Source organism: Ptychodera flava, chromosome 15 (assembly GCF_041260155.1).
Source record: "Ptychodera flava strain L36383 chromosome 15, AS_Pfla_20210202, whole genome shotgun sequence".
Taxonomy (NCBI): Eukaryota; Metazoa; Hemichordata; class Enteropneusta; family Ptychoderidae; genus Ptychodera; species Ptychodera flava.
In genome coordinates, this window is record NC_091942.1 from 33691825 (window position 1) to 33800187 (window position 108363).

A 108363-nucleotide genomic window follows, 5' to 3' on the forward strand; every position below is an offset into this window, starting at 1 on the left:
GTAGCCTATTTGGCAAACTATTAACATTTTCCCATAGAAAACAAGCTATAACTGTACATTAAAATATGTTTGATTATTCATGTAAATGTACTTTGCTTTAAGTGGCAGGTAAAAAGTGCATGAGTAGACAAAAAAAAATTGATGTGTGGATTTCATTGGAAATGTTAATTCACTATACTCGGTAGTCTATGAAAAAACCATGAATAATATTTTCGATATAAAACTAACAGTATCTGTGCATTTATAGAATGTTGTTAACGTTCAATGACATAAGTGTACTTGATTGGAATAGGGTGGTTACAACTCGTATGTGTACAGGAAATTTGTTTTGGAATTTCACAGAAAATATATTCATCCATATTCACTGAAGTCTATGACAAACTGTGAATAACTTTTTTTCCAAAGCAAAACTTGTTTTACTTGTGCTGTATACGTTTGATAACTGAAATAATTGTATTTGATTAGAAAAGGGTGGTTACAAGTGCATATGTGTACAAGAAATTGATTTTATAATTTCACCGAAAATTTTCATCCACCATACATTGGAGTCTATGTAAAAACTATGAATGATTTTTTCGCAATACTGAACTAAATTTGTGCTTTTATAAGTGTTTAGCAATGGATACAATATACTTGATTCAAGTAGCGTGTTTGAAAGTTCAGATGTGGGCAAAATTATGATATTGGAATTTCACCTTTAAGTAATATTTCACTTCTCATGGTAGTCTACAGGTAAACTATTAAACATTTTCCCAGACAAAACTTGATATATCTCTGATATGTAAATAACAGGAGTTGTTCATTGCCCTGAGCTAGCTCGATTACAAAAAGACAAGACTTATAGAGTTGCTAAAGCAAGATGTTCATGTGGCAAGTAATGATACTTTTATTCAGGTTTACAGTTATAAATGATTCCAGAGAAATATAACTCCCTTGCAGTTTTCAAATGTAAGGTGATCCCCCTGGATTTTGCCGACCCACCCCGCCCGTAATGACTGAACACTCCCTAAAGTCGTTCACATAACAAGCTCCTTTGACTTACTATCTCTGACTTACTCTCCCGTCTTCGCTAGTGAGCGGTTCACAAAGGTTCGAGTCATGGGATGAGACTATCGCTAACCGGACATTTTCAAAAAACCAGCAGTATGATATAGTCAACTTCGAATACATTATAGGATTCACTCTTGTCCTTTTCATCCACTTATCTTACCCTTCCACTGTATTGAATTTAGGGTGCACAACATCATATTGGCATTTTATGAAATAAAGACAGAGGAAAATACAGTTAGTTATTGATCTATACCAAGCGATATTCATAATATCTAGTAGAGCTTTTAAAAACAAAGTAACTTATACCTGACATCACACGCTTTGCATAATTATAAAACGTGAAGGACATTTACATGTAATAGCTTTGTGAGAAAGGTGATCTGGAAATTAAATGATGCTGCGTTCGCTAAACCAGAAAAGTATGATCCATTATTCAATCATTATAATCTCTTGCTTTGTGTACAGATAGTAGAGTAGTGCGAAGCTGGCTGAATGAGTTCAAACCTTGTCTCATAATTGTGTATACAGACTGAGGAGTCATTTTGAAACAAATGAATCATTTTTTGATTGGTTCTCGGTCAGGTTTTGGGAAACTCTATTCATGAAATTATCATTGTCACATACATGAAATTGTAAGAAATTGTCAGCTTTGATTAAGTTTACGGATCAACTTTTACAAAACGTTGATCAAGGTCTTTACAGTGATTTGATGTTTTTAGATTTGTGTATAGCTTTTGATCTTGTTGATCACGATATTCCTATTAGAAAGCTGCCTAATTTGGTGGACATGGCTAATCACTGACCTGGTTCTGTTCTTATCTGACACACAGATGTCAATTTACAGATTTTACCAATGGTATGTGGTGTTCCACAAGGGTCGATTTTAGGCCCTCTATTATATATTGTTTTCATCAATGACCTTCCCTTATGTCTCATATGAGTAACTTAGATATGTTTGCTAATGATCAAACATTATGGGTTTCTGAGGTTAATATGGATGATGTTGATAAGAAAATTCAAAATGAGGTCATGCCCATTTCTTCCTGGGTCATAAATAAGGCAATGTCTATCAAACAACTAAAACTAAATGTATGGTTGTCGCTTCACGTCCGAAGATTTATTGTTTGAAGAATTTCAACGTCATGTTAAATGTGCGCATTAATGATTCTGACATTTTGTATTGTTTTCTCGCATACTCTTCTTGGTGTTGTGATTGACAGTACACCAAGTTTGAACACTCATATTGACACTTTATGTAAGAAATTGTCAGCTATAGAATTGGCGTCTAGCGAAAGCTGCATACTTTGACTCCACTTCAAATTCTTCTTATAGTTTATAACACCACTTTTCTGTCTGTATTTGATTATTGTTGTACTTTATGAGGCAACACCACAAAGACCAATCTTCTAAGAATTTACAAGCTTAAAACAGAGCCGCTATGGTCATTCTTCCCTAGTTCTCTTTTTGCGTCTAAATTGGCTACCCATTGACTTTCGTATAGATTATTTTGTCGCTGTAATGACATTTAAAATCCTCAGTGGTCTTGCACCTGTTTAAGTAGACCAGTTTCGCTATGTCGCAGACATGAGCAATTTCAACACACGTAGCTCAAGTAACAATAATTTATATACACCTTCTTTTAAGACATCTGCTGGACAAAGAACTTTCCCTTATCGTGCTACCTTACTTTGGAACGATATTCCCCCTAATAGAAATGTTGAAACTTTGTTTTTTGTACTAAATTTAAATATGAAGGTTCTACCTTAGATTCTTTTTTTGATCTGTTCCCATTTGTGTCATATGTATTTTGCTAAGGGCAGATAATTTTCTGCTGATGATGTATATTTCGAGGATTCTGATGTGAATTACAACCAGTTTGTAAATCAGACTATCCTCTTTAAATAAAGTGCCATTATTTGTAACTGTTGACCATTTTTTACCTCGGAAAATTCCATGTTGGAGGCTCATATTTGTTGCAAAATGTTGTTTTACGAAGAACAAACATGATTAGTGATGTTATAGCCACATAAAACTGCTAATTTTTGTTCAAACGTGTTTCCCTTCCGAGCTCATTGTTGACGTCCGTCATGCTCGGCGTGCTTGGGAGAACGCAGATATGGTGACGCCGCGATCACGCCAGATGTACAAGTTCACGTTTATTGCGGGATCAAAACAACATTGCGTCGAGGATTGCCAGACATCTGGCTACGCAACGTGCTCGGACAATGGACTACGACGTAAGTGCTGGGCATAAGTAATGAATATTTATTTTGAAATTGCTGTAAATGGCTCGCGCAGGTGCAGAAGAATGCCTACGTTGCAATCCGCGTGTCAACAGAGTTTGTATTTCTGTCCGGACAAAAATTGAAATTTTCTTTGTAAAATCACATGTTATTTAGTTGTAGGGCACGTAATGTTACCGAATAATATGCGATTCTCTGTTATTTGACACGCTATTCAACATGAGCCAGTGATCATTTCAATCAAAACTAACGGAAAATCGCAAAAAGATACAGCTAATGGAACTTTAATAAAGTGCAAATAAACAATGAGCGCGTCGTTCATCCATTTGATGTGTACGATTACTGCAATGTATTGAATACTGCTCTCAAGCTGGTCAGCGAGAAGAAAAATCGCAATGCTTTCTCAAACCGCCAGAGGGTGGGATGGAAGCAGGTGTTAAAGAGAGCAGGCCCTAAGGTAAAATACATTTGCCGTCACAATGAAAAGCAAGTAGGTTAACTATAAAGTGTAACAATACATGTAGTTAATGTGCAGTTACGATTGCTTTCATCTGTTTAATATATTGACCACAAATTGCCGTCGTTTGTGTGCCACAGGGGTCAGTAAAGATAAAGCCCTCTTTATTCGTTCAAGATATCACCAAATTTTACTCTTACTGCCTCTAATTGACATATTTTAGTAACATCAGCTGCGAGCATAGAACATTAAACGCATTTCAACTGTGCTTTATTGCTCAAATATTTGCTTCGTTGCAATGCAATGTTGGTCAATGAATGCAAAAGGTAGATTGATCACATACCTGTGGTGTTATTGAGTAGCCACGCAGTGCCAGGATTTTGTATGATGCTTTGTATTAGCGGCCATAAATTTGCGTACAGCCTGGGGCATAATTTTTACATTCAAATTTAGCGATACATTACTATAACAAGTGTAATACTATGCAGACACACATCTCTTAATAATCTCTTAATAAGCAGAAAGCATGACATATCATTAGTTAATCATCTCTTAATAAGCAGAAAGCATGACATATCATTAGTTAATCATGAATTAATAACATGAGTATAAATCATGAACAAGTGAGAAGTCGCAGATATTCGGCTTTTCCTTAGATATGGAGATGTTTTTCTTTGCTGTGAATACGGGAGCGTTACTTGACTGGTAAAGGTTCAGGAAAGCGATCAGCCATGCATTTGGATTGAGGAGCAATTCTTAATCTCCAGGTACACTATCCCGTGGGAAACGCCAGAGTTCTTCTAAGCATATTCAATGTGACACAATGGTTTTGTTTGTCACCCTTGAGCAATGTTTTAAAAAACATACAAGGTCTGTAAATCTCTGTTATTGTTGAGAGTACAGTGTGGTCTGGTAAATGTAAAATATCGTATCTCGGCAATTCTGTTTCTGTTTTTGTCGATCGCACTGTGTTTGAAATGCAGTCAAAACTAAGTCGCAAAGTTACTTTAAATAAGTCGCAGTGTGTCTATAATTTGAGTAGTCAAAAATATGATCTCTTGTTATTCAATCGTAAGATATATAGAACGTGATTTTTGTTTCTGTGACAAAGCACGTCAGTAAACAATTTCTGGTTTATTCTGTCTCAGTCTCTGTTAGCAAATGCGTAGCGAAAGATTAAGCCACATTTTTCCTTCATGGACTTATTGTGCATGTCCGATTGTTAAAAGGGAAATCCCCTCTTTTTACTACAATAATACCAGCATTTTTTATACAGTTCATGTTATAATTGTAGTCTAGTTCATCTCCTTTCTTTAGCTTTACATTATAACAAAAAACCGATCGGTACTTCTGTGTTAAATGGAGTAGACAAATTGAGGGGTTGGCGAACTGGCCTTGTTTGTCGATTTCTTTCAATCCACAAGAGCAGAGAACGTTTCTCGCAAAGTTGTCCACGCTATTATTAGGTGATGACCACAAGGACGTTGTTGATAATGATAATGATAATGATGATGATGATGATGATAATGATGATGATGATGATGATCATCATCATCATTATAATTATGATATAACGATAACGACGGCGATGATGGTGAAAACTTTACGGAGACTTTTATGAAGAAGACGATTTGTTTTTTCAAACGAATGATGAATACTAAGATCAAACTCCTGTACAGAAAAGTACATGTCATATCAATTCAAATTTTAAAACTAAAAGTAAAATTGAAAATAGACAAAAAGAAGGCTGATGGTCAATCACTGAAGAAATGGAACAAAATTGGAAACTGCAGAAAATAAACAGCAATAACTGAAAAACTGCATTTTTTGCAATGACACTAAAGCAGAGATGGGACAAGGTAGATAACTGATTAATGAAGCAGACAGCAAGCTAAAGTATAAATACCAGTGATATCTGAAAGAATGAAGATGATCATAATCATGATAATCATGACAACTGCGACGAGGACAAGGACGATAATGATGATGTGTATGAGTTTAGGTGAGATATTATAGACAAGTTCCCGGAGTTTCACTTCCATGTACCTCCAAAACCGTAATAAATTTTTCAAAATCCATGTTTAGAAATAATGATGCTAAATTCAACAATTATCAGAAGCCAAATTAAAAAGATATGTATCTTTGCCCAAATCTCTGAACGAGTCAATTTTGACTTGAGATGATCACTTCATGCTTGACCATGACAATTGTCAAAAGCCACAATAAGCAAACCATAGAGTATTTCCTGAGATCTACTATCGGTCTTTTGTTTCACCTATAAATATGACTTTACTAAAATAATCGTTTACTATTCAATTTGTTTCGAATTAGATGCCACAGTCAAGATTTAAGGTCGATTGTGACTACGCAATTTAATACGAGAGAGAATATGTAAGAGAATATAGTTCATTATATTTTTGACCAATGGTCGATATCAAGTATATACTAATATGATTCCAAGTCACATCTATCATACAGAAAATGTACAACGAACTCCAGGGTAGATAAAGAATTTATAATGGCAGAATGCATCAATGGTCATGTGAAACGAAAAATTCTAGTATATCTGTGCTGTTGCGAATTCTCAGAAGTAAATTATAATATGGTTTATTGCTCTAGAAGGCCACCGGCCCAAATCGCATACATCACAAAATATACAGAAAATAAGTTACAGTAAACAGACACAGAGATAAATAAATCATTGATAAACAAAAGAAGAAAAGGAAATGCAATACTTCAAAATACTCTTTTCTCAAATTAAAAGCTTTGTACACAATATAGCAAGGTTTGAAATTATAACTTTGTTATCAGATGACATAAGAGAATAAAATTATTCAATTGAAGGTTGTCTATATGACCAGACTGGTAAATAGGATTCTCTTAAATTCTGATAAAGGGGACAGACAGATATAAAGTGAAATTATTTTCAATTCTGTCGAATCGCAAATCTTACAGGTGCGTTCCTCAGGAGAATACCACGAACTCTACCCTCTTCAATTTCTAAACCAAGATCCGCAAACAAGCAATTGATCTTCTAAATTTCATATGCATATCAATAAATAAGTAATCTTCTGGTAGAAAGTTTAACTTAAAATTTCTATAAAGACGAATTTTATCTTTGGTACAGACTTCTGACCACCAGTTTGCTTGAAAATATCACTTGCTCTGATTACGAAAAGTTTTAGGAAGTTATTGAAGTCCCCCGGCCCCTGAAATAACCAAACTTCCCCAAACCCATGGTTAAACAAAATATTTTTGACATGCGTTGCCCAGGATTCTTTCCCATTGTCATCTAGCCGCACCGCAAGGTTATAACTGTGCTTTGCTATTTTGTTTTGTGGCATTTCTAAAAGTTTTAACCAGTATGAGATCACTTTTTTCTGAGTGACTAAGAAAATAGGACACCTGCCACAATCACCTAGCACACAGGCGTCCGGGGTTGATGATTTAACTCCAAGAAATCTCTTACAATACTTCAATTGAACACATTCGAGAACATGGTATTGTGTGTAACCCCAAATTTCTGACCCATATGTGATAATGGGCAGAACCATAGCGTCGAAAAGTTTAAAGTACTCTTTAAATGGCAAGCTGCCAGTGTGCTTGATCATTCTAAAAATGTTGCCCATCGCCTTCCTAGCTTGATCTGCTAATATGATGTAGCTTTACTCCAGGTATTCCTACTGAAAAGCATTAAACCGAGATATTTGTAATAACTGACCGTTTTCATACATTCCCCAAAAAACCACCTTTCAGATTTTTTCAAAACCCCGCCACGTCTAAATACAATAATCTGTGATTTGCTCATATTTACTGACAGTTTCCATTTGCTAGTAAAAGACTCCAGTACTGTAAGTAGTCTTTGTAAACCAACTGGAGTATCACTGAAAATAGATACATCATCTGCATACAAAAGGGAAAACAAATCGTGCAATTCTTGAGTAATCTGTATACCACAATGTCCCGAATTTTCCAACATATTTTCAGTTCGTTTATAAAAAGAGAAAAAAGGAAAGGGCTTAGCATACAACCCTGCCGGACTCCGACAGAGCACTGAAAATAATCAGTGATGCCTTGTCCAGCCCTTACACATGATTCAGCTCACTATACATTGAATTTAAAATACATAGCATCTTACCCTTACTCCCTCAAAGCAAAGTCTGTACAGTAATAAATTGTGGTCTACGGAATCAAAAGCTTTGCTAAAATCTATGAAAGCGCAGTAAAAACGACCTTTTGAATTACAGAGGTACTTTTGAATCATAATATGCAGACTGAAAATATTATCAACTGTACTGAAACCACTTCTGAATCCCGCCTGACAATCGGAAATCCAACCAATTGTGTCTTCCCATTTTACCAAGCGTTTATTTAAAATAGAAGTGAAGATCTTTCCAAGAGAATTTAGCAGAGTTATACCTCTATAATTGTTAGGGTCTATCTGACTGCCTTTCTTATGCAGCGGAACAATGATCCCTTTACACCAATCGTTGGGATAAACCCCTGAATCAAAAATAACATTGAAAATGAAATGCAAAAGAGGTATCAGAGTGTCCTTAGCTGAACTATAAAACTCATTAGGGATGCCATCTGGCCCTGGTGATTTACCTGATTTGAGTTTGTACAGTGCTTCTTGGATCTCAGTGACGGTAATGTCACCGTTAAGAATTATATCTAGATCAGTATTTAGTACACTGTCACCAAAGTCAAAACTGTCTAGAAAATGTTCTACCGTAGCGTCAAAATTACTTTCTGTCTTACAGGATTGTGAACAGAATTAAAATGCTGAAGCCATTCAGTTGGCGGTATCTCACAAGTACGTGACCTAACACCTGAAAAGCGCTTTACTTGCTGCCAGATACTACTGGTGCTGCTTTCAGCACTAAGAGTGTCACGCACCATGTTTATTAAAATTTGCTTTGCTGACCCGACATACCGACCTGAAAATTCTCTTTAGATCTTTGTATACATTCAAACTCTCTATTGTGTTTAAGTTTCTAAACTGGCGAAGTGCTTTGTACATGTTATATTTTGCAGTTTGACATTCTTTATTGAACCATGCTTCTTGTCGCGATTTCCTATTTATGTTGTTCCCAATTAACCGTTTGCTTTCTTGTTTGTAATCTTCAGCAGTCCAAAACAATAAATCATAAAGTCTACTCATACATTCCTCTACATCTCGTCTGTTAGATTCTAAAACTTGTCTAGTCCTGTTTTGTCCCTCTTGAGAATGAATATTTGTTTCGAAAGAGCCTACCTTGTCTTTGTCCCATTTAAAACGTGTATAATTACTGCATGAAGCCAAATCTCAGAAGTAAATTATGCATATTGCGATGATGTCGTTACTCAGATATTTCAGATCGTCAATTGTTAATGTATTGGCGTTAGCGTTATGGATACACAATTATTTGTCTGAGTCGCAGTAAAATTGCAATAGTAATCGATACAGCAAAAGCTGAATCTTAACAGCATGTCCAACTTTTCTAAGAGATATATTTTATGAACACGGTGAAGCTTAATACATGTAGTACTTAATTCGTATTTTTGTCGGCAATATTGTCTCGGTACGGTACAGACAACTGATAGTTTTTTAACTTTAGATTATGATGTAATTGTGAGTAAAAGGAGAGATTCTTGGACAAACTATGTACAAGTACTGTAAAGTGTGAACCTCACAACCTACATTTTCTACACAAAGGCTGTAAAATAATGTGTTTTAGCATTTTTGTCCTTTGTAGAGTTTCGCGTCCTAATTGGCCGAAATCTACCTCTTCGACTGCATTTACCAACACCTTGGGGGCGAGAGAATCCAAAAAACAGTTCTCTGATATTTCCAAATGCCCCCTAACAAACTTAAAAGGCATTCAAGTACCCCCTTTTGACTTATAATTTTGAAATCCCCTCCAAAATAAAATTGGCCTGATCTTGAAATTGACAGAATTGTTCGGTATTTGCAGGTGTGTTTTTCGTCCAGGGAAGGAGGGCGCTGTTTTGACATATAACAGGAAAACTTCACCGTGTAAAACAGAAACAGCGATCACATTAATAAAGGGGTTTGGAAACAGGGTGATTTCTTTCACCTGTCAGAAAAACTTGACATAATTAACAAAATTGTATAAAAGGGAGTCGACATTGGCCCCACCTTTTGGCCAATTTTTCAGTACGCTTTCTTCTGTGTATAAGGCCGCGTTCAAAAAAGTGGTGGGGGGGGGCTGGAGGAATTCAGGGGGATTCGAAAATTTTTGGGGTAGTCGAGGGGGGGGAACTTGAAAGTTTTGCTCTGCCTATAGGGGGGGACCTGAAAATATTTTGACTCCCAACATTTTGATGTCGTCCAATGGTTCTAATGTTAGTAATAATTAAACAAAATCTAGAACCGTTTGTCATATTTTATGTCTTTAATCTCGAAAAAATCTGAAATGTATAATGCTGTTAAATTTTCGTAGAACAAGTTGGCCTTGTAATGGGACAGGAGCTACAACAGTTACTGTTGATAATTTTTCAATATTTCTATGCAATGTATCAAACACAGTTTCTTGGTATCTCTCTACAGCATGCTGCTGAAAAACATAATATTCAGTTTGTCAACAAAGCCCGTTTGTCTAAATATTGGTGATAATTGAATGATGCAAATGCACGGTACACGTAGGCTGTGTTGGCAAGCTGAATACTGGATAGCTCAACATTCTGTAGGGAGTAGAACAAGAACACAATTGTATAAACTGAACAAAAATATTGTCAAAATAAAAAGTTAATACAACTACTGCCCTGCTACTACATACTGGCAGTGACAGTGATACATGTAGCTCTGACTCTGATGTAGTTTAAGAAGAGTTTTGGTCATAGGACACTCAATTGACAGTGAAACATACATCTACTTGTACACAAGATCCAGCCAGAGAGCAACACATAGAAGACTAGGGGACTAACAGTCACAATGGATTTTTGAATTCTGGCATATGAGAACAATCAAATATTAGAGAAAAAAGATGGGGTCATCATACTTGATCTTATACAAATGTACGATGAAAGTTAGTTTTTCTAAAATCACTTAAAATCAATATATAAAACCATTCATTTCAAGTTCATGCAGTGAATGAAATTTTCACATCTCATTGTACCAATAACACAAAAGTAAAACTTTGAACAGTAAAGACTCTAATTTAAATGGAAAAATGTGTGACTACATGGAATCTTTTATTTTTTATCAAATTTGCCATTATTACACCCAAAATTTCTGAGATTAAAACATTAATTTCATGGAATGTTTTAACCTTCCAGTATTGTCAATTTTGTAAAAACATTTTATAAGTGGCATCTAAGTTGTATATGTCTTGTACTTTTGAAAAAAAAAATTTCGGTAGGTCACTGTGCTCATTTTTTCACAATTTGGTTAAACGTAGCTAGGAATACACAATTTTCATACTCTCTCATAATTGTCATTTTGTGTGCTTTTCAGCTGGTGCCATTGAACTGGCTAGAGTTGGATAAACTCAAGTCGGCTTACACTGAGAAATTCAAAAAGTTCACTGATGCATTTAAAAATGAATAAATTTAAGAATTTCCCTAGGTATATGGCTCTACAACCTGCTGATAAGAGGTAGTGTTGAATATTTGCGTGCAGAACGACACGTTACATGTTTTTTTACTCTGCGTGCATTCCTAATAAATATGCGGCTATATGGTAATTTAGGGGGGGACTTGAAAATTTTTGAGGGTATTGAGGGGGGGAACTTGAAAATTTTTGAGGGTATTAAGGGGGGGATCTGAAAAAAAATAAGATTTCAATCGCGATTCCTCCAGCCCCCCCCCCTCACCATTTTTTTTTGAACGCGGCCTAAATTGCATTTTTGATCTACTCACATACATGCTAGAATAGCTGACATTCTGTCTGGCAAAATCTTATGTACATGTGTAAAGACCGTAATCAGTGTTATAGATGACAAATCATGAATTCTAATCTGGACTTGAGTTCAATTTTAAACAATAACAATGCTGACTGTACACATATGGCTATGTTGATAAGTTAAAAATTGGACTTTTCATCACACTTCAGGAAGTAGAGCAAGAAACTGCAGTAGATACACAAAACATAGATCTGAGTTGTTTACTGAAAGGTCAGTCACAGTGTGTAACTGTTCCATTTGTATCCTATAGAAAGTGACGCTGTGTGATTTTCACTGTTCCGATGTCAAAGTGCTGAAAGGGTCCTAGCATACTGTTTTCAGTACGGTTACCTACAGATGACATTTAGTTTTACAACTACGCTCAAACGTTTGTTTTCAGTCTCTGCTAGAAAAATGCTGCAAAAGTTTTGGATGGGCTGTTTGGTAAATCCTAAACATTGTGCATTGGAACAAGCGGCTCACTGCAATCTTTGTACTGCTCATTAACAATCTGAATTAATGATTTATGTTGACACGCAGAACAAATAGGATGGAATAGTTCACCATATGATCTGGGTTGATGCCTATATTTGTGAGAAAGTAACTATATGTTAGTGTATGTGTTGTTAACAATAAATACACTCAATGTTTTTTCCACACAAGTTATTTTTTGCGACTTGTTATTTAAGAGACAACCCAACACATATTTCACATAAATCAGAGACAGTTTCTTTTCGAGTCTCTCCATACGTCCTCTAAACCTTTTCAAACCCCCCAACATACACTTGGTATTTTCAAATCCCCCTCCTCCGGAGGTGTTTGTGAAAGCAGCTTTATGTTGTATTTTATCAACGTATTGGCACTTCGTTCGAGTTGCAGCAACTTCAGCAGGTTTATATCGTTGTGACACTATACCAGAATTTATTTTTGGAAGATTCTTTGAGTTGCCCGTTACTTTATTTTCGCATAATGGTGTCATTCTCTGATGAGAATTTTCTAGCAAGTTCGAATATTTATATGCATAATACAGCTAAACATCTTCTTTTAGCAAATACTTCCTCTCTCTGTTTCTTATCAATATGTGGTATCACCTTACCCTGAAAAATTAATTTTACAGTTCGCTTCAGCTGTTCGTCAACGGGCACGCATTGGAAGGAATATTTGCGTCTTGCATATATGTTTACCAAACAAATAATAATATGCGGTAAAAACAGTCTTCGTCCGTGGCTCATTTTTGAAAAGTGACCCGCTCCTAGGGGAAACAAGGTTTTTAAAGTGATACTCCACTATTCTCTTGCCCTCCTTTCGTAATAGCTGAGGGCTTACCTGGGCCACAGTCCCTAAGCTTATGATCTCCCGATTAGAGATGATAACTGGAGCACGAAGCCCTCTCGACTAGTGACGTGGAATCACCAACTTTATCGTCTGCGGGCGCTGTGCTAGCTGCCTCCTGCAACGCGTCACGACCCGCAGTCCTTCCACCCACTGTGGGTCCTGATCCCGGCATATAGGTGGGCAGTCAGACACCATTATCACTGGTGTGCTAACTTAGAATCCGAATACATGGATATTTCCATAGTCTGGGTCACGGGGGCTATTCGCCGTGTATCTTACCGGAAGCGACTGTGGAAATTTCCACCGTGACGTTTATATCAGACAATTTTATGTTTGACAACTTAGGTCTACCACTTTTTCAACAAATCAAAGTATTAAAAAAAAAACATATTCTTTTTCCCATTTCGTCGATTTTCGGACGCAGTCACAATTTAATATTAGTGCGTTAAATTGTAGTATCATCCTCTTTCGGTCTTCCTTGTTCCAAAGAACTGAGGTAAATATTGGGTACTTTGGTGAGTTGTGACGGTGATGTGAACATTTCACTGTAGTGCGCCATCAATGTAATGCAGGATGAAACTGAACAAGGTCCAACTAGAACGCTGTCAACAACGACGGACGGCATTGCAATAGCAGTGTATGGAAACTTATTTAGCGTGTGACTTTAATACGTGTGGGCGTTCGAAAACTAGTAAGAAATTGTCTTACTTTACCCAAGACATAATAGCATACATAAGGCGTGTTTGTTTGTAGAACTTGCATGTGACTAATCTCTGTCCAATTAAACGCATTCCACACTATAAACACGATTTCTAAGATCAGAGAGAAATCTTTCGGAAAATCTATTTCGGAATGGCAAAGTGAGTCACCCAATGAACCACAAACTACCATATCTCACTGATTCAAGACCCCGTCACATACATGCTCTATCTAGTCTTTGGAGAAAGAAATACAAAAAATATTGTTTTATTCCTTTCGCAATTTTTGTCGGTAACACAATCTTGATAGAGTAGTAACTTTACATTTTCTTTAGTTGTTAAGAGAAGCTGTCATCGAAACTTCGCTCAAAGGTTGCCAGGGACCCCTACGACTGATGTAAACACCGTATGAGTACGTTGGCGATTGTTAACAATGAATATCGTAAAATTTAAATGTTGCAGCTATGTTGACGTGATGCATCCCCGGGGATGCGTCTAGATATCATGCAAGAAATACATTGTTTGTAGACAAGAAAGTCGCACACGCGCAGTTCCGTCGACACCCTCCCTCTAAGAGATGAAGTTGACGTCAATGGACTGTACTTTTACGATTTTTGAAAAAAAAAATGATAACTCGGTTATGCTGTTTGGCATTCTGAAATATACGTGGTTCACAGTCGCTTGTGAACCGATACACGACTCAATACATGACGGCCGCTGTGTGTTATGCATTAGAAAAGCCTACTTTTTAATGCATACCACACTGCAGCCGTCGCGTATCGATTCACAAGCGACTGTGAAGTTGTTAGATATCTTCAGCCCATTGTACGGGCAGAATATGGTGACAGAAAACGAAGACATCTGCGTCCATAGTCTGTAATATCTGCTGGGTTCCATGCTATTGAGCCAAAACAATTGCTTTCGAAAACAGTAGAACACGATGTTAAGTTTGGCTGGCTTCTGACACCTATCAAAAACATATTTACATAATTTTGCGGGAAAAGTATTTTATTTTCCCATTCCATGAAAATATCGCCAAACATAAACATCACGGAATCACCAAAATGTTTGTATAACATATAACAACCAATGGGGGAAATCTCTTACAGAATACGGTAATTGCTGGTTTACTGTTACTATGATTGCTCATCACTTTGATACCACAGTTTGTATAAGCTTATATGGCGACTCAGACTCTCTCACAGCCCCTCGTCCGCTACGCAGCTCCATCCTCAACCAAATGGTGATGCGCCATCAACGGTCTTTCGAGCAAGCGAGGCTCACCGAGCCAGCGGGGTTATAGCGTAGCGGAGCTTGTCACATGATGAAATATCCACCTAACTGAATGACTTTTAACAAATAAATTGATTTTACAAAAAAAAAAGATGTAAGAAGTAATTTTACAGCTCTCCTTACAGTAAGTTGACTTCAAACGATTCGCTTCTGAGTTTCAGTTTAAGGGGTTAAATCTCATTTCAACAGACAAACAATTGTTACGGAATATAACTTTGACTACTACAATGATATACCCGAACACCCGTTCAAAGTTTATCGCTTGTGAGCAGAGACAAAAAAGAGATCAAAGGCTACGTCAGAGATTGCCTTGCTTCTAATCCTTCGTATCCCAACTTGTCTATCTGTTCAGCCATTAACCCATCACCCATCCATCCACCCACCCACCCATCCATCCATCCATCCATCCATCCATCCGTCTATCTATCTATCTATCTATCTATCTATCTATCTATCTATCTATCTATCGACTTGACAAATTATTCAGCGCCTATTATCCAAAAGTTAAAAATGCTCAATTGCGCTTTGAGTTTTAAGGAGAATGAAAATGGAAACGCTTTCTGAAAGATGAAATTTGTAGGTGCCATTCGTAAGTGTTTATCAGGAGAGGTTTTTTATGCCCAAGGATAGAGAGCTCAAATCCACGGGAGCTGCTGAGGAGAAGGAGCGGCGGCCGTCAGAAGTAAAATTCCATCTTGGTGACGTGTGCAGAAAGCATTTATCTGATGGACGACGAGTATGTGAAAAAGAAAGCAGTGCAAATATCATACTGTGAAAGTAAATACATTTCTTCAATTTTATAATATGAAAAAGGTCTTTTTGGTCAAATTTCCCGTTACTGTATGGCAACGTTCATACAAGTATATTGTAAACCATCATTTTCGTCAGTTTCTCATCAATATTCACAGTATCTGAAGACAAAAAATGATTTTTTATTGCCCTTTCTAGGGTGTGGCCAGCAGACTAGTAGAAATAAGTTCTTAAGATAATGGTCTTGAAGCATAGGTTTGAAAACAACTTGAATACGACGAGGTACAGGAAGCCGGCTGGGTAGATGGGTAATAATACAAGCGTTATTCAAGAACAGATTATTGAGTTAGGCTGTTTCCTTTTCAATTTTGATCAATGCTTGACTTTTATCGATCAGCTCAGAATAGTAATTTTTTCCTTCAAACCCGCCTGGGTCTCCGCCCGACGGGCTTTACCAAATCAACCCATACCTAGGACCGTGGTTTATTAGCGCACGGCGCATAGCAACCGGGCACTGAGTGGATAGAACTGTGAACGATGTAATAATTGGCTATTGTTTTTAGGATTATTTGAAAAAGGGTGTGTACCATATGTCACTTTTAATACCTCTTTTCACCAAAGCCCATGACAATGGCAACTGTGACACTACGCTGTCTGAGGCGTGTAAGGGGTTGCGATCGATTTGTCATTGTAATGATACGGGGCTACATGCCATGCCGCAGACTTTATTCTCAGTGGCAGTGCATACGAATACGACAGTTCACTTTATACAGATTATGCAAATTTTTATGCGTGCGCAGCTTGGCCAAAACTTGGGGTAGCATTTCAAAGTTTGGCGAGTCAGAGGCGAGAGTCGCCGTAAAAACATTCCGATGCAGTCTGATGGTGTCTCCCCGTGAAAGGCACCGGCACGATGCGTGTACGGGCCAGACGAACTGTACAGGCTCTGGTTCTAACGGCTGTAATAAGTTTGGCCGTGATCAGCTGGAATTCGGAGAAGGGTAACACAAGAATCAGTGCGGAAGTCAGGGAAGATCTACATGACAGTGATCGGCCATTGATTAGCAACGTTGCCCAACGCAGTCGGCCAAATGTTCCGTTTCGTCACCACGATGGAAGGCATATTCAGGGTCTTTTGGACGGACAGTTCGATTCCCAAGCGAAAGTCATGGACATAAAGTTCCGTGAATTTAATCAAAGCAGTTTCCAAGACTCTGACATACAAGTCCCAGGACTCGTGGAAGTCAACGCAACCCAGAGGAGAGGTCGTCCGAACGTGAAACCTGGCATTCACCCTGCAATTCTCCACGCTTCACAGGACCGCCAACTTGTCGATCGGAAACATCAGTCACAAGATTTCAACGCAACAGGGTTCCCTATCGCTAACAACTTACGAAAGACTGAACTGTCAGATATTTTCATTGGTGTTAAAACTACTAAAAGGTACCACGCTGGAAGATTGGACTTACTGCTCGATACATGGGTTACTATGGCCCTAGACCAGGTAAATACTGACACATACTGCTTATCTTATAACGCACTATCCACCTTGTGACTCCGACAGATGAACAGTTTAATTTGAAGCATGCAGGGCGAACATCACTTTTCATTCGTTAATTCAGCGGCTCTGATCTATATATACCACAAACGTACAACTAGAATCACCTTGGATATCGCCTACAATGTACATCCAATGTTCCACGTTGACTGTAGAAAACCATTGCCTAAGATCTATATTTAGCCAGCTTCCCTAGTGTTCCCAGACAGGGGTCCAGACACTTCGCACCAAAACCAGTTCGCCCCACACAACTTCGTCCCAAAACCATTTCGTACCAAAACCACCTCGTCCCAAGTTACTACTTCGCCCAACCCCACTTCGCCCCAAGTACCACATCGTACTAAAACCACTTCGCCCAAAGTATAGTACCGTCAACTCGTCCTGAAACAACGATGTTACGACGTATCACAAGGTTGTTTTACCTGCAACTTAGAAGCATTAATGTGTTAGGACATTTTGGCTATCACGAACCATTTATTGTTGCATGAAACCATAAACGATAGAATAAGAAAATAGAAACACGCAAATGGTACAACTCAGGTGCCTTGCGCGGAATTGCACGATGTCAATTTCGCGAAATGCGTACACTTTCAAGATTTCAGTCCCAGGATGACAGAAAGGTGGTCATTTTCAGCTTTAGCAGTTAGCGATAAGTTTCGGGCAAAGTGGTTTGGGGACATGACTTTTGGGGCGAAGTGGTTTTGGTACGAGGTTGTTTTGGTGCGAAGTGGTTTTGGTGCGAAATGGTATGGGACGAGATGGTATGGTGCGAAGTGGTTTTGGTGCGAAGTGTCTGGGAACCCCAGACATAACTTACCGATCGCTTTACATTTATGGAATGATGACTGGAAAATTACAGGAATTCCACTCTGTTTCTTAAATTCTTCAGTGATTACCCCTTGCGATAGTTATTAGCCAGCTATTGAGACTTCTCGCAGCGCAGCGCAGCGAAAGGATACATGCACGTCGTTTAGTTGCTAAATTGGAATGCCACAAATCCCCATCTCGTAGAGATAAGCACAATTTAGCTAATCCGTTCGAAGTCTTTTTGTCAGTTTTGATCTTGTAACTTACGATAATTATTAGCCCGCGATTGACGGACTTCTCGCAGCGCATAAAAGGGATACATCAATACATTCACGTCATTAAGCTGCCAAATTGAAATGCCACAAATCTCCGTATCTCGTAGAATCACCAGCTCATCCGTTTACACAGTCTTTTGATCAGTTTTGATCTTATGACATGTATACAAGTTGATGGAGAGTCGCAGCACTAGTTGTCTTTCTGTCATCTAATCCATGACCCTACGGCTAATCTAACCGTCATGTGGTCGATTAGCATGTAACTGCTTGGTGATTATTCAGTAATACTGATAATGATTTTATTACTCTAAATATAGGCACCATTGCACGTACTCATGCATAAACAACTTTGATGAAATTTATACACTGGTTAATTTGGTTGGTACTTGTCATTGCTAGCAAATGTGTAATAAGGCCTAAACACTGTGCTAGGTGCATTAATAGTGTTTTAATAGCAAGATGAAATTGTAACTAATCAACACAACAGTAAATATGGAGTACGCATATTCACATATTTTCTGTCCGAAGTGACACAATCTCAAAGAAACTGAAGAATGCATGCCATGATGTCAGTCTCGCATACATACATGTGTACCTGCACAAAATTTGTGCAGGAAATATTCATTGGATTAGGCATAGTCATTTGTGAGAACTATGGCAATGAGTTCTGCTATTTTCTTTTATATGCATGTGGCTCGGCTACATGTAAGTTCCCAACCCAATAAAATTGTTTTACTGTTGTCTGTTTGTCTTTACTTTGAACTTTAATGTATTGGAATAGACTTTAACCCTTTTCCTGCCAGACAGTATCACTTCCCCATCAGCCAAGTTAGTAAAAAGCGGTATTGAGACAAAACATGACGTATTTTCACCCACTTGTCTTGGTATGTAAGCATCTTAAGTCCAAAAAAATCAAGTTTACAGTATTTATGTTTTCAACAGCCTTCAAATGTACAGTATTATATTAAAATACACCATATGGAATATGTTGTGTTTCATTAATTTTAACCATCTTGACCTGGTGGTGAAATATGGACTTGGCAGGAAAAGGGTTAAATATAGATATACAGAGCTTTTACAAATGTAGGAAGTCGTTCTTTACGATATTTAAATCCAAAATACTTGTTTTCTCGCAGAATAAAAAAGATTGATTCGCTAATTCCAAGAACCAGACCTCATTTTTACAGTACCTGGCCTCACCTTGTGATTAATATGAACATATCCATTGAATAAGTATACCTAAAAATCCTCTGTCTGCTATTTTGGGCTGTAACAGATTCACATTATATTTTGTGCACATCATGAATTGGTGAGATGCTACAGTTTGGTACCTTGACTGTGCTAGGCAGGCATCCAAAATGAGGTAACAGCAATTTGTTAGGTCGGTAAGTTGTAGGCAGGAAGTGAAAACTTCAAAAAATCTTATCAATGGCTAGAAAACTACAAAATCATGATTACTGATTGAATCATACCAGAAGCTAGTATTACAGTCCCTGTGCAAATATCTTAGGAAGTCTGTTGCAAAGCTACATTTAGGTTCCCATAAATGTAGACTATTAATTTTAACATCAGTGGATCAAATGAGAGATTCTGTATTCAAAGTTTGGAACCTGAAAGTAAAGCCTGCCGCCGCACATGAGAGAAATTTGCTGAGCAAAATTTCACCAGAGGCTGTGTGCCCAGCCATTTTACTCTCATATGCGGGTGATTTCTCGCGAGTAAAAAAAAAATGTGAGAAAAATGACTTTCTCCAGCGTACAGGGTGAGGAATTTTCCTCGCCAGGCAAAAAATATCAAATGTTAAATATTTTGCCCAACGGCACCAAAGGAAAAACTCACAAGAAATCTCCTGCATGGGAGAGTAAAATGGGTGAGCAAACAGCGGCAAATGAAATTTTGCTCTTAATTTCTCCTGTTTGCGTCAAGTTAAGTAAAAGCATAAGTATGACCTCATTCGTTTTACAAGCAATTTAAGGTCAGAATTTTAATATTTGTTAAGAATATGTCAAGGGTTATTTCATATCATTTGGCAATAGATGACATTTGCAAGACATCTTTCTGAAAGCCATGTAAGCCCTTTGACATGGAAGTTATTCAACAAAGCTTTTATCATAATAGTCTGTTACCATATATTGATTATGATACACAGTTATTAGAGAAATGCCTATCATTTGCATATGTCATAGACATTGACAATACAACAAAATGAGGACTGTGCAGTAATTAGATTGTAAAAATGTAACACATTGTACATCAGCTTGCCAACTCGATTAAATAATCCATATTTTGCTCACGCCATTTAGTAAATATTCACCCATCTGGTTCAACTACATCGAAGGTATTCACATGTATGTTGTCTGGTATTTCATTGGCTGAGAATTGCTTCTGATGAGGCGTCTTTCGTAATGCACAAAATAACAATCTTCGCACAGGGCGATGTGAATGTTTGGAAGTCAAAATGAAATATAAATTAATGCATGCTGTTTGGAGAGTAAGGAAGCCAGCATGAGTTTTCGTTAAGGTGTTTGGTTTTCCTGTGGTACTGATAGTCATTAAATTTTTAATGTTCTGAATGTACATGCACTAATGACCTGTATGCATTGCGGTATTGTTCATTTTTATGAGCCTTTCCTAGGGGTGTTTCTTTGTCACAGATCGCTGGTAACCATCAATTAGTTTATTACTCTGTAAGAGTGTTGATGTGCAAGTTGTAATTACACTCTGTGCATTTATTCATGGTAATCATCCGTTTGGGGACATTTGCAGGTAGACTGCTCAGCTTTGTTGGAAATGAATCAATGTTTTATATGTGACCAGGCCTGTAAACAGTAATCCCAAACCATCCTAATGAAATAATTCAACATATATTGTACAGGTGTGGTCAGCTTACAGATCTGATTCTAAAAACTGACTGCTAAAGCAATGGCCAGTACTTTCACTGAAGTGTGTCACAGCGGTTTAAACACACTTTACAAGTTACATGGAGCAATGACATCAAACTTGACATTAGTTTGCCATGATTGCTTGCTTTAACTTTTAAAAGTTATGGTCAGATTCAAAAAGGATTTTGTTCATGAACTACACGCAAAGTAACTGGTGGCGCAGGTAAAACATATACTGGTTTAGTACTTTCACTACTCGATAATGAGGAAAGCTGGCCTCGGCCTGTCAAAATGACTTTCTGCAAGAGACCAAATGCTGTGACGTTTGATCACCAGGTACAATGGACATGTGTGAGCTGTCTGAAATATATGCTGATGTAGCATTTTCTAGTAGCCTGTTTACAAAAGTGTGCATGAGAACTGTGGTATATTATCGGGTGAGCTAATAGGTTTTGCTGACTAATTTGGTGGTGTTTAGTAGTTTGATGGGTCTGCAGTATTGTCTCTATAGCACAGTTTGGCGGGTGCATTCATTGCCACATGAAAGGCCGACTGACAGTGGTAACAAACGCCAGTCTTGGGAAATAAGGAAGTAGAGAGAAGACACATTATTTGCAAGTCTGGTGAATGGCGCTGGATTACTTTTCAAGGAAGCGGTGCCTTTTCTTGTCTGTGGTAATGCCTTGCAAGCGTATTTGTGAAGGCCACTAAGCTGGTGAGAGTTGCCACTGTTCTCACATCAGTATTCATGTCAAAGGAGAGATAGCAATAGCCCCAAATCCGTCACCTTTGTGCATGAACCTTTGCAGGGAAAAACTCGGCTTCACAAGTGTATGGGAATTCAAAGAAGTAAATTGAATTTGTTATCTGTCGTTATCATTCTCAGATGCACGGACTAGTGACCACCGTGACAGTCCATGGTTTTGTTTAATCCTGATGTATAAAGCAACAAATACAGATTTTAAAGCAACTACATGTAGCTTAACTCTTAATCTAGTCCAGTGTACTGTCCTTGGTAGAAATGTAGATAACTCAAATTAGCTAATTAACCGATGGCTTTGAAAGCATTATAGGGTGAATAGTACTCGTGAATAGCAGCGTCACTGGGGGTATCACATCCGGAGTAGAAAAAGAACTTATCATGCTGTAGGCCAACCTATTATGGACAGCAGACATGAGCTTCAGTCTCATGTTTAAGGATTTAAAACAGTTGATTGTTAATGAATTTATCTCTTCAAGTGGAATAAAGCTCTGGATCAAAGGAGTAAACTCAATCGACGCCCAGGTCTTCTTTCATGCAGTTTGTTTATTGCCTGTCCGCAGTGTGGCATGTATACCATACATTAGGATCATTGTCTTCAGCATGTGCTGGTAGCCTATGTCGCGCAAATCAAACATACCATTTTTGTTCATATTGACATGCCTTTTATTGCAGAACTACAAATGTAAAGACACACAGTATTGTTGAACTGACACCTCTAACTGGTGTGTGTACCAGTTGATATCAACTTTTAATACTGCCTGTACTGCACAGTGGTATAGTTTTCTCACAGTCTGCCGACTGTCTAAGCTGTGGAGATAATCTGTCATAGCGTCACACTGTAGAAGTAACGGAGCATTTCAATGCTGGAAATATTTTTGTTGGTCCATGGACCAGTATCATTGCCAAGTCCAGTGGTCCTGCTATTTCAATTTCTAGCCTGCTTACATGCTTTATTACATAGTCCCTAAACCATCAGTCACTCTGAGGGACTGTGTTGATTACTGAAGTGTGTCAGTGTTTATTAGTCCCCACGGACACCGTCCGGGGGGACTTATGGTTTGGTCATGTCTGTGCGTGCGTGCGTCCGTCCATCCGTCCGTCCGTCCGTTCAAGCAGATATCTCTGAGATGCCTGGAGCGATTCTATTCAAACTTTGTTCAAGGATTACTTCATATGTCAGGGCTCGAAAATTTTTTTAAAAATTCACTTGCCATAGGGCAAGTGAATTTTAAATTTCACTTGTCCGGAAGAAAATTCACTTGCCCTGAATTTCAGATGATTTAAGGAGTAAATGTGTATGGTTTTATTCATGTCATTGTAAAGAAACCTTAGCTGTAACTTACTGATAAATTTGTGTCCTTATTCTGTGTATCAAAAATAATATCTTATGTAATGTAACGTGCACAGTGTTTTAGCCAGCTTTTGCTAGCATGGGGACACAGTGACCCAGTAGGTCTTACTGGGGACAAATTAAATTTTGGGGGACATGTATGTAGTGTATTTCAATAAAACAACACCGGTACATTGTCATTGTGTGTCATCATGACCTGGTACCTTGTGTTAAATAGGCAAGTCAGGTAGGTGCACTAAGGGTAAGTATATAATAGGCCACGGGTGTTGTGTCAAATTGTGCCCATGTGAAACTTTCAGTATCATTTAGTTTACTGCTACCTTGTGGTATGTGCATAAACTGTAGGGTTCCCCTAAGTCACCAAAATGATTAGCCAACACATTAGCCAAATCAAAAATCTTGTAGCCACTTTAAGCAACTTTTAAACAGTTTATGATCTCAAGTGTAGCAACAGCTTTCTCAGCATTAAGGAGTTCCTAATTTTACAAATCAAGATGTTTTGTATGTTGTTCATGATAGTTTTTACATTAAAGAAATATTTGTTTAGTTTTTATTACATTAATTATCTGTGTTTTTTATGACATTGAAGGGATTGAAATACTTTTTCATTTCTAGTGGTAAACTTTTGCCACAAGAAATAATTAGGTGGCAATTCTAAAAATCAGGTAGCAATGTGAAGTGTATATTACCACAGATACAGTATACTTCTGCAGCATTGAGTCAGTGTTCACAGTAACAACTTATCATACATATACACTACAAGCTCCTTATGTGGTTTGTTAGCCACACAAATACAAATTTTCCATGCAGAATAAAGCATTCGGTAGCATAGTGACAGTGTAGATACAAGTATTGTGGTGTTGTGTCATAGTTGTGATCGAGCAGGCTCAATAGCATATTCAGCATAAGTATTTTTCTTGAGACAAAAAGGGTCACGTCAAAATCCTTTAAAACAAGACACAATGATATTGTTCAATTCATTTCCCAATGTTTTAAGAGTAATAATAGTTTTAGTGATAATGATAACATTGTAGCCCAGGAACATTTTCATTTGATATTTTGATATCATCAAGAAACGTCTGGTGATTTTCACTATTTCATCATTAAACTGGAGGAATCTGCAGAAATATAAATGTGATGATTTGAAATGGATATGCTTACTGCAACTACTGTTGACAATTTCCCTTTGCCATAACTGTTAATAAAATTTAATTTAAAACTGACAGTCAAGCTAAATGCCATTACCGTTGTTATGTAGGTCATTTACCCACACTCATCATGACCTGAGTTCAATTAGTCTAGAACATTCTCAAGGTCACTGCCTTGATGACCTAACAACCTTGAATTCAATTAGTCATGTTTGGAATGTTCTGGAAAGTTGATTAGTTGTGTAAGGGAGATAATTTTAGAACAGTAATTAGCATGTCAATAAAAGTTCTAGATTGTTCTTATATGCCTTTATAAAAGGGACGTGCTCAGCTTCCAGTCAGACTTTTGGGATCGTGTCTCTTGTGTGTTACTAAACTCCAGCAGTAGTCATTCTCAAGACTTTTCAAGACCTTCTCTGCCAACGCTGGATTTATACTGTGGACTTTGTGCAACTTCAAGCCTGCAAGCCAAAGGACTGTTCATTCATCCAACTGACTGTTACAACTCTGAGACTGGAGCTTTGCCGTCCCAGCTGAGATAAGTAGTCTGTACACTTTTAAAGCTTGTACTCTATCCCTGACTTAGCAATTAGTTTTATTTTCGTAATAAATTTTGTTTAAACGTTAACTGCTGAGTTCACCCTTTTGTTCGTTTTCTCTGCACGTAACAAAATTGGGGGCTCGTCCGGGAGACGAATATTTTGAGCCGTTTGACAACATTTTGCCTACCTTTTCAAAACTACTTTACACTGTGAACTCAGCGAAATTCAATCATGGCGGAATTTAAACCAGACGAATTTATGGATGACCTTGATCAGGACGCATTTGATTCCCTCAAAAAAGACAACCTCATTGCACTGGCCAATTTCCTTAAAGTAGATGTCAAAAGATCTATGCGCAAGCGGGAAATACAGTACCACATTGCAAAACATTTAGTTAATTTAGGCCAATTTGAGGAATCCACCTTGAAAGATTATGAGCCCGAGTCTACCTTTGAACTAAGAAAATTAGAATTAGAAATGCAGACAAATTTGGAGATCAAGAAACTAGAATTACAAATGGAAAAAGAGAGACAGGCATTAGAAAAAGAAAAAATACAAATGCAATTACAAATGGAAGAAAGACAGAGAGAGAAAGATAGGCAGGAAAGATTAGAAATGGAAGAAAGACAGAAAGAGAGGGAATTGGAAATGAAAGAAAAAGAATTGCAAATGGAAGAAAGACAAAGGGAGAAAGAAAGAGAGGAAAAAGAAAAAGAAAGAGAATTAGCAGAACACCGACTGCAGTTAGAAATGAGACGTTTAGAGCTTAGAAAGTCAGGAAAATTCTTCCCTTCAGACAGTTTGACATCACTAAGCATTTCAGGTTAGTTCCCCCTTTCCAAGAAAAGGATGTTGATAAATATTTCCTTCATTTTGAGAAAATTGCTCAGAGTCTCCATTGGCCTAAAGAGTCCTGGTCTATGCTTTTGCAGAGTGCTTTGGTGGGTAAAGCCAGAGAAATTTACATTCAGTTGTCAGTAGAGCAGGCTTCAAATTATGATTCTTTGAAGGAATTAATTCTCAAGGGCTATGAGTTGGTGCCTGAAGCTTACCGTCAGAAATTTAGGGATTGTGAGAAGGTGAAGGATCAAACTTATGTTGAATTTGCTCGAACAAAAGAACAACTGTTTGACCGTTGGTGCTCTTCTGAAAAGGTCAGTCAGAATTATGACAAATTACGACAGCTTGTTTTGATTGAGGAATTTAAAAGGTGCATCCGGAGTGACATCAAAACGTTTATCAACGAACAAAAGGCAGATACATTAGAGGTTGCTGCACGTTTGGCCGATGATTATTCATTGACCCACAAATCTTCATTTCTCAGCAAACCATCCCAGTCCTTTTCATACAGAAACAATGCAGGTAAATTTAACTCCTCCTTTTCATCCAAGAATTTCTCAAAGGAGAGTAGGAAATCAAATGACAGCAGTTCACACAGTTCAAGTAACACTCCCACATCATCAGATCCCAAGTCTCAATCTCCTTCTGACAAACAGTTTGGTACACTTTCTTGTAATTATTGTAAGAAAGACGGCCATTTAATGTCAGATTGTTTCAAATTGAAAAGAAAACGTGAAGGTCAAAGTGGTCAAAGTGGATCTAAGCCAACCGGCTTTATTTCTTCATCAACTCAATTAGAGTCTAATAATGTGTGCAACACATTTTCTGAGGTTAAACCCCTCTTATCCCCAATTAATGAGGTCAAGGTCAATTCTTCTCAAGATAGCATTATGGGTATTTTCGAGCCATTTATTCATAATGGTTTTATATCACTTTCTAGTGATTTCTCTTCCGCTACCCCTGTCAAAATTTTAAGAGATACCGGGGCTTCCCAGTCTCTTTTGTTGGCAGATACCCTGCCGTTTTCTGAAAAGTCATTTCAGGTTCTAAAGTTCTTATTAAGGGGGTAGATTGTAATGACTACATTCCTGTTCCTCTCCATAATGTCTATTTGTCTTCGGACTTTGTTTCTGGACCTGTGGCTTTAGGTATTAGGCCTTTTTTGCCTTTTGAAGGGATTCACCTTCTTCTTGGAAACGACCTTGCTGGGGACAAGGTCATTACTAATCCACTGTGACTGATAATCCTAGTTTAGATCAGGATCCAGAGCCAATTGAACAAGAGATACCCGATTTATTTCCTTCATGTGCCATTACTCGAGCCATGTCAAAGAAAACTTCGAGAATCAAAATACTCTCAAAAATAATGTCACAGATGTTGACTTAAATGACACCTTTCTCAGTCAGGTGTTTGACACGGATCATTCCGTTATCCCTCGTGGATTTGAAACTTCCAGTAAAACTTCTGCTGACCAAAGTCAGACATTTTCTAGATCAAATCTCATTGCAGAACAACACAAAGACCCAGATATTTTGTGCTTGTTTGACAGGGTAGATGATGAAGATAAAACTTCAGATAGCTCTGTTTCCTATTATACAAAATCTGGTATTCTCATGCGTAAATGGAGACCTCCAGATGTCTTGGTTGATGACGATTGGGCTATAAAACATCAAATTGTGGTTCCAAAGCCCTACCGTGCTGAAATATTGCGCCTAGCCCATGAAACCCCTGGGCTGGTCACTTAGGAGTCAGGAAAACTTATCATAAAATTCTCAGTCACTTTTATTGGCCTAATCTCAGGCAGGATGTAGCACATTTCTGTAAAACTTGTCACACATGTCAAATGGTAGGAAAGCCAAATCAGACCATTCCAAAGGCCCCTTTACAACCAATTCCTGCATTTCAAGAACCATTTAGTAGGATACTAATAGACTGTGTTGGGCCCCTACCAAAAACAAGATCAGGAAATGAGTATATGTTGACAATTATGTGTACATCAACCGGTTCCAGAAGCCATACCACTGAGAAACATAAAGACAAAGACTATAGTGAGAGCTTTAGTCAAATTTTTCACTTTATTTGGCCTCCCTAAATGTGTCCAGTCCGATCAAGGCTCCAACTTTATGTCTGTGAATTTTTCAACAAGTAATGGATCAGCTAGGCATTAAACAGTATAGGTCATCCGCCTATCATCCAGAAAGTCAGGGTGCCCTTGAGCGATTTCATCAAACTTTGAAAAACATGATTAGGACCTACTGTTTTGACACAGAGAAGCAGTGGGATGAAGGAATTCATTTTCTGCTCTTTGCTGTTAGAGAGTCAATTCAAGAGTCTCTTGGTTTTAGCCCATTTGAGCTTGTATTTGGACATACAGTCCGTGGCCCACTTAAGCTCGTTAAAGAGAAATTCCTATCAGACGATGATGATTGTCTGAATATTTTGCAATATGTGTCAGATTTTCGTACAAACTCTCTAAAGCATGTGAATTAGCCAGAGAAAATCTTGAGTCATCTCAGCAGTCAATGAAAATCAAATATGATAAAAAAACCTCAAAACGGAAGTTTGAACCAGGTCAAAAAGTTCTTGTTCTACTTCCGGTTCCTGGCAAACCACTCCATGCTCGTTACTTTGGGCCATATCTAATTGATAAGAAATTGAGTGATTTAAATTACATCATAACAACACCTGACAGGCGAAAACAAAAACAGCTATGTCACATAAATATGCTTAAGCCATATTTGGATAGGGATAATCCTACTATAACTCAGCCTGTCAGTGCAGTCAGTTCAAACCATTATGAAGATAGTGATACTGAAACTGACTTGAGTGAAAATACTCTAAACTCAAAGCTGGGCTCGGTCAAGCTTCAGAACTCAGAAATCCTGGAGAAGCTGGAGTCTACAAAGTTGGCACACCTCCAGCCAGAACAACAACAACAGGTGAAAGAACTGCTCCACGAATATAAACACCTGTTTCAAGATGTTCCAACGAGGACAAACGTCATCTATCACGACGTTGATGTTGGGGACAGTAAGCCTGTAAAACAACATCCATACAGACTGAATCCAACAAAAGCGAAATATCTCCAGGAAGAAGTCAAATACCTGCTGGACAATGACTTTATTGAACCCAGTAAAAGTAACTGGAGTTCGCCGTGCATACTTGTTCCCAAATCAGACCACAGTTATCGTATGTGCACGGACTTTAGGAAGGTCAACACTTTAACAAAGACGGACACTTTCCCAATCCCGAGGATTGATGACTGCATCGACCGAGTGGGAAAAGCCAAGTATGTGACAAAATTTGACCTACTGAAGGGATTTTGGCAAGTCCCTCTGACGGATCGTGCTCGTGAAATATCCGCCTTTGTTACACCAGACGGATTGTTCCAGTACAAGGTGATGCCATTCGGAATGAAGAACTCTCCGGCAACGTTCCAACGGATGATCAACGACGTCATATCCGGGCTAGACGGGTGTGCAGCCTACGTTGACGACGTCGTCCTGTATACTGATACCTGGGAGGAACACATCAAGCTCATGCGGAAGTTCTTTGAGAGACTGAGCAAAGCAATGTTGACTGTCAACCTTGCCAAATCTGAGTTTGGTTGGGCTAGGGTAACTTACCTCGGACATACTGTAGGACAGGGTGAGGTAAAACCTGTTGATGCCAAAATCAGTGCCATTTCAAGTTTTCCCATACCAAACTGCAAACGACAACTGATGCGCTTTCTCGGTATGGCTGGTTACTACAGAAAATTCTGTCCAAATTCTCCACAATTACTGAGCCTTTGACTAACTTACTTAAAAAGAAAGTAAAGTTTGTTTGGTCAGAGCAATGCCAACAGGCATTTGATACACTTAAAGCCATACTGCAAAGTGCTCCCGTGTTTGTCTGCACCAGATTTCACTTTGCCATTCAAATTAGCTGTGGATGCTAGTGATACGGCTGCTGGTGCTGTTTTATTGCAAGAGGATAGTCATGGTGTAGATCATCCTGTTGCTATTTTTCACGCAAATTTAACAAATCTCAGAGAAACTACTCTACAATTGAAAAAGAGTGTTTATCTTTGATATTAGCTTTACAGCATTTTGAAGTTTATGTTACTTCTTCAAATCAGCCAATAGTGGTTTATATTGATCACAACCCTCTTGTTTTTCTGCAGAAATTTAAAGGCAAAAATCAGAGATTGCTAAGATGGAGTTTAATGTTACAGGAGTTTAATCTTGACATTAGACATATCAAAGGCAGAGACAATTTAATTGCAGACTGTCTCTCTCGTATTTAGAGTTTATTGTTGTTCACTTTCAAGAAATTTTACTTTAGAGTAAAAAAAAAATTTGAGTACTTAAATCTTTTTCAAGATTACATTTGCAAAAGAAAGATTTTTCTTTGAAAAATTTTCTTTTTTTGAAGAGGGGGTGTGTTATGTAGGTCATTTACCCCACACTCATCATGACCTGAGTTCAATTAGTCTAGAACATTCTCAAGGTCACTGCCCTTGATGACCTAACAACCTTGAATTCAATTAGTCATGTTTGGAATGTCTGGAAAGTTGATTAGTTGTGTAAGGGAGATAATTTTAGAACAGTAATTAGCATGTCAATAAAAGTTCTAGATTGTTCTTATATGCCTTTATAAAAGGGACGTGCTCAGCTTCCAGTCAGACTTTTGGGATCGTGTCTCTTGTGTGTTACTAAACTCCAGCAGTAGTCATTCTCAAGACTTTTCAAGACCTTCACTGCCAACGCTGGATTTATACTGTGGACTTTGTGCAACTTCAAGCCTGCAAGCCAAAGGACTGTTCATTCATCCGACTGACTGTTACAACTCTGAGACTGGAGCTTTGCCGTCCCAGCTGAGATAAGTAGTCTGTACACTTTTAAAGCTTGTACTCTATCCCTGACTTAGCAATTAGTTTTATTTTCGTAATAAATTTTGTTTAAACGTTAACTGCTGAGTTCACCCTTTTGTTCGTTTTCTCTGCACGTAACACCGTAAATTGGAAAGCACCAAGAAAATTACCTTTTATCATAAGATTGTACCTATTGACCTCCCTAGGTGGTTTCTTTTGAACCATAATTGTGTACTTAAAGGTCTTTATCATGACATCACATAAGATGACCCAGATTTGACCTTTCAAAAACCTCAAGTTTTTCTCCTTTTCCCTTGTATTCTGACTCTGTTTGTGAAAGTTTCCTTTGAAATAATGGTTTTTACTATCAACTGAGTAATTGCAGGCCAAATTTGATTCAAGCAAAGTAGGTAAAACTTGGACTAAAAAGGACGACCGGTACGCGGGACTCACAGAGACAAAGCCAAGCCTCTGTGTATTCATGGACGTCCGTGATGTAATGTAGCACCGGTCTGTCCATGAGGGACTGAAAGGGACCGTGATTGCAGTATCGAACAGCAACAATGTTTGCTTCACGTACCAGGGAATTTGTAACTTTTTAGAAAGGAGAGTAAAGTGTTTCAAGACGTTGTAACTTCGTAGGAAGGAGGGTAAATTGTTTCAACAACTTACAACATTTTTATTGTAAGCTGTAGTTTTCTGTTGAGGAGGCATCGTGACATGATTTCATGAGAAGAAAAAAACATAAGATCGTGCAAAGACGTCATATTTTGCCATTTTGTAACCAAGCAGAACAGAGCTATTCTATCGGCGGCCATCGAAAGCGGTACACTTGAAAGAACTAGAGAGTGGCAGCGCGTACGTACAGTGGCCTCATTGAAATTCGCTTGTCCGTCGGGCTGGGAGAATGTTGTTTTCACTTGCCCGGACTCAAAATTCACTTGTCACGGGCGTCGGGCGGCGAGAATTTTCGAGCCCTGTATGTCATACAGATGCACGTCAATTTGTTTTGATACTATCCAATATGGCCGCCAGGCGGCATTTTATTACGATTTTTTCATGTACACAGCCATAACTCAGGCATGTTCCAACAGATTTTATTCAAAGGTGGTACAAGGACATTGACCAATGTCATAGATATGCACGTCAATTTGTTTTGTGATACGATCCAATATGGCCGCCAGGCGGCCATTTTATTACGATTTTTTCATGTACAGAGCCATTACTCAGGCTCGTTTCAACCGATTTTATTCAAAGTTGGTACAAGCTTATTGACAAATGTCATAGCTGTGTACGGCAATCTGTTTTGTGATACAATCCAAAATGGCCGCTGTGCGGCCATTTTATTACGATTTTTTCATGTACAGAGCCATAACTCAGGCATATCTCAACGTTTTTATTCAAAGTTGGTACAAGGACATTGACCTATGTCATACATATGCACGTCAATCTGTTTTGTGATACGATCCAATATGGCCACCAGGCGGCCATTTTATTACAATGTTTTCATGTACAGAGCCATTTCTCAGGCATATCCGCATGTTTCGACCAATTTTATTCAAAGTTGGTACAAGGACATCGACCAATGTCATAGCTATGCACATCAATTTGTTTTGTGATGCGATCCAATATGGCCACTGTGCGACCATTTTGTTACGATTTTTTCATGTCCTGAACCATAACTCAGACATGTATCAAGGGAATTCATTCAAAAGTATTTTTATCACAGACCTAATGAAGAGGACTCTATCCTCTCTGAGGACCTGTAATCAAAATACCCATTAACAAGTGGGGACTGTGTCATCAACGATGACTTGTTTCTATTGATGAAATGACAAACCCGGGTTTACCAAGCAAAAATATGGTTGTCCTGGATACCGTACCACTAGATTTGCTTTCCTGTTTACAAGTGCATGTTGACACTGGTAAATAATGCTATACGCTGCCACATGACCCATAACAGTGAGTTGGGAAATTTGGTGTCAGTTAATAGTAATACTGTAGAAATATTGAGGAAGTGTCACGGAAGAAGGGTCTCTCATTTCAGATCCTGGGAAAGGAGTGTAACTATTTCCCAGAGAACAATTCCGTGTATTATGTATCAATGGCCTTGTCATAACAAAAAGCATTGATAGTGTGATGATATTTTTAGGAGTTACTGAATTACCGGTAAGTCATACATTCATTCAACAATGGCATTGTATCAAGCTATTGTTTCAGTGTAGCCAGAGCCTGTGTTGTAGGTACTACAGTATGAGTTAATTGTGAGAATTGTACATGTTTATTCACGCTAAAATGTGTAGTTGTGAAAACAAGGAAGTGTAATGTCGCAAGTTTTGACTTGTTAACCTGAAATATGATTCTCCAGACAGCATTGTCTCCGTTTCCGATCCATAAGTATTCATGTCACAGAATAAGAGCATTATGTATTGTTATTCACCTGTTACAAGAATGTCGATGATATTGTTCCGGGCTTGTTGAAAATTACCCCAAATATAAAGTTGTACAAATCGATTTTTGGGGTCTTTTTTCTATGCTAATCAATGGGAGGAGTCTTATCATGTGATGTCATTAATAACTGTTCAAAAAAGTATAAAAAAATCAATGGGTGTTAACCTTTGACCTTAGAGTTATTTCTTGTGAAAGTAGAAATTGTCCTCCCATAATACAGGGATAGTGAGATATAGGTATATATGAGTGACAATTTATTGAAATTAGGGTAGACCAAATTTGAATATTTCCAAAATACAAGATTACAATTCCCAGGGCATTATTAAAATGACAAGAAAACAAACCTGATTGCCTAGATCAGGTATACCGGTACACTGTATGTAGCTCAGTTGAAATGTTGGTATTTAGACAAATGTTAGCACATGGAAATTCAAGTGTTGTACATGTATCATGTGGGTTTTTATCATTGATACATTGACAAACTTTGCACAAAACTTGACGTCATATAAAGTGAAAAAAAGATATGTGTTTCACAAGAAATTGCCAACTTTGTTATTTATTTCTGTTGATTGCGGCACACAGTAAAGTATTACGTATTATTCTATGCAAATGCTGAAAAGCGACAAATGGCAGTTGAAATTTCTATAAACTGTACAGCCCTTGTACTGGTTTTGTGGACCAAGCTGGTATGGCAGAAGGGCCTGAGTGTGCAAGAGCTGGTATGCTGTACAACCAAGGTCTGCAATACCAGTATCAGGGCCGCAAAGGTTTTATCACATGTCTCATAGAATAATAAATATGTAGTTAAAAACATTGTGCAAACATTCAGAAATAAAAATATGTGTCATATCACACATGTATTGCCATTTTTGTAAATTTTTCAGAAGCTATGGCTGCATCACTGTCGCCCATACGAGGAGATGTTCGAATCTCATGCTGTATTTGTTTGTGAATGGAACGTTTACTGATAGCAACGCGCGTAGTAACCAGAATGAAGCTAGTTCTGAAATGCATATGATTGCCCATATTCGGACACAGTGTGCCTGTCACTACAACTGTTGAATCTCGCACTCTATTGTTTACAGTAAAACTTTCTAAATACAAAAGTAGGCCCAGAATTCGACGTGTTCATCAAAATATGGGCACTGAGCCAGGGCGTGATATGTAAAAAAAGTGCACGGATGTGAGGGCGCTTTTCCCCATAGCTTTAAACAGGCGTGTGAATCTACATATGTGATAACTCATATTGTCCTCATAACAATATTGCAAATTTTACCGGTTGAAAAAGATGAAAGGGAAATACTGGATGTGTCATGCTGACATCCTTAATATTTCAACAATGGTCTTGATGTCAGCTGAATTTTTCAAATTCATCACACCAGGTCCAGTTGGTGGTGTTGCCATCGACAAGCTTGTCATTGAAATTGGGAAATGAAGTCAGGGGTCTCAGCTGTGTTGGCTGTCAAAATTTTGTGAAATCTGATATCAAGGAATTTCTTGTCAGCTGTGGATATTAAAGTTTTATTAGTCGTGTGCCAGGAGGTTTGCCCCAATATGACCATGTTTGTCAGCAAAAGAGCTGATGGTTGGAAACTGAAATACAATATGGTTTGAAATTCAAGAATCTTAATGTGATTCTAGGGTTATCCTCAATGACTTCAATGTGTAGCCTTTGCAAGTAACGGTACCTCTGGTGATTTGACCCAGTGCTACTGTCATAGGACTAGCTACTTTGGAGTCCATACCGGTATGTCCGACAGTTTAGTCAGAGTGTTCTTAATTATGATGGAATAGCCAGAGATGACCAAGTATGCTTCATGAAGTTTCACTTTAGACATTAAGAGGTTTAAGTCATGCCATTGAGAATATATCCACCCACACAGACATACATTGTACATGTACCTCACTTTTATCAATTGCACATGTATGATGTATATCATGATGATCATTTTTGACAGGAATTCATACATGTACATGTAGGGAATTCACATCACTTTCCTGGCATCATACAGATAGCATTGCTTGCAAGAAAGGCGGTACAGAAAAAAAAACTTTCAAGCAAGCCATCAAGTTTTTACAAAGTCCCTTGATTTAACAATCTACCTGAGTACCGTAGACCTGCATTATCAAGAACCATTTCTAATGTGTATAGACTCTATATACCATCTTACTAGCAAGCTTTGCATGACATACTATTGTTACATATTTACTTTCATTTGTTAGATGAGAGCAGCTTTATGTGTCTCGTTGTTCAGATCTACTCATATAGTAGACATCACATCATACGTTACTAATAACCGTGTTACATTGCATTTGATATTAAAATTACTTCTTATGTTGTGCAGCTCCATTTTGCCTCCTTGCCTTTCATCTGCATTTTCGTCAATTTTAAATACTTTCACACAAATACTACTTGTATACATGTATATGTACATCACACATGATTGTGAATGTACATGCACATGTATATAGTACTTACAAAATGCAATATACATGTAACTGTGGTTATTTGACAAACTGTGAGATGGCTTGCATCAATAATGTCACTTTTGCTTTTCTAAATGTATTTACAGACCTGAAGATGTACAGTACATATAATTCAAATTCCTTCAAGAAATTTTCAAGGCCAAGGCAGTACAGTACAGAGTACACATTCAGATAAATGCTAACTATGGCCCATGATTCTTTAGCCGTAAAATATTTGCTGTTTGTTGCCCGATACATCATGTGTTCAAAAAACAACTTGCAAAAACAAACAAAGATCTCAAATACAAGATAAATTGTTTGTGCACGTAAGAATCACATTTTATGAATACATAGCTACATTTATTGACCAGTAAAATTTAGTATCCTCCCACTGATGCAGATACTAAACTTTAACACATGTATGGCACTAGAACGTCAAGGTAAAACACATCCATTTAATTTGTGTGCCATTCTGACATATGAAGTGAGAAAGGTGTGTCTGTCGACATTTTTAAGAACAATCCCCACATTGCAATGGCAGTGGATATGATGGGTTACAGGATCCGCGCTTAAAAACAGAAAAATGGGCTGTGCATAAGTTTACTACTGCAGCTGAGGTCGTTGTACTTAAAAACAAAGATCAACGAAAGATTGGATTCAATGCGCAAACCTTCCTCCACAAAACTGATGTGGAGTCAACAGTTTAGCCTATGGCGGTCAGCAGGCCTTTGGTGGGAGGAGTACCTTGTAACACACAGCCCTGCCATGCAGAGCTACAGTAGGTGTTTTTGTATGCAGCTTATCCTGATGATGATAACAGGGGGAAATGATAAATTTTTGATTATGAACATTATGTAAACTAGCTCTTTATATGTGATTTAATACCTTGATAATAAATTTTTGATTATGAACATTATGTAAACTAGCTCTTTATATGTGATTTAATACCTTGATAACATTTGCTCCCTTGAAAATAAGTTATTCTATTTATTCTACGCTTAACAATTTTCAGTTTTGATAAAAAATGCACATACAGTATGCACAGCACCAGCAAAGGATCTTTGCTGGAATGAATGGAAAAGCATTATATGTGTCAGCACTTCTACCCTTCATCCTGCAGAACATGGTACTGTTAAAGTTGAGACTGAGCTCATTTATTGATATCTAAAAAAATGCTACAATGGTCATAATTACCAGTATGACACTGAGGACCTGTTCTTGGAATTTACACTATGTGATGGATTTGTATGGATGCAATCCAAAAACACAGCCTGGAGATGAAAACTACATTTGATGGCAATCGATCACAATGAAAACAGTGATGACAGATCATCGGTTATCATTTGTATAAAGCGGCATGTTAACCCCAAATATTTGATCAAAATTGAAACATGGCGTCAAATCAATGGATAAATATTTTCTTAGGGTCTGTCCAGCTATATCTATAAATATTGAAAAACCGCTGATGTTTCAAAAAACTGTAGTACTGAAAAGATAGATTTTACATGTGCATTGCAGGCAATGAAAACTTGGAAGGGTTACTCCTTGGAGACTGACACAACAATTATTTTTGGTTAGCTTCCAAATTAGCTTTTGTATTTATCTATAGAGGTGTATAGATATTACTATGTACATTATCGTACATTGAATAGCAGTGCTGGTCAAATTAACTTCCTCATTCTAAGGCACCTTTTCATGTATGATTGCCAGTTAATTACATAGAATGGAAATTTTCACTTGAGCGGATTTTTCATCATCTATTAATAACATACATGTACTTATCATTGTTTAATCAACTAACAGCAATCCATCATACGCCAATGCAATGTGTACACAGTACATGTATAGCTTGTCAGCATGGCCTGCAGTGGTCGTCTGACATTCTGGCCTGCAGTGGTCGTCTGACATTCCAGCATCACTCAGATCAATTACAAATTGTCATAATAAAGTCACACCTGTGGTGCCTGCTTTTGTACATGTAGGTGTGAGAAAATATTGAAATTACCAGTGCAATGCATTGAAATTCACATGCATGGTCAACAGGTGTTGATTGGCAATGAGAATTTGACTTTGTCACTTTGAACACGACATCAATGTCTGTACAGGCTCGACAGTGTGTTATTTACTTTCCGTTGCATTTTCATTCCTGCTGGATGTTATAAGAGGAATTTTTTTCAAAAGACAGTGTGAAGCCCAGTCGATTAAAATCTTGAATGATACTTAACTCAATTTAGAATGCTCCTTGGGGACAGATACTTGGAATTTCAAACTTTTACAGTTCTTTTATGATCTACCACTTGTTGGGGTGCATTTTAAAGCTTTTGGAGTAAGAAAAAATTTCACCATGTCAGTTTTGCGAAAATCAAAATAATGTAATTTTTCCCCATAGTTGTGGAACTGCGACTGTGCGAGTTTCTTGTTCACAAAAAATGTATTTCGTGCGCGATATCTAGATCCAACTTATCATCATAGCTACAACATTTAGATTATTCGATGTATTTTATGACAGACATGTTTTAACTTTCATCAATCACCATCGTACCTTGGATACAGTGTTTACATAGGTCGTATGGGTCCCATACGACCTTTGAGCACAGTTCCGAAGACTGTATCCCTTTATCACAGGGCCAGGGAAGGCGGCTATTTCAAAGTTGAATTATCAGTAAATGTTTGGTAATTTGTCTCTCTAGGACCAAACTGCACAGTGACCCACAATTTTTTTTTCCTTGATTTGGTAAGAGAATGGTTGAAACTTTCATGTAGGAAAGTTAGAGGAAAACTTCATTCTCTTTTTAGGCAATTACTACCTTAATACTCAGATTGTTGTTTGTAAGGAAATGTACCGGTATAGGGCCTTCTTTCTTTTCACAATGCACGTACACTCAACAATGTGAACACCTGTCATAATATACCTGGTACAACATAGATACATGTAAATACATGTGATCTTAATTCTATATTCAACTCCTTGTTTATATTCTACCAGTCAATATATTCTTTGAAGCACAGTAAACATCTACTGGTATAAGGACATGTAGGATGCCCATGCCAATTCAGGATTTCTCACGTGCATACAACCTGTACATGTACAGCTGTGGTGTTCTCTGTGTGCCAGCGAGATGCGAAACCATAATTCATTTTTGCCTTTCAAATTTTCACTGGCACATATTTAAATGAAGCCAACTACATGTACCTGTATACGATATTGTATAAATACTGTACTGTACCCATGTGTCCGTAGTGATGTGTGGAATGAAATTGAATTCAAACAATACTTGATGTACCAGTGTTTTGACCATGCTAGCATTGACGCATCGGATTCAGACAATAGTTGAACTAAATTGCCTGCCCAAAGCTGCATGACAAAAATAACAACGTAGCTATGCTTGTCAGTTCATTGTGCAGTACATGGTGCCTCTAGGTTTATTTATCTGTCGCTGATGACTGCATTCATTGTTAATTTTTGTGGTTTCTGGGCAAAAGGTCAACTGTTTTACTAGCCACAGGGTATTGCATGTAAGAACAAATGTTCATGCGTGGATTTGGAGTTCAGATCAGCTTTGTCGCATGTTTGGGACAAAGATTGAAGTAGACTCTAATTGATGAAGCATGGCCGCTCATTGGAACAGCCAAGACTGATCGCTGTGCAGAATTTGTTGTTGTGCAGTACACATGTACACTACAGTAATGCCCGCGTCAATGCTATCTATGGTCTGTTCTATGTGTGTCTATACTGACATTACAATTTACTATGTATGTGGTGTTCTCACCAAGTCATGCATGATGAACCAGTGAAATGCCTCACACCGCAATATGGCAAATGTACATTTGGCAAGCTGATAAGAAAATATCAGTTTCTCTTCACTGTGTCTGATTCAGACCACACATGTTCTGTACATAGCCCCTTTACAAAACTAGCTTGTGGATGCCCATCTGCAAAGTCAGACACTTGAATTTTTGTAAGACTTCCGACGAGTAATCATATAAGTGATTGAAAAATCAGAGCAAAATTTATGCAAGGAGATCATCAGAATGATGAACTTGCATACCAGTAAAGATTCTAGCCATATGTGTGAAAGCTCTGAGAACCCACTCGGGGCAGAAAATACGTGCCCATGCAGTTTCCTATAGAACAGTACACAAAGTGTGCAAACTTGCAAAATAGAGCAGGTTCTAAGGTACTAGATTAAGACTCACAGCTTATCTTTCAAAATGTGTCTTCAGCATCATCAAGTTACTTCAACTGATTGAAAAGCAGGTATCGATAATCCAGTGTGAATACTTTGCATCAATTTATCCCTACACTTAGTTATCTTCAGACAGAATTCCCGGCCTTACTCCGTGCCATTAATGGAAATTCCATTCATCGTCTGGTAACACTTGCTCTATCCAGCTATCTCAAAACTGTGGGAAACTCTCGGTACTGCTCATAAATTAATGCTGTGTGTCTTTAGGGAGTCGGTGGTTTCTGCTAATGCAATGATAAGAACAAAGAACAGTCCCCAAGGATAAAAGGATTTATTCACAAAGTACCATTTAACAGTCTAGTTCTAGTAGAATGGCCATGCCAATGTAGTGTCTCATCAACATTGACCGATGTACCGTAGCTCAGTCAAATATTAAACTATTCACTTTTAGCTTCCTTTTCTTCTTCAGAACTTAACAGCTTGAGATGTTTTTCCCATATCCTGCAGTGTATCTGTGTACATGACTGATGCCTTTCCCAGGGGTTCTCCGAGGGATCTGCTTTGTGTCTGATACCTTCCCTCCGGACAGAAAGTAACAGCTAATGGTGCAGACCTTCCCATTAATTATTTGACATTCAAATACACAGCCTTGTCTTGGTGTTGATCCTTGTTCAGGTCCTTGCACAGTCATCAAACCAGAACACAACATTTTCCTATTGCCTTGGGTGTACTGGACATGTAAAGAGCATGATCGATAAATTCTTATACCTTACTTGTATATCTGAATCTCCCCAGCCAACAAGCTCCTAGATCCTCTGAGACCGAAGACATTATTCTGACTGATTTGATATACCGGTAGTTTGTTAAAACTGTGACCACAGGCCTGACTATTCAGATCTGTCACACACTTTTGTGCTTTCCCTCTCATCAACCTTGTAGCCTCTGAAGTACTTGATCCTTCACAAGTAAGAATAAGAATTTCTCACCTTGTGATCAATAGATATTACAAATTAAACTGGATGGTGTAAGCATAAGCACAGGGGGAAACTTTTCTTTATTTTACATGTTATTCTGATTTTAAATTTATGCAATGAGATACATGTACACATAGACTTCAAAGAGATGCAAGAAAGAGTTTTACTAAATCTTGTTTTAAGCCTCTTTCTACCAGGGTCCATAGACAAACCAAAGAAATAAATACCACTTGGGAGAAAGAGGTTAAGAAAGGAGGTACATGTAACTTTTGTTAGATTATGGAGTGGGGTTTCAAAATGAACTTTCACATGCTGAGCCTATGAGGTCAAAGGTCATTGCCTGGGGACAGTTCGGTCTTAATCACGCTGCTGATAACCTGCATACATGTAATTTAAAACAATTTCAAATTTCTCTTTGGTGGAATTTTTATTTGTCTGTTAATAAGTTCAACAAAACTTGTAGTGTGATCGCAACCTGGACATGCAATTTGGTAAAAAGATTATTGAAACTATCAAACATATACCAAGTATGTCAAAAGTGTGCAGGACGCATATGCACAAGTATATATTTCAGCATAATCAATGAAAATAGCAGTACTTGCTGCAGTAGTTTATCTTTGTAATCAAATAATCAAATCAAGTCAACCAATAATTATTTCCAACACTGCTGTGCGATAAAGTTTCCTTATATGGTTGACAATTTCATCAGTTACCATTTTCTGAATACTGCCCTGCAGATAAATTCCTGTTGGAATACTCCACTCACTTAATATTTACATTCCAGACCCTTTCCAACATGAAATTATTCCAGCCCATATTTAGATGTCGGCATACTGGTACAGACAGCATGTGGATCATACATATACTGTTCGCAATTGTGTAAGATGTAGAGTGCGTATGGATCTATTTACAAATGTGTGTCAATGTTTGCCCCAGAAAATGAGTGATCAGCAGAGAAATACTGCTTATTGGTTGAGTGGGAAAGGCTTTTGCATTTTGGAATATCATGTGAAACTGCTCGTTACAGTGCTGGATGCGCTAACAGGCAAAGTGTTCGTACACAAAGTGAAGTGAAATGAATTGTGCTTTTATGAAAGTATCAGTTTCTCTTTGTCAGTGACCCAAGTCTGAACAGCAAACCTTTTGATACAGTAAAACAACCATTTTGAGAGCTATCTTTTTCTGCTGTACATGATGACTTGCAAATGAGTGCAGTAAGATCGTAGACCCTAGAGAAACAGCTCTACAGTCAATGGTTACAGCCAGGTTACCGTGGTTACAGCATAGACCCTACAGTCTATAGTAATAAACGCATTAGCGTTTGGGTGATACACTCTGCTTGCTGATTATGTGAAAATCTCTTTCATTTCACTTTTGTTTTCTCACCCAGTCAAGATAATCTTTGGTATGTCAACTTTGTTCTTGGCCAATATGAGATGCACACCATGCATGGTCTAAATCACACAGTGGTCCTGAACTCATGCTACGGAAGCATCCACATGCCTGTGTACTTGCTCTTTAATTACGTCTCTCCTTCTCTTAAAACAAAATTTATTATTTCAAGTCTGACTTTCTGTTGACAAGCAAAGGGCATAGATCTGCCTACTCAGTGGGCTGGATCAGTAACAGAAAACAAATCTAATTGATAATTAGGATGGTTGTGCCAGCAAGCTGTCCCACACACAGCCGGGCCTGTTTTAATAACTCCAACGCGCTCACTGCATGTACTTTCCTTGTTGTACTCAAGTCCCTCTCTGTTGGATGGAAAGCACTGCAGCAGGCCGGTTTTGTGCCTTTTCAATTGGCTTTCCGGTTTACATGAACAAGGGTCAGTTGAATCCGAACAAGAGGTGACGGTACCTATTTAGTGATTTCATTGAAGCGAGTCAACCCTGTTATTCTACTGTGGTTGTCCTCTGTTCTAGCCGTGCATCTGACAGGGCATAGACACACTCCTGTGCATACATCTGCATCCCTAGACGTGTGTGTATCATTACACAATACCAGCGAGAGACGTCTGCTGGGCACAGCAGTCAGATTGTCAACCGTAGACCACCATTGTTGTGGGCAACTTGCCGTCTAAAGCATTCATCACCTTGATTACAGTCCCTCTGGCACACAGTGGGGGGACTGTACTTTAACAGCCAGCTATGGATTACGATTAAAAACATGTATGAATACCTTGTAAGTTGTAATACAAAAATAAAACCTGTAAAACACTGTTTTAAGTAAGCCATGTTACTTTTTACCTTGTCCAGTGACAACAGCAGTACCGGTAATATAGACCTCCTTTCAACACGAGTATGGAGTATTTTATCAAAAAGCACAATGTGAAAAAAAATGATTTCAAAAGCTTAGCATCAAACCTGCACTCCTATGCAACTACATGTACATTGTATAAACTGTAATGTGCTTATTAAATCAACTTTTCTTTGTCTTAAGTTTTTGAAAAATGAAATTTAGACCAGATATGAAACTTACAGACTCAATGTCCCACCTACACAATTCCCCAATTGACCTACATGTACGGTATAAACCTTAAAACTTTTACTTTTGATGAATTTACCAGTAGTTTTGCTTTTTTTTCTGTAAAATAATAATGAGTATTGTACAATGTACATCTTAATCAGGGGGTACCTGTACATTTTATGAGAGGCAGTTTTTTCTCAGTAAATACATGTATCATTTTGATTCCTATATTTAGCCGTGATTTATACGTACATACCCACATGTGGATAGAGACTTCAGTATATGCAGTACATTATGAATAGAAATGTCAACTCATTAACAAAACTATCGATTTAAATTGAGGTGATCAGCATTGTAATCACTTCAGTAATTGATGTCATTTGTCTTTCAACTGGTAAGAATTACAAGCAGACAATATTTATTTAGGCAAGTTTGATTTACACAGTTACACCGACATGTATTTGTATTTATGTACATGTAGGTATGGCCTAGGACGCCCTTGTTCCAGTGACTCCACACTGCCTCAGCTTTCACAACAGAGTTAGTTTACGACAGGTTCATGGCCAATTGTGTCCCCCCAGTCTGCATATTCCATATGTCAGTATCAAAGCGGTTTGTGTGCATCCTTCTAAAGTGTACAGGCCATTGTTTGTGGAAAATAAAACGTCTTGAAAAGAGCACCATTGGTACGTGGAGGGTGTCCAAGCGAAACATGCCAAAGTACATATGACAACATATGGCAAGTTAGAGATACAGCAAGGTCAGAGGTGAAAGCACAGCTTTACCAAATGGAGACTCGAAACACAACTGGAAGGACTTTTCCATGTGTTTCATTTCAGCGATAACATTTCAAAATTAAATACTTGACAAATGTCATTTATTTTGGTATGATAGAGTTGTTATTGCAATGACAATAAATAAAATTTTACTCTCAAAATATTTGAACGAGTTGCAGTGAAAATGTAAGTTCCAAGCAACAGAGAGATAAAGCAGACCCCACAGTCGGGCTTATCATTCTAAAGAATATGTTGTTTTTCATTGACAGGACTCAACAATGACCCAATGCCACTCCGTTTGACTTTTTGTACATATCTAGATTTGCTCTAGCAATCAAGCAGAATTACAATTTCTCATCAGAATTGTGCCAAGCTGGAACAGTTGTGTGTGGATGACAGGTACCATGCTAGTAGGTCAGTAGTTTTGTGACGTTTGGCATTGTCACTTTGGCTGAGCTAGGGGCATATCCTCTCACCAAACTCAACTTTAGTTGCACATCACTGTTTGGCAAGCGTACAGCCAATACAAAGCCTTTTGGCCATTCACTCAGCGACATGTTTGATGCCAGTCTCTTTGATAATGGCCATTTAGACTGGTTTGTGTTGGTCTTCCATTGAGTTTGACACAGAACATCAACACACATTCATGGAGTCCCATTTTATTCACTAAGTACTATGTATTACAGCTTAATGGCTGAAATCAAAATCAAATAGTATTCCCACCAGGACCAAAGAAAATAGGCTTTGTCTATGCTGGTAGTCATGGCAACAAAAAACTTTGAAGTTAAACTTTTTACCAAATTTAGCATACTTTTTTTGACAATAGTCGACCAACATTAATCATTACTTGATGAATAGAATTTGTCTATATGGATATTTAATACTTTAATATGTATTGATGTGATGTTTAAATCTCATCCTACTGTCACACCCTATCAAACTGCCAGTTTTCATCACCCTGTAGTACCTACCATAGCATTGTACACCGTAACCTAGATGCATGCAAATGTCCTTTGATCATGGACATCTTAAACTTTACAGCCACTTTACAAATGCTTTGAAGTGGTTTGTGGAAGGACCATTTCTCAAGGTAAATATTTTGTGTTTTCTGTCAATGGGGGGTCCCTGTTGAAAAAAGAAATGTCCTGTAATGTTGACATTGTGTTATTCCAAACAATCCAATGTGTAAGGTGTGGTGAGGTGACCTCTCCCTCACTTTGAAAAGCTGTTAATATTACAGTGAACATCCTTTGTTGATCTTCTCACGGGTACATGGCATACCTAATGCGGGTACTTGACAAAAGTTGACGGAAAATTTGGTTGAGGATCCGTGATGGCTATGAGCCTTTAATCCCTTCCATGTGTTGGAAAATATCACCGCCTTCACGCGGGCAAATACACAAATACATAAATGCCAGCCTCACGTGGGAAAATATGTGAATGCCAAAGATGAGTATGAGATGAACGTATGCCTGACAAGTGAGCTATGTACATGTGCTAAGCGATAACACCGCAGTGGGGAGGTATATTTACAGTGTATGCTTCAGGTTTATTGTAATCAGGTTCGGGAGTCCACAAAGAGAAATATTCGGTACAGGTACATGGTTGATAAACTTCATTGCACCAATACAGAACCCCTGTACACAGAACCAACAAGAAAACAAAGAGGTGACTGATAGACTCACTGACTCTTTTAGTTTTCATCGTCAGTATGTGAGCTGCATGGAAGTTGAAGGATAGGATTACATATTTCCAGGATATTTTGTCATTTCAAGGGGGAGTGGTTTTGGCCAATGGAGGAAACTCAGCGGAAACCAAGCCCTTTGTAGGAAGTTGTTACTGTTACAGTTATAAAAGGAACAATCATTCTTACATTTGTCAGTTAGGATGATTTGCATTTAATGTGATTTTAGTACTTTTACTGGTTAGATCAATAAAGTGCTTTAATAGTTTGTAACCTGTGCAATGTGGTAAGTTAAACAATGTCTGGTGGTGCTTTCTTTCAGTCACTCCACAGCCCAGTTGTCTAGACCTACCATAGACTGAAGTGTCTTTCATCAAGTGTGTCCTGAAACCACAGTGCAGCACCTGTTACTTGTTATGAACATGTAACTCCTTGTGCATTTGCCTTGTATCTATGTTTACAAGTAGGCTTTGTCTCTGTGTCATTACACCATTCTAAATGGCCTCATTCAAAAAATCTTCAGATCAACTGTCGAATGTTGGAGACATGCCAGCTTTCTTGAGTTTTCAGAACAGCCGTTTATGTCCTACAAATATTTGGTTTGCTCTGCTCAAACAGTGATATATACTTGTACAACGTATTGATGAGTACAATGCGTGGAGATGCTGGGAAGCCAATGTGATGGAAACCATGGTTTGAAATTCCACTGTTGTGCGACAGTTGCTGGAAAATACAGGCAGAAAAGTGTAAAACTTGAACAAGTTGAACAAGCCAAGAAAGATAGCCTGCTTTTTAGTGTTCCCAAAGTGACAAGCATTGAAGGGCAAGGAGGGGTGTTTTCACCTGTGACAAGAATTCTCATTCAGATGATATCAGTATCACTAAGCATTGTAAAATAGCAAGTGAATTTACCAAGCCTTTATTTTATATCATCGTTCATAATTTTACCTTGTGCAACTCTGTCCCAAAGTCAAACATCCAGCTCTGATTCACATGTACAAATGTAATTTAATTACTGGTGCATGAAGAGAGTTAATTCAACACTTTACAATGTAGGGGGAACCATTAGATACGGAAAGACAGTGCATGAGAACAATGGATAGGACAAAAAAAAATGCGGGCCACCTATAAGAAGGTAAAATTATTCATCTCCTGACAGTTAGGATAAACATTGATGACCTGACATGGCTTTTACACAAGAGGATAAAAAATTGTTGGAAGTACTGGAATGTTCCATGATGCTGTGAAGTTCCTGCAATACTTAAACTAAAGGATGCAAATTGCAGTGTTTTAGATGTCTTCATTGTCTGTCAAAGTGTGCGATAATTTGTTTCTAATTTCCGTACACTGCTGCTATTTTATCGACCAGTCTGTCTCTATGACCAACCAAGTCTGATCATTCCTAGTCTTTTTGAAATGATCAGTTGTGGTGTATTTTGACAGTACTTCAAACAAGCAAAATTAGTGCGTAGAATTAGATCACTGAGTTGATGTCTATATATACACTGTAGCTGTAATTGGACTTCACCTAGTACAATCATCTGATTTGAATATAACTGAATATAATTTGAAAACACTGTCCCTGGCACAGGGACAGTGTTTTCAAAAACTATAAAGCATGTCAATCATTGAATGTGTGACATTTAGAATAGTCAATTATCTTTTTATTTCCATGTCTGATTTTCATCATTATTCAAGTCATATTCTGGCTGTTGACATATTCAGTGACACCCTTGAAATTCATGATTGACAAGAGTAAGCCTTGCATTTTCTATGGCAGATACATGAATGGGGTGAAATGTTTAGAGGGATCACTGTTGTCACATGCAAGTCCATGTACCCACTACTTCCACACAACCCCCTCCCCTCCCCCAAATACTGGAAACAATTATGATAGCAATCCTGGTGGAAAAATTCCAACAAATGTTTCCTGTATACCGGTATTGTGTGTAAATAAGTACATGTACACACTGGTAACAAAGTTGTGTGTATGAGTTGGAAGTCTAGTCCTAACAAGAGCCATTGATATGATTATGGATTCACTCAAGACATGTACATTGAAATTCTAATATTGGAGTGAGCCTCTTTAAGGTAGCATGGGCCTTGAAAGTGAAAGACTTCAACTTTTTCTGATACTTTCCTCAATGAAATCTTCAACCATTCTCTTACCAAATCAAGAATAAAAATCGGGGGTCACCGTACAAAGTTTAGAATTAGAAAAACAAATAACTATACCTAACATTTTATACCGATATTTAAAATTCAAAATGGTGGCCATCCCTGTGTTAACTCCATGGGGAAAATTAAAAATTTCGGTTTTCAGAAAACTGGGACAATTGAAATTTTTCTTACTACAAGAGTTTAAAAAATGACCGCACTCAAGTGGTCGATCAGAATCGTAAAAGTTTCAGTCTTAATATACCGGTATGTCCCTGCGGTGCATTCTACATAAATACTTTTGCAATGAAATGTAGCAGTAAATCCCTTTAAAACCATTCATCTTTTAATGAGCGAATTCATAATCATTAAACATTGAGGTATTCACTAAAGAAAGGCATGGTATGTCCAGGTACTTATGGAACCCAATGGAAAAGATTTATTCTGTTAGGGACCCCCTGTCCCAGTACTAGTTGAACAATAAGCTGTTCATTCAATCTGTAAAGTAGATTCTACATTTTAAAAGTGACATCCACTGTCCTATGTGGTGCTTATTCACTGGTTTTAAAAACATGCATCCTGCTAAAATACTATGGCATAATACTTCTTTATACCCGTAGTATCACTGAGTTCAGCCAAGTGAATTATTTAATATGCTTGTCAATGTCAAGTTTTTAACTCCGGATTTCTTGATCTGCAAGTCTCTTTGAAAGTGTGATAATCCTGACATGGATGGCATTAGTGGGAATAATGTTCTTTTTAAAGTACAACATAATGTCTGCAAATGGTCTTGAGAAGATAAATCGTAAACACAGACTGCGATTCCATTCTCTTATCTGATAATGAATGTGTGTCTTATCCCTTCAGTGTTTTCTCACAAGTCTTTAATGGCTCTCGTATTTAGTTAAGGATGGGTTTACCTTTTGTGCTTTTGAGATTTGTTTCTCAACCGTAATCAGGAAAGTTTGGTAGGCCTGGGCATTGCATTGTAATCCACTCTTAGCCGTGTCATTTCACATGTATTAAACAAATACTATTCATGCATAGAGTGTATAATATCTGCTCATTTTACCTTTAAATCCTCTAAAGTTTGAAAACCCTGCCAGAACAAGACTTTCATGCAGTAAATTTCATAGTGCTACTTTTTGTTTTCCCTGCAGAGTTTTCACGTAAATATTTTGTCTAATAATCCCAAATTGAAAAAATTGAGTTAATCTTTCCAATTATATGTATGTATGTGCCCAATTGCAAATGTATAATTACAATTTCCGCCTGCCTGAGTTTCAAATGCAGAATTCTAATAGAAAATAATATAGTCTGTCAAAACTGCCTTATTGCACAATACATACAGATTCATCTACATGTAATTTTCACTCATGCATACATTTTTAGGATATATGGAATTGGACAATATTAATTTGCATGTATTTATCAGTAATTTTATAAAATTCAACACACATTTCCTTTGACAGTAGGCTGTAACAATACTAATGGAATATAATATGCATTGCTAGCCTGCCATTACTGTACAGTATGGTATACCACTTGTTTTCATGCAATAATTGCTGTATTTCCAATATATAAAGTGATATAGAGACTCTATTAATACATGAAACTTTGAAAGAATGTGTGGACATATTTCATATGTGTAATGTACACAGATGGAGTTTATTTTCCTGTTAAATGGATAAAATAATTTTTGAACAGATTAATTTTAGGAAACCACTCACTAAATATTTTAATAGGAGCACTTATATTAATAAGGGAAGCTATTAGAATAATTCTATTGATTGAAAGGTATTGGTTTTATTTATACCTGTATGTAGGGCTTTGAGCCCAAGGGACAATAGCTGACACTTTGATCAAATTTTCATTTATGTTCATCATCATCATGTTTGTAAAATCCTTTTGAAATTACATTTTAGAAACACTCACTCAAAATAGGATTGTCCCATACAGTGCGTATAATGTCATCAGCATAAGATGGGTGCTCTTAAAGTACAATTGATGTATACATTACCCACAGAGGAGCCATTTACTTGATGCTTTGCTATACTGAGATCTGGTATCGCTGATAACTTGGAAAACCAGCGTCATTGAAATCAAATATTATTCTTCTAAGTTCCAAGAGAAATGTTTTTGTTTGTTTGATGTACTGATGAAGGTATGACATTCAATCGCTGCAGTAAAACCATTCTGCCATTCTTTATTGGTTGTGCATGTGACATTTGTGACCTGCCATGATAAATGTGAACAGTTGGCAGACTTGATGACAAAAAAAAATTATTATTTATCATTGGAATTTCATGGCAAATCAAAATACCCCGACCCCCAGACAGCTGGCTGACCTTTCACATCCTCATGACCTCAGTCCTGCTCCCTGGGGAGTTCAGCTGACCTTAGGGAAGAGATGAAAATGAAAAAGAAGCAAACAGGATATCACATGGCTGATCTTTGGCTACCAATAAATCTAAAATGACAGGGAAAAAATATCCTACATAAGTACAGTGTATTCATCAACTGTCCACTGTGGTGAGGTTCTTATGAAGATCAGCTGAGATGGGAAATGGTAATTACTGCACAGTAGTGCCACTGTGATCAATGAGTGAATTAGTGTATACCATGTGATAATCTAGACAGAGCTAAGTATGGTGTAATTTCCAAGAATTTGTTACCACAGAGACCTGACACATGCGCTTAGTTTAAAGATAAATAAATTCTGGTGTTCAATTGTATTAACATGCAATGTGCAAACTGTACTGAGAAGTGGCATTTTTGTAAAATATTAACATTGGTACCTCAGAAAGAAATATACATGTGCCATCTACATCTCTACTTGTGGCTAAGGCCACTGTAAGTAAATTTTTTGTTTTGCGTGTACTCAAGTGGAAGTTTTTAGAGTTTGCCAGGAAAAAAAAAATACAAACTTTCTTGCAGAATATTTCACTGATGGCGATATTCTGTTGAAAAACCAAGCCATTACTTTTACATTGCAATAAAATCCTTTTAATTCAACCACTGACGAGTGTGGTGTAGTAAAATTTTATCCTCTAGAAACACATACATGTAGTTGTAGGAATGAGCAGGTGTTATGAAAAAAACTATCAGATATTGGCATATTGATTTTGTATTAAATTTGTGTGTGTGTGTTTTTTTTTTTGAACCCCTTATCTACTTTTCAGAATTTTGAGTGGACACATAACTAAAAATTTTCTTACGCTGGCCTAGTCAGTAAGTTCTGTTATGGTTGAATACTGCCAATGAGTCTATATCAGCCAATAATTTATGTTTAATTAAACAACCATTATATTTAGTCACCCAGGTTACGACTTCACAGTTACACCAAGCAGCGTAAGGAATTAATGTAATTCACATGTAAATAAAAAAATTTACAAACTCAGAAAAAGTAATTGTAGAAATGCATTTGCCATGAATTTCTTCCTCTGAAATTTTTATAATTTCTAATTTCCATTTTATGCAAGTTTTGCAAAATATATATATTACTTCACTCAAAACACAATCAGTAAAGCTGAGCTTTATCAGTCAAATGCATTTATTTGTCCCGTTTTCTGAAACTGAAATTTGTTGAGTGGAAAGAAAGTATTCGAAAGGAATTTGTAGATGTTAAAATGACAAAGCAGACTGATTATGAAAACACTGTGGGCCATGATTACTGTGCCATGGAATGCATGTGTCATCCACATGGCAAGTGGTACGGAACCAGGAATGATACTTGTACCATGGTCCAGTGACTCAACCAACATCAATCTGTATCAATGAAATAACTCACCCAGTTCAGCTGCCGCAACAAAATTCCAGTCTCAAAGTATGGAAGTCGTGACTGCGTTAGACAGGTGCAATTACTCAACAAAGCCTGGCAGTTTTAACTATCCATTAACTTTTACCATTCATGAAAGGACCAGCTTCCGTTTACAATTAAAATCCCTGGCTTGAGTCCTTTGTTCTTGTTTGTTGAAAGAGAAAAGTTTTCAAGGAAATTAGTCATTGTTTGTTAGTGGCATGAAATCAGATGCAACAGAGTAGGGGATTTTCAACATTGTCACGGAGTGTTTGAATTCCTGACTGAGGGTGGAGGGGGATTTAGTGAAGGAGCTAGCTGTGGTTAATCACCTGTGTAACTGGTGAATGCGTCATCCACTGGCAGAATGATGCCAAGCGGTCATCAGATATTGAGTGTTTAAGTAGGGTTAGGCTACGTGACCTGGCATATCCCTCTCTTCAAAAGTTTATGGCTGGTGTTTGCGGCGTGGACTTCCTGTTCAAAAGTGAACCATTTTGCCTTCCGCCGGGTTGGCATGCTTTAAATCTGGTGTCTGACACTTTACTGCCTCTGTACTTTCAATAGGCTATCGGTTTACAGGGACAAACAAATTAGGATTATCCCCAGCAGTAAAATCATGTTTGAAGTCAAGACAGACATACATTCTCTGCTGTAGTGAAGATACGCATTGGTTATCACTCTGAGAAAGATATTTCAGTTCCAGTTAAAGGTAGCATGCGCCTCTGGATAGCTATTTGAACTCTCAAATTTTTACAATTCTTTTCTGATCTACCACTTTTGGGGGCTCATTTTAAAGCTCTTGGATTAAGGAAAATATTCACCATCTTAGTTTTTCAAAAATATAGAAGTTTATATTTTCCCAGAGAGTTAGCACAGGCATGGCAGCCATTTGGAATTTCAACTGTTAGGTAATTTGTTTCTCTGGTACCAAAGTTTGCACGGTGTCCCCCGAATTGTATTCTTGATTCGGTAAGACAATGGTTAAAAAGTTTCATTGAGGAAAGTTTGAGGAAAAATTTAAGTCTTTCATTATCAAAGCATGTACTACCTTAGTACTGTTTGTCACTGATTTCATATTTCCCTACAGTCTGATTGATGCATTCACTATCATTAAAGATTAAGGAAAGAAAATCCCATCCAAGAATTTCAATAGATATATTAGCACTCATCGCACAAATATGTTAGTATGCCAAGTCCCAAACAACGCCTTAATAGTGAAATTTCCAGTCATACACATCTCATTGTTGACATTTTCATGCCCAAATATATCAAAAAATGCTAGGAACTTTACTGTTTTGAGTAGTTGACGTGCCAGCGGGGGCGCTATTTACATGTACCGGTACAGTGCATTGTACAAGTACACCACAAGTTTTTACTGACAATCCACCTTGGTGCTTACCTTATTGCAATAGATACAGGTATGTGTGCATAAGACATATATCTAGAATATGCTACAGACAAATCAACATTCAGTACATGTACAATTATTTAATACATACTAGATATTTTGTGTATCCAAACCTTTATAAATGAAGAAAATTAAAAATATAATCTCTTCTGTTTATATTGCAGACCTATGTCTTCACAGATGGAGACGATCCTGTTTATTCAGAAAAATTTTGTAAGTAGCAGTTTTTCTCAGCTGTTGTAAGATGACCGTGTAGTGCCACAATTATACTGCCAGCCTTGGTTCCATTTGGCTGTAATATGGGACATCATTGTAACAAACCTCATCCAGTTTTCGTCTCTGTAAGAGATGTTGATAATGTTTTCAAACCTATCTTGGTGACGTTTGACCTGACTGTGACCCATCTTAGTATTTACTGTAAGTTTAACGTCTTCAAAATCTTGAACTGGTAACTGACTCTTTATGTATAAAAGTGCTGAAAGGATAAATCCAAAATGACTGTTACCGTACTCGTCCGAGTATAAGCCCCCGGTTCGGCAACACTAAACAGCTGTAAAACTAGGGGAGGGGCTTATACTCGAGCAACCCCATGTTATCTGGCATGGACGCATAATTTATGCTAATTTTATGCACGATTTTTTTCAACACCACTCGATCTTTCTATCGCTTTCAAAATCGACTTACACATCCAAAGAAACTGATTGTACAATCTCTGAACACAGAAGTGACATTTTGGTGAAATTCAGCGTCAAAAAACCCCCAAACTTGAAACAAAGACGTCATGTATGCTGCTGATCAACAGTAATGTGAACAGGCATGCATTGCTTACACGGAAAGGCAACTCAATATTCCAGTATCAAACTGTCTACATCTTGTGAAAACAACAACTTAGCAGTGAAAATTGTAATAGTCACCAGGAAAAGTCTTCACAAATGAAAGGATAATTGCTTCAAACAAAAGAAACTGCATGTTTCAAGCATGAAAACATCGTGGCTGTGCATGAAAATGAACAATGGCCGACGTGAGTGAGACTATTCTATTTAGGCGACGGGGGTGAGTAGGGTCAAAGAATCAAGATAGTACTGGGAAAACGTGTCATTTTCCTTACGATGCTGTCAAGGGAACTCCAGTTTCCCATTGTTTTAACATCATTTAATGGTTTCTTTATTATCTAAAAGTAATTTTGCCAAGTTAAATGACCAAATATACTCTCCTAACCTTTCTGTATTTGAGTTACACTAGGGTAGGGGCTTATACACGGATGTAATGCATTTTCTAAAATCCTCTGAAATCAGTAGGGGGCTTATACACGAGCAGGGGCTTATACTCAGACGATTACGGTAATTGCCAAATTACAAAGCGGTTATGGATGAGGTGTGCTGTAAAAAAATTGCTGTTCAAATATCGAAATGACTCTTTTTTAAAACCTTTGCTGAACAACTTACATGTACTTGGTCAATTACTTCTGTTTGGAATGTGACAAGCAGCAAGACTTCGTATATAAATTGTAGCAAGATTACCGTCCAAGCTCAATTTGTCAAGTTGCAATGAAAGACTGAGTCAGTTTGAAATTTCATCTACCCGTGTAGTTCTTGGCATAGGATATATCAGTAGATCAGTACATTTACTCGTTAGTGTGGATGCAATTAACCAATCAAGCTGTGTGTGCATGGTTGAAGTGATTCTTGCTCTGTTCGGTACACTGCACTAACTTTGTTTAATCAGGGAAGTCTGGCCAACCAAACGGAAAACAGAAAATGGATAGGTTTCATTGTTGTTACAGACATTGCCTATTTTGAAATATACAGAAATATACAGTATCATTAAACTTTGACCTCCCCATACAGCTGCATTAATTCTGATTACAAGTCAAAATAATCACAGAAGAGTGAAAACAAAATAACCATAAGCAGTTCCAGACTTTCACGATAAATGTAAATTCTTCCTTCACATATGTACCAGGGCTCCCCCTAAGTCACCAAAATGAGTAGCCAACTCATTAGCCAAATAAAAATCTTTTAGCCATTTTGAGTAACTTTTAGCCAGTTTATGATCTCAAGTGTGGCAACAGCTTTCTCGTCATTCAGGATCCCTAATTTTACAAATCAAGATGTTTTGTATGATGTTCATGATGGTTTTTACATTAAAGAAATTTTTGTTTAGTTTTTGCATTTATAATCTGTGTTTTTATGACTTTTCAGGGATAGAAATCCTGTTTGGTGGTAAACTTTAAACACCAGAAATAAAATTAGGTAGCAATTGAATTCTAAAAATCTGGTAGCAATGTTAAGTGTATATTACAAGAGGTACAGATTGAATATTTCTGCCACATTCAGTGATTCACAGTATGATAGCTTGTCATAAGTTACAGTCTTCTCTTGTGGCAAATTTATGCAGTCTTCCATAACCTAAATGTTTGAGCCACACAAGTAAACAATTTTCCATGCAGAAGACAACATTTATGGTATAGCACAATGGCAGTGTAGATACGATTATTGTGGTATTTAAGGCCCTGGTTTTACTTGTATGTCATTGTTGTGATCCAAGCAGGCTGAAATAGCATCTTGAGTATAAGTACTTTTCTGAGACAAAAAGGGCTGGGCCAAACAAAACTCTTGTAAAACAAGACACAACGATATATGTTCATTTTTCATTGTTTTAATGATTATGATAAAATTTAGCCCAGATATATTTCCATTTGATATTTTGATATCATCAAGAAATGTCTGATGATGTTCACTTCTAGATCATTAAATTGGTGGAATCTACAAAATATTAAAATCATTCAGAATCACATAATTTCTTGTATAAGTTATAGCAGTTTGAAAGTAGGCCGAATGGGAGTCAGTCAAGCTGAATGCCATTTAAATTGGCACTTACTTCTAGATCATTAAACTGGTGGAATCTACAAAAATATTAAAATCATTCAGAATCACATAATTTCTTGTATAAATTATAGCAGTTTGAAAGTAGGCCGAATGGGAGTCAGTCAAGCTGAATGCCATTTAAATTGGAAGGCAGCAAAATTACCTTTCACCTATTGGACCATCCTAGGTGGTTTCTTGGGAGCCATAATTGTGTAATTAGGGGGTCTTCATGCATGACATCACATGATGAGATGACCCAGACTTGACCTTTCAGAAAACCTCAGATTTTTCCTTTTCCTTTGTATTATGGCTCCGTTTGTGAAAGTTTCCTTTGAAATTGTGGTTTTTCCATCAAACTGAGTAGTTGCAGGCCAAATTTTGATACAGCAAAGAAGGTAAAACTTTTGATAGACTCAAGGACGACCCAGGACTCACAGAAGCAAAGCAGGCCTCAGTGTATTCATGGATGTTATGGTCATGATGTATTGTAGTATCCAACAGCAACAGTGTTTGTTTTATGTACCAGAGAATTTGTAACTTTGTAGAAATGAGATTAAACTGTTTAAATACATTGCAACTTTGTAGGAAGGAGGGTAAACTGTTTCAACATCTTACAACATTTTATTGTTAGCTGTACTGAGTTTTCTGTTGAGGAGGTCTAAGAATTCAATAGCCACTACATTAGCCAAACAGGAATTTTTGTAGTCATTTTTAACTTTCTTTCGCATTTGGCGAATTGGCGAATAGGTAGCGGGAGCCCTGTGTACATAAATAAAGCGGGACCCAGAGACCCCAATTACATTTATTTTGCCTTAACATGCATTTAGAGAAGTGTGGAGTTCCAGTGGAACAGAAATACACTAGCAGTAAATCTTCAATTTCCTGTCCGATAGTTTCAGCTCCATTAGCTCAAATGATAACTTTCGGTGTATCTTGTAGCATTTTCGTTGTGCCTGTAAATACAAGTACTGGTTCCAAACAAAATTATGCTTTCATTGGCAATTGCTAATCTTGTCCACCAAGCCTGTATGTGTGCAATGTTCAGCGTCATTGTTAACAAGTGAATTCCAGACAAGAATTCAACTGTCAACAATAACATTTTACATTGTACCGGTAGACAGTGCATTGTGTCAGCAAGGCTAATATTTTGTTTCAACATGCTTGTTGGAGAACTAAAAATATTTCCGATTCATAATAAATGAACAATTTGGAATGCATTATTCAAAATTATAGTTATTGGCCATTCAAATTATGGATATTTCCCAATTCAGTTGTGCACAAAAGCATATGTAAGTGTAATGAATGTATTGTAACATCCAGTTGCATTGACAGCAAATTGAATATCTCTATTTTTGTCTTGCAGACGGACATTTAATCAATACCAATTGTTCTTCACAACATACAAGGTAAGTACAGTATGAAAGATGAAACCATTGTACAATGGAAGTTAGAAAAGATGTTTTCAACAGTATCTATGTCAAAGTTGTTTTGCAAGAAAATACACTACTTGGTACATACTTGCGGAAACTTGACCGTAGCATCAGTGATTTCTATGCTGTCTGTGATTTATATCTGCTTTAAGTTGAGCAATTTCGCAGACTTTACATGATATGTTGTCAAGTGATGTTTACTGTAACTGATATCAGTCAATATGACAATTCTCACATTGCTGAAGATAGGATGGAAGTGATGAAATGTGAAGAGATGTTGCCAGTATATACACCCGTGGCCACTTTAGTGTTGATCAAGCCTGTCTGGTACAAGCAGAAATTCTGTCTGCAGAAGGGTGATAAAATGGTTACGTTACCCTGTATCAGTGGTGATAATGATCTTACTATCCGTACCCCGTGGACACGCCGATTAGCCTGAAATTAGGGAGTGATTATAAAATACACTGTATACAAATGATGTTGAACACAGCATTTGCCCTACCAGTACTCAGTATCTGCTAAAATCCACGTGTTTCAAATGTAGTCAGTGTTAGAGAACATCACACATTTTGTGTCGACTTCAATATTGCAGTGAATGAATACCAACGATACTACAGCATGTATCGCAAGTGTCGTGTTCAGACTTTGTACAGACGCGGAATTGAGAAAATGCCACTTTGAAAATGTTAGCGATTAAATTACAAACATTGCCCGTCTTGACTGCAAAACTTTAGAAATAAACATTCACTTGCACTAAGCCATGTTTCTTTCCTACAAACCGTGAATAAACGTACTCCAATTTCACTTGGTACGAGAGAAAAGGTAAGAGTAAAGTACAGTCGGGGTAGTATTTTACATGTACATGTATTCACACGTGTGTAACCATGAACGACACTTTTCTCATCCCTGTTGAAGGGAACTTGTCCTGATACATGTACATCTCTTCCAAACTTTTCTGGCTCCCTCCACGCTTATCTTAAAACGCTTGCTTGTTTCTTTGTAAGCTCCTCGTGGTACCTCGCTAGGTGCCGGATTGCCACTACAATCTCTTATATTTTGAACAATCAAGCTTGCTACGTCCTCACTGAAGGATTTGCCCCTATGATATTCGCGACCGTTGTTATTGATGTTCATTGTCGGAGTGCAGACTTACAGCGTGTCTACAGTGCAGTGTTGTGATCGATTTGAATTGGGCAGGCGAGACATTTTAGTAGAATGTTATCTCAATCCTAACAGTGGGGTGCCGATAGTGAACCTTACATTTATTACACCGATCACCACTTTGTTTCGTTTATACAAACAGAATTTCTGCTTGCACCAGACAGGCTTAATCAACACTAAAGTGGCCACGGGTGTATGAGACAAAGGATGTGATTGGTGGAATGTGTTGTGCAAATGAAGCAAAGTGTAGTGATTGGCTGAGACAGCTGTGTACATAGCCATGCCAAGCCAATAGTCTCTCTGAATGGCTATGGAAAATAACTTTGTTAATGCAACAATCTTTGATTTCTATCAACGACACAATAGTTATATTTCTTTTCATAACATATCATGTATTTTCTGAACAAATCTTTATACACTTGTAGTAGTTTATCTCTATTATATCTCCCTATCTGTACATCTATTTTTCCACATACTGTACTCTGTCAGTGTGTCTATCTTTTATAATACACACAAGACAAGTAGTAATGGCAACATGAATTGATTAAAACAAGAAATATTTCAATTGAATCCTTACAGGCAGGCCCTCTGTTGTAAGATGTCCATGATGTATGATCTATTTTTACAATCCAACAAAAGGTAAATATGAAATTTTAACTTCAGTCTGTGAAGACTCCTTTCCTTTCAGTGTTTTGCCCATGCTACCCAAAATCTAGTCTAGCCTGAACTTTGGTTCCTCCACCAAAATATACAGTCTAACCTTAACAATTGGTTGCAAGTTCTTAAACAATAGTTGACTTTGTTTTTGTAGAAGTTTCTGCTGGGGAAAAACAGGGATGTCTCAATTTGAGGTGCTCTGGTATGTGGGAGTCAAATTGACAAGAGTCAATCAGAAAATGTTCTAATCCTGTGTGAGTTTCCTTGGTTGCCGATTGGTTCCAGTCATAACACATAATATTACAGGCTTGAAAGCTGTAATTTGAGTAGCTGTAAAATTAAAGGAAAACAACAGACTTATTAAAACTATAAATTCTGATCATCACAGAAGACGTTTGATAAAATATTCAGTTTGCAGATTTCTTCGTACATCCAGTACCTATACTTGCAAACCTTTCTTATTTTCACTGTGTCATAGCAACTATTTACAAAGTATAAAACATCCATGGGTAATAGACTCTCTTGACATTACTGTATTCCAAAGTGAATTCCTGAAAACCAGAAAATAGTATTATGATGTGTCAGTCCAGTCTCCACTGCTGATGCAAAATACCATAATTCCTTCACTAGACCAGCAACAATGCTTGAAATTTCAGTGTTGATGAAAGAGGATAACTGGAGCCTTGAATAACATAACTATCATTACTTTGTTATGTCAAAGTTCTGTTAGCTATGATCTGTTACATAGTTCAATCTTTGTTATAGAATACAGTGAAATAATTCATCCCCAGTGCTGTCATCACTTTGATACAGCTGTTGGTTTCGATGGCTGTAAATTAAGAGGCTTCTGAAAATACCATCCATCTATGTCTTTGAAGTGTTTCTTTACCAGTTGTTCCAAAGTTTCAGGAAGCTGAAAAACGGAAATGCATATTAGTATCAGTGGGAGTGTGTCTCAACTGTAATCATTATACTTTTAGTGGATGTTACAGCTGTTTACGACTGTTTTGCAGTGAGGCATGGTAACAACATTATGAGTGGTCAGTTGACAGCAATGATCAATGTCACTGTTTGTTGATATGTACCAGAGAAGAGGTTTTGTCATCAGTTGTGGACTTGCTGTGTACTAGTATACTCTGTTGTTGTATATCCTACACAGTCTTTCAAATGTACCCTACACAGTCTTTCAGTAATTAACGTCACCATGTTCTACCCTTTGAGTGCCAAAATTATTGTTGCTTTTATAAAATATAACGCAGACCATTTTTTCTTCAGATCCAAACAATTTGGTCAGGTTTTCCCAAAAGTTATAATGATCATAAAGACTGCAGCCAATGAAAAGTTACGGCCATTTGGCCCAAAATTATCAAAAACATTACTGAAAAATTCGAAAAATTGGTAAAAAAGCTGCACAAAGATTTTGGTGGGATGGTACAGCACTCAAAGGTGAATAATTTTGTCAACCATTGATAAGCATTTTCCCCAGGCATTTACAATATAGCACTGTTACTCTTGAATGATGTAAATTCACTGCAGAGTTTTGTTAACGATGGTATTCTTTTCCATTTGTTTGTATCATAGATGGTTTTGTCATGTAGATGATGACAATTACGTCAACGTAGTGCAGCTATTGAAACTTTTATGGAAATACAAGCATACAGATGACGTGTATCTTGGCAAACCCAGTCTTAATCATCCAATAGAAGCTGTGGACAGAACCAATAATATGGTAAGCAGAAATCAACACACCAACGCTGCGTTAATCAGTTTATGAAACTTGTCATGAGTTCTGTCAATCATGTGTCTATGCTTTGAAACCAATTCAAATCCTGTTTCAACAAGTGTGACCTTTCTGTCAGATTTGATACGCAAAGTATGAAAAATAACTTCATTATATACTTTGTTTGCTTTGAAGACAGTCAAAAGTATTTTTAAATCACTTACGTGTGGACATATTTTCCTCACACATTTCACTAAAACACCATTGTTCATCTCTGTATTTTGGTGTCAGTTCCACTGTTTTTACAAACAGGGGGAAACTCAGGAATGACAGATACATGCGTCATACACAAATTAATGTGAAAGACAATATCTCCATGTACCGGTATATGTTGATGCAAATTTGTTTTCCAACATGTATCTACTCTGCTTTAATCAAAGTTACGATACAGTAACCTTTTCCCTGAATAAAACATTCCAAATGATCCGATACATCAAATTGGACACACAGGCACAATTGCTCTCTGATTGTAATACTTTTTATCTTTTTCTATTTTACAGCGTCGTGTGTCATTTTGGTTTGGCACTGGAGGTGCTGGGTTTTGTCTGAGTAGGGCCCTAGCACTGCGAATGAGTCCACATGCAAGGTAACTTGACAACTGAACCAGTAGTCGATGTCATTATGGAAAATGAAATACTGAATAATGTTACAAAACTAATGATTTCTGTTGCTGTTTGATTCAGTAAATTTACCACTGATCATAATAATGTGTTTTCGATTTTGTTGATAATATATCCATTGTCTGTTCTTTGCTTTCAGTGGAGGTACATTTACATCGATGTGTCAGAGAATTCGTCTTCCAGATGATGTCACAATAGGCTTCATTGTTGGTGAGTGTCCTAAATGATGGATGTCACATGTAAAAAAAAAGACAAAATTTTATTTTCAACAACTTAGCATGTCTTCCACAGTGATTTGTGAATCAGACTTCTACATGTAAAGAAGTGTGTATACTATGCCTGATAAATATCTTTATCAAAGCTTTTGAAGCAACTGCACTTCATACTTGTACCAGCACCTGTCATATCATTGAATCATGGATTTCACAATCTGATCACATAATGATCTGGGTTTTTTTCTTTCAGAGGTGCTTTTGAAGAAAAAAATGATCAAAGTCAAAGAATTCAATTCACATTTGGAGGCTCTGTGGCAGATTCAAAAAATGGATCTTCCCAATCAGGTGAGATTTTTAAAAGCTGTGTCATTTGTAATTGCTGAGAAACACAAGCACAAAGACTGAAACTGTGATATGATATGAGTTAACCTGTTGAGTTACTCCACAGATATTTGTTAAAGACACTCATAACACAAACATCCCCCAAAAGTGAAACCGGAAGAGTAAGTGAAACAGAAAGTGCTAATGTAAATACATCGGTCTTCTTTCATTGCCACTTTTCCCATTGAATTCCTATTAGCAAGCTCTATGAGTTGATAATTTATTGCATGCAATGCCATGTAATTGCCCCTAGTGATGATCATATGTGTGCTGATGTTGTTATCGGAGCTATACTTGATAGTGGGATTGCTGAAAGATACAAATGCATCATAAGATGTCATATAATTTGATGATGGAGAGGTCCATCATTTCTGTGGTCTGTCAGCAAAGCATGTTTTGAACAACAAGATTTGCATAAGCCCAATGATGTTGCGTGTATTCCAGAATTGATCCAAGACACCCACATAGTCTATGATTGCTACTGTGTATCATTTTAGAATTGATCTAACCCACCCTTATAGTGGCTGCTACAACAAATTTTGAAATCTTTTATCCATTTCAGGTCACCCTGAGCTACGGCAGTAGAACTACTAAAACCAGGAATATTATTTCATTGGATAAGACATTGTTCCCAACTTCAGAAGATCCAACTAGGTAAGCGCCCTCACAGGCCATAGTTAGCAATAGTTTTAAGCAGTCCATGCCAAAGCATGAACATTTCATTTCAAATAGTCTTCACAGCTGATACTTTTGACCCAAAACCTCATGAAACAATCAGAAACAAAAAGTAAACAAAGACTGTATGAGTCTATATCTACTCTACTAAATGGTTCTCTTTATTTTGTCCTTTCCTTCCTTTTCATCGTAAAAGATGTTCAACTGTTAGCAATTAAAGTGCTTTGAACCGATTTAAAGTAAGACTTTTGAACTAAATTGCAGTGTATCACATCCCTGTCACTTTTATCTGATAAGTAATTTAACAGTTTGCTGAAGATAGTATTCACTCAAAAGTGTAAGACTTACTGCCACCATCCCTGCATTAACTCAATAGAAAAATCGATTTTTTTGATTTTCAAATAAATTAAAATCGTGAAAATCCTATCTTACTTCAAGAGCTTTACAAAAAGCCCCCACAAGCGCTACACCAGAAAAGTATTGGAAAATTGAGAGTCTGAATATCTGTCCCCAAGGTGCTTTCTACCTGAAGTCATGGCAACAGCTATTTTACATGTGACTACACATGTAATGGAAATTTTGTATCTAGACATTTTAGCTTCTAACAAGTAAGTCTTTGGTTAGACTGTCAGTTTATATTTACCATTTGTATTGTAAAATTGAAAACATTAGAAAGATTTTTACATGCAATATTCCATGCCTTTTCATTCCAGGTTACGATCCTTCCACTGCATGATGTTCCCAGGAACAGGCAGATGTCCGGAAAAGGTACCGCCGTTTTTCTCCCCAGGTGATCGTCAGCCTCTACAAAGAAGTCATCCAGTCATCTACGCATAATCTACAGTAAATTATCGTGGAGACAACCTTGTACCAAAAAATGAAATATCACGGGTATGAACATTTCAGAGTTGAGCGACCAACTATCAGATATGTGTCAATATTTTTGAAGTGCAAACTACATATGAACAATCAAGCACAATTTGTCAGTGACTTTTTTATCGTTGTACAATCAGGTTAATTGTTGATCAGCTTCTGGTATTAATGCGAAAATATCGTTTTCTCGATAATGCTAACGGTGCTGCCATTGTTTCCAATATTGATCATTTCATATCAGGGACTGGGTAACCCAAGTCTTCCAAACTGTGCATAACAGTATGTACAACGCCAGTAGACACAAATGTCAATGCCAGTGTATTTTTAACAAACATATTACCATTCAACACAATAGTTCTACTTGTAAATTTTGAATGACAGACTGTTTTAATCAGAATGGAAGAAAAACTTTGTGCAAATGAAAACCAAATACAAATGATAAAATTGAAAGTATCAGATATTGTCTACATGTTCCATCGTTGTCATGGTTTCTGTGATAGCAGTACTGACGCAGTGTTGTAAAAAACATGGTGCAATAATTGTACTATTTGCAGTGAGCTATTTGAAATCTTGGTAATTACCATATTTGGGTGTTTTACACTCAGTTTATATAATACTTTGGTACATAAACTGTATTGCTACATTAGTGGATGAAAACTAGGTCACATGCACAATGTTACAGCCTCAATATGAGAAACTAATTTACCATTGTGTATGATGTTTTGAGTCATTGAAATGTCAAGTTTAACCCACAATGTGAAATATTCTACTCAAGCATTTTAACTTCAAGACACATGCAAGTATGATTATGTCATAACATGTAACAGTATGAACTCCAATCAAATCAAAGCTCATCTACCATGTCAACCAATCAAATCCATGTTCACCCTCTTGAGGAATCAAATCAAGGCTCACCTACATTTCCAACCAACCAATCAGATTTCTGTGAACTAAAATTCTTGAACAAGAAACATGCAATCAAGAAATGAATCGTTCATTTTCATTGGGTCATAGTGATAGCGAAAATCATGAGATAATTAAAATTAATTAATTTGATATTAGTGGGATGCTCCTTTCCAGAATACCAGAGAGTTGAGTCAGTTCATAGTTGCATATTATTTTACCCAATTAGACTATGGACACACAGTTTTGTCTGCAGTCATTGTTTAGTTTTGTTTAATTAGTGTCACCATATTTATTTTTTGTATGTTTTGTTTTAAACATGACAACATAGTCTAGGGGCTACACAGAATCTTATGTTGCAACATAAATTACAACAACAAGAAATTCACATGAGAGAATTATGTGGGTATGAAATGCACGCTGTATCGAAACGTCATTAACTGTTCAGGAGTATCTGGTTATAAAGTTTACATATGTTGCTGTAAACATTTTGTTGAATGTCAGATTTGTCAGATTCCTTTATGCAGTGTATGTAGAATAGTGGCTGATTTTAACATAAATGAAATAAGATTTTGTCATGAAGTGAAGTCTAAACTAACTGTCAGGCTTGAATCTCACCATACAAAGGTCAGGTGTGTTTTGAATACACAGGTCAAATATCTTAGCATTCAACTTTAATGCTCCATTGCAATTTACCATCAAACAAAATATTTGTACTTTTAAAATTTATTTAGTACACAGAATGGAAAACATGCAGAAAAAATTTCCATGAATTACTGCAATTTTCACAACAACATGTTGCTACATGCTGTTTAAGTACCATACATGGTTTGAAAACTTAGATCAATCCTCGTGTCTATTATTGAGTTGATCCAAGGTTAACTGTTCCACAATATATATACACCAGTATTTTGTGTTGTTATTTTGTTGTACCTCAGACAGGAAAAATAGAGACATATTTGTTCATTTTTTAAGACCAAACAGTTTAATTTATTATTATTTTTCTAGGGGAAATTTTTATTGGTGTATGTAAATGATGTTGTATGACAATTTGATTTCTCATTTGAGAATTGGAAAAAAATTGACTATGGATTTTTTTATCCATACTTTAATTGCTGAATTTTGTTAATGACAAGATAGATAGTCTTTTGAGAAAGAGGTTATTCAAAGGGTTTGTTCGTTTACGAAACTGACAACAGAGAATGGAAATTTGCAGAAATAGACGGGAAAACCTTGTCCGTGTGTCATCTACACCAAATGTACACAAGGAAGGTAGAAATTATTGGATCATGTCAAAGGTATTTGACATGCGCTCAGAGTGAACTTGTGTAGAAATGTGCTTTATTTATGTAAACTTGGAGTTATATTACCATGGTGAACTTGTTTACTTTTGTAAGAAAGGTGTGATAAGTACAGGTCACATTTGCAAAACACTCCAGGGAAGGCAAGGTATTTTAGCTTCTGCTTCCGGTCTATTTGACTATCTGAAAAACAGTTTTGACAGAAAAATGAATTCTACACAGAGGACCAAATGTGACTTTATAAGGTACTTGCTGATAGCTCATGTTTTATTTTCCAATGCATTGTGTCAGTTTGAGTCATGCTCTATAAACATGTACTGAAAACGGTGGTTATTAGAAATAACGCACTCTCCAAAGTTATTTTCAGCACTAATATAGCAGTACTTTGGCATTATGGGCTGTAAGGGTGATGTGGAATTGGGGCGTAGTGGTATGCAATCTAGTGGGTAGAACTGCCTGGCCTGGGTAGAACGAGTTGCATAAAATGGCTACGCTGCAGTTTTGCTTGTTTGCTCAAGAAGCATAGGTTGCAAGGTTTGATAGGGCGTTTCATTCACGAGAGCAATGCCAATCTAAGTGAAGTATACATTACATCTCTATACAGTACCAGCTTTTGTTAATGTTCGGAATTAAATGTGAAAATTGTTATGAATCTGAATCTAAAAAACTTTTATGGCAATGAAGATTGCAGCGTAACAGTACTTTGCAGAGCACAGAATTACTAATCAAAATATCAAAATAGACATGTGCCTTTTAAAGAACGTTTACAGTAACTGTAAAAGAGATATATTCATCATTTTTACAATGTAAAAATACAAACCCACTGGTAGAGAATTAGATTTGTAGATATTCAATATGCCTGTTGTAAGGTATAGGGGTGGTTGTAACCTGACATGGACAGTCTTGCCCATTCTGAGCTTAAGGTGAAATGTTTCTTCAAAAAAAAATTGAATTCTCTTGACTGGTACAGCATGTCTGTACACTGGGAAAGTGGTGTTCTTGGATTCTAGCGTGGACAGAGGCTTTTTGATTGTAGCCTCATGCAACACTGTGAAACTAAAATGCTTGGTTATATAGATGTTATATGTCTTTCTTTAGTTAAGTGGAAGTTGATGCATTATCATGTTGTTTTTATTGACAAATCAATACTAAAAATTAGACAATTGCTTTGTATGAGATACTGGCTGAATTTATGAACTTTGAAATTATCATTTCTATTTACTAACTCTGTATATATGTATATTTTGCATAGATGATATAATCGAATTCTTATACCTTAATGCTTTTCAGTTTTGTAAATAATACTCCTCTTTCTCCTTCTGTGAATAAATTATCTCTCCTTTTCCAGTGTGATAAGATGTCATGCTCTTTTGTGTGAGATGAAAATGAATGTCCTATTCAACAGAAGTGGATGCTTTCACATATAGGAGGTATTGAAGTCATGAACATAACATGCCATCTGTGTAGATTTTCTTGTTGCGGTGTTTCAAACAAACAATAGAATCCGGGATGGTTTGACAAAAATCAGGTTTTCTGGAAATTACCCGCAGCACCTGCTCCCCTACCATGTCTTTCTGTTGTATTGTTTGATACGTGCCTCAAAATCTACAGGTGGGTGTCTATCTTCATTGAACTGATGGAAGTTTAGAAAGAAATTTCAGTGTTATCTGCTGCATATAACCGAGAAACTAGCTGAGGGTGTAGACAGCCATGATGTCACAGCGTAGTGGCATAATCGAAACGCTGTCAACATAATAGGATGGGGTAAAACAGAATTGAGTGTTGACATCACAAGGAGCTAACAACTTCTCATACACGAATAGGATTATAGATGCAAGAGCAGCAACTTTTGATATTTACATTATTTTGATTCAACGAAACGAACATTTTTGTAATCCCCTACCCCACAATCAAAACATTCACACCTTACGTCACCTAGCAAAGACATCACAGCCAAATCCGCATGGCTAAATCCCCACACTTCAAAAAGTGGTTTGATGAGTGAGCTAAACTGTTACAATTTCTCCGACTGTGATAACTCCATATGCTGTACAGTTAACGAAGTACTCGCACTCACATACTCATCACACACGAACTGGGCTTCAGATAGCCTGGGGTAAATTCTTCCACTGAACTATCAACCCACAGACAGTAAGAGAGGGAAGATCTCACCTCATTTGTTGAGCATTTTTTGAGAGACCCCATCCCTCTGCTTTCAGTAATACTGATTCAAATAAGGACAGCTAGCTAGCAACTCGGGGAAGGGTAGTACAGTGCGCCCTCAACGGTGTGTACTGTAAAGTACCCATCAAATTTTTGCTAGATTGATGGTCAATTGTTTAAATGCAAGAAGAGAGCATAAAAAACTAAACAGGTTGTAAACGAAGTAGAATTACAATTGCACACACATTTTTAAGCCTGTTAAACTGTATAGGAAGTTGTGCAAATTCCCCTTCAGGCACTACCAACCCAGTAACTGATAATATCATACACAAGAAAACCATGAGTACTGCAGTACCTCTTTTTCAGATATTTTATTATCCACATTGAAGGCATGACAAACAACCAGCATATACATTACTGATCAACAGTTCTTTCTCATAAACAATTCATATTGATCTCCTAGCTCATATACAATGGTTTTGAATTTTTACTTCCATAAAGGGTACACACACATGGCAAGATGAAGTACTATGAAAACAAACCCAAACATCTCACATTAACAAAACCAAATGTCACAACATGGATGTACCTTTGAGTGATATTTACTTTGACCATTGACAACATTTACACAGATCAGTTTTTAGAAGTTTTAAAGTCACAGTAATTACACAATTGCTTGACAACAATTGATCATACATGATTTATGGTCACTGATTTACAGTCACTGATAACAAGTTTACAAGAAAACACAATACCAAGTGTTGTTATTGCAAATATCAGTAACCTTATTTTGTAAATAATCTTATATTTGTGCGTTGGAATCAAAAGTGGTTGAAATATCCACACAGTGGTACAAAGACGTACTACTTAAAATCATTCTATGTAAAACAAATAATTTGATGGACTGAGCATGAGGTCTCTGTCATTATTGTTAAAATGCTGAGAATTAATCTTCACATTGCACAGTTGAACTAATGATAGATGGAATCGCACAGGAGATATTTACTGAAAACATGAACACGGACAATGTGTCATATCTGGGAAATTCTTGTCATTTCCGATGATACTCACGTTATTCATATACCCAAGATGCATCCTAGAAAGCTTCAACTGGAGAATGTTGTACATCTGACATACTTATACTACATCACATGACATATATTCCCATGAAAACTACATCTACATGTTCACCAGTATACCTGAAAATCCCTGTGCAGTTCATTTTAAAGTCTTAAAGCAGTAACACTCTCTGAACACAGATAGATCATTTATGTACTGTTGATAAAACATTCAGTCTTGTAAGTCCAGCAAAAGTTGAAGATTCTGGTGACTTTACACACACATGGCAAGATGAAGTACAAGATGAAGATCAAACCAATAAAGGCTAACATTGGAACCTGTCCTGACAAACATGTCGTGTTGGCAACGGTAACAATATTGTACAATTTAATAATTATCAGCTGAAATTCTACTGTTTAAAATCATTTGATTGGATCATTGAGTAATAGTAACATTCATTACAAATTAGAGTGTATGTAAAAGTATCTAAAGCAATGGACTCAAACAAAATGGCAGGCAGAAAAAGTATATTTGATATAATGCAAAAAAGAATAAAAAGAGTATATTAATACTAAAGTGCCATGATACCAACTTTGAATATTCTATGAATGCATAGAAATTAAATTCACATGGCTATAATGAATCAAACTTGGCATTGCAATGTAAAGTTCAATAATTTATTTAAATTATGAATGTAAATCTTTACTTGTGACATTGAAAGGAATAACCTTTTCTTGGACCAGGTTGCGTTAACCAATCAGCATGCCCAATTTCAATTTTCCAGAAAGAAAACAGTAAAGACGTCAGTTTCTCTGGCATATTGGATCGTACCGGTAGATTGTTCTCACAGTAATGTAAGCAAGTTGCCATCTGTGCAACTGATATCAAAACATTTATACAATGCAAAAGTTCAGATGTATTATATATTTGACATGATGCTTTATACCCCAAATATTCAATCAGCAGACTGAGGGCGAGCTTCAGAGAACCACCACTTGGAGTTAACCCTCTCTGGTGGTGTATCTGTGACATGCTAAAATGTTGTTGACAATTGTTGCAACTATGGCGGCATTCTCTCCATGGATAAACGATTCATGATCCCCTTGTATCTGATGTACACTCACTTTACCATGGCACACCTGAAAAACCAGAATAACATCCTCACATTTAGAAAGTATATTCTCTTATCAAAGTTTTAATGCTTCTAGTATTTGCATGCTTCGACACATTGATGCTAGGCATGTTTGCTTGGTAACCATCTAACATATTTGTATTACAGAATTAGGTACACACTGTTACAGATTGACTTGGCATATCAATCAGGAACACACAGACAGACATAATTGTTATTTCAATTAGGATTTCAAAAACTTGGATATCTCTCAATGTAAGTCTCAGTATAACAACTTCATAACTGTTTCTGATTGTGGTATACTCAATAAGCTGCTAATGAATTCACTAATCAGACCATAAGTCCCTCCCTCTTGCCAGAAAACAGTTCAAAATATATGACGTATTCAAGGTTAAGGGACACAGCCACTTGACTTTCACTGCAGCAACTGAGCATTACCAGCCCAAGACATCACCACCTCTCATCTTAGATAATTGAAATTCTCTATTGAATTTAGTGTTTTCAGAGTTACTCTCATTGGATGTGTGTATTTGACTGATATACAATATTAAAGAGGCCGACCAAATGGCTGTGAAATTGGTAATGGAGTGTTTGTAAATTCTAAGGCTGCACTTTGTAATGATCATGCAATCAAAAGATGGGTGGAAAGTGTTGAATTGAGCTCACATTTCCTTCCTTGCTTCTGTAGGCAATAATCCTGCATAGTTACCGAACATGTAAAAGTTTACTGGAGGAATTCTGGAAGAAAAATATCTAACTACTACAAACCTGTTGGAGTCCATAGTCCTCTCCCAATGCATCGGCAGACATACTGCCAGTGGTAGCTCTGATCAGAACTACATCACCATTGTACTTTGTCTTTGGACTGTATGCATCACCAGCAACCAGTCTCTTGTAGAAAGCTTCTGCAGCAAACGTCAGACTCTCTCTGTCCAGAGATGTATGAATACTCAGTACTTTACTGACAGCTAACTTGATACGAGATTGAAAACCATCACAGCTCAGCAGATCTGCTCTTAACTGCATGATGGAATGAACAGAAAAAGAACAATTTTATTATTGTCACATCAAATATTACCAATCGTCCCATAAGTTTATGGGCAATACTTTTTGGATATTATATTTAATTGTTTTGGACATTTGTCCCACGCATAGCAAACAAGCTTTAGGTATCCAGGTTATTAATCTCTCCAGTTGTCATCAAGCTGCATTGGTTACTTGTTCAGTTCAGGATTGACTACAAAATTCTGGTATTATCTTTCAAGGCTATCCACAACCAGACATCATCTGCTCCAGCTTTATACACCCACTGGCACACTCAAGTCTTATTGAAAAGTAGACTTTTGACAGCTACAACAAATTATAATTTGGCTAAATCCAACATCAACAAGAACTGCAGCCCAACTTTTGCTGTGATCTAAGTCTGATTTTATCCCTATATGTAATATATCATGAATTACAAATCACAGTAATTCTTAATTACTGTTTTTCCAAATTTGGTATACAACTTTGTCATTTGATATTTTTGAAAATTGAGAATTTAAATAGAATTTGTACCTACCATAGGGTAGTCAATCCTCTGAAATTGCTGTACAAATGCGCAGAGAGCTTCAGTATGAGACTCGGCATCATTTGCTGATGAAGCCAGCTTGTCTTTGTAGTGTTGTGTGTGTACAGCAACATATGAATGTGATCCATCCAACAGTATCAACTGATCTACCAATCCAGTGCTGCACCCTTCACTTTCCAACTGTAACGCCATCTCATACGCAACACAAGCACCAAAGGAGTATCCACCCAGCTTGTAAGGTCCATTTGGTTGCATCGTTCTCATACACTCCACATAGTGCTTGGCCATGGATTCAATTGAGTCTAGCGGGACATCAGGGGTTCCCTGAATGCCGTAACATGTGCAGTTAAGTTTGGCTGCTAATTCCTCCAGTGCAGTGACAGAGCCCTCTATGGGGTGGATGATGAAAAGTGGAATTTCACTGTTGCTGACTTCATGCAGTTTTATGACACTTTGATCTTCTACAGATACAGTCTTTGTTGCAGAAGTCTGCGGAACTGTCATTTCACGGGTCTTGTCTGTTTCTTTGTCAGAATTGCCCACGGCATTTTGATTGGCAGGCCCACCAGTGGAGAGTTCTTGAAGTTTGTTTACAGTCATTAGTCTGATGTCCCGCATAGACATGATGATGTCATGGTCACGTTCAAGAGTTTGTCTGACTTCAACACCCATCAACGAGTCGAGGCCAAGATCTGCTAAGGTTGTATTGGGACTCAGTGTAGATGGATCTCTTACACCAAGGATGTGAGCCACACTGTCAACCAGACTGGCCTTAGAATCTTGTTCAGATTTCATTCCTGTAGATTTCTCTGCCAGGACAAAGCTGGACATCACTGGATGTGACTGAGCCAAGAAAGTGTCAAGTACAGACAGGCATGATGTGATACGCTGCGGTAGGGTACCTCCAACAATGACATCATTACCACCCATGTTTTCCTGCACAATACCAACATCACCAATGGCTCCCCACTGAACAGCCAAGGCTAAAAATGAAGATATACAGAAAACAGAGACTCTGATTCTCTTTATTCTATTGTAATGGTCCACTAAAATGATATTATGTGCATACAAAATATCATCCATACAGTATACATACATACATACATATATACATAAATACATACATACATACATATACATACATACATACCAGTACATACATACATACATATACATACATACATACATACATACATACATACATACATACATACATACATACATACATACATATATACACGATACTTTCATACATACATCAGACGTTTTACTTATCAGATGAGGTTCCATTATCATGAACCTATGACAAAATGTAAGTTAAAACTGATGATTTTGTAGCTCTTTCTCCTATCGTGACAGTGAAACTATATTTAGAGACAGAAAAAATCCTTGGAAAACTAAATAAAATTGCAAGTAATGAAGTCAGAAATTCTTCACGAACTTTACAAATATTCATTCCCTCTGCGTTATTATTTTTTCCACTCACCAGGATATCCATCATGGTGTCTCTTCTCACAGATTCTTTCCATGGATGAATTTGCAAATCCATAGTTGGTTTGTCCGGCATTACCACGGCCACTAACGACAGATGAAAAGACTACAAACCAGTCCATGGATTGACCACAGTGTTCTCTGGTTGCTCTGTCTAAATTCAATGTGCCAGTGTACTTGGCTGAGCAGACCGTCTGAAATGTCTCCACTGTCTGGTTTTCCAAGAAAGCATCTTTCAAAACCTGTAAATATCAATAATGCATTAGCAATCAGATTATAATTTCATGTCAGAAAGAGAACTCAGCGTAGGGTTCCAATGGCAGACATAAATACCATATTATCATATACCACCTCAATATTTTAAATCATTTCAAATGTAAACATTAAAATACTCATTCAGATGGCAGTTTTCGATACTCCGCTTTGCTTCTGATATACATGCAACTCTCAGTCATCATCTATTGCAAAAATTAGATGAAATGTAAAATTACTGACCATACATATTAAGCCGGATATCGTATTATTTTTAAAATACTTCCCATATGAAAAGTACTCTACAGAATTCCATAAGTTGTTGTTCTTAAGAGTTCTATAGAAAATGTTGCAGAAACTTTATAAACTTCCACAGAACTTCTATAAATATTTATAGAATTTCCATAAGTTACAGGATTCTATAGAATGTAAAATGTGACATAGATGAGTACACAAATGTTTGGTGTATCAAAGAAATATGTCACTTTTGATAGAATGAGAACTGTATCTGTTTTGACAACTGTAGTGCTAACCATTGCAAGATGAAATAATCCTCCAATAGGTCCAGACTGACTTGTCGTTTTGATCAGAGCATCAGCACCATCAATAGTGCTGATATCCTCTGTGGAGATGCTGACTTTCACACCATGTTGTCTCCACTGTTCAACACGTCTGCTTTGGTAACCAGTACGAATGCCAGATCTGGACGTCAACACTACATTACGCGCACCTATATGTGTGTACGTGAAAGCAAACAGAACACAATAAGTACTGTATTTGCTTTTTCAGGCAATGGGAAGTGTTGCCCTGTTATATGGCATATGTCTGTTTGATGATGATAAAGCAAGATTTTACCAACTTTCATCATAATAGTTTTTGTTGTCTAACAAATTAACTTGAGTGATAATCTCAGGAAAAATCTGTCTGACAAATTTAAATTTAAATGGTTAGGAATTATTTAAATGTGGAGGAAAACACACTGACCTCTTTCCACCAACCAGTTGGCAAGTTCAAGTCCAAATCCACCGAGTCCGCCAGTTATGATGTAGGTTTTCCTTGGATGACACATGCTACGTGCAATGGCAGGCACTTGTAAGGGTGTTGGCATGGTTACCGTTTCTTGTTCCTCTTCTCTGACCTAATAAAGGAATCAACACAACAGTCATGATGAGTTATGAGTTAACCATTGAACAAATACAACAATGAAATGGATGAGAGAAGTAAACTTTACAGTGTTAATGTGATATAAAAACTACATTCAATAGATTGCAGCATATTTTTGTATTGCATAGTGTCAACAACAGACAAGTCCCTGTAGTTTTCAGCAGTTAGATAACTATCTCAGTCTCAGTCAAAAACATTGACGTTTTATTCTTTCTACACCAAAATAAACACATCTTTTATTCTAAAGTTTGCACTGCACCTTGATGACTACTTTTCCAATGTGTTTGCCATGTGCCATGTATCGGAAAGCGCCCTCTATGTCCTCTCTATCAAAGACTGTTGTCTTCAGTGGCTTGACTGCACCAGATCTGATACCCTCGGATACAAGATCATAAACAGCCTGCCAATCATGGTTGTCTCCTTCAAACAGAGCATCTAGCAATATTCCATGGAATGTGACATTCCTCAGGAACAGTGCCATACCTAAAACATATTAAACACATGAAACAATGTAATAAATCTGTGTAATAGGACATCTGTCAAAATAGTGAAGTAAGAATGATATCAGAAAACAGGAATCACACAATGGTTTGTAAAAAGAAATACATATATGAAATGGGAGGAGGGAACTAAAAACCACTACATTTTAAATTCACCCATCTGTGAACGCAGACTGCCCATTGTGTAAACATTCTTGATCTGTAATTTAATTCTTTGATGTACTGTACATTGCCAGATACCATGAATGAAACACATGATCCAAACTGACTTGTCATCAAAATTGAATTATTCGGTATCAGTGTTGGGAAAGTTATGAATTTACAGAAATCATAAATATACCCAAAGAAGTACATTTGGGAGTTTCATTATGCTGTACCTCCTCTGTTAAAATTTCAAATAAAATAAGTTCCATCAACGACAATTTGCCTCTGTGCATGTATACAGGTACCAGTACATGAAGACTTGGAGGAGGCTACAGGCGAGTCACAGTGTACGTTGAGTATTGGGTGTGATTTAACCTTTGACCCCTGACTTCTAGCATCTTATGATATCAGAGTATCAATAAGCTTAACACACCGCTCTCGATGTAACTGAAGCTTGAACATTGCTAGACAATTTGTTGACCAGTTTCTGGTTCAAAGGTTACAGCATACTGGACCAAAAAGACTGTAAACTGTGAGTACCCATCATCAGAATGTGAGTAGCAATCATTAAGACACAATTGTTAAGGGTATATAGAATATACAGTAACTGCATGGTCAGATGAATTCAAATGGCAGGTTCTTACATCATGCATGGTTACTGACATGACTTTACGTAGACAAAGAAACCTGAATTTTACCTAGAGGTGTGTTATTGGACAAATCATATTTGCCAATTTCAAGGAAGCGACCATGTCTTGCCAGAAGTCTCAGGCTAGCTTGCAGTTTTTCTTCAGCAAGGGAGTTCAAAATGACATCAACACCTGTGAATGAAAAAGTAAATATTTACTCATCTTATCACTTTACTAACACCTCTCATCTGATACTGTACATGTCATCTGTACTTGCATAGCTGGCATATCATACTTAATCTGTAAGACTGCACAGGACCATTGCCACTATGATTGTGGCTACTACTTCAATTAGAATCGACATTTTTAAAGAGGTCCTTTGAAATTTCCTAGTGTTATTTATATAGACAGGAAGTGTATGCGTTTTTTACTAAATTAACATTAGCTACATGGTGATATATGGGACAAAATAAAATTCATTTTAATTTAATTAAATGAATTGAATGTAGAAAGTGTGTCAAGTAGCTTATGTGCAGCCTTCAAAGACAGGTATTGACAGTATAAAATGATTTACCATGCTTCAATTACCTGTGAGACACAAATCAATATATATTTGAAAAGACTGTTCTTTACACGGTAAACACATGCAGACACTGAATTCTGACTCTCACCTTTTCCTCTAGTAGCAATTATAATTTTCTGTTCAAATGATGAATCTCTAGAATTACCAAAATTCTCATCACTCAGCTGAGGAAATCTTTTCTTCAAATAGTCCTTCTTTTCCTTGGAACCTTTGAGCGATCGAAGAAGAAAATCAGAGCATAAATATTGTAAGACCATGAATATAAATGTTCTGAAATAATAAGGAGTTGAAATTTGATTAATTATATTGTTTTATGATTTTGAGACACTTCCAAAAACTTGACAAATTCAAAGTTTGAAATATCTTACAACAGCAGAGGGTGTACCTGAAGAACACTGCACCATATTCTCATTATGCTTTCTTAGGGGGTATTCCACAGCTTTCTGAAGCAACTGGACCACCTAGAATTATTTCAATTGGTAAAATAGTCCAGTGTAGACCCAGTCTCTTTCAGTGTTGTCAGAAAGTGTACTTATAATATACTGATATTTGAAAAGTAGAAATCCAACTACAAACTACTGATTGCATTGGACATAATGGCTTGAAATGAACTAGAACTTGCAGGAGATTGTTTGTACAGAATTGCCATCAAAACTTGAGCAAATTCTTAATAAATTAAACCTGAAAACTGTGAGCTGTAACCACACAGGATAGCACTATCAAGTGACTGTATTGATGTAACTCTCCAAGAGTGACATTTCTTACCGACTGTAGTGAAGACTTTACATCCATGGTGAATAGCTACTGAGATAGCAGCTTGGCCAACTCCACCTGATCCAGAATGAATGAGTACAGTCTCTCCTTTCCTGAGCTGACCTCTGACAATGAGGGCATAGTATACAGTAGCATAGACCACAGGTACCGTTGCTGCTTCTTCCATACTCCACATGTCTGGTACAGACCAGGTGAATTTCTTGTCAACGTCAACTGTTGTAGCTAGACCTTTGGCTGGTAGTAAACCCATCACACGATGACCAGTTACGTCACGGCCTGAAAATTCCATCCCTAGCAAGCAGTCCTGTAAGGCCACATCACCTGTGATGAAATCACAAAATATACACTGAAACCTAAATCAGATTAAGTCTAACTCCTGATATTATATCATGTTGAAAATTGAAATTTTCAAACTTTATTTCAGTTTAGGGAATTTTTCGACCAACCTCTTTTAAAATCAATAGGAAAAAACTTGACATCTTGCATGCTTTTAAAATTATGGAACCATTAATAAAATTTACTTGCATATTATATCATGAATATAGAACTTCACCATTTTAACTATAAACTCTACCGGAGACCAATTGAATTTGTTAATTTTCACGTAACTGAGATTGCTAAAGCCAATAGCTTCCACAATGAGCCCATAGAAGCTGTTCAAGTTTGGAGGGTGAGATTTTGGCATCAGCATTTTTACTTCAAATATTGATACATGTACATTCCTAAGCATATCCTCCTACAGTTTATATCTATGTTATCTTTTCCATTATAAATGAAAGAATACAATTAAGGAGGTTTTCTTACCTGGCAGAGCATCTGGAGGGAGTTTTCCAGTGGCTAGCATAATATCTCTAAAATTCAGTGACGCATAATAAACACTGCACATTTCCATACCGGGATCTAATTGCTCTGTGTATCTCAATGGTGAAGTTATCCACTTCAGTGACGACAGATCACCTCTTGTCAAGGTGTTGACATATGCATGGGATGTGAGAAGTGACATAGCATCTGATCTGGGTACTGCTTGATGTCTGAATGATCCCCACTGATCATCTCTGAAGACGTTCATCGCTAAATCTTGCTGGAGAAGTTTTTGTAATGTCTTACTGCCTTGGCTGATGTCTGGTAGTTGTGAGTCTTCACTGAGACTTGCATTGAAGATACACCTTATACAAAAAAAAAACAAGAATATTTTGAAATTTTGACAGATTTCATTGTACTTTTAAGTTAGTTGCATTTTACTTCACTTTTAAATTTGTCATGACTTGAAAAACCATTTAAAGAAATAATTCATTGAGTTGCGCTCTGTTGACAAATGTACAAAAATTTTCTTCAAATACAATCTACAAAAATTAACCTAACTGCTCATGTGGTTACTGAAACTGACAATATTTTTGAAGTCATTCAGTCAATTTTAAAATTTGGGAAAATTTCATTGCGTTAGACCAATATTTGAATGTTAAGGCCAGAGAAAAAAAAATCTTGTTCATCGGATTTTTTGGACCAAGTTCCAGGAGAGGAGAGCGAAATTTTTTTAATTTTTTTTAGGCCGAAGGTAAACGCGGTTCTCTGGCATTTTTGCACAGATGCAGACAAGGCAAGATAATTGTTTTCCTTTTTACCAGCAATATCTCAAACAAGAAACCCTGATACTGGTAACTGAATTCAATACTATATTTCCCAACAATAACACAGTGTTTGCACAACATATTCTGAGTATTTCAACATTCTCTCAGAATAAACTGAAATGTACAGAAAATCACTGAAATCCAACAATTCAGTATTGTCCTTTAATATTGTCCTGGTGGGACCTAGCATCTGAGTTTTTTCATTTTACTTTGACCCCATGTTTTGGCCTCTTTACCACTGTCTCTACACATTTTACACAATGGTCTAACAACACTGTACTGTGATCGGAGTGAAGTTATATAGTCATCATTCAGAAGGCTGTCTTGTACTCCACAATAGAAACAGCAAGCTTCAACTGATACTTTAACATCGACGCAACCATGTGTATTGTCATTGCCGTAAATTTTTATACTTTCGATGCAATTTTCATTCAATAGGATGAATGTCCATCTGCTGTCACGATCTTGTTGAACAAATCGCTGAACGTAATATCAGGACAAACACTGAATAGCGTCTTTGGAACTAACTGTTGGCCATCACGTCGAATGTTGGCGATCAAATTAATACTCATGATGTGACATGTACTAACCTTTACAAAACAAGGAAATTTCTGGCCAAATCGACCCACTTTGCGCCGTGATTCGTCAAATTCAGACGTCACAACAACGTGTTGGCGGTCAACTATTAAAGTCCAAACACATTCAAAATCCCGTGCCCGCGAAAACCCGACAAAGTGTAGGGCGCCACCAGCGGTTGTACTAAAAATATTTGTAATGCGGAAGTAAGAATTTGCCGCGATCAAAAAAAAAATTTCCAAATATGCCAAAGTAGAAGCGGCGATTCCGATGAACAATTTATTTTTTCTTCCTGGCGTAACGTGAAAATTTTTTTTTGTATCAAATGAAATATTTAGCTTACAGAGCACTATGTGCATTTTACAAAAGTGAAATATCAAGCATTTGTGATATTTTATTACCTAATTCTTTCACCACCAGGTTCTTGCTTCAGACAGTTTACCAATCCAGCAATACCAGAATTGTGAGTAGACTTGGCCAACAGCCACACCTTCTTGTTGCTCTGTTTCTCCTGATAGCTAGTCACAGTTTCTCTGAGTTCATCTACCCAAGCATACGTAGTATCATCGACACCCAGAATGTATGGATCTTCTGTCACTTCTGAGAACTTGCGACACAGGAATAAAGTTGAGAGGATTCCATCTGATTTCTGAGCTACTATCTCAAACCTGGCTTCTCTCAGCACAGTCTCCCAGCTGTCTTCTGAGAGAAACAGTCCATGCTCTCTCTTCACAAAATTATTATTTGAGATGTCCTCTGTCAGAATGTCAAGAACTGCTGCGGCTTTGAAGTTCTTGGTTCTCTCGTGCAATAACAGGAATCCATTATCAACCAAAGCAGCTGAGATGTTGTTGAGGATGTCAGGAATATTACCAACTCTAGCCAAGCCTTCCGCTACAATGAGATTTGACGAGGCAAGGTTGTTTGAGATGGACTCAGAGAGATCCCATTTGGCAGCTGAAATGTTGAACTGCTCAAGTTCTGCTTCTTTTGATGCCAGGATTTCTGTCGATTGCTCTGTTACTGTGTAATCTTGTGTTATCATGGGATGTGAATTCAGGGCTGGATAAATCTTACTGTATAACCCTCCTTTTCTGCCTCCAACTTCAACTATCTTCAGTTTTGTGTTTTGACTGTTCTCCATCACGATGTCAGCACAATTCTTCAGATATCGCCCTGTTGTCAAGGTGTTCAGTAGCTTGTCTGTATTCAGAGAAGGGGACTGTGTGTCTAAGATGTCAAGTAAAGTGTCTCTGAATGACTCGCTTGCTTCCAGCCTACAGACGTCATGCAAGATATTGAGCAAACCACACTGTGGATCATCCAGATATCGGTTGATATCATCTTTTATGGCAGTATCTGTCTTGTCATCCAGTAACTCATACAGGGTCTTGGAATTTGGTAGATCGATTTCGGCCAATTTGAATTTCTGACTCAGCTGGCTGACCATATCTGATACATACTGTTCACAAACTCTCTGGTACCTCTGCAACTCAGTGCAATCTGCTAGGATGTCTTTCTCCATGTAGGGAATGAAGCTGAATTCTTCCAGGGTTGGTGGAGTCTGTTGTTGTTGCCGTTTTGGTGCCACAGTTGCATGAAGTCCATGGATCTCAATGCCGCCAGCTATACACCTATCAGTGTATATACCAACATATGCATTGACTGCTATGAAAAAGAAAGCATTTGATCAAAGTCAGTGTTTTGGAAAAGGACTCACATACGTTTTGTACATATGCATGGATAGACTAGCTCTTCATCAATCATTACAACCAAAAACTTTTCACCAAGCCAGATATATTCTTCATATAATTTTAAACAAATTCCCCCTCATCACATATTCCAGAAACACTTGTCACATTTTCCCCTGCTTTTCTATTATGGCCTTCCCACCATGCAGCGGACACTACCCTGCATTCAAGTTCTAGAATCGGGATACTTTTCCAAGTGATGCCATGTGTGCAATGAATGGACATAAATTTTTGGCAGTCAAGTTATTCACAGAGAAGTTATCACATGTGTCTCTTTACCTGTACTTTCTCCATCAATGGTCCCAATCCTCTTCAGGTGTTCAACTGGATCAATTTTCACAGATCTGATTCTGGTTGGAAGTCTTAGACTCCTACCTGGCAGTCTCAGTACTTGTAGTTGTAACATTGTATCCGAGAAGGACACCCAGTTACCATTCCATTCCAACAAACCTTCATTACCTAAAATCAAAATGTTGCAACGAAAAAACTTGAATTGATTCTGTGTCATTTGAACACTGACAACATCAGTTCACTGGACAAAATACAGTGTGTAGAGTTGGCATGTGTAATAGTGGCATTACATTCTTGTAAACTTTTGCCATTTGATAAGCTGATACAGTCTGTTAGGTGATTGGTTTGTAGTTTGTCATGTGATCAGCTCATACTGTCAGATGATTGGTTCACATGCTATCATGTGACAAGTCAATACACTGAATACAGAACAGTATCCTCCTGGTATTTACATACTTGATATCAACACCTTCTAATCTGTTTGCATGTTTAGTTTCCTGTAAAGCTGAAAAGATCTGATTACTTGTGGTGTTGCAAGAGGGGCTAGGTACTTTGGGGCTGGGTACCTTGAAGCCATTCACAGCATCAGGAAGCTAAAGTAGAAAACATAAAGTGCAACTATTCTAGAGAATGCAAACTTAAAGCTTTCTTTTTTGTAGCATTTCAGAAATTAATTTCTCACCGGAATTCTTTGCTTGTAGAATTCCTTGAAAGGTAGGGCCATAGTCGTACCCTCTCAATCTCAACTCTTTGTAGACATCACCTGAAGACAAATCTGGCAGTTCATCTTCAAAGTTTATGACTTCATCTTCCAAGTTTTGTAAAATACTGAGTGGTTCATCGGCCAATTCTATCTTCCCTGACACGCACAGTTGATTGCTCTCAGAGACTTCAAACTTTCCAGTAGATGGGGCTAGGCACACTTCCAGTGTCACTTGTCCTGTAAAAGTCAATGCAAGTGATGGGCTAATGAGCTTGATCTCTGAAACAGGAACTTCCCCTATAAAAGCCGGATTATTGTAAATCTATGCAAATGTCAAAAAGCCACACTACTGATCGGACGTGCCGTGTTTGGTCCCAGAATCCCATAAATTTGCCGTGTTTCAGGCGTTCATTGTCATTGAATCTTGCATATGATGTCTATGAATATACTAGTATAGCAACTAAACTTGAGTCAAAAATAAACTGAAAAACATTTCCGTTCTTTGTCGGAGAATGCATGTTTCATAATGTGTTCCCTGTACGACCATTTGACCCCTCTTTTGCACATGTCATGAAAATGCCCATCATGATTATTCAGATTTCTCATACGGTCAAAGCGATTGCTATGAGAATTCTAAAACTCCCGTCCAGTATATGCAAATGGCTGCGTCATCAGTAATTCTCCTATTGTGCACCCATGGCCCTGTAACTTCCCGTTTAAGCATATAGTGTAGCCTTTAGCTTGGTTTCTCATACTATAGCTACTTCAACTTATTCACAGTAGTTACAATGTATTCAATGCAACAGTATGGTAAAATACATAAAGAATACATTTTTTAGCGAAGAGACAGCTTTCTGAAGACATGTCTATACTGTTTGAATGCTCAATTATCAAATGTTGAGTAAACTACAGACGGGCAGTCGGCCAGTGTAACAAAAATGTTTCAATCACCTCAGAGATTTTTAAACGCACATGTGAATTTTAGTCTTTCACTCTTTAGGGTCAAATCATTGAGCAATGATTCAATTAATAATGGACATAAAAAGCAGTATACAAGCTATGTAAAATTATCATACGTAGATAGGATGAAATTTTCATTGGCTCGAATTCAAGTGCAAAATAACAAAATGCAATGATTTTATAACTAAACTCTACACACAGAAACCATTAGGTCTTGTTATCCTGAGTGCCATTTACCGGTATTGTTGATCACTGAACTTTTTTAATTATCTCACAACAAATACCCTAGTCTGATGTCAAACTCAGTTGAGATAAAGTTTTGTGCAAAACAAATTGTTTTATCAGTTTAAGACTGATTTGATATGAACTTACCTTGACTAGGCAAGATAGTTGCTCTGTGTATGGTTACGTCTTCAAAGATGACAGGCAGTTGCTCATATGGCAAACCACGCAATTTGGCCACAGTCCTCCATGCCAGTACCAGATACCCTGTAGCTGGATACAGTACTCTGCCATCAATGCAGTGACCTACCAGATAACTATCAGGTGACTCTGTACCAATGTCTGCATGGTAATGGATTACAAAGAAATCACAAGACAGTTGTTAATGATGGTTTGAATTGGTATCTTCCATCTTGGTCATTGCATTGTACCCATATGTACATTTTAGACTGTATTACAGGGCCATTGGGGTAGAAAGGTTATATCTGAACTGAATGCTTTCATGATGTTGAGTTATTACAAGATATATTATTTTTCAACTTAGAATTTACTCCTCTCTCCTGAAGACTAATAAAACAATTTCAAATACATCATTTGTTGAGCAATCCCATCTTAAAATCAGATTTTTAAAAAATGCAGATTACAACTTAAAAACAATTTCAAGTTCTTAAACTAAAAATGTCAATATTTTGGAGGGTTCAAAATATTCTGTCAAAATAAAAACACAAAATTTTTGGAATTTTATTTCTCGTTTGCAGCTTCCCCTACAAATACTAATAAGAAAGCGCGCATCTGTGCATACATCAACAAATGCAGTGTAAAAATATGACTGTTTAGGGGTACCCTAGCATACATAATGATAGTTTAACTGCTACTGGAGTCATACAATGCATATGTGCTGATGTATGTACTCAGAGTGCATTGGTATTTGGTTTAACTTTCAAATGAAATGACGCTTACCAACGGTGAAGGATACAACTGCATTAGTTTGTCCACTGCCGGATGTAAACTGACTTGCTGTAGGTACATCCCATTGCTGGGAATGATCCCATTGAATCAACGGAGCAATGGATGGTGTATTCCTGGACACCGGATAGTCCACTTTGGGGAAGATATTACTGACGAGGGTTGTCATTCCATTCATGTAGCACTTTCCAATACTGGATAGGAAAAATTCCAGATTATCTGGATGGGATCTCTTCATCAGACCGATGAATGCACATTTTGGGCTGAGGGATCTTTTCAGAATGGCTTGTAGCAGACAGTGCGGTGACACCTCTATGGTGACTGCATTATCTGGTACATGTGACAAAGCTTCTTGGAAGAGGACTGGACTGACAAGATTGTTGACATGGTAGGCAGCAGAGCTGTACTTAGCCAGTGTAGTATCCCAGTTTTCTTCCGGAATAGATGAACTTATCCATCTTGAACTCCTCAGGCGAGGTTCTTTTATAACCTGTGTTAAATGCAAAGAAAATCCGATGTAGATGCACAATCAAACCATATTTCAAGCAAAGATTTGGCAGTTCTTGACGAGTTCTCAAATTCTCTTGCTAGTTCCTGATATCTAAATAGCAAAATAAATTAATAAAAATATCAAACTGTTTTCTAATTGAGCCATGAAGTCATCTAGAAGATTCCCCAAACATTTTAAGCCGGAATTTTAACTAAACTTTCCACTTTTATGACAGCTGCATATATGTATATCTGAGCAAAAAGTTTGAAACCAAGAGAAAAATCAATTTTAACTTTTGTTTGATTACTGCAAAGTTAAGAATCCTTCTGATGACACAATAATATCTAGCAAACGAAGCGACTGAAATTTCTGTTGTGACTTAATTACTCAACAAACGTGGATGAATTTTAGGATGTTTTGGTTTACAGCCCATACAACAACTCATGAAAACTATACAGTCAAGTTTTTTCACAAATGGAAAAGAGGGTACGTATGCTCTAATTACTTGCCTTATCCAGTGCTTCCCTGAGCCTTGGCGCAATCTCTACCATGTAATAGGAATGGAATGCCACACCTGAACTTTTCACCTCTTTAGCAAAGATACCTTTGACCTTCAGATTGGCTACAAAGTCTCTGACACTGTCTGTTGGTCCTGATATTGTGACAGTGTCTTCTGCATTGTGACATGCAGCCACCACACCTTCAGGACACATTTGTTTGGTTTCTTCCCATGTCAGACCTGCAGACAGATAAACAAATGTTGAAGAACATTATGCAGTATGTAACAATGTAGGGCTGACACAGTTCAATTATCACGCTGATACCATAATTATGATGTGTGTACATATTGTAGAAATATGACTTACTTTAAAGGGCTATAAGCATGTCTATCTTCAGTTAATTTTCACTCAACTTCATATTTTTGAAGTTTCCCTATGATTGGCTGAAGCAATCACACAACTGTCTGTACAAGTTCACACATGGCCGTTTCCAGACCTTAGCAAAATTCACCAATAGAAATGTTGAGTATCTTTCTAATGTTAGCACACTTTTTGTTTTATTTTTGATGCTTTTTCACATAATTAATCTCTCTGTAAAGAAATTAACATCAGGTGACTTTTCTTCATTCAGAGCACAAAAATCAGCAATTTGGTGACTTTTCTTGATTTAGAAATCTACAATCACAGAAATCAGCAATTTGAGATCCATGTTTTTCACGTACAGCAATATATTGGAAACCAATCTGATCAAAACAAGATATAGACTAGAACAGGCAAACAGATATAATCTCTAAACCTGATTCCAATCAGATTGATAAAAATCTTTAATAAGTGTACATCCTTGATTGAAAATAATTTAGCATCTGATGCTTTCAATTGAAAAGATTGAGAGACATCCCCTCGCTATCATGCTATCACTTTGACAGTGCACTGTTCTTAACATGAGCTTGTTTTAGGATCTCATCTGTTTCATCCAAGGAAGACAGATGTTTTAAAGACTAGGTTTATACACTTACCGACTGCGGCCATTGCACCAGAGGGCAGTTTTGCATCCATGACACATTTTCCTCTCCAGTAGGCTGCAAGGACTGTCTCCTCAGCTGTAAGACAACCATCGGCATAACCACATCCAAGTTCACCGACAGAATGACCAACAATACCATCTGGTTCAATACCAAGAGCCTTCAGTAAATCTACTAATGCCACCTGGGATAATAGGGGAGTAATGACAATGTTGTGACCAAAATGTATCCATGGAAATAATTATTCTTTTTGACAACAACGTAAGTCTTTTTTTGTGATGCAGTCAAGATATCATACTATAATACTATAAAGTGACTATTACTGTATCCAAACTTATCTGTGAACTTTGCATTTCAGCAGAAAAAAAATTGCAGTTCACTGGCAAAGACAATTCTTGAAAGTAAATGCTGCTTATCATTGGTAAATTATATTTAACTATGATTTACCATTATTAGGGTCACACCACCATGTACATATGGATTATGTCTACTTAACATTTAACATTTAAATGGTCGTCAATCATAAAAACTGACGATTTTGAAATGCACTTCCAGAGTTTTGGTATAATTGATACCAAAACTGTAATCAATCCCCCTCCCCTCAAAACAAAACTTCTTAAGGCAAAATATGTTCGGCAAAACTGCTCTTTATTATGTATGGAGAATACCATCCTGTCTTTAACACATATGTTGTACAAAATCTACATATGAATGTAAATAAACAAATCGTATGTTTACACTTTTTCAATGTTCAAAGTAGTCATCTTTTCAAAATAGTCTATATTCTTTTATCAGAGTTCACAATTATGTTTTTTTCTTTTAGGTGTGATTTTCTTCATGGCAGGACACAACATGTGCAAAACACAGGCAGATAGTTTGAAAGTGTTGATCTATCATGAATTTTGGGGGGATACAAATACATCAAAAAGTTCCAAAAAAGACAACTTTCATAATTTTGCAACAGACACGTCATTACTCCAGGTCATGACTTGTAGCAATTTCAAGTGTTGCAATTAAAATATTGTATTTGTATATGGTTTCACAGTCTAAAGTTAATATTATCTTATTTTATCTTTTGCTACAGAGAATATTTATTACGATTTTGATTCACACAAAACAAATTGGGGTTGTACCCGCGTCCCCTAAACTATGGAATTATGTTTCTACTGTGTCAGCTTTTATGATCTTTGGCCCCTATACTCTCACACAAAATGTCCATACTTTCAAAAGAAACCTGACAGAAAATTTTACCTGAATGACTGCTAAGCCTACAAATGACTTGATAACATCTTCATATTTTTCATCACAATCCATCAACATCTCATAGACATTAATTCCAGTACTTTTCAATGTCTCTGTAGACTTCATGACAGATTCTCTGAAGATATCAAGCTGAAGGAGATCTCTTCCCATGCCTTGCCACTGTGTACCCATACCAGAAAATATATACCTGACAAATGAGAAGATATGACGAGAGACAGTTGAGAGTATTGCCATTGTTATTCAGGACCAGGCTGAAGGGCTGATATTCTATCAATACCCACTTTGTTATTTCAGAATAAAATGTTTTGTCCAACATGGGTGAAAACTTTCAAAATGAACCCACATATATAGGCAGTAGGCTATGAAAATATTGTAAAAATTTATGTTTCAATATCTATCCCCAAGACACATCCTACCTTAGGTCATGGTATGAAGTGATTATTTTAAACGTGAGCAAATACATGTATTGCTGAAAATTTTCATAAGCAAAGTTCAGTATCCAAACAAAGCATATGACAGTCACAGTGATTTTTCATATTTTCAATTGCGTGCATAAGATACTGAGATTCTACTCTGTTGAATGTATACCTTGTATGTATACTGAATTCGATTGACTCCATCATTTTGGTGTCTAAAGGGACAAAGCCGGCCATTTTCCATGAATTTTGTTTGATGCAAGATACTACTCATATTGTATGACATGTTGAAAGATACTGAATAAATGGGTGACCATCCATATGGTCATATGGTTTTAGACAAATTAAATAAAACCAGCGCGAAAATGAATTAATGGTCATGACGAAGATTTGCACTTTTTGTACACAAAGTAAAGGTGTTAAGTTCATTTACCATATTGGTCTTTTCTCTACATTGGTAACTTGTTGGATTTCTTGAATTTCATTGCTACTGTTTAAGATGATGTAACCCCTGAATGGAAAACCACTGACAGGTTGATTGGCAACTTCATTGATAAGTGATGCAAAGTCACTGTTTGTCTTGTAATCTTCAACTTTCTGCAACAACGATTCTACGGCATCTTGGGTTCTGCCACAGCATGTGAGTAGTCTCATATCACTTCTTGGATTTGCAAGATTTTTGCTGGTGTTAGGTCTGAGAATGACATGGACGTTTGATCCGCCAAAACCAAATGAGTTGACCCCAACAAGTCCATCTGGAAATTCCGTTGCTTCATCTACAACTTTCATTCTGCCTTCTGTGAGAGCTGGAATTTCAGGATTGGCTTCATTAAAATGCAAGTTAGGTGGTATGACCCCCTTTTCCATCGCTAGAATTATTTTAGCAATGGCTGCAAGTCCTGCCGATGGCTCAGGATGACCCATATTGGACTTTACGGAACCAACTAACAATGGATTATCTACATCACGATCTTGACAGAAGACTTTGTCAATGCTGTTCATTTCTTGTGGATCACCAACTTTAGTTCCTGTACCATGGGCTTCCACATACACCACTTCCTTGGGATCTATGTCGGCTTCTTTGTAGACTCTTTCCAGAAGATTCCTCTGCTCCATGCCGGAAGGAAAAGTGACACCTACAGCCAAAGATATTATTCCGGTCAGACCACACATTTTCTTGAACAACATCGAACAAAGCTACGTGATTATCAATGCTGTATTTATACCCTCTCTGTAAAAACTGTAAATTATAGGGCACATAACACAGTCCCTTAGAAGAGGGGTTTCAATGTGCATGTGTTCTGATATACTTTAAAGCTTCGACATTTTAACCTTGATATGCCTTCAAGATACACACAATGTCTTGGCATGTTGTATGCACATTGACTTCCCTGACTAAGATACTCGGTATGATTGTATTTTCACTGAGGCAATTCTGCAACTGAAACATCACTGTCTTCAGTCAGTTTCAAGGGATATGACACTCTGAACTTTTGATGAAATTTATCATTGTTTATGATCACTTTATCACAAATTCTATTTGGAGTGACATTATGTTACCCTCCTGTATGAGTGAATCAGAACAAAGTTGCACATGTGTGATGCAACAACACACATACATGCCAATATTATTGGTATATGATGATGAAAACAATCAGTAACTTTGTGCCAAAATATTACGCACTTATGCATGGCATTATGCAAATATCTTTCATCACTGTTATTTAAAAGCGATTTTGCTTTTGTTAAGTGACAGCAATAAGACAGGACAGCCAGTGATGGGCCATCATGACATCACTCCTGTGAAGTTTACTATTGATCATTTATGTTGATCATTCACCTCATTCCAATATCACAACTCATCAATCCCTTACCTTGTTCTTTGTAGCCATCTGTATTTGTCCCACTATGCACCACCTCACAGTAGACTCTCTTAGCAACTGGAGACTTCATCAACAACACAGCAACACATGCCTCTGATCGACAATATCCATTTCCTGAAATTTACGGTGGTTGCAATGAAAATGGTATATTACCACATTGTTACACAACCATTGTTCTAGTCTACCGGTATATAATCATTCGCTGACTTGAAATCAAAGAGTCATAAATATTTTGGTTTTTTATCATTTGCAAGTCAGGAGTGTAGTTCAATAAACAATTATACAGAGATGCATGAGACCTTGTATGCTTCTGTTGCTTAGCAGGACACATCTCACAACACAGATACAAGACAAATGGCAAACCATCTACATAGTTGGCACTATAAATTCACTTAATACTTTAGTTGAACTCAGTCTCTACTACTTTCTTACAGAACTTGACTTATATTACATGTTTGGTAACAAGCTGGTATTTCAAAGTTTTGAGATATCTTGCAAAGTAGTGAAAAAACATTTATTGTGGGAGTAATACACTGTATGCATCTATGGATGATATTTCTTCTAGTATTAAAACTATTAATCAGGTACCAGGATGTATATTCCTTGAACATTTACAAAACTGACACTTCCCACCTACCAGTGTGAATTACGGTTGGGAATAGAGTTAGGCTAAGTGCCAGGTTGGTAACACTGATTGGGTCGGGGAATCATACAGAAAGATCCATACTGACATATTTTTAAGAATATATTTACCTTGTACATCAAATGATTTGCATGCTGCATCTGGTGAGAGCATACCAAGTTTCATAAACTGCACCGAAGTGTTGGGTTTTAAATTGATATTCAGACCAGCTACAATGGCAGTATCACACTGACCACTACGGATAGCGTGTAATGCATGGTCCATGGCAAGCAGACTGGAGGAACAGGCAGTATTTAGCTGATAACTTGGTCCTGTAAACAAAATATCAAACTTCAATGAAACTGTATTGATTAACACAGTTTAAAAATTATGACAAAAAACACTCACATTGAAGTTTTTTATTTTTCTTCCAGCTATTTTAGACTACAAACAATTTCGTTTATATCCTTGTGATTGTTGTCGCCACTAAAAATATACATGTAAGTGTAACACAATCTTTTTTCTATCACACATCATCAAGCTTTTACATTACTGTTGTTTAGCAATACACACGTAAGCTGTGTAAACGTTGGCATGATGTCACGAGGTGATGTCTCAATATTGTAAACATTTAATCAATGTAAACTTTTGATTAAATTCGAACTTAATTGGAACATTAACAGAAGACATGAAATAGTTATTGGAAAATCTTCAACATGGCCCTTCTTGGTGTCAATTTCAACCATAAAAAGGCAATTTGTGAATGAATTTCCCAGATCAAGTGACACTGTGGTTACTGTACCAAACTCAAATGTTATAATTAGAGAATTATAAACATTCATTTAAATACAGAAGTTGAGTTTGTTTCAAAAGAATTTAACTCAAATAAATAATTTAAATACAGAAGTAGAATTTGTTTCAAAAGAATTTAACTCAAATAAATAATTTGTTACTGTTTGTGAAGAATCAACAAAAACTTACCTTTAAAATCAAAGAAGTATGATATTCTATTAGCAAACATTGCAGGACAACATCCTGTCATACTGTATCCTAGCAACAACTCTGGATCACTGGCAAACGCTTCCATGGATTCTGTACCACTGGCACCAACAAACACACCAGTGTTTGTACCTCTCAAAGTCTGCGGATCAATTCCTACAAGATCCAATGACAAAGTGAAATGCAAAGACTCACTTCTCAATAATTATTTGACAATTAGAGATATTTTACTCATTTCATTCAAACATTAATTCCTTCATGATTTTTTGAGCAATTTTCTACTGAGAACTATAAATGTCAGATACCTCAGCTCTGAAGACTGCACTAAGGGAGACAGAACGTAACACAAGTGATGTAATTGATGTGTCGAAGGCTGTAGTTTAGAATTTAATAATATACCTTGATGTCCTATCATATCCAAACAACAAACAACACTGTTTGTCACGTCCCAAAGTGTGCAAAAACTAACTTAAATCATGTTTTAATATTTCATATTGGGTGTGCTCAAAACTTTTAAACATCCTTCAACAGTTGAGCCCAGTCCACTGCACAACCTAGGCTGCCAAAATAAATTTTAGGGAGATCAAGATTGGGCAAAGCAATTATTCTTTAAAGAAACCAGCGTTCTCACCAGGCCGCGATTCCGCTACATTCTCGCGTATATTTCTATTTTGTCGCAGATTTCTGGCCCGTGAGTGCCAATAGTGACGCGCCTTTGAAATTATAAACTTTCGTGGAGCCAGCAGTATGAACATAGACGTCTCTTTTTTTCCATGCTTCGATCAATTGGCAAAATTTGTAGCTTAGCTGGCAACCAAAATGTCACGTCAAAATGTGATGATTGTTTACAAACATCATAGAGATATGTTTCCTAATCTAAATAGATGCCATAGCACCGACTCGGCTTGTTCCTTCTGCTGACTGTGAGAGGGGATTTAGTGTGCAAAACAACATAACTCATGACAGAAATCAACTTGGAGTTGAACGGCTGGACACTCTAGCAACTATTATGGTAGAGGGCCCCGAAATGGACTTTCACACTGGAAAGAACAAAAGTCCCATAGACTTTTCATTAAAAGGCACTGATATTCAATATCAGTTGATATGTTTACTGAGTGTTTATAAAAATGTTGTTAAGCTGAATGAGTTGATGAGTCCTTTATTTTTTCCATACATAGAATAAGGTTCATATTTGCAGTTTGACTTTTTAAAGATATTTATATATTGTCTCACAAAAATCATCTGTTGTCCCGCTTTTTTTTGGTCAGCGGGACAAAATGTCCCACAAATTTTTTTTCTGGTGAGAACACTGAAAAAAAAATACAATATACATACCTGCATCTACAATAGCTTCATGTGTTAGTTCCATGAATATTCTCAACTGTGGATCCATAGTATGTGCTTGTTTTGGGTGGACACCGAAGTATGTTGCATCAAACCTACTCAAATCTTTGATTTTACCATTCCTTGGTGGAAGACCATGCAACCCTGCAGAAAGTCACACAACAGATAATGGAAATACACAAATGTAAAGTGAATTTGATGAGGAGGTTAAGAAAAACAAGTCATCGTTGATGACACAGTCCCCACTTGTTAATGGGTACTTTGATTACAGGTCCTCAGAGAGGATAGAGTCCTCTTCATTAGGTCTGTGATAAAAATACTTTTGAATAAATTCGCTCGATACATGTGTGAGTTGTAGTTCAGGACATGGAAAAATCGTAATAAAATGGCCACACGGTGGCCATATCGGATCGTATCACAAAACAAATTAATGTGCATATGTATGACATTGGTCAATCTGCTTGTACCAACTTTGAATAAATTCACTTGATACATGTCTGAGTTATGGTTCTGGACATGAAAAAATGTAATAAAATGGCCACACGGCGGCCATATTGGATCGTATCACAAAACAAATCAATGTGCATGTGCATGACATAGGTCAATATCCTTGTACCAAGTTTGAATAAAATCTGTTGAAACATGCCTGAGTTATGGCTCTGTACATGAAAAAATCGTAACAAAATGGCCGCAGAGCAGCCATATTGGATCGTATCACAAAACAAATTGATGTGTATAGCTATGACATTGGTCAATGTCCTTGTACCAACTTTGAATAAAATCTGTTGAAACATGCCTGAGTAATGGCTCTGTACATGAAAAAATCGTAACAAAATGGCTGCATGGCGGCCATATTGGATCGTATCACAAAAAAAATTGACGTGCATATCTATGACATTGGTCAATGTCCTTGTACCAACTTTGAATAAAATCAGTTGAAACATGCCTGAGTTATGGCTCTGTACATGAAAAAATCGTAATAAAATGGCCGCCTGGCAGCCATATTGGATCGCATCACAAAACAAATCGACGTGCATCTGTATGACATATGAAGTAATCCTTGTACCAAGTTTGAATGAAATCGCTCCAGGCATCTCTGAGATATCTGCGTGAACGGACGGACGGACGCACGCACGCACGGACGGACGCACGCACGGACATGACCAAACCTATAAGTCCCCCGGACGGTGTCCGTGGGGACTAATAAATGTCTTTTGAATTTTTATCAGTTAACTATTATGGCCGCAAATCAATATTATATCTACTATTTTATTGTTACACTGTTTTTCAACTTCAACCTGTCTAGACCCTGGTACAGATTATTCTGTACAGTTTCAATGCATATAATTTAACTATTCTAATAAAAGTATTCTAGAACTATTTCTATTTTAAGCAGATCCACATTGCAATTGTTAACAAAATGCATATTGCAAAGATATAACCAACAGTATGATGTTGACATTATTTTCATATCTTTTTAAAATTGCAAAAAATATTAAAATATTCAACAATTAAGGAAACTAATAGCTTTGGCCATATGATGATATAAAATACACACTTAATGGGTAAGGAAATATAGAATTTTACAGGAATTCTTTATCACATCCACATGAAAATAGCAAGTTCAGTTGCTGTGGTTTTAAGTATTTTCACAAAAGTAATTTACAGCAAGATGAAATCATCATTTATTACCAAAGGAGTCATAAATTATCATTTATTATATAAACATAAATTATCATAAATTATCATAAATGGTAATTTATCAACTCCTTCGGGAAATTGTCAGCCAAGTTTGCAGCATACTATTTTGAATCAAGAATTCTAACCTGGTTCCCATCGTCTGCTATCCTCAGTCACCATGTCCTCTTTGTTGATTAGATGTTCCCAGAATTCCTCAATGTTGTCAGATTCTGGCAGTCGACAACCAATGCCGCTGATCACTACCTTACAGTCAGCGGCCATGTTTTCCCCCATTGGCATGTGATCTAACAATCTTGGTGAATTCTGTCAAAAGAAATGCAGACTTGAGATTAAGATTTTGTCAGTAAGATGTAAGTACAGTAGTTGATAATTGAGGTTAAGGAATTTGAAATTTTCAATCATAGGTTCTATGGCACAGAAAATTTTGCGTAATACTGGTGAAAAATCGACTTCAGAACCCAGAGGTTCAGTCTGAGTCAGTTTGATAGTGCTATCTTTACGACTTTTCCATGATTACACAAGGCACTACAGACAGCCACATATGTAAAGTACTAGCATGATCATCATTTACAACCTTGATTTTGCACAATATATCGATGAAATGCAAACAAATTCTAAAAATCAATAAGAAGGATTTTCTTGTAAAAAGTTTCACCAAGCTTTGATTCTCAGAACAGATCATATTGCATTGCATAAAACCTTCAAAGACCATTGTGTCATGCATTAAGTCTAAGGAAAATTTCCACTAAAATCAAGAAAATACTGTGAAATTATCTGGTAATGTAAGTAAAAGCCCATTTCAAAAACATAGTTTTACAAAACAACAGGGCGAGCATTTATAAAAAACCTATTTCAACCAAACACAATAACTGTATAATTCTAATAGTCACCTAACATCCCTAAAACATGTATTCTTTGCCACTAGTATCAATTTTGTCTATGTTATTACATCTCATTACAGAGTTGGAAATAAATATTCATGGTACTGGCTTATAATATTAGGATCTACCAGAATGTTGCACACAAATGCTAAACAACACTTGCCATGTTTTAAAACCTGAATATAGTTATGTAAATACTATCAAAACAAAAGAAAACACCTTAGAAATGCCTCTAAACTTTTTAAGCATGGAGTAAGAAACAATGAAAGTGTTATTATTTCAGTACTGTCGCTGCAATAAACAGGCTTTTTGATGATTTGGAAAAGTTATACAAAACTGCCACTCAACCACGTAAACTTACGGAGTCTGAGTTATGATATGAATGATAAACATATAATACAAGTACTATGTGTATTGTTGTTTATCTTCATGGCTTTTTATTAAAAAATGACTTAAATGTATATACACAGCCCTTTGCAATACTTTCTGTGATGTGAGTTTACGCCTGTCATGCATCAGTCGTCTTGTATGGAGAGCTTGAACGACTGAATAAAATTGAGTACAATAATTTAGCACCAAGATTCACAAACAAAGATGGCAATTTTTCAAAAGGACAACATAAACATTGAGAGCATTTAGTTATTAGACCAGATCACATGTAGAAAACATACCAGAATGACAGTTAATGACAGAATAAACAGTATAGGTGACAGAAACACAATGTATAATACAGTTGGGTGGAAGTGGCATGAACAGCTCATTTGCATATGAAAATCAGCTCCTTTCCTCTGTATACTGTACGTATTACAGTCAGCTGATCAAGTGATGTCATAACACCATTCACAATTTCTTTGAGGGACAGTCAAGACGCAGAGCCAAAAACACCCATTGTTTCTCAGAACACCTTGAAATTAATCATGTTATGTCTGAAAGTTAGAACACTAAAGATTTGCAGCAAAGAAGGCCAAACTAGCTGTTTACTGTATTTCAGCATTATCTAAGTATACAAACATTATAACTGTTCTATTTACAAAACTTGGCCAACACACGGCAAGATATTCCACTATTTCTATTTCAAAGCGACACATCACCTCATTGAACAAACCAAACATGGCGTGACTTGGTGTTTGATAACGGTCATTCACCTCTCTCAGTGACAAGTACTAGCTTATGAACAAAGTTACAGTTAATTATTACTATATGGTAATGACATCAGTTACTGATAAAATTATCTGAAATTAGGTTTTTAGGATTTTTACAGAGCATCTGCCATAAATCACAGGCTACAAAACACACTTTTTCAAAACTCCTGAATGCTAGGATGTTGCTATGACAACATACTTTTCTTAGTCTATATACTCTTGGTGCATGGACCTACTTTTATGTGATCTTCTGTACGCAAAATGAGGATAGTATCAATTATCAACTTGTAAAAAATATCCTTTTGAATAATTTAATAATATTTTCATCCTTCTATTGGTTGACTAATGGAAATAAAGATGGTACAGATATATTCTGTTGCTGTCAACTTGGAATGAAATGGGTAGAGGAATGTTCACGTGACTGCTTTGGACATGGAGGAAAATACAGGAAGTTTTGTGAACTGTACAAACAATATCAATTAATGATCACGTTCCCCTCCCCAAAATAAAACCACCTGTTTCTACCAATTAGAATCCAGTCCACAATATATTTTATTTTAGTTCTTTGGCATTATCAACTAATAATGTCTCTCTTATCAGTACAATAATAATAAAGTGGCACTTGAAATACTGGCCTTTAGCCAGAGTTGGCTGGATAGATGATCAGCACGTGATAAATAAAGTATTCCATACAATTTGGAGAATATTCAAGCTATTTGTCCTGTATTGCGCTGGGGGGGGGGGTTAATGAGACTTTGCAAAACAAAAGGGACTGTGTTAAAAGTTTATGGCAACCTGAATCACTGATGTTTACTGGCAGTGTACAGGTACTTTGATGAAATCTCAGTCTGAAATAGTGTACAGTGGCTGTGTACATTTCTTTCAGAACCTCTGTGTTGCTGTCCTGAGTATTTTCATGGGAAGACGTACGGCATGAAATTGCTTTGGTGCAAGCTGCACTATGCATGTCAATTTTACCTTCAAGCTGATATATTGGAAAACCGACATGCACTGTGCGCAAGTCAAAAATTATACATCACAGCATATATTCATAACATGCTGATGCAAAAACCAGAAATTAATGCAGTGTCACATTGTTGGCAAGAGAATCATTTCAAGCCCTGAAATGAAGGAAAGGCATTGGATGGAGTGAAATTTCAGAACCATTTCATTCAGGGGATCCAATCTCTTGCTGTTGTTAATAAACAAATAATGTTGAAATATACCGTACAGTGTCAACACGTCAGCAAGTGTTACTATTAAGACTGGTAATTTTCTTTTTTGATTTGGCATAGATAAAATCAATGCTTTCAGACACTTGATCAGTGTGGTCAGACAGACCCTCATATATGTCACAGTTTTTCATTTACAGGCTATAGTATAACACAAGAAAATATTCAGAAGAGTTGCACTGACTTTCAAAATGCAAAGTGTTCAGTTGTCTTAAATATGATTTACAAAAGAGTTCTTTTTGAATACAACCAATCTGTTGCACTGAAAGCAAGACAAAAAGTTACACGTCTTAATCCTGATGATTAATGGTTTAACCCAAGATCATTAAATAGCAAATAAAAACCCAAGATCATTAAATATCAAATAAAAATCAATTTTACAGCTCCTGAAAACTTGATGTTTGATGAACATATTCGAAGCCTCCTAAGATGAGATATTTATCAAATGCATTCCAGTGGAGACTCAGACTGTATCAGTGGGACACTCCAAGTACATTGACCTAGTTTGTCCCTGGTCAACAACCTTAAAGAAGTTAAACAATATTCCGAAAAGTACTTCCTTTCATTAGGTTTAACTATTATTGTAAGCTTTCCTTTGTTCAAAGAGTAAAGTCTCCAGTAGTTTCAAAATTATTCACTGGTTGAATCCATCTAATTTGCAATATATTTCAACTTATGCATTTTTTACAAGAGATGCCTGTTCAATTTATCATTTTTTTTGGAAGATACTTAAGACAGTCAAAATAAGATCAATATAATGCATCAACAATACAACAAGAATATTAGTAGGAACATTCAGATGCCAAGCATCTCACGAAAAATAGGTCATGGAATTAAAAAAATAGATAAATCATAAAAACATGTGTTACCAAACATTATCGCACTAATGTGTCAAGTATATGTGAGTAAAACAGTTTCTGATTGGTTGACAGAATCAGGCCATGCAACACACCATACTCTGAAAAGGGACATTACTTATTTTGCAGTTCTAGTCGGTCATTGGCTGATTAGAATCTTTCCAATGACATCATTGGATCACTTCATTAGCATAAGATTCAGAAGAAAGCAGGGCAAGTTTGCTAGTTTTGTTGAGCGTATGAACTGTATAATATTCAATCTTTGGAGAAAATCGTAAATAAATATCAACCACATACGTGTTTTTACTCTATTATATATTTTTTTTCTCTGAAGCAAACTACCTGTGAATGGAAATAAATCTAGCTTTGGATCTGTTTCCATACTATTAAACTACTACATCTCTAAATCACCATTTGATTTCTCGGTAAGGTTTCTAATTTGGAGTTTCCTTTGTTAGTGCCCACAGTTGCTTCTTACTAACCGACCCTCAAATTGTCACTGAATTTCACTGTCCATTAACGAAGTAATCGTTGATACGCACATATAACAGCAAACTGAACAACAATCAAAGTAGAAAACCCTTTTCAGGAATATCACTGATTAATATAATAAATAACAAATTTGAATCCACTGAGATACCTAGAACACAAATTACAACACATCTCTTTTCTCAAGCATTTTTGTTTATGCATAACATGGCCAATCAAGAAAATTCTGCGAATCTGAACCAGATATTCTTTGGCTGCTAATCGTACAGAGCATTTGTTGCAGAGAATTGATATAATTCTCATGACACAGAAACTGCCATAAACATGCAGTGAATTTAAAATATCATGATCTTCAAGTCCTCACTGAATATAACAATGAAAATATACCTATATGTTTCAAAATCATTGAATATATACGAGAGGAAACATGAACAGTTTATTCTAATATCACATTTTGACTTATTGTGGCATAATTTCTCCCTTTTTAAAGATCTCCAGCTTGCGCCTACTGCCTAACTGCCCGACGACCAGGCCCAGTAGAAGTCTTGCCTGTAAAATTATTTTGAGTAAAGATACCAATATTCGAACAATTTCCGATCTTTCATTGTAAAAAATCATTTTTTCTATGTTTTCTCCTAATAATGCATCTCTTCCCGTAATTCCAGCAGTGTTTTACTGTGGAGCCAAGGGCTTCACCACGTTCGTGCCCGGGTTTTACTACGTACTGTAAATGGCCCGAATGCGAGAACAAGTTTTGGCAGAAACATGTCAATTGCTAATTTCCAAAATCCTGCGACCACTACTCCCAAATGTTTTCGAACGAAAATTTCGCATTGTCTCTCCTTTTGTCAATTGTATATCCTATTCCTAGATATTCTGCGGTGCCCTTGCGGAGTGCGAGAATAGAATCAGAAGGTTACGTGTATTGTACACAGTACAGATGTGTCCATCTTATAACCTTGGATGCTTAAATCGGAAGTCACATCATATACAATACTTTTAGCGGAGAGGGTTTGAAGTACGCCCGAAACATTTATATCTTTGCTAAAAGTAGCAAGAAAGGCTTCACTTGACTTGAGCGTGGAAAAGTGAAAGGCCATTGACAGAAATATGGTATCCGTTCGTCGTGTTAGCCGTCCTGCATCAATAGTATATATTTAAAAAATGCGATTTTTCAGGTTGTACGGCTTGTTTACATCAGAATCAGATTATTATTGAACCGTACACATACATCCTAAAAGATGAAAACTGAACGGACAATCTATCTTTGTTCATATTCCCCTCTCCCCCATTCCCTGTCGTGCGTGTTATAGCCTATTAGCTTATAAATGCGTCCCGCGTCGTGCAGCAGCATCAATCATGGAACTTTGAAGTCCAACCGTCCAAGCACAATGCAAACAATGTACACCATGAGTGTGGTGGATTTTCACCACGAGTGAGCACCCAGTTTACACACCAAATCGCCTACGAAAAATCGTACAACTACAAGCGGTAAGCAGATTGGTATGTTTGCATGCTGCGACACTGCTATACGCGAATAGCACTCTCCATCATCAGAGTCCATCGATTGTATCGCATCACCAGATTATCGCGACATATCGTGGATATAGGTCGAATTAAAGTGCACTGTACTGAGAACCATCATCGCGAAAGTTTGATTTCGTCACTCCTCTTGTGTTCACTTTGTATTTTACCGTATCCACCGTAATACTTTGTCAGTTGCTGTATACAAGAGATCTATATTGAATGAGGCAAAGTGCTTGTATGGGTGCCTTTGCGATGCCACCTAGAGGAGACGACCAGCTAGCTGCTGCTGCTGTGTCGACAACGCCGACAGGCAGGCAGTTGAAGGAACCTGTATTTCTCACATAAACCATACCACCACCATGGGTATCACTGGATTTACTGTAGCTTATACATGAAATCATAGAAATTGATGTTTTGATTGATTTAAATACTTAACAAAGTAAGAAAATGCGAGAGCAACAGCTGGCTACAAAATTAAAATTACCGCCATATTTGCGGAAGTCGTGCACACTGTATTACTATACCCAACTATTGTACTCACTTGTATCAACAGCTTTGCAATATCTCTGCGTCCCTTCGCTGTTTGAGGCACAAACTTGTTCAAGTTGTCCCCATGCATTAAGTGAGCAAATATTGGCGGATTTTGTCATTTTTAAAGGTAATTTATATTCATGCGACGGTTAAAATCAGGTGATATGAGCATGAGGGTTGCAGCAGTCAGAGATGAGGTGATCCAGAGAAACACAAGAGCCTCAGCCAATCAGAACGCCGTTACATCAGATGACCTTCACTTATCATTTCTGTCTATATCACGCTTTCACACTCATGTGGGTGCGTGCAGCGAAGGGAAACGGGTTTTTCATAACCTTAAAAGTTTGTTCAACCGTCTAACCCAAGAGTTTGTTGAACTGTGAAAGTGTGGGCATGGAAATCTACTACGAGATCGTGAAAAGTTTTGATTTCCAATTGATCTAGAGAGTGTATTCGAGGCTGGGCTGGTTTATAATGTCGCCGGGTGCGTTCGTCTCTCGGTTTCACAGCACATCCACGGAGCACTGAAGAGTAAAGCTTATTTCGTTGTCGAGTCAGGAAAATGTACATGTTGTCGGTATGTAAAAATTTGGATGTCACGTAAATGTTAATTTTCTTACATAGAGCAAATGCAATTGCTCTGGTAATCTCTTCTTGTAATGCATTCTTTGATGGAGAAAATAATTCCAGTTGTATCGCCAGGAGATTCATCATCATTGAAGCCGGTGTCCTGAGATATCACGAGACAAATTGATGTCAGACTACACGATTAGGAATAGAATATGATATATCTTTCAATGCAGACAGAAATATAAGTTTTCCTCAATTGAGAAAAACGCCCATATGCGGGTACTCAGTGCCAGAAAACACGTGATTCACGTAAATTTGATGGGCCAAAGCGGACAAAGGTGTATCTAGTCTCGTTTTCCTATATTAATAAATTGAGTATATGTATCCTCGGATACGCCCAAAGGAAAGAACTTTCATCCAGTCTTGTAAGGAAATTGCCCCACATGCATCAATGTCTATGTACCAGTATTTAGACAGGCAGAAAGAATGCATACGTACCTTAAGATTGGTAACACTGCGGCTGCATTCACAAACACTGGGACAGGGGTGCTGGAGGAACTTGATTGAAATCTTTATTCGTTTTAGACCCCTTCAATACCCTTAAAATTTGTCTTCAAATCCAACCCTTCCGGTGATAAAACTGTTCAAAAAAATGTTCTGTGAGTTTCTGTGAGAAATTTTGAAGCTTTCTGGCAACTGTTTTCAGAGATGATTTAAAATGGCAAGTTTCATTTATCATTGTACGATGCAATTCAAAGTATTAAATGTGTTTTTAAATATTCAGTATTCAGCTTGTCAGCACAGCCTACGGTTGCATCGTTAACAAATGAATTTCAGTCCGGACTCTGATTCAATAACCAACAATAGTATATACATATTTAGACAGGCTTTGTTGACAAGTAGATTGTGTGTTTCAGCATGATGTATCAAGTACCTCTATTTGATACATTAAAAATAAATTTTGAAAAGATATCAACATTTGCAACCTCTGTTCCCTGTTACAAGGTCTAAGCTTGTTGTTTTTTCGTATAATTCAATGGCATTCATGCTACTTCAGAGTTTTTCACAAGAAAAGTCATGAAATCCTATGATTCCAGGATGTGTTTAAGCAATAAAGCACACCCAGTGACGGTATACCACGAGATTTTGAACAGTTCACGACATATATGCACGAGCGATAGCGAGTGCATATATGAAGTGAACCGGTCAAAATCGAGTGGTATACCGTTGCTGGGTGTGATTTATTGCTATTATATGATAACAGTATATTGAAATTCTGGCATGGAACGTCAAAAAGGGCCGGGTTTTTGCTCAAGCTAAGAGCTCGCGCGTATGTCAGCCGTGGTATATCACCGATATACCACGGTTCTTTTCGCGTCTCGACCAATCAGATCGCTGCATTTGCGCCATCAATATACTGGTATGATATAATTAATTATATATCATTAACGTCAGAGCCGTTTGATGACATAACAATGTTATTCATTCAATTTTTCATTGAATTACCTACCAAACTGTTGAATAAGAAAATGTAAAAAAATAGGAACAAAAATATTTTAGATCCAACCCTAATACCAAGTGCAAGCCGTTCAAATACCCTCTACTGCCCCAGAACTTTCAAATCCCCATTGAAGTCATCGAGCCCCCCTCCCCCAGTATTTGTGAATGCAGACTTTATAGTGAGTCAGTTGGAAACGGACGCTGCTGACCTAATTGTGCAGAGGGTGGAAAACCCGGTTTTCGACATAGTGACCCACTGACGTACCCTAAATCTTGCGCTAAATAGTCAAGAATTAAACATCCCTCCAAACAGTTTATGTGCCAAGTCTTACCAAAGGTTAAATAAATGTTGAAGAAAGGTTTGCGACGGTCTAATACGTGCAACAGGCTTGAAGTTGGATCTGGAAATGCTTTGACCCTCCAGACTTACATTCCGGAAACATCGTCGATGAAACTATAGACAATATGATGAAACAGAACATTTAGAGCGTAATTATTGTAATGCACCAAGAGTTGCGTTTTAATCTATTTAATTGTGTTAATTACAAACTATGGCATTGGCAGCTCTTATTTCTCTATAGCTGTTCGATTAAACAAGGCATCAGATTGTAACTTGTCGAAAGCTCTCAAACAAATATTAAGTAAGCTTATAGATCATGTCTGGAAAAGAGATGCGACATGAAGGCCTGTCCGATATAACTCTTAGTATAAAACAATCCGTTGTTCTGCAGCAGTGCTGAGACGATTCTGTCAATTCTGTTATCAAAACAATTATTATAACTTGCAACACGAATATTTATTCCAGTGCTGTTCTTAACAAGCAGTGTCGTAGTCATCCAATTCGAAGCTTATGTCAATGTTATATATACGCTAAGGGCCTTCAAGTGTTGCCCAAGTGTATAGCCCCGACGGCTCTCCATGCCCCTCCGTCCCCTACACGCTATGAATAATCATGGGCTACAGCATTGCAGCAAAGGTATACATATATGGGTCTGTGGTCTATCGGGAATTAATACTTGTAATAGATAAGACAAATTAGATCCACGTGAGGACATTTTATCCGAAGGACATTCATTACGAGCAAATTGAGATAACCTGTCAGTTATATCGTAGCCGTGTTGTTAAACCATAGAGATCGAGATTTTCTTGTCAAACCAAAGCTTCCCGTGATCTACTTTAACGGCTTCATGAAAACTAATACACCAATTGAAATTGCTAATTTTAAAGTTTAGTGAAAATGAGGACTTACAAGACTCGGAAATGATGATACCAGTGTATAGAGAGATGATTTTATACACTATTGCAGGCAACTGGAAAGTAGACCCAATTGATGGGAAAGGAATGTAATGCGGGTGTGTTGGGGAATTTGCCGATTGGGAGGCAAAATATGCGATGAAGAGATTGCAGTGGATAAGTTGTGGTGGGGAGAGGGCAGCTGGAAATTTGTTTGTGGGGAGAGGTGAAGTGAGAAAATTTCCTGGCAGTGAGTTAGGAGAGAGAAGAAACGTAACCGGCGGGAGAATAGATTTTTTTAATTCATGTCAAAGCCGTAACTTGTTAGTTATGAATACTTTTAGTTTTCTCTCCAGATTTAAATTTTGTTCAAAATACTTTAGAACATCATGTTTACAACGAAATACACCTCTGCTCGTAATTTCTCAAAATCGGCTTTTGGCTGCCCCTGAAACTGTCTTTATCCTAATACCTAGATATTGTTTCTGATTGGATGAATGAAAATGAGTATTCAGCTATTCTCTGTAGGCTCAAGGTTAACTTGAGGGTCTATGGACAAATCGAGATCTTTCAGGTCTCAATCTGTCAACAATAGCCGAATGATCATGTCTAAATGCATCAGATTTCCCTTGAATGTCTCTAAGGCTTACTTATAAGACGACTTTTTTCACGAAGCTTGTTTTTGATGTCGACCAATTGCTCGTTCTACTCCCCACATTATGTTGACAGTGTTCAGCTTGTCAACTCAGCCTGTACATGCACAGACAGCATTGTTATTGTCGACGAGTGATTTCTGGTCCGGACTAGAATTCAAATCTAAAAGATATACACACTCAGACTCTGTGTAGATTTGCTAAATAGTAGATGTTTACAATTATACTTTATGGAGTAAAACAAGAACTCAAATACCATTTATAATTTTCATTCAAAAGCTAAAATTACTAGCCCTTCAAGCATTCTTCCAACCCCGGAAATGTTGTCTCAAATTCTTGCAGAGACGTGCCTTCAATTTTGATCATCATCAAGTTACCGGAAGTTCAATTATTAGCCCTAGGCCTATTATTATGTTAGTTCGACTGAAATAAATTGACTATGAAATCTCTCTCACCTATACATTTGAGAACTCGGGTGTTGAAACTATGCAATCAACAAATTGTGCCCATTTTGACACTGAATAAATGTATCGATTATTGTGAAACATGCAAATTATGGTACGTTCTTCATAGTTGTGCCTAGTCTGAACAAAGTTGGCGGCCGCCATATATGGCAGTAAACTGACAATAGCACAAAACCCCACAAAAACACAGAATGTTTTTGACATACCAAGTTTTATCTCATAACTTGGCATATCCCGCAAAATTGGATCATAATTTCGGAGCTTGAGCATGTTCTCTCACCAAAATGCAAGTTTTTATCTATACCTTTGCATGTATTCAGTGGTTGTAATACTGTGAATAGTATATCATGGCTGATTCGTAATGACGTCAGAGTTCCGTCATTAAAATGAAGTGAAATAGATAAAATATATGTAAAATGAATATTTGTCCGACAATTTTTACAAGACTATTCTGGAAAGGACTATTGCGTAAGTGAAGATATTGGTACTTTGTTCTGACTGAAGCAATACATTGTGCTGTTCGGCCCATGCCGTAAAGAGGCGCGTGGTTTACGACGATGGCTCGGCCGTGAGATGATACAATGACAGTATGCGATTTATGACAACATGCAGTCAATATGGCTTTCCATCACCTGGTGTCATAATCGCATACTCTCATATTGTCTTTTCACGGCCGAACCGCCACATCGCGTATCCTAATTTTGATTGGCATTCTAAGCCATGGTGCCTACTAGTACTTCGCACACAATGTATAATGATTTCACAGAGAAACGTGTATAGGCTAGGTACAAATCAACAATTTCGATTGTGTATGCGTTTATGTCATCTTCTTTTGGGGTTTTGTGGTTGTGGCGACTTAGGTGAACGCGACATTGTGACGACCCGATGCATCTGGGAGTTTACCAGGTGTTTTACACTGTTATTGACCGGACACCTGTAGCTGTATCGCATTCAGTGTACTGCAAACCCATTTGGAATGTAGCTGAACCTTTCGATTATTGAACCATAACCTGTTTTACGAAGAAAAGTAGTGTCACAAAATCTGAAAACTACGGCTATTTCTCGTCAACGTCTCTGATTGACAAGTTTGATACAGGACGCATGCATATATCATGGTTCATCTTTGCTAGTTCAGTTCATAGGTGACGTGAAACTTCAAAAAGTCAGATCTTGCATGCATGGTGCGGTAACTATTCGTTCAAAATGTTCTCCTTTACATAATATGATAGTTGTTCATAATCAAAATTTATATCGTTGAACTTGAGTGTCACGAAAACAAAACCATCTTTGTAAGAGCACGAAACTAGTGTCATACATTCCAAAATTTCTGATAACAAGTCCCCACTTGTTAATAATGGGTACTTTGATTACATGTCCTCAGAGAGGATAGAGTCCTCTTCATTAATTAGGTCTGTGATAAAAATACTTTGATACAGATGGCGCTCAATGGCCAAGAATGAGTTCCATGGTGATGAAAACCTAGAACCAATGTAGGCCACCATCCTAAAGTTCATAAAATGAGTCAACTAGGAATTAATCAACAGGATGTTGCAAAACATTTTTGCATACAATTCTAACACTTAACAGATTATCACTGGTACCATATTTCATAAAGTTTGACGCAGTATTTACAACACTATGAGATCAACATCTGTATCAAGTTTCATCACATTTGACGTTGTATTACTTTGTGGCTATATCACCCTAATTAGGAAAGTTCATTACTTATGCAATTACAAATTAATTAAAATGACACTGATAAATGTCTTTTTCAATGTTAAAGCAATGTGAGCTTAACATCAGTTAACATCTGTATAAAGTTTCATGAATTTGATGCAGTACATATTTCTTGACATATCAGCCTACTTACGAAACTTCAATAATTGACATGTTACTGCTACATGACGTGAAACAAATTGACGAGCATATGTATGAAATAGGTCAATGTCAACTTTGAATGATACTGGTGGAAATATGTCTGAGTTATGGCTCTGTACATGAAAACATAGTAATAAAATGGCTGCCTAGCGACCATATTGGATCGTATCACATAAAAATCGACGTACATATGTATGACATAGGCCAATGTCCTTGTACCAACTTTGAATAAAATCGGTTGAGATATGCCTGAGTTATGCCTCTGTATATGAAAAAATTGTAATAAAATGGCCGCCTAGCGGCCATATTGGATTGTATCACAAAACAAATTGACGTGCATATCTATGAAAGTGGTCAATGTCCTTGTACCAACATTGAATAAAATCGGTGGAAACATGTCTGAGTTATGGCTCTGTACATGAAAAAATCGTAATAAAATGGCCGCCTGGCGGCCATATTGGATCGTATCACAAAAAAAATTGACGTGCATATCTATGACATTGGTCAATGTCCTTGTACCAACTTTGAATAAAATTGGTTGAAACATGTCTGAGTTATGGCTCTGTACATGAAAAAATCGTAATAAAATGGCCGCCTGGCGGTCATATTGGATCGTATCCCAAAACAAATCGACATGC

At 37.1% G+C, this 108363-nt stretch overlaps 2 protein-coding genes and 1 long non-coding RNA gene across 3 annotated transcripts; 2 read left to right on the forward strand and 1 right to left on the reverse strand.

Annotated features, from left to right (window-relative positions):
- Positions 1 to 16505: 16505 nt before the first annotated feature.
- On the forward strand, positions 16506 to 67320 carry LOC139151957 (beta-1,3-N-acetylglucosaminyltransferase lunatic fringe-like). Its single transcript, XM_070725019.1, has 10 exons — positions 16506 to 17216; positions 53272 to 53320; positions 57338 to 57380; positions 59145 to 59204; positions 60804 to 60951; positions 61503 to 61588; positions 61762 to 61832; positions 62088 to 62182; positions 62781 to 62872; positions 63607 to 67320. Exons 1-10 carry the CDS (start codon positions 16626 to 16628, stop codon positions 63728 to 63730), a joined length of 1359 nt encoding a protein of 452 aa, XP_070581120.1. The 5' UTR covers positions 16506 to 16625; the 3' UTR covers positions 63731 to 67320.
- A 1169-nt stretch (positions 67321 to 68489) lies between these two features.
- LOC139151958 (fatty acid synthase-like) lies at positions 68490 to 101628 on the reverse strand. Its single transcript, XM_070725020.1, has 26 exons — positions 101438 to 101628; positions 94894 to 95071; positions 93059 to 93211; positions 91706 to 91879; positions 90856 to 91056; positions 90094 to 90216; positions 88653 to 89355; positions 87792 to 87990; positions 86535 to 86724; positions 85528 to 85757; positions 84523 to 85018; positions 83713 to 83904; positions 82360 to 82617; positions 81666 to 81845; positions 80037 to 81303; positions 78236 to 78597; positions 77423 to 77752; positions 76746 to 76865; positions 76144 to 76266; positions 75061 to 75284; positions 74622 to 74775; positions 74171 to 74367; positions 73381 to 73627; positions 71886 to 72877; positions 71093 to 71344; positions 68490 to 70331 (listed from the first exon to the last, which is right to left on the reverse strand). The coding sequence occupies exons 1-26, from the start codon at positions 101513 to 101515 to the stop codon at positions 70194 to 70196; spliced, it is 7761 nt and encodes a 2586-aa protein (XP_070581121.1). The 5' UTR covers positions 101516 to 101628; the 3' UTR covers positions 68490 to 70193.
- Positions 75634 to 88589, forward strand: LOC139151959 (uncharacterized). The gene is made up of 3 exons (XR_011556520.1): positions 75634 to 75998; positions 86594 to 86801; positions 87902 to 88589. It is a non-coding gene; the product is annotated as an uncharacterized lncRNA (long non-coding RNA).
- Positions 101629 to 108363: the final 6735 nt, after the last annotated feature.

Bases quoted from the DNA above. Each gene is read 5' to 3' on its own strand.
- LOC139151958 (XM_070725020.1), bottom strand. From the start codon at position 101,515: ATGCATGGGGACAACTTGAACAAGTTTGTGCCTCAAACAGCGAAGGGA. The intron at 76,866-77,422 runs GTAAGAAATGTC...GATCGCTCAAAG, and splicing joins TAAAGTCTTCACTACAGTCG to GTTCCAAGGAAAAGAAGGAC. The intron at 75,285-76,143 runs GTAAAATTCAGG...AATATGTTTTAG, and splicing joins GTCCAATAACACACCTCTAG to GTATGGCACTGTTCCTGAGG.
- LOC139151957 (XM_070725019.1), top strand. From the start codon at position 16,626: ATGCGTGTACGGGCCAGACGAACTGTACAGGCTCTGGTTCTAACGGCT. The intron at 17,217-53,271 runs GTAAATACTGAC...TTTATATTGCAG, and splicing joins TTACTATGGCCCTAGACCAG to ACCTATGTCTTCACAGATGG. The intron at 62,183-62,780 runs GTGAGATTTTTA...TATCCATTTCAG, and splicing joins AAATGGATCTTCCCAATCAG to GTCACCCTGAGCTACGGCAG.